The sequence below is a fragment of the Amphibalanus amphitrite genome, unplaced genomic scaffold (genome assembly GCF_019059575.1).
Source record: "Amphibalanus amphitrite isolate SeventyFive unplaced genomic scaffold, NRLGWU_Aamphi_draft 000091F_arrow, whole genome shotgun sequence".
NCBI classification, from domain to species: domain Eukaryota; kingdom Metazoa; phylum Arthropoda; class Thecostraca; order Balanomorpha; family Balanidae; genus Amphibalanus; species Amphibalanus amphitrite.
In genome coordinates this window covers 156,515-276,058 of record NW_024881587.1, presented here as the reverse complement: position 1 = coordinate 276,058, position 119,544 = coordinate 156,515, and the positions used below count along the sequence as shown (strand labels likewise).

At 48.7% G+C, this 119,544-nt stretch overlaps 3 protein-coding genes across 5 annotated transcripts; 1 reads left to right on the top strand and 2 right to left on the bottom strand.

The window, feature by feature from the left end:
* Positions 1-10,293: 10,293 nt before the first annotated feature.
* On the bottom strand, positions 10,294-13,519 carry LOC122380085 (acid-sensing ion channel 2-like). Its single transcript, XM_043362889.1, has 3 exons — positions 13,247-13,519; positions 11,770-12,587; positions 10,294-11,245 (listed from the first exon to the last, which is right to left on the bottom strand). The coding sequence occupies exons 2-3, from the start codon at positions 12,240-12,242 to the stop codon at positions 10,621-10,623; spliced, it is 1,098 nt and encodes a 365-aa protein (XP_043218824.1). The 5' UTR covers positions 12,243-12,587; positions 13,247-13,519; the 3' UTR covers positions 10,294-10,620.
* Positions 13,520-37,789: 24,270 nt separating this feature from the next.
* LOC122380081 (cAMP-specific 3',5'-cyclic phosphodiesterase 4C-like) lies at positions 37,790-103,490 on the top strand. Its single transcript, XM_043362878.1, has 13 exons — positions 37,790-38,723; positions 76,391-76,561; positions 91,570-91,671; positions 92,173-92,240; positions 93,100-93,212; positions 93,502-93,595; positions 93,894-94,096; positions 94,382-94,480; positions 94,688-94,952; positions 100,646-100,800; positions 101,082-101,204; positions 101,579-101,761; positions 101,945-103,490. The coding sequence occupies exons 1-13, from the start codon at positions 38,524-38,526 to the stop codon at positions 102,218-102,220; spliced, it is 2,052 nt and encodes a 683-aa protein (XP_043218813.1). The 5' UTR covers positions 37,790-38,523; the 3' UTR covers positions 102,221-103,490.
* A 139-nt stretch (positions 103,491-103,629) lies between these two features.
* On the bottom strand, positions 103,630-109,177 carry LOC122380083 (methyltransferase-like protein 17, mitochondrial). Of its 3 annotated transcripts, XM_043362886.1 has the most exons (4): positions 109,106-109,163; positions 106,239-106,264; positions 104,786-106,086; positions 103,630-104,362 (listed from the first exon to the last, which is right to left on the bottom strand). In XM_043362886.1, exons 3-4 carry the CDS (start codon positions 106,036-106,038, stop codon positions 104,224-104,226), a joined length of 1,392 nt encoding a protein of 463 aa, XP_043218821.1. In that variant the 5' UTR covers positions 106,039-106,086; positions 106,239-106,264; positions 109,106-109,163; the 3' UTR covers positions 103,630-104,223. The 3 variants fall into 3 exon arrangements, with proteins under 3 accessions (XP_043218821.1, XP_043218822.1, XP_043218823.1); XM_043362887.1 differs by lacking the exon at positions 106,239-106,264 and having other exon boundaries at positions 109,106-109,177; XM_043362888.1 differs by lacking the exon at positions 109,106-109,163 and having other exon boundaries at positions 106,239-106,325.
* Positions 109,178-119,544: the final 10,367 nt, after the last annotated feature.

Sequence of the window (119,544 nt, the reverse complement as noted above, 5' to 3'; positions counted from 1 at the left end):
CGCAATGAGCGAGGTGGTATACATAGAGGCATGCTGTTTAGCAGGTAAGCCGAATCGATGTCCTGTCTGTGAATATTCCGGATAAACATCAGATCGTGCTGCTGCCGCCGTGCAGCCAGAGACATCAGATGAAAATGTTTCGAAAGGTTAGCAGAGTTAAGTTCCGCATCGGCAATACGACATCGACCACAAAGCCAAATAAGAAATTTCGTCTGTACCTACACGTTCGAGGCGATTTAGATGGGTGGCCGCAGCTCCTCCCCAGATAACGCTGCCGTATTCCAAGATAGGCCTTACATTGGCACAATACGTGCGGATGATAGCTCTGTAATCACAACGATACAGCGATCTGCCATGCTTTCCTGTTTGGAAGGACCTGATTAGGAGCCCTAATGCTCTATTAGCTTGGCGAACAACACGATCGATCTCGCTGCCAAACGTCAGTTTTTCATCCAAGATAACACCCAAATCGCGCATTTCACTGACTCTTTCAAGTGCTGCGCCTCCTATGGTATATGCAAATGTTACTGGGTGACGTCGCAGAGAAAGAGTCAAGATCTTACATTTAGCAGGATTCAGTGTTAGGCCCCACTTCCGTGACCAGTAACATAGCTCATCTAACTGCCTCTGCAAGAATTCACAGTCGGTATGAGACGTAACCCTGTGATAAAGTTTTACATCATCGGCGAACATGAGGCAATTTGTGTTGACAGAATTCGGCAAATCATTGATGTAACATGAAAATAACAGCGGCGAAAGGAGGCTTCCTTCCGGGGTTCCCGACGGCACCGACATCCACGTTGAACATTTCCCATTGACAACCACTCTCTGCTCCCTATCGGTAAAGTAAGACTTAAGCCAGAGAAACGCCCGGTCTGTCACTTTGAAAGAACATCGCAGCTTGTGTAACAGTAAGCTGTGGTTCACGCTTTGGAATGCGGCGCTGTAATCGGTATATATCACGTCAGTTTGCATCCCGTCAGAAATGTTGTCCCAAGCCTCGTGGAGCATAGTTGCTAAATTTGTCATACATGAGCGCCTCGGCATGACAGACTGAGAAACTCTCTGCTTCACGAGTAATGGGAATGGTTAGGTCGGAAATGACACATGGCAAAGTGTCGGCGAGGATGAGTACAACATGACGGTCATCTAATAAAATCGGTGGCTAAAATTTTTGAAGGACAAAACCATGCGAGACTAACAGCGCTTTGAACGACCCTTGTACCGCAGCAGACCCGTGCTCCGGAAAGCAGCTGAAAATGCAGTCCAAACTATTGAAAACTGACTAGAAGCTCACAGACAGAGGTTACCCAGTTTCAAAAATTGCAGGTCATCATAAAATAAAGACAAAATATCATTTAAAATTGTTTATAATATCTATAACGCTAAATTTTGAGGGAAAATAATGCGAAAATCGTCAATGCCGAGGACAAGTGACCCTCCAAAAGTGTCAATTAATGTAAAGTTTTATCTAACGAAGTTTCAAGAGGCAGATCTGGAGCAAATAGCTTTCTTTTACACACAAAATCCGGACAAAACCGCACGATGGACAGGTTTTGGCCGTTTACAAAGCAGAACCTCTCCTGAGGAAAACACTCCGGAACCCAGCGAAGGTCTTGGCATTGGGAATGACGAGCGTTCGGGATTTGCAAATTTTGCAAAATGTGTCTAAGAAACAGATGGCCGACACATTCTGCTACGATATGCTGCGAAAAATTTGCCCCTGGCACTTCCCATTTGTTCAGGAATGGGGTTGTTTTGAAAAGGAAAATGGTGCTTGGGAGGTCGGCGCCAGTCATTCATGAAGGAGTTAGCGCCAGAGAAGACCTACAAAATACTCACGGATGGTGTCGATGCAAGCTATCGGCTTTCAGGGAGAAGCGGATGTTGCCGGGGAGCTCGTCAAACCTAAATCCGACGCAGAAACTGCGGGGGATTCCCCTACAAGAGCTAGAAAGCTGGTAACCTTTTATCAGCCTCCGGCAGCTGACGGAGTGACGAAAATCGGTATGGGCAAATATTTTTGGAGATACAGCAAAGGATTTGGTTTCCAACCTTCCGAATCAGTTGTCAAAGCATGCATATTTGTCTAGTGTGCACACGGACACCAAAACCTTAGATTTTTGGCCGGTTCTTATATGCTTTATTGACATGGGAAATAATTAAACGAACTTTTGAGACACCCTGTACATGAGGATTTATATTAATGTGCCTACATGTACTGGAATCGTCTGCGGCTTTCAGGTGATCCTGTAAATGTAATATTCCAGTCATTTATCATGCCAAGTTTTTCCAAAAGTAATTACCCGGCCGACCGTGGAGGGGTGGCAGCGTCACTGCGACAGCTGCCGGGGGTGCTGCAGGCGCGATGGTCGACATGGCGGTCACTGGAGCGAGAAAATGAGCCGTACAGCACGCAGCAAATGATAATTACTGTCGCTGGTGACGACTGCATGTCGATATCGTTAGTATCGGCCGAGTTTTGATTGGAGAATAGAGATGCTCTCCTGGCTGATGAGAGTCCCAACATACTAGTATATGAGTTGCTAACATTCCTCTTACCGTAGTGACACGTCAAAGTGGTCAAAGGTTCCTACTAAATAATTCTGAAAATCAAATCTGCATGAAGTTTCATTGACTTAATTCCATACGATAGCGCACTCGTATGCATAAACATCCGATTTCCTATTGTATCAGTGTCGTGTTTTGAGCGATCTGGCACCCCCGGACGAATAGCGCAGCCCGAGGCGCCAGCTCCTATCGGCCCCGTGGATGGGCGGACGTGCCACCAATACCGATCATCATGGAAATCAAATATGACCGCCGCCTGGCACGGCAATTCCATCACCATCCATTTGCGACCACCTGCTGCGCCCCTGCGTCTGCCTATCTGGGTGGGATTGCTTCGGCCATTCCGATTCCTCCCGCTGTCATTGGATTAATCAAAAATGGCCATTCCGTGTTTTGTGCCGTTCTTGGCACGGGCCTGTCACCGAAAATGAGCGTGTGACGCATGTCGCTTTCCCAGGAATCGTCATTTTCTATTACACTGATACGATACATCGCAGAGTCACGCTCCTGTTTTGGAAGTGAGCCTGTGCTCCCCAGGCTAGCCATCTCATCAATCAAACGCACAGCCATGAGCCAATCACGATATCTATTTGCCGCGGAATGTGGCTAATTATTGTCTGATAACGGTACATAGTTTCCCAGTCCTGTGGAGTAGTGTGCTCGACACCCACGGTCGACCGAAGTGCGCTACCGTCCGACCAGGGCAGTCCCACCACTGGAGTGATGCGCCCGCTTGGAGTTGGGCCGCGTGACCCATGGGTGTTATGGCTCCACATAATCAGCCATCGATTTCTCTCGGCTGGCGGACCAAATGAGCTGGGGGCCGCTGTGGACACGGCCGGTGTCCTGTCAGCACTCGGACCGAGCGCCGCCAGACAGCCTAGCGTTATCGCCGGCCCGCACGGTGAATTCAGCTATCCCGGGCGCTGTGAACTGGGGCCTGACCTCTGGGGCAGGGCATTATCATCCACCATTGTAGCTGCAGATGTCTGAGGGAAGTGTTTCACGATACAGTTGTTCCTGTGTCAGCAGCGGCGGCTCCACAGGAACGAACAGACAGTTTTTTCCGAAAATGCAGGGCATGTTGAAGTAAGCTAAAAGGCTCAAGTCAGCATTGGTGATTTTTTCCGTATGAAATAGAAGTCTTCTTTAGTGCTTTCTGATCAATTATCACTCTCCAAAGGCTTGGCGAATATCTCCCCTTCCCTCTGTTGGCTTCGCCGAAAGAATATCTGCTGAGAAATTCGACATGTACAAAGAGTGGCTGTAAATTTTCATCGTCGCTCACATTTACGTAACACATACTAAGCCTTAGACATAAAGCATTTTATTAGCATTGGGCACCTGAAGGCTGAATCATTAGTCTCATGTTATTAAAACCCAACTGCAATTGCGCTAACTCACGGTGTTATTAATCATTATTGATTAGAATCGAGCTTAATTGCATTTCAGAGCATTTCCGAACGCTTCCGTATTCCGCATTCCAAAAGCTTTTCATTAATTTTTAAAACAGGGCTTGGCTAGTCGCTGCAATAAACCCTGGAAGTTCGTTTCTGGACGACGACGATCACTCACTGCTATTCGCCCCAGTTGTTGGCTGGGAAACTGGCTGCATTATTGCATCGTTAGCAATTTCGTCTGACGTATCGAATACCGCCGCCGTCAGTAGGGAGACCAAACGTCAAGCTCGGATAACTTCGGGATGGATAGACCGGTACAGAAGTAAATAGAGCGATCGTCAAACGAACAAATCGGAAACGGCTGAGATGTGTGGATGGACTCAGCGCACAGATCATGGACATGTCTCAATCGTCAGTCGATTCGGTCGTGAGCGTTGCGTCTGTGGCCCGCGGCGGGCGCCCCCCGAGCGGCGGGCTGCGCTCCGCCGCCGCGTCCGACGCGTCGGCTCCGTCGCGCCGGCGGCGGCAGACGACGGGGGACGGCGGCGCGCCGCGGTCACCGCTGCCGACGGCCGCCCGAGCTGCGTGCCGCGCGGCCGGGGCCCGACCTGGGACAGTGCGGACAGACGTCCGGGAACAGTGCTGGGTGCTGAGGGACGGCCGCCGCCATCGCTCGGGCAGGCATCAGAGGAGGCCGCGCTCGGACCGCGAGTTTGCTGATATGTTAATTGGCAGTTGAAGTGCTCTCTCGGTTCGTGGATAAACAGATCGGCAGACAGCGCCCGTGGCGCTGAGTCCGCTGTTCTGCCTTTGATCAGAGGAGCGTTCGCCGAGTGTGAATTCAGACCCGGGAGATGAATCATTCCCAAGGACACCGAATCCCGGTGAGTTGTCGTCTGTGGCTCTCTGCGGCGCAGCACAGCCACCCCAGCGCGGCGCCGGCACTCAGAATGCGACTTTCCTGCTTAGGTGCTTTTGTGCCTGTCCTGGCTGATGACTCATTGTTACCTGTGTTGGGTACCTTTTTATGTCGCCGTGTCGAGGAAGCCTAAGGACGAGTTGGCGCTGTTTTCACGCGAGGCGTCTTGTAATTGATCACCCTTCACCGCGCTTAGCTGGCAGACATTTATACAGCTTCACTCTCCGACGCGCTCATTTGAGATGCATGCGTGAGTCTGAGCTGAACTCCCCGCGAAATTAGATAGGTACCCTAAAACCTGAGACGTGAGTTGGCATGCTCAGCATAAAAAACTCGAAATTAGATCCGTTATGGCTCATATTAATGCCTATCGCCATTCTAATAACGATTGCTCTAACGAAACGTATGCCATTTTCGTGTCAACGTCATAATGCTGGGAAGTCGCCAATGCCGTTGCAGGTTTGACATGTAAGTGGCACATCAATTTGGGCGTGAAAATTGATCAGAGAATATCAATACTCTTGGCGGTTAGGGCTACTTGTAGAACACTGGCAATCAGAGGGGAGTCCTTTCTTAGTCCATGGTTTCTCTCTACGCTCCGAGTTAAAGCATTTTTCTTTCTGTATTAGGCTCTTTCTGTATAACGAAATCCATTTCAGAGCCGGGAGAATGGCAGGAATTAGGGGTGACATTGGTCTGGGCGGGCACCCTGGTGACTCGTCAGTCGTCGGGGCTGAGCCCGTCACGAGGACAGGCCACCCAGCCCCCTGACAGTCGCCGCACTCGGCTACGGGCCTGCTCCCAGGTGAGGTATGTACCCGCATTGGGAAGCTGCCCGTCCAGCCTGCAGAACATCAAACATGGGACTGAGGCGTAGAAGAGAAGGGTTTGACTATCATGATGAGAACGACGGAATGGTGAGTTTTAGCACTACGCCCAAGGAGCTGCATGGATAGAAAATAACATTTAATTATTTGCCTTGTTTGCTCCATTTCGGCCCCACCTGCCTGCGCCAGTGATTTGATATTAATTATGGCATAGTAACAGTGGATGGCGGATGCTGGATTGCGCCATTGAGTGTAAGATGACGGAAGAAAACGGGAGTAAATACCTGTTATTTCTGGCTTTTAGTTTCGTGTTGCCATTTGCCAATGCTCCTCAGCAATCATTTATAGGCGACTGTGTCAGTTAATTTCACGGTACGTGCCAGTTTCCACGGGGGCTCCCGTGAAAATATTTTCGTGAACCTGAAAGCATAATGCGAATGATTCGTGAAACAAAGACACGGCCACCAGCGAATAATAAACTTGTGATATTCTTACTTACACTTAACTTACACTTAACAGCCCCGTTCATAGATGGCGCTGGCAGTCTGCGCCTGAAACTTATGCTGTACCGCATTGCTGCAACAGCTTCAAGAGCCACGTTTGCGGGGAATTATTGCCTAGAGACAGACTAGTTAGTAGAAACAAAATAAATGAAATACGAAGCACGCCTAAGTGCCCGTTCCGTTGCTTATACATAGTTGTTGAGCGGCAGAGGCCCGACGCGGTGGTGACAGCCCGATTCTGAGTCGCTCAGGTGCTCGATATTATACCTACCTACTAAAGTAAAAAATGTCGAGAATGGGCTGCGGTTGGAGGAGGCAGACACACAGCACCCAGATGAAGTCAGTGATCGGACGATGTCTAGCAGGGGCTATATGTGTATTGGACACGTTTAGCTGTAATTTAAATTAGGAATGTCCGATATCAGGACATTCCTATTCCGATATCAGTAATGCCCCGATCGGACGGCAAAAATGAAAAACTGCCTGGCGCGGGATCCGGCATCGGCAATCCGTCATTTCAAAACCTTTGCACTTCTATGCAAAACTTCTTTGCACCTTAAAAAAATATGTGAAATTGATTGATACGTTGGTACAAATAACTGATTTATTATGTTTTGTAACCTCCTCATCATACACTCGTCTAAAATATTATATTTATCTGTATATTTTTTGTGGTTTTCACACAAGTACTTGTACGCTCTACGTATGGTACGCTCTACTTGATAATAGTTACGTTTTGTATGGACGGACCGTCGGATTCACGAAACCAGCCAGAAATAAGCAGAGCCTGTTACGCAGGACAATTGACTCCACTGACCGATCAGCAGGACCATGAGAAAATGTAATAGTTTAGCTTGTTTATAAATGAATAAACATTATTATAAACAAAGTACCTAAGCTAAATTAATCGGATGATTGCCTGCCTGGTGAATATTTCTCTATTCATAAATTAGGTATTCTAACTCTAAATGTAGCTGGGCTGATGTTTTTCAACTTAAAGGTAGTGTGCCACCTTTGAAAGATTTCCCATTTTATTTTTCCTAGGATAAGAAGCTTCTGTTTTTACCTAATATCGCAAAAAAAAAATCAAAAATGGGCCTGGAATAGTGCCTTTTTCGCCTAAAAGTTTATCGGTTTTTCGATATGTATAACAACTGTAGTGGGCTGACCTGCAAACAGGCGTCGGCGGCGTCGGCAACAATCGCGAATGCGCACATGTGACAATAAGCAAAGGTCATTATAGAGTTACGACGTACGGGAATGAGATATCAGCTGTCTAATCGTAGACAACACAATGTCGAGCCTTAAACTGTAAGCCTGTATTGGTATTGTTTCTTTTATTTGGCTGTCGAACATTATTTATGGTTTGAAATATGATTTTATGTAAAATAATTGATATGAAAAAGCCGTCTCTTAAGTTATGACCCAATTTCACCACACGCAAGTGGCAGAAATGACAATGATCAGCTGACGCATTTTTCTTGGCCGAAGTCAGAGCGCGTGGCCCGACGCACCACCACCGCACCACAAAGTATGAGCAGAAGCCGCGCCCAAAGCCAGGGCCCCGGTAACGTGAGGTAGCCGAGTCGGGGCAGCGTGCGCTGACCCAAGCCGGGGCCGCAGCTTTGGGCGCGGTCTACCGCATCCCCGCGGGCAGCCCCGGGCTATCACATGACACCGGGAGGACGCGCGGCCCCGGCTTGGGTCAGCGCACGCTGCCCCGACTCGGCTACCTCACGTTACCGGGGCCCTGGCTTTGGGCGCGGTCTACCGCACCACCTAACAGGCGTGTTCGAAACCGCAGGAGATGATGATGAACGGGTTTATCGAAACTTGATTGGATGAGCATATCGGTAATAGCGATTTCAGTGTGTGCATTTATTGTTCATAGTGGTGTGAAATGTGGTTGGGGTACGACCGACAACCCGTCGGGGCGAATTTCGCACTGGGGTACTCAAAATTTGAAGAATTTAAGACGTTTCCATGAGTTTTGAAGGTATGGATAAGTTCTAAAAATCCGGTTCTTCTTATCTGAGCCATTAACTCCATACGGTCCAGGAAAGCTGGCACACTACCTTTAATACGCACTTTGACATAAAAGCATCACACAGCGAATTTAAAACTGATGAACGAAGCGAAACACTATACCTAGGTAGTTTATATCTTCATGACTTACATTAGAGTTAATGGCTATATATTGTAACAGGATATCGCTCGGTTATCGGTAAGCGGCCTCAAAAGATCTCCCATGAAAAATGACCCACTGATAGCGCCGGCACATATCGGGACGTATTATTTCTATTCACGGTCGTCCCGCTCATCGCACAGCTGTGGTAGTGGTCTCAGCCTACGACACGGTCCTTTCAATGAGCTGTGACGAGGCCTCTTATCATAAAACGATGACTTCAATGAAGTACCACGCGCTATCAAATGTCTACAACATGATCTGTTTTCTGCAATATCAACTCTATATTTTTGTTTAGTCGGCATGCGGATTGGTCTTTACGACTTTATAAACAAGTTGTCATGTTATGCTAGCTGACATGGGCTTCTCAAAAAAGTTAGACGAATTTATAACTAATATATGTACTTAAGGGTGTATCAGTGTAACATAAAAGAATTGGGCATCACCTGAAAGCCTCATCAAAGACATTTCGTTTGAGGGGATTTCGACCGTCGGCAGTCGCCTTTCTGAGCCGCGCCGAGTTCATGTTCGAGATTACTCCCTTTTCGCTCGATGCACAGTTTAGCCCGGCGCAGCGCGACCTCTGCTGCAGCACGACCCACGGAAAGCTGCAGACGGCACACCGCTGACTTCACTGCATCCTTATGATCTTCGGAACTTTTTGGGTGGTTTCTATACACCTGGGACTTGAGGTGGTCCTATAGGAGAGTGTCTGGTGGGGTTGAGTTCGGAGAATTCGCCGAGCACGGGTGTGTCTCGAACCTCGAGATCGCGCGCTGCCGGAAGCGCTCCCACAGCCCCTCCCGGTTTTCTTTAGCGGTATTGGCGTCTTAGCGGCACCGTCTTGCTGGAACCATTGGATCTAAAGCGTTTCCGGATCTCTGCTCATCCTGATACTGCAGAACCCTCCAAAACGTCGCCAGAGCCACCCGATATCGCTGACCATTGACAGTCTGAGTAGCGTACAGGGTGAGCCATAAAGATTTACCCATCGAAAATTTGACTTTGTTTCAAGGCGCGCTGACATAGCTATGTCATCTTTTACGTTCATATAACAACTTAATCTCCTAACTAATAAATGTAGTCTGTTTTCTGTATGCTCGCATTCTTCTTATGTTACGCGCCCGAGACGCGAGAGCACTATGGCACGCGGCCGCCGCACCGTCGTTTCAATTATTTTCCTCGATCACCCACGCTATAGCAATGCTGCGCCGTATGTCATTTGCGGTGTTTCAGGGACTCGGTAGAGTCGTGTTTTCAGGATATTTCAGTTTGCGAAGCCCGTGGGGCTGAATTCGGGGATAAATTGTGCCCAGCATTCTTTAGACCAACGAGTGTTCAGCAGCCAACACCCAGTGGTGATTCCTGAATTTCAGGAGCGGCGGATGTGCGTTAATACGACCTCGCATTTCAGGAGCGTAGCAGAGACAGTGGACGAGCATATACAAAATGAGCTACACTGTCAGGATTGGAGACAAATTTGCGACATCTATGCAAAAGATGGCATACCTACGCCAACCCGTTTGGAAAAAGTGAAATTTTCTATGGGTAAATCTTTATGGCTCACCCTGTATCTCTCACAGGAGTGGTGTTCGCCGTGAGCCTCTGATTATGGCGGCTACTGTGTTCCTCGAATTGCGTGAACCTTTTGTTAACATTTCCTTGGGCCAGAAACTTGCCAATAATGTGGGAAAAAATTGTTTTAAGATGGTGTTCTCTTTGCCCTAAAGTGTTGGCGGATCTTCCGTTGTGTCGAACCGACCGACTTAGTCTGCGAAAGCACAATATCACGAGTTTTGCTTTTACTTCCTAAGACCACGCCATCATGTTTTAAGCTCAACAACCATGGTATCATATAAATCAAGGCCCTAAAACATAATATAAATCTACTAAAAATTATCCGTTTTTCCACGCGCATTGATTTTGCTTAAATGTTGTTAGGGGTCCTCTATTCGCAAAAGAAATCCGTCTAACTTTTTTTAGAAGCCCGGTATGTAGCTATACATCATTATTCATTATTATTAGTTCCTCTAAAATGCCGGCTTAACAGCGTAACAAACATGTAATACACATGCTTTGATGCCTACTCTAGCATACAATACTGGATTTATAAATCACATCGATTCACTCACGCGCGCAATCAACCATCACCCCCACGATTCCTTCTCAGAACCCCGGCTCCCGACGACCTGTCCATTTCTCTGGCGTCCCGGTCTCACTGTCCCCTGCTGGCCGCGTGGCGGGCCCGGTACTTGGCGTACACCACGTCGGCTATCTCGAACACGGTGAGGATGGAGGCCGAGCACGTCCAGCCCAGCGAGCCGCCGATGTCGCAGATCATCTTCCAGGTGCTGTAGCTGAACTCCTCGGCGCGCCGCTCGAAGAACAGGTGGTTGTAGAAGACTCGGGTGCGTGCCGTCGGCCGCTCGTAGCGGATCTTGTCCACGATGTGGTCGTAGTGCACGTAGTCACAGGACGCCAGGCAGCGGCAGCGCGCCCCGCTCCAGCGGCGCAGCAGTCGCTCCCGCTCGGCCACGGCGCGCCGGTACGTCTCGGGCGTGCTGCACGGCCGGCCGGCGCTCATGAAGGGCAGCGCGCAGCCGGCGCGGCGCAGCAGCACGCGCGAGAAACAGTCGGCCTCACAGCGGCTGAGTGCGTACTGGGCGCTGCGGCGGCAGGGCCGGCGCGGCCGCGGAATGTTGCGCACCTCCTCCAGCAGCACCTCAGCGTCCGTGGCCTGGCCGGGCGTGGCCAGGAAGCCGCCCACGTGCACGGCCAGGCGCGGGTCGTCGCGCGGCTCGTGCAGCAGCAGTTGGAAGCCCGGAGTGCCAAACACCTGCCTGCGAATGACAAGTAAAATGAAGCTACAGGCATTTCGTTTAAACAAAATCATAGCACTGTCGCGAAATACCCACCAACATACCTTGTTTTAAGCGCACACATTAACAAGTGAAATCTCAAAATGTTTAAATACATGTGGAATGCAGTTACACGGTGCAATTTTGGCAAGTGAGAACTAATAGAATTGCAAACTGTATCCACTTCTTGACTCGTAATGCTGTCCTGTCCTCGCGTTTGTCTTACACAATCAACAATCATGCGCTGTTCAGTTTCGGTAGGACTGTCCCGGAATACGCAGCTGCATTGCGGCACAGCATACCATTCCAGTAGTCAGTGTCCGAGAGGATACCGCATTGCTCATAGAAGTTGATGCATGATGAACAAAGTTTCGAGCTAACATAAGGCTCGAGACCAGTGCATTGCTAAGCATGCATTGGAATTTTGCGTGGTTGTCACTCGCCAGTCTGCACTCTACACCAATAGATGATTCCGATGTAACTACTGCGGCGTGCGGCGCACTCACCGCTCCGGCGGCTCTGTGTCGATGAGCTGCATGTAGAGGTGGTTGTAGGCGCCCGTCTGTTTCATGCTGTTGTTGTTGTGGTAGGTCCAGCAGACGCCGTCCACGGTCACCACCTCCCGCCAGCGGCCCACCTCGAAGCACTGCACGCCGCGGCCGAAGAAGCACTCGGGGAGGCCGTGCGGCGACTGGTCGCGCGCCAGCAGCGGCCGCAGCCGGTGTCGCACCAGCCGCCACACGTCGGCCGCCGTCCGGTTCCGGTGGCCCACCAGCGCGGCCATCATCAGGTGGCCGTGCTCGGGTGTCGGCCGGCGCCGGCTGTACCGAGCCAGGCGGTGGTCGGCGTATGTGGCGCCCGTCTCGCGCAGCATCTGGCCAAAGTGGAGCTCCACTGCGGTCAGGTTGAAAGCGTTCCGGTTGCAGAGGGTCAGGTCAGGGAAGTAGAGGGTACGGTTGACCAGGAGTTTGACATTCATCTGGATGGGGTTGGCGAACAGGTAGCCGAGCCTCTCGTGGACCGAGTAGACGAGCGCCGCCACGGAGAGTGCCAGCAGCAGCAGCCAGACCAGCCGGCGGCCGGCGCGAGCTTGCGGGTCCAGGATGATGCCCAGCGCCGGCAGCCGCACCTCCTCCCAGCCCTCGTCGTCAGCGGACTCGGCGGCGGCGTCAGCGGCCTCCCCGTCCGGCCGTCGCGGTCGTTGCGGCCGCTCTCGGTAGTGTGACCGGCCGGCGTGCCGAACGTCGAGCGAACGCTGGGGAACCGCTCCGGCCGGCCGGCACCCTCCTCAAACTCCCGAGAGCGTATCGAGGACATGGTGCGCCTGCCAACGGAAAGGGTTGTGAAGTCGGTTACCAAAATCCATAGTTGATCTCAGTTATTTGAGTGTGGTCATTTATATTGTCACGATTATATGGAACTAATAGCACATAGCCCAAAATGGTGAACCCCGGGCTTAGCACCAACCACATATGGGTTATTGGTGAAAGGCAGAGATACTCAAACCAATAAATATTGCATTAGATTTGATGTCTGGTTATCCGATCGTTGATACCGCAGCAAGCGATTATCTTTACTGCCGTCATACCTACAATTTTTGGCAACGATAAACGTAATTTTGATCCTTAAATGTCTCGTGCGCTTGGAATCTCGCAAATTTATCGTTAAGTCCATTTTCGTTGATCTATCACAATAGTCTTTAAAAAAATGCGGGCGATTAAACACATTTTGCCGATTTTCATGCAAAAGTTAAAGTAACGATACAGTGCTGATTGCGTGCCGGTGGCAGACTGCGTCCCAATACCTTTGTTCCGGTCTATTACTAGCAGCGCCAACTCCGCCCCCAACGAGCAGCCTCTTACACAGAACACACGCGATCCCTGTGTACCTACACGTCTACGGCCAAATATAACACTCAATGAATCTTTCACTGCGTGAACAAACTTTTCACACCGCCACTGACCTTTCTGCTTCGGTACTGACCTTTCCCTGGGCGGAGGATTCCTGTAGCGCTGTCCCCTGTCCTGTCCTCCGTGGCCGTTGTGGCCTGTTGCTGCCGCCGACGAGGGCGGCTCGCGCGGCCCGGCGGACGGCAGCGGTGGCCCGGGCGGTGTTAGGGGGAGGGGTGCGGAGTGACGGTCATGCGCAGAGGGGTCGCATGGTGCGCTGTATCGATGCTCCAACTGGGCCGGGCCACGCCCACGGCGTCATCACTCCGGAGGGACGGGCCAGGGACGGGAGAAGGGGCAGGGACGGCGTCACAGGGGGGGGGGGAGGAGGGGATGGACAGAATGCTCTCTGGCTGTGCAGAAAGAAACATTCTGGGCAGAGCTGTAGAAATGACTTCGGAATGAGGAATCAAGCCAAAGGGGACCTTCTCATGGTGCCGCCGTCAAGATAAAACTTACTGGCTTTGGGCCATATTTTTGGAAAAGGGCCCAATTTAGCAAAAAGGGTGAAGCAAAATCATTTATTTTTGTTTCTTGGGTGATTGTGGCCCTGTCCTATCTTCTCAGGCTGTAGAAAGGGCCCGGGCCAAAGAGGGCCCATGCCACGTAATAGTAGGGCATAGTATTGACGATATTTCAGAAAATTGGGCCCCCATCTTGTTTGGGCCCTTTTTCTGAAAACCTGCCCCCGCAAAGCGAAATCCGTAGCGCCGTCCCTGAGAAGGGGCATGTTCAAGGTGTTGCGTTTGGTTTTGTCATTGGGGATCACTGGAAGTGAACTGAAACGCAGTATAATAAGCGTGATTAACGTTTAATAAAAATACGACGGGAGCAGGTGTGCGTCTAAATTCGCATAAGTAAACAAGTTATCCGAGCATTTATGCTCATGCCCTCGCCCCGACTGCGTCATTTTGCTTTCCCTGACGTGACGGCTGTTTGTTTCTGTCCACTCACTGTCCTGAAATTGATTTTTCGGAGGGTGTGACTAAAGCCGCGAAGACGTCACTATTTCAAAAGGATGTCGATATTGACGCCAAACCTGAGCCACTGCAAATCCCTTGAAAACAGTATGACATGAAGTATAAACCGTCTGTACAATTGAAACTCAGAGGCAGTAGCACTCGCTGATCTCTTGTCCGTTACCCTCCCATCTATAATCCATATCTTTTTTCACCACAGCGTTATCATTTTCATGGTTTCAGGGCTTCAGATATTACATTTCTTTTTGCTTATTGTTTTTGGTATTCCATATATTTGGCGATTTTCATCTGTCAGGGACGACGTTTGGCTTACCGGGACGTCAAAAAGGGAATCCATTTGGGTGTGGTTTTCCACCCAAATTCACGAAAATCAGGACACAGTCCACTTGCCCACTTATTTTTTTTTTCTGTGACACCACCTGAAGTTCTAAGCTAATAAGGCATCGTCGTAAGATTTTTAGTGGAATGTCATTGATTCATATATACTTACACATATACGTCACGCTGAAAAATGACTGACATCAGAGTTGATCGCCATTGGCGTTATGTATAGTTAGGTAGGGTAACTGCGGGCTTATGTACCTCGGTACATACAGCCTATCTTATATACGGGCTAGAACTCGGCGGTACAGCCTATCTTACGGCGCTAGTGGTGCACGGCGGTGCAGTCTACCTTACGGCGCTGGTAAGCAAAAAAAAAAAAAAACAACAACAACAACAAACAATAAGTGCCGGTACAGCCTACCTTACGTTGCTCATGTACTGCAGCACAGCCTACATTACGCCGCTAGTGCATGGCGGTACAGCCTTGGTACAGCCTACCTTACGGCGCTAACGCACGGCATGCAGCAGTCTACCTTGCGTCGCTGATGAATATGCATGGCGGTACAGCCTACCTTACCGCGGTGATGTACTGCGGTACAGCCTGCCTTACGGCGGTAGTGTACTGCGGTACAGTGTACCTTACGACGCTGATGGACGTGCGCGGCGGTGCAGTCTACCTTACGGCGCTGGTGTTTTGCGGTACAGCCTACTTTACGGCGCTGGTGTGCGGCGGTGCAGCCTAACTTGCAGCGCTGATGGATGTATGCACACTTATGTACCACGACACAAAACATGTCTGTTGCTAACAGTAGCCGGTATGCCATAAGTATTTTGCCATTTTGTTTGACGGTGATTTGCTGTAGTTTTCGATGTTTAATTTCGTTTATTGACGGCACGCTGTGGCACACCGACCACCGTTAGCAGTATTAGTCGCCATGACGTCAGCTGAGATCAGCTCGCCAGGGGGTCATATTTCGATCATGTCGGGGTGTACGCCTGTTGTCGATCCATTAGCAGCCGACGGTTGCTAGCTGTGTCGTATGATTTATCTCGTTCTACTGCGCCGAGAGGAAGTCATTTCATATACAGAATTGATAATTCTGATAAGAGTGCTGGAGGCCGATGCTTCCCTAAACCTTCATGTATTGGAACAGCTATCGGTGAATGGTTTTTCTGCTGTTTTATTATAGTCACGGTACGTTGCCAATGCTGGGTTACGGGATAACTACATATACAGGTATGGTAAGTTTCTAGCTTGGTTTATAGCGGCATACTTTTAATACTATGTACATAATACGGCATATTGGTCGAGTTACGGCAGCGTTTTTAACAGTTGTAGTGACGTCCGATATCACCTACGATTACCTACTAGTTACTACTAGGTACTAGGCGTTCCAAGACGATGTCCGTGGTTAGTGGTTATATGCTGTGCGCAGCTGTGTCCCCGCGCCGGTCGGTTGGCTCGTCCGGTGCAGGGCCAAACCGACACACGGCACATAGTTAGTTATGCTCCTCTATCGTGGTCAGCATAAGCGAGGCGTATTATGGATAGTGGATAGCTTTATGTGTAGGTGTACAAGTAGCTGTATAGATCATTGCGTCGTCATTCCGGGTTTGTCGGGTCTGAATGACATTGGATACGTTCAATCATCGTATTTTGACAACTGACCATGTTGCTAAGTTACGCTTCTACTGATGCTCATCGATATTTGGCTCTGCAATGATGTATGTAAAGAGCGGCTGTGTTTAAAGCTGAAAGGTTTTTGTGTTTCATAGAGACACACATTGGTAACACCACGGATCAGTCTGTGAGCCGTCCAGTGTGTATCGACCGTTCAGTACGGTAACAGATCGGTCAGGTGACGCGCCGTATGTTGGCGGCTCGGTGTGCTGACTGACGTATGTGTCCTCTCCCGCTGTCCCCCAGCTGCGGATCGCGCGCGCCGCCTCCGTGGAGCAGCCGTCCGGCGGCGCCGGCACCGCGTACAGATGGAGGAGGTCGCGCCCGCCGACCGGCGCGCTGCGACCCACCACGCCGGGCTGGTGCCGCCGCTCCTGGCCCACCGTGCCGCACGAGGCCAACAGGTCAGTCCATGGTCACACAGCCAACAGGCTAACAGGTCAGTCCACGGCCTCACAGCCAGCAGGTCAGTCCACGGCCTCACAGCCAAAAGGTCAGTCCACGGCCTCACAGTCCACAGCCCAACAAGTCAGTCCATGGCCTCACAGCCCACAGTTCAACAGGTCATTCCACGGCCCCACAGCCCACAGGCCAAAAGGTCAGTCCGCCGTCCGACCGCCAACAGGTCAGCCCGTCATTCCACGGCCTCACATGCCACAGTCCAACAGGTCAGGCCAAGGCCCTACAGCCAACAGGTCAGCCCGTTGCCCGCCGACCAGCAGGTCAGCGTAACAGGTTGTTCCAACAGACTTCTAGACTGGCCCATTATAATGGGTCAGTCCAACAGCTCAGTCGGCTGCTCCGCCGACTCCAGTTCAGTCCACTGTTGGACTGACCTCAATTGGACTGAAATCGAGCTGCTGTTAGAGTGTGTTTCGTATCCCTTTTAACACGTTACGACCTGACCCCTGACCTGTATACCATGCGAAAATACCAGCTTTGGGCTCCGGACGGGCTAGTAAACAATATGTTCCGAGCTCTTAATTAGGTCGAACTTTTCTGACCATAAGAGCCCTCAGTCCTTAGAAGGGACAAAGCAATCAACAGGGCTAAACCATGCCATACATTGCGCTACTTGGAGATGTTGCAGAGCTTGCAGAACTAGAGTTTCCGGGTTTCGGCAGATTGCAGACGGTGGGACAGAGAGCGCTGGTGTCGCGTGCTCGGCTCGGTCAGGTGGCGCTTCCGTCGGGCTCGGGCCTTCCGTCCACCAGCCGAGGAGGGAGGGCTCGTCATAGGCGCTCCAGGGACGGGCGGGGCGCGGTGATAATCCCAATAGGTCGATGCTTGTTTCGTTGTGCAGGTCATTATGGCCCGTCAATTAACTCGTGCGCTGCCTGGCCCCAACATTGAACCGATCCATTGGGCTATTGATCCTCCGTGGAATTCACCTATCACTGCGGTAGCACCCTTGCTCAGAGGAATGATATCCTGAATCCCACAGGGTTAGTAACAGTAGCCTTTTATCGCTCTGTGACCGTGACATTGGTGTTTAAGCAGTGTGGGGCGTCGCCCGAACGCCGATTCATGCTTATGATCGATTTGACTTCGTTTACCAGCCTGTCTCATTCTGTGCGATGATCCATGTGAACCAAGTCCGAGTGTTCAGATTATGACTCATCCCTATTTTAATTCAAACTTAACGTTAATTTTGCTCTTTTGTTATACTTTTTGTTGGAGAAATATTAAATTGAATTCAATGATTGGCTAGCTACTCGGTCAATTTTTGTCGCTCTACACAAAAATGAAGTGATTATGTCCCCTTATACAATGACCTATTGTTTTCCATAGACAGCTCATTGTAAAACCTATTGAAAGGCTTTCCTTGAGGTTCGCCCTCACCAATGTGATCAGAGGGCACTTCACGCAGTTGCAGCCCGTTTGTATAGAGTCTCACTGAGCCTGCTAGTCTCGTCTAAAACCATCTCATTGAGCCCGCTATAAGCTTCGTCTAAAATCGTCTCATGGGCATGGGCCCGATCGTCTCGTCTCGTCTTTTTACTGTTACAGGCAAAACTGTGAGCTGGGAAGGCTGAGTTTGCAATGCGTTTTGCGTCTTTTACAGACACAGCAACAAATATTTCTTTTCATTGAAAAATTATTTCGTAATGGATGAACGTGCTTGTGGCGCTCTACATGCACAAATGTATAGCGTTTTGTAGGCACGACGTTCTAGCGTCATTCTGGTCTTCAGTCTCAATCCGTCTGCATTATTGTCATTGGTTTTGCCTCGAGCGTCACTTCTTGTCTCTGTCTGTTTCCTCAGGCCACAGAGCCGTCGCTCCGCCGCTCCTGTGCCAGTAATTGTTGTTTGCACTCTACGTCATGCGACATTCGCATGCCGCCGCGGAGGTAGATTTTCCCTCACAGTCACATTGAGGGCGTATGGTTATTGGTCGCTGACGTGGCGTCCACATTTCCCTTTCCTCTGGTCTGTACAGGCGCAGGTCGTAGGCTGCAGTTGCAGGTTCGATCTCGTTGGACATCGGTCACCGAGCGCAACCTTATCGTGTATTTCATCTACATATACAGGTACCCAAGTCAGCCCGCTGCTCCCTGTGGCTGTGTGGTCCGGCTCGGTCTCTGTATGGGGGTGAGCCCGTTACACGGGGCTCGGCGGCCGTGGTGCACAACTGCACAATCCGTCACAGCTCTGTCATACAGTAATTCCGCCGCGTATCGTATGCATATGGTGATGAGCCCATGTCCGATTGTGGTGCCCAAGATGGTACCCAAATCTGCTCGCTCCGTGGTCGAGCGGCCTTCTACGGCAGACCGTGCTGCGGCGTGCCCTCTCGGCTCGGCCGCGCCTCTGTGCGTATCAGCTGCTATCAGGATGTCCACATCCGCCAGACGAAAGCAAAGCGTATTTGTGAGTATAATCCGACTCTGGCCGCCGGCTTGTGACGTCAGCAGATCTCGATACTAACGCCGTCTGACCGGCCGCTTCAGTCGCGCGGCTGTTGGCGGCGCCACGGACCCTAATGCACTCGGGTTGTCTACGTGACGGGTCAGGGGTTGGCAACTGCACAACTACTTGCAAGGAATACAAATTAGGAAGAGCTTTTCCTTGAAGTATACCTGCTTTCGCTTATTTTAATACATAAATGATAATTTTGCAGTCGAGAAGTAGAAGAAACCGTCTGCCGCTCCGGCTCCCATTTTGAAACGTTCATAACGTGCCAGTAGTTCCTGAAATTTAACTTATTATTGCAAGATATGCCAGATTTGATTGACATCTTTGTGTCAGATTTGTCAAAGCGTCCTATTTTATGCCTGTGGTTGTTCTCAATGGAACAAAAGCAAATTCCTGCTTAACATATAATGACCGTAAATGTGCTATGTCTAAAAGTTCAAATGGGCACGGATATCAGAGATTTGCACCGGTCAAATCCTCGACAGCGCGATAGTGCGTCACCTCAAACACATCACTAATCTCCAAGGTTAACATAAGTATACCTTGTCGCAACAAGCGAACTGTCTGTTACTTACAGCACTTTGATTCCAGCGCTCCCAGACAGGGTTCAAGGATATATCTTTTTTAATATATCACATTTAGGTCACTGCAATATAATCTTTATAACGCAGTTTGTACTTTGTTCAAAGCCTGCTTAATTTGATCGTTACACATGGTACAACTATATCGTACATTCCATCGTCAAGCGTAACAACATGCCAGCGTGGTGACGTGACGCAGCGTGTGTACGACTTGCAATTGTTATCGTGTCTACATACATTATCATCAGAGATGTAGTGGAACTTATTCAGAGCTGCAATACTGCGACTTTTGCCCGTGCGAACACTGCGTTACTTTTTCCAGACTTCAATAAGTCTGGAAAAAGTAAATGTTTCACGATCACGATAAATGTTTGTATGTTGTATTCATGTGCTTTTTTAGTACTTACAGCACTTTGATTCCAGCGCTCCCAGAACTAGTCAGTGTTCGATAGCTGTGTAAGGCGATTCACAAAGACCAATGAAAGTACACCACGGACCGGTCAGTGCAGTGACCACACGATGTTGACACGTGTGTAGTGAGAAACGAGCGGACTGAGCACGCGATTACCGCGACCAGCCGCCACAGCTCAGTGGCGAGCCGATCCCCCTACTAGCCGCCCGTCGCCTAGCAACTGACCACAGCACAGGTCACGACTTGGACTGGGGGACGCAATAAATACCTACAGCAGCTTAAATACCTACCTTCAGCTTTAAATATTCAATGGACATGTGCAATTGCAGCCATTCTCAGTCAACTTCACACGTACGGTATATATTATGAAACGGGCAATACAGCACATCAGGGTGGACACGTTTCGTCACTTGACTTTTTCGGGCACCATTTCAGAAATCCAGGTATTTCCTTGGCCGCTTGCATGAGGGTCTTTTGTTTCGTATGATGCTAACTGCTAAGTGCATAAATGCAATAATCACATGCCTAAACATATCGTGATTTCTATCGATTTTTTTTTACCGCTATAAGCCTGTATCATTGGTCAATAGGTACAGGGTGTTTCAAAAAGTGTCACGGTTTTGAACATTCCTCGTATCGTAACCATAAGGCGTACATCATTCAATTTGTCCACATTAAGTGGCAATATTTTGAGACTTTATGTTGTAGAATTGCAGGTTTTTAGGCAGAATGGTTTTTACACCAGGACAGATAATCAAGAAAGCTCAGTTTTGGTACTGTATCTCTGTATGACATGGAACGTCTCAGTCTGCCTCCGACTCAGCAAGGGTCTGAATCCCTTTCGCGAGATGAATCCAGAAACAAGCTCATCAATACATTTTTGGAACACTTTTTGGACAAGAACACCGTGACAACTGCCATCTGGAGCACAGCAATAAGCTGAAACAGCCACAAACACGATGGCATCGATCAACAGTGAATGATTCTCAGACGACGCGAGTTTCCATGCCTCTTTGATAGCAAAATCCTCCAGGGAAGGATTAGGTGATTTGGCCGGCGCTCTAAAGTGACTGCCCCCACCTGTACGATATCTGACAAAAGTGAATGAAATAATTTTGGTCTCCATTTATGCGTCTTTGGTAGAAGTAACCCGTGGGAAAGTGTCAAACTCCCCCACCCTCGTAATTTTATTCAAAATAAAAAAGTGAATTTCATTAGACAATGGTAACTTTCACGTCCGTTTTAAAAATTGTATACTTATAGCATGTAGTATTCGGGCTGTAAACGAATTCCGATATGGTGGCACCATTCTTGGGGGTCATCGGCGGCTTCTTTAGCAATTTCCTCCATCTCTGTATACCCTTGACGACTTATAGACAACATTTTTCAGAATGGCAAGGCGTGGTAATTTGGCCGGGGCTGGCGGGGCATCTCGACCGGTGTGCTCGAATGGCTTTGTTTGCAGACATGGGAAGCCCACGAGATGTAAGGGTTTGGGACAGAGTTGAGTTTTTGCATTTATCGCAAAAAAAAATATTAGTCGACTATTCCTTGACCTGAATCATAGACCTCTGTATACAGAAGTTTTTCCTAGCAATGCCCCTTCATTAGTTAAAGGTTTTATTGCAAAATATTTTAAGGACAAATTAATGCGAATCCATGATTGAGCAGTGTGTGCCAATAAATTACAATCTGAATTTCTCACGAGAGTGTTGAAATCACTGACAAGACCTGATTCAAATCATCGTTCGAATACAAGTCAGACACCGAGTCAACATCCAAAATGCGTATAGGACACACGTCATTGCTGACGCTGAAGGGGACTCGCCTGTAACATAAAATCCCGACCTCAAACTATATAACACCGGCCAAATTGTTCCACCCATCCACCCAAAAAACCCGTTAGCGGGGTAATTTGGCCGCTTTGCAGACCTTCATGAAACGTCAAAATTTAAACATAAGTAGTTACTCTAGTTATCATTTTCAGTTACTGTACAGGAGAGAAAAATGAATGCGATACCTGCCAGCGTTGAGAGAGTGCAGAAATGCATCGCCAGTTTTAACCCTAGAACGCCTAGGGGGGGGGGGGTTGTATCAACCCCCCCCCCCCCTGAGGTTTTTTCGAAGTGCACGCTAAACGGCTTGTCGTAGCGGGCTGAAATTTTCAATACCCTCTGGGGCAACCTTTGCGCATCTTTTGCCGAAAAAAATTGATCGGGTCATGTCAGGTCACGGAGTTATGACGTCATAAGAGGTACAGCCTCCGGCCGGATTTTCACAAACTGAGTGCCAACGCCCGAGGTTTCCTGCCGGTGGTACGGACATCGGTTGATGGATCGTGATGAAACTTCCCATGCATGTTGGGGCAAGTATTGGCTATCATATGGTATAAGAAATTTGACCGGGTCAGGTCAGGTCACGGAGCTATGACGTCACAAGAGGAACAGCGTCCGGTACTATTTTTGAAAAGCGCCCGAACCACTATTTTGCTAATTCTTGTCACCTCAATGGGAATATGCAGCAATATTAGCTTCTATAGGGAGCAAATGGACCTCCCAAATCCAAAAATACAATCAGATTTCAAAAATTTAAATTTTGATTTTTTCGAATTTCTGCCGCCGACTGTGACCTTGCCGACTTCCGGCGCTCCCAACGCGCCATTTTTAGAGCTAGGGAAACGAAATACATACCAAACGATAGAAAATTGATCAAGGAACACGATAGTGAAGGTTTCAAGTCGATATCTCCCACCGTTTTGCCGCAATCGCCGCCGAAAGTTGAAAAAAGTCTATTTTTCCGAAAATTTGACCTTTGACCGGTCAAAAGTAGGTCAAATGTTGACCTAGGACCAAAAAATATACCACCAATCGCGAGATCTCGTTGAGAGCAATCCGTTGGTTTTTTCCGCTAAGCTCTACGACCTTCCGTTTCGAAACGCCAGGGGGGGTCGTAACAACCCCCCCCCCCTGGTCGTTCGTGTTATGAGAAATGGCCTGGTCGTGCGAGGGTTAAGATACATCGTTTTCTAAAAAAGCGCCAAATCACCCCCATCCTCCCCTATTCGTTTTTGTTCTGAAACACATGAAGAGACGAAAGGATAACTGATGGACAGTTCTGAAGCCCCTGTACTCAAACGTGCACAGATTCTGGATGTGCGCAATGTGGGAGCCTGTATCATTAACCCTATGCACGGTGTCGGCGACTGCATCTTTTGGTGGAAGAATCAGGCATGGCAACGGCGCTGTCCTCAGACTAATGGGTGATTACCATCCCATTGTCTGTTTTGCATGGTGTTTTTGGTCTCTGATAGTTGCAGAAAACTATTGACAAGCACATTGCTGGGTGCAACAAGCAAAAGCTGAAATCTTACGGAAATCATCGGCAGACTGTGACGTAGTCGTATACCATCACCATCTCCTACAGCCCCAAAATTGAAAAGTTTCGATTTTTCGTTCTGGTGCAAAAATCGTTCTGCTTAGGAACTTGTAATTCTGCCACATAAAGTGTCATAATATTGGCACTAAATCTGAAAAAATTTGAATGATGTGGGTCATGTAGTTAGGGGAAATGGGAGATGTTCAAAACCGTGACACTTTTTTTAAAACACCCTGTATGTACGTTCGCTTTTTTCCTATTCACGTAATAGTTGGAGTTAATGTAGGCACTAAGCGTCAGTAGTAATGAGTTCACTGATGGAACCGAAAACGTATCGAATAGAGTAGGTACCTAGTCCTATCGATTCAAGAACCGATCGAACGGAATAGACCTATATGTCCCTCCTGTCCGCCCGACCGCGAAATGTCATTCATCGGCAGCCAGGTCACGTGGAGGCTCTTCTGGAAAACCACAGACGCCACGCCAAAGCCAAAATGTCAACAAACGACCGATGCAGGTATGCATGGCTGTAATATACCATGTAGCTGCATTTATGTATCTTTGCAGTATAGGGCCTTGAACCTTCCCGTGCTGTGTCACATGTCACAACCGCTGTCCGCTGGAACAGACCGGCTTATTTACAGAGGCTCCTCCTCTTCCAACGAGTAATCAATGCATCATGCGCCTTTTATTCAGGATTTGCTCGTAGATCGGAAATCACTAATGCACGTCCCCGCATATCCATTATCATATCATTCACTCAGCATGCGCTGCCACTTCTGGGAACCAGAAATATCTCTAATTGTCTCGCTAAACGAAGTCATGCGCGACATTTACTCGCGGCCGATTAGGGCGGCCGCTGCCGTGGAAACTGGCGGACGCTGTCAGATGTTCCGATTGATCGGCGCAAAGTCCTGATCGGCCGGGCCCTCGGCACCGACTCTCGGCAATCGGTGACTGGTGGTGCCGCGAGGGAGACCCCCGGGCAGCGGACACCTGAGGCGGTGCGGCGCGCCGCGGACGGACGGCAGCCGCGTGACACCCAGAATGGTGCGGCGTGGCGAGTGCTGTGGGACGGCAGGCGATAAACTGATAACATAGAGCTGCCAATCAGGACCTGTCGAACTGAAACTGCAGGTATGCAAAGCACACACAGTTCATGAGATGTGAGTGGTTTTTGGCTCATCTCAAATGCTAGAAGGGAACTGCAAGGAACTGTGCCGTTTGTGGTGGAAGTAGGAATTCTGCGTTTGGCAGCTACGTCGTTGCGTGTCCTGAGCAATCCTGGATCATCCACCTGTGTGAAAATGTCGGACCATCCTCTGCCTCCGGTGCCTCACCCCATACAAGAAGATGTCAAAACCGCTCCATCCTCCGGAGAAGCACCAGCGACTGATTCTCGCGAGCCCAAGATCACCAGTGCCAAACCCAACAGCTCAGACGGCGGTCCCCCTCCTCCGACCACCACCCGAGTCGCCCTGCCCAGGCAGCGCAGCTTCGAGCTCAGCCAGCAGCTGTCGACGATGGAGCTGCCGCTGCGCTCCCGGCGACCGTGGAAGACGGAACGTCTGCGGCGCGCCGTGCGTCTCCGCTCGCCGCACTCGCCGCAGGGCAGGGACGCCGGTGACGGGCCGCCGCGCGCCCGCAGTCTCCGCCTGCGCCACGGCGGCCAGCTCAACGCCTGGCCGCTCAACTGGTCACCCGCGTGAGTGGCGACGGTCCCGTCGGACCGCATCCCCTCTCATTGATCTGATCAGGCAGAGATGTTCCTGAGCTTCGTCTCTATCATCACCTTGAGCGAGATGATAATTGTGCGACGTGTGTATGCATTTCTTATCAAAATTAACCATTTGATTTTATTAGTGCCTTATATCAACCAATCAAATCTGCCCCGCTTCCACAGCTCAAGTTGGATGCGACGTCTGCTTTTTGTTGTTGATTGTGAAGAAGCGGAAGTATAGCGTGGTTTGCACTTTAAAACCTCCTATCCTTCATTCCTTATCATAGGTAAAGGGGAAAGTCTGCTGTCGCCTGTCCTCTACTCCGCAGACATATACCAATTAATTACTACCGCAAACAACGGAGTGGTAGGCTGAGGTATTGCACCGCCCACCTCTGGAAAAATCGATTTCAATATTCAAAGATTAGATTTGTCTTTTGATGCTGTTGCATTACAATAACATTCAATATTGACCGGAGTGTTCTTATTTCCTGCATACGTGCTTATTTGCAAAAAGATCACACGTCTACTTAACGTAAGTTATGTCAGACATGCGTTACTTACCTAGTACCTGCCTGAGTAATCTTTACAGAAGGGCTCAGCGTTAGTTTTTCTTTTCGCACGAGCATTATAACAAAAATGGTAGGTATGTCTTCCTCAGGCATCAGATGGTTCTTATGCACTGCTGTTGTGCTCCATCACACCATCAGTAGCACTGCGCTGTTCTGCCGGTAACACCGCCCTGTTGTGTTATTAACACTGCGTTGTGTTGTCAGAACACCGCGCTGTTGTGTCAGTCAGGGCTGTGGAGTCGGAGTCGGAGTCGGAGTCGGATTCGCAGTCGGTCGGAGTTGACGGTTCTGCGGTAGTCGGAGTCGGAGTTGGAGACGCCAAAAGGTTACCGACTCCGACCGGAGTCGGAGTTGGAACACTGCGCGTGGCTCAAAGTCATGTCCTACGCGTGTTTGCTTGAAATAAGATTTTGTCGACGCTAAGGCCATACCCCTGTTTTGGACGAGCGTTTCTATCGTAAAAAATGCGGAAGACGGCGTCTGCGCAGAACCTGCTCTTGGTTGTGCATATTATTTGAAAGGTATAATTGCGATGCAAGGCCTTGGAACGCGTAAAGAGTCATTTCAGGCCAGATAGAAAGGTCTCCGGACTCCGGCATGTCTTTACTTTCATTATATGGACTTATAGAGCAATGTCCGGAATCGGAGCTGGAGTTGGAGTCGGAGTCGATTTTGAAGTCGGAGTCTGAGTCAGAGTCACCAAAAATGAATCGACTCCACAACCAGTAACACCGAGCTGTTCTGTCGGTAACACCGCACTGTTTTGCCCTGGTTGTATACCTATCTTTTTCACATGACTGTTATCCCTTACCGCTGCTGCTTACCCTATCAGTGCAGGCGATGCTGTTGGGTCGCGCGCCGCTGCCCATTAGGTCCTCTCCCGTAGCATGCCATCCGAGGGTGCAGGGGTCGCATCAGGGGAGGAAGCGCCGGCCCGGTGCCCGCCCGGCCGGCGGATCGATGCTCGTCAGACGGGCTCTGATCACGCCGCCCACCTCACCGGCTCCAATGGCCCGTCAATACGACACAAATCAGACGGTCAATGAGAGCCGGGCGGCGCATTTCGGGATCAATTAACCTGGCCTCTGTGCGAGCCGGGAGCGCGGCGTGCCAGCTTACTGAGCGGCGAGCGCGCAGCGTGGGGTAATTGAATGTGGCACTGCGGACTTCCAGTCAACAGAGCTGGAGTGGCTTCCAGTCAACAGAGCTGGTTGGAGCCGCGCCCCATTCAATCCTCAGTCATTGATAGCAGGGCTGCGGTCGGTGATACACACCATTCTTTTTTCTTTGATCGAGATGTGTAAAATAGAGTGAGATTTTGTTTTGTTTCAGTTTTAAGGACGGTGCGTTTTTACATCAATGCCAAATCAAAATGTGATGCTTCTTTATTTAGGGGAAGACGGGGGAACACCGACCCCCTTCACCTTTTAGGGTCTAGTCAAGTAGTTTTTGGTCAAATGATTAATCTCTCAGTTTCAGTGGATTGTCGCATCAATTTTATACACATATCAATCAACCAATTGTTTTCTTGTAGTGTCGTTCATCATTGCATTATTCCACATTTAGTAATTGTCTACATTTTTCGGGGTAACACCGACCGTTGGGTAACACCGCCCGAGCTCAGCAGGCAACGAAATTTGCAGACTGTTGGACTATTAAGTTCTGTATTCTGTATTCTGTATTCTGTATTTGCATTAACCGACTACAGGCCTTGCAGCCCATTTACAGTGGCAGTCAATTTAAACTAGGTAACACAACACAACACATGCACACAACGATGACAACACATTACATGTACGTTCCCTGAGAACGAGCAAACTCACGGATGTCCGATAAAACGGAGCCCGATGATGCCAACATGTCAGCGGTGGGTGTATGTTGCAAGAAGCGGTTACATAGCACAGGGATACGGACAGTGAACCCTGACTTCACAGTGTCCACGCGACCGAACGGTACGTGGAACAGCCCTGTCTGTCGAGAGCGTCTGTTGGGGACTGCTAGTCCGAAGATTGCCATCAGGTAAGGGCAGTCAATCCTATTGCGATACACATTGACTAGAAATGAAAGATCGGTCTGTACAAAGCGTGACTTAATCGAGCACAAACCAAAGCGGTTCAGGAGACACACGTAATCAAGACTGGAGCCGTCTCCGTCGGAGTTTGATGCCAGCCACATCAAAAAACGATGCTGCATTCGCTCGAGCCGCACAAGATGGGTCTTTGCTGCACCGCTCCAGACGGACGTGAGCTTTGTAGGCGGCAAGCAGCGCAGTTCGATTGAATTTGACCCGCCGGGGACATCGAGGCAACTGTACACTGCGCATTATTAGGCCTAACATCTTGTTACATTTCCGTATGGTGGCATCAACATGCTGCGAAAACGTAAGCCTAGCGTCCAAAAGGATGCCTAAATCGCGCACCTCCTGACAACGATTAAGCACATGACCATTAACTCTGTATGTCGACCTAATGGGAGTTGTCCTAAGGGTGAAAGTGATCGTTTGACATTTAACCGGATTGAGTTTTAGTTTCCATGTTTTACACCAGTCGTGAAGCTTGTCTAAGTCCGCCTGAAGTAAAGCAACATCATCATCGGACCCCACTCGGTGAAACAGCTTGACATCATCTGCATATAACAGGCAGCCAGTCTCCATACACTTCGGGATGTCAGCAACAAAGCACGCGAACAACAAAGGTCCCAAAATGCTGCCTTCGGGCACGCCTGACTGCACAGCAGTCCACGCCGAATGCTTGCCGTTCAAAACAACGCGCTGCATGCGATCGCTGAGATAGGATGTAAGCCAGGAGTGAGCAGTGCCAGTTGCTATTTTTATCGTAAATTTCGAGGCGTTTTAGCATATTTATGTATAAAATACAGTGGAATTGATTTTATTGTATTCCTGGTACAATGTAGTACTCATTTATATTCCTAGACGATTTAAAATCCCAAAATTTCATTTTCTCGAAATTTTTCATTATATTCTAAAAAAAACATAGCAACAACGGTCTTTCTTTATTTGAAATGCGCCACTCCTGGGCTACGTGTCACAATGTGCTAATAAATACCAAGTTTCCCAAGTGGGCGGGGTTACCCAAGTATCTGCATTTCTCTTTTAAAAAAAACTTCAATATGGCAGCACGACAAAATTTTGCTCGAGCAGGAGCACGTAATGCTTGGATGAGTCCTAATTATGGCAAAAATTACTACTTCAGGACTAATGTCTGTCAAATAAGATAAGTTTTCTTCTGCTTATTATGCTAGAAAAAGTATAACACGTATTCACGAAACGTAAAATTAGGAATTTCTCGCAAATTACCTAAACCAATGCGGTGCACTGCCCATGCCTGCACTTCTGTTGTCGTCGCGCTGCCAAAAGACAGTCAGCTGCCACCCTAGACCTTTTTATATTTCTGATATCGGGGTGGGCGGTGTTCCCCAAAGGGTGGTGTTCCCCCATCTTCCCCTATTCCAGATCAGTTTTACCAGGTGTTAGGGTGAAATGGCAAAAACTCAGTCATGAATCAATAATTCAGATGACACGTTAATTACTACGAGTATGCGGAATATCCCTTATTTACTTATATTGTAGCCGTCAAGTAACACGATATGCAAAGAAGGCATTAATGAGTAACCTTATGGCATTATTAATGATAAGGATGGCAGCAGGGCATATTTTAACATACTGACTGCGTCCCATTTTGGGACGCAGCCCCCTGCCTTTGGGACGTAGCCCTCGCGAAATTTGGACCACTGCGTCCCACACTGAAATGCCACGGTTTCAGCCGAAAAGTGCGAGCAAAAATAAGTAACATGCCTCGGTCTTTTACTGTGTAAAAGATGTTGGCTTTCCGATTGCTTTGTGCCCTGATTTACTATGTACCTAAGCACATACATGCCCTCTCCAGTCCTTGTGCCCTGCCCTACCCTTGGTCATACACCTTATTATGTTCTTCCCTACTATACCCCTAGGATATGTGCCCTGCCCAGTGCCCTGTCCATAGGTCTTGTACCTTGCCCTGCCCTTTCTTCAGGCCCTGTGCCCTGCTCTGCATTCAGGCCCTGTGCCCCGCTCTGCCCTGCCCTCAAACACGATACTTTATATATTCTGCCTGGAAATTTGATGCGCTGCCTTCCAGTCTTTTGGCCCCGTGCCCTGCCCTACCCTAGTTTAGGGCCCCTGCCCTTCTCTGCCCTCAAGCCGTGTACACTTGTCCTGCCATCAGACCCCGTGCCGCTGCCTTGTCTTCAGGTACTGTGCCCTGCCCTGCCATCAGGCCTTGTGCCTTCCCATGTCCTCATGCCCCGGCCCCGCGCCCATCCTCGAGCCTAATGCCTTGCCCTGCCTCAGGCCCTGTCCTGTCATGTTCTGCTTCCAGGCCTCATGTGCATTGCCCTGCCCTTAGACCCTGTGCCCTATTCTGCCATTAAGCCTTATGCGTTGTATCGCCCTCAGGCCCGTGCCCTGCCTCGCCCTAAGTTGCTGTGCTCTGCCCTGTCGTCAGGCCTTGTGCCGTCCCATGCCATCAGACCCTGTGTCCTACTCTGCCCTCAAGCCCTGTATTCTGCATTGCCCTAAGGTCTCGTGTCCCATGCCCGCTCTCAGGCGCTGTGGCCTGCCCTGTCATCAGGCCCTGTGGTGTCTCCCGCCCTCAGGTCCCGTGCCGTTTCCCGTCTTCATGGCCCGTGCCCTTACCTGTCCTCAGAACCCGTGCTTTGTTCTGCCTTCATGCCCTGAGCCTTGCCCTGCCCTCAGGCCCCATACCCTGGCCCTGTTTCACCGGTGATAGCAGCACGTTGCTATTACACGTGTCAAATTGGGTTTCCATGGAGACATCAACAGGCCCATTGCTCAAACACTACCACAAGTATGACGTCAGCTCGCGGAATTTGATAGCAGCGTCCGTGAAACACCGCCCACGTCTTGTCATACCTTCGGGGCCCGAAGGTATGACAAGACGTGGGCGGTGTTTCGGGCCTTGTGCCATACCTGTGTCTTATGTCTTGCTCTACCTTTAGGTACTATTTCTTGCCCTGCTCTAAGATCCTGCGTGTTGCCCTGCCATCAGGTGTGTTGATCATCAGGTGTTCTAAGGCCCTGTGTCTTGCACTACTCTGCGGCCTTGTGTAATGATAGCCTCAGACCCGCGCCTTGCCTTGCCCTCGGACCCTGCATCCTACCCAGCCCTCAAGTATCCGTCTTATCTTAGCTTCATGGCCTGTGCCTGCCCTGTCCTTAGGGCTCAGACTCTGTGTCCTGCCCTTCCCTAAAGTCCTGTTTAGTGATGTCAAGTTGGAGCCCGCAGGCCCGGAGCCTGGCCCAAAATCCGGCCCTACAGGGCTTTTGCATGCACAGTGGATTGGATTGTATCATTGTTTTGAGGTACATACCTCATCGAAACGCATCGACTGATATACGACATGATCTATCTTGGTCACGAAATGACCTTAATGTGAGGTCAAGTTCTGACCTTGACATTTCGAGGTAAAAATGAGAGAAGAACGATCGTGCAAACGAAAATTCTCTATCTTTTTTAGTTCAAAAGCTTTTCATGAAACCTATATTGACAAAAATTGTAATTTTACCCGTTTTTGGCTATGGAGCCTTAACCGTTGATCTGAACTCAATTCTGACGAAATATTGACGAAAGAGCTGTTCAAGATATATCGATTGCTTTTCTCCTATCGATTGCGCCCTCCTAGCTATCATAGTTTTTGAGATACCGGCACGTTTTCCGAAAAAAATATCGTATCATTGCGAAGTTTGACATTTGTTGGCATACGGTCAGATCAGGGCCGTCATGGCCGTCTGGCCATAGACGGCCATAGGAGGATATAGAGGGGCCACGGGCCACGGGACCATGCTCCCCCCCCCCCAAAGCGCCCGGAAATGGCACAAAATCGACACATTTCTGGGCATAATAATTAAACAAAGGAACTTCCATTGGGAAAAGTTTGGGTTATGATATCATGATAGTTGGGTTATTGGATCATGATAGGCAGTAAGGAAGCGAAATCCGAAGCATCCAAAGCATCCGTTCATCCAAAGCATTAATCTATGATGGATTTTCTTATGTAGCTTTAAAATCCGATGATTTCTTGTCACAACTTAGGTGGGTACTGTTTAACCTTACGTCATCTAATTATTTCAAACACATAGTATCTTCAATGCAAATTGGCAATGTTTCACACGTCAACCTCTATTTTGAATCGATTGATAAGGGTGAAAAACGCACGAAGAGACGTATGTATCACATTTTAATCATGTGCATATTCATTTTTATTCTCTATAAGCTTAGGTACAATTTGGTGCGTCAAGGGAGGTCAAACACGCCCAACCCCGTTCAGGAAAACGAGTGACTAACAAGTAACAACAATGTAAATGTCATTAAATCGCCGGTCCGCCCTTTGAATGCGGATAAAGAACGCACTACGACTGGGCGGATTTCGAGACTGGCCAAAAGCAATCACAGCCCGCTCCCAATATCCCGCTTGCAGTGCCCCTCCACCAGCACAGTACACAATGTATCTGTACATTATCTCACTTGCATTATATACTATTTCGCTTGCAATGTGCCCTTTCCGACCAAAGCGTGTGCCCTATGCCACCTTTGGGACGCAGTGAAAAATCCTTAAAATATGCCCTGGATGGCAGAGAAACCGGACGACAGACAATTACGCGGAGAGCCCGTGGGCGCCTCTTGATAAGATATGAGCACGAGCTGAATGTGCTGCTACCTGTTAAAGTGCCGGCGCTCAGAGCTAATGATCCTCGAAGCAAAGCGCGTAAATCTGAGTAAAGTGCCACAGGCAGCTGGCGCAGATCTGTAATGTTTCAGATGTTTTCTCATATTCCTGCAAGAGATAAGCCACTGGCTCGTAATATCATGTTTATTTTATTCGGCCTCTTTGAGCTAAACCCAGTATTATCTAAAGTAAGTATACATAAATAAAACATTGACTTCAGATGCAGGAGCTGGCTTGATTTTACCCGAAAGGATCATGTTGCAAATCAGTTGCTTTTCTCCAGGAAACAAGGAGGACGGGGTATCACGTACGGCTAATAATATCGTCTGAGTTCAGCCCGCTCAGTTCAGGCCATACCATTCTTCTGTCTTCGCCGGCAAGTGGGCTTCCGAGACGAGACGAGCTCTCTCGCGGCTGCTCTTGAGCGGTGCCGTCTCCTGAGGGCGTTTATTTGCCGAGGACCGAGTGATAAGCGTTGGCACCGGGTATGTGTTAGAGCCATGATAAACACTTTATGTCCGAGCTGGCGCGGCTTGTCTCTGGCAAAGGTCCGGGCGCTGAGGTACGAGCTCACCGCCGATGTTTGACACTCGGCGCGGCACTGTTGACCGTGCAGTCAGTGGTGACAAAAATATACACAGCTTCTGCTTCAGTGGAAATCAGATGGCCGCGTTAAATCAGTGCTTAAAAACAAATCGGTGTCACAATTCTTTTGCTAAATGATTGTTATCGCATTACAGTTATCACATTACGGGTCAGCTGAAGTCGGTAAACGGAGAAGCCGTGTCCACTGCCTGGCTAAGTAAACATTAGGTATGTTGACTGTTCTGATTTCTGCCATGATCTCAATCCCATTTGTCCCAGTCTTGAAGTGCCATGACCAAACAGTGAAGACTGAGGACAGTCGTGAAAAGCTTCGCTTGGTGTTCGTTCTCACCCTGGAAATGCAGTGGCGGCGGAAGGTAATTTTGGATGGGGTTGCAAAGTTTTCTCAAGGGGCCCCTCTGGAAGTTTTGGGCCCCCTTCATTTTTTTGAGTGATCATTATTAATTTATGAAAAACGAAGATGTTGGAAAACTGTCCCCATACACACAAGCTCTGCAAAAGGTTTGAAATTGCAGTGTACATACCTATCTCAAATAATGAAAGCATAAAGAAGCAAATGCAGCTAGTTTTTTATCGGCTAATGTTTTAGTCTAGCCACCACCCGCAGCGTCTCAAACCACTTTTCTGGATCCGCAGTGGACCATTGAGGGCCCTACAAGACCGTTCCAAGTTGACCGTGTTTAGAAGCCCCTTGGAAACCGACCACATATAGAGACTCCTCCAGAGACCTACATGACTCCCCAGACTGAATGAGCCCTCCGATCAGGGTCGGTCCCTACTCCCTTGAAAGTTGCTGAAAGGTTTCAGAAGGCAGTATAGGCTCGAAAGTCTTTTGAGGGCTCTCAGAAACCGGCATCGGACCCCAAAAAAGCCTATATGGAGGCCCTCCAAAGCCGGGATGGAGGCCACACGAGCCGATGTTTAGCCTTAAGAGCCGGTATGGAGGACTGAATAGAGGAAAGGGGTCTCAGTGGGGCCTTCGGGGGCAAGCGTTTGAGCCCCAAAAGTATGTGTGGGATCTTAGAGGCAGGTAGACCCCTGGGATATGCACGGGGTCCCAGGAGCTCGCGTGTGAGCCCAAATATTCGGCTGGTGGCTACTAGAACCAGCATGGGGATTCTTAGGACTTAGAAGCCGCTTAGTCCCACATTTCATGGGTCACGAGTCCCAAGAGTCGATGTAGGCGCCATAAAAGCCGGTGTAGGGCCCATGGCCCCTACACCGGGGGCCATTGGCCGACATTGAGACTCTCAGAGGCCAGCGACGGGGCACCAAGAGCAGATAAAGTGCCGCAACAAGCCGACATGGGGCCTGAGAATCAGTGTGGAATTCCAAGAGCCTGCGTGAGCTCTCGGAGACCTTCGTATTTCGTAAGGTCCACAAAGGTCGTTGGGTCCTCTGAATCTGAACTCTGCGGGGCCCTCAGAGGCCAGCATGTCTCCTGGCACCTGCCTGCGTTGAGGTGAGACCCTCCGAGGCCGTCGTAGGGTTCTTCAGAGGCCAGCGTTGGCCCTTGAAGCCTTCGTTAGGCCCTAGAAGCCGTCAAGAGGGCCCTCAGAGGTCAGCATGGCCCCTGGAGCCCCTGGAGCCCCCAGACGCCAGCGTGGGCCTTTGGAGCTTGCGTTGGGTCTTAGAGACCATTGTGAGGGCCCAGAGAGGTCGTCGTCAGGACCCTCAGCCCCTCAGGGACCATCTTTGGGTCCTCAGAAGTTGTTGTGATGGCCCTTAGAAGCCTTCGAGAGGATCATCAGAGATCGTCATGAGGGTCCTTGGCCAAAGTGAGGGTCTTTATGGGCCCCCAGATACCTTTGCAGGGCTCTCAGAGGCCTTGGTAAGACCGCTAGAGGCCATCGTTAGGGCCCTCAATAGACCGTTGCAGGGCCCTCAGATGCCAGCATAGCCCCTGCAGCCTGGTTATGTTGGGGCCCTCAGAGGCCGTCAGTGGGCCGTCTGAAGCCAAACGGGCCCTCAGACTTGAGTTGGGTCTAGGGCCGTCACGAGGGCCCTCAGAGGCCAGCGGGGCCCCTGGAGTCCTGTGGGACCCTCAGCGGTCGTCATGAGGGCCCTTAGTGGTCGTTATAGGGCCCCAGGGGACAGAGGTCGTCGTGAGAGCCCTCAGAGATCGTAAGGGCCCTCAGATGCCGTCATAGGGCCCTCAGAGGCCGTCATAGGGCCCTCAGAGGCCAGCGTGGCCTCTGTAGTCTCCTTGGGGCCCTAGAGTCTCTGTGGGACCCTCAGCGGTCGTCATGAGGGCCCTTAGTGGCCGTTGTAGGACCCCAGGGGACAGAGGTCGTCGTGGGACTTGGGAGCCCTCAGAGATCGTCATAAGAGGGCCCTCTGAGGCCGTCGTGGGGGCCCTCAGATGCCGCATGGAGCACCAAACGCGGCTCGGAACACTTTTAGTCGGTGTGGGGGCCCCAAAGACTAGCATTGACTAGCAAAGACTAGCTCCTGACCATAATTGGACATCCCGGATGATTCCACATCAGTGTTCGTTTCTCGATCACTGGTTTTCAGGAGAAAATGTATTGGATGGTGCGACGGGCCCCTTGTACGGATTTTGGGTGTGCAAAAAGATATGTTTGCACCCCCATGTTTTTCGATGGGGGTGCAGCTGCACCCCCTGCACCCCCTATTCCGCCGCCACTGTGGAAATGTACCCTTTCAGGATGATCGGACTTCGTCTTTGTGTTTCAATTTCATTCTACCAGTAGTTATCGAAAACTTTCCATTTTCTATTTGGGATTATTTTCCACCGGAGACCTTCGCGGGCTGCCGGTCGGCTGAGAGGTCACTGCTAATTTGAAATCGCTGACTTTCCGATATCCGCCGACGTCTGTTCCACATATCACTTCATTTTTTATTCATTGGATCTGATGCTAATTTTAAATTGAGCCTGTGGATGACTTTTTTTTTAGTACTATGTGAAAAATTGAGTTGCGCTTGATGGTGGATGAGATACCTTATTTTATATGCCTTTTATTTAATTTTCATGTTTTTTATAACTATGTTGTAGGCTATTGTTCCTTGCAACATGCGTGGCTACTGTATACGCATAGGCTCATGGTGCGAGCTATAGAGATATCGTGGTTTAACTTGGATTGCACTCGGTGCCGGACTCCCGCTGTCGGACTCCCGGCGTAGCTGGACTCCCGCTGTCGGACTCCCGCGGCGTGGCCGGACTCAGGCACAGTCGCGACCGATGAGGTGCGTCCATCACACCGAGAGCCGAGTGACGTCACCGCAGCCGGCGAGCCGCTCGATGTCGCGAGGACAGCCAGTTGGGAACGTCGACACCTGGATACATGGGTAGACAGTCTCAACTTCTAATTACCACCTGTCCGAGTCGTGCGAGTAATCGGAACTCGGCATGTGTGTCTTCCGTGTTTCAGGCATTGCATACAGGGTTTGGAATTCAATAAAATTGCTTCGAACAGCTGGGGCGTATGATCAGATTCGGCTCGGCGCCAACTGAACCGAATACGATCATCGTCAGTCACAACTGACGGACTCGAGGCGGTATTCCTTGCCTTTCCATATGTTGCGGTCACATGAGGTGGAGTAATTGTTTCGGATATATGCAGGGAGCTATAACAGGGGAACCATGGTGATCATACTCGTGAGTGCTACCTCATCTAATGAAGCTTTCAGGCCCACGGTCGCCGGCGGCTCATATTTAAGGCCAGCTGCGATATCTAGACCAGGCGTATGTGCGCTCATATAGGTTGTCTTGGCGAATGGCTTCTGGCTCTTGCCGATCTCTGCTATGTTCTTGCCTCATGCTGATGGGAGTTTTTTATTGAATTATCCACCCGATCCAAATAATTTTCCTTCGTCCCTCGTCAGCGCGCACCAAAGCGATGAACATCGTAATAAAATAAAATAAAAGTTGCGAAGGTTTGCGGTTTATTGAGGAGGGAGGGAATACCAATAAATGCAATAAATATGCGTGCGTGCCTTGTGCTGATCAGCAATGTTTGTGCGCAAACATTGTGCACAAAACATTTTCACATTTGAATGGCTCATGCTTCGCGCCGCTCATGCTCTTCGGTCACGCCATGGCATTGAAACAGGTTCGTAACGATTTGTGCATTGTAGCTCATTTGTTGCGCTATGCGGGCTATAAAAACTATGTGTGGCCTGAAGGACAGTGCCGGCCACATAACATGATGTCTGTGTCATATGTGCCGGCGGGCTGACGAACGGCCGCACCCCATGCCATGTGGCGTGCCTCGGCCGCTGTCCAGCCCGGCTGCAGGACGCCAAGCCGGCGGCCGGAATTTCTGGCCACAGGCCCATAGCCGTATCATCCTCCACGATCCGCGACCGGACCGAGCCGACCTGCCTCCAGACGGCAGCCGAGCAGGGCGGCCTCTGTACGGCCGCATTACGGCGGGGAATTATGGCCGGATCAGAGGACGGCGGGCGGCGGACCAGGCCGCACGGCAGCGGGCCGGCCGGCCACGCGGCAGATCAGAGGAGCAGCAGGGGCAGAGCCGCCGGCCGGCTGCTGCGGCCGCGAGGGACAGGGGGCGGCGGCCCGCGGCCACTCGTTAGGTCGACGGTCGGCCCGATGCCGTCGCTGGCGCGGCGGCCGTCTGTTGACGCCGGTGACGCCAGCGGCGGGTGCACGGCGCGGGCCCGGCGCCAGCTCACCGGCTCTGTTTGGAGGACTGTCTCGGCCAGCGGCCGGCTGCGGCCGACGCGATCGAAAGCGGCGGCGGCCGGCGGCGGTGGCCAGTCGGGACCGAGTGGCCGCGCGGCCGGTCGGTTCACCTGAGCGCCCCGCCAAAGGGGTCGGGCCGGCGCGGGTCCGGCTGGGTGCTATGTGCCGAGAGGTGCGGCGGCGGCCCACAGAGGCGCCCGGTGCTCGCGGAGGGACTGCGGTGAATTGGGAGCAGAACGGTGCTCTACCGTGGTGAGTTGGGGAGCAGAACGGTGCGGTCCGCGGAAGGTGACACAATTCAAAGGTCAAAGACAGCTAGTGTGAAAAAGCGAAACGTGCGCTGACTGGAAGGTGCGACTGGTGCGAGGGCGTAGCTCTTCACTTCACAGAGGTGAACAGTGCTGCCGCACGCTACTGAAATCCAGAACAGTACACCGTGAACTACAAAGGCAGCTCTGAGTGAGTTAACAAGTTTCAGTCGAACTCCCGTCAGAAAGTTCTAAATACTTCTTCAGTTCGAGGAAGTTTCCACTGACCTCACTTACTGTGACAACTTGGCACACTGTATATTGAATGATTTCAAGTTTGAGATGGCGGTAGATTCATTGTGTTTCCCCGGAAGTGGTGTGCTGACGATTGGTGCACATGGGGTGATGGTTCCCTGTGCTATGAGCCGTTGCGGAGACCGGTGCCGGTGATCTGGTGATCCGGTGGTAGCAGAGCGGCCGAGGACATGCATCAGATTGACGAGCAGGAGGAGCGCTCGGCTGAGAGGGACACGGCCTCGTCCGGTGACGAGGATTCGGACGGCGGCTCGCCGGGAGCGCAGGTGCCGCTGCCGCTGCCGCCCCCCGTCAGCTACGCTCTCCAGCGGCTCAGTGAGAAGCGGAAATGTCACAAGACGCTCAGCCTTCCGCCCATCAGCAGCAGACGGTTAGCGCGAGGGGCAGCGGTGGGGGGGGGGGGAAGGGAGAGGCAGCGTAATGCTGACGGGTGCGGTAAGCGTATTGGGCACGCTAATGCTGTTCAGACTCTAACGTTTGATCAATCGAATACAATTGGTAAAAATTCAGCTTGGTGTTGCTGCTATGAAAACTCACCTATTATCCACCTATATGAGAGCTGTAATCGAATTTATGGTTAAAATTTGTTTTTGGTACCTTTGATATCTTGAACTAGGTACTTGTTCCATTGTTTTTAGGTTAGGTAGTTATCACTTCTTGCAAAGGGATAAAACCAGTTCTGGTCGGCTTTGGATTTTGGTCGGCACAGTTCTGACTTTGGATCCAGCTGAATAAGGAGCATGCATACACGTTACTAACAAACCATGTTCCTGATTACTGCAATCAGCAGAACCTCGAACCCTTGCTGGCGTTCATTTGTGACCGGAATCGTGCGCAAACGGGCAAGTGAACCCGGCCAAATAACTGGAATTAGACGTCTAACGATTGCGTTTTGCGCTGTGATCTGGCAACTAATAATTTTGCCGCGATGTCCTATAACAGTTGAGGATTTAAACAAAAAATAACGTGATTTACCAGCCTGGATCACCAGTAGGGAGTAAGCTGATCCATTGCCCCTGTTTTTGTAAAACTGAAGTCGAGGAGACTGGAGTTAGGGTTAACCCTCGCCCGCACATGGGGGGGGTGGTTGCCACCCCCCCCAGGCAGTCTTTCTGCTCTGCACTCAACATTTTTAGAGCTAGAAGGCTGATTTTTCGTATAGCTGCTCGTCTATCCTTTCTTGATGTCCACTGAAAATTTCAAGTTTCTGTGATTTTTGGTTTCGGAGATATGACCTTGTTTTTCAGGTCATGTCATGACCCAAATGGCCAATTCTCAACAGCTTGCGTTTGCCATGGGCCTTGTGAGCTTTTGACACCCTGATTTCGGCCTTTTTTGCCAGTCCTACCTCCCACCTATCATGGAACATGTTGTTCGACGATGTACAGGAGTCAAGGTCAGGGTCAAGGTCAACCTAGGTCATCTAAGATAATTGCGTTTTAGGCAAGCTGAATTTACTTTTTGTGAAGTTTTTTGACTGCATTTTTGGTAAAAGCTTCTCAGATCATGATTTCATGTGATATGGACCCAAAAACAATCGGTGCACACATCAGTATACACACAGACACACACAGACATACAAACACATATAATTGACCTTGACCTAACTTGACCTGAAATGACCTCAGCAGCAAAATTCTGGTCGGATAGTGTGAAAAAGAGGTTCTAGCTGGCTTGGCACCAGAAAACAGCATCGTCATCGGTATTTGATAAGCAGCGCACTTGATATCCAACGGTGACCCAAAACAGCAACATTTTTTAGTTTGACCTGACCTGGAAGGTCAATAACTGACCTGAGAAGGTAAAACTGGGTATCATTGGATTCGTCTCTTCCCAAAGAATCTTTTTGGTCTTTACTGCTAAGCTCTATCTCCAACAGGAACGAAATGGCGCGGGGGGGGGTGGCAACCACCCCCCCCATGTGCGTTCTAGGATGGGAAAATGGCATGTGCGGGCGAGGGTTAAGTTGGCTGTTAGGGGTGGGAATAATGTTGACGCAGCAGCTGTTTAGATCGCGTGACATAGCAGGCAGAAAAAGGTTTCACAAAATGAACGCAATAGTATTGGATAGTCGATAATGAGCATCAACAAACCTGTCAATAGTTAACCTGTCAATTATCTCGCTGGTCTGCGTTTGTTGATTGCATTTGAAAGTTGCAGCGATTGGCTGCTGACATTTAGGTAGGTATTTGCAGCAGACATGTGCATGGATCCGAGTGATGGATCTATGATCTCAGTGGATCTGGAAGCAAAGTACAGGTTGGGATCTATGATCCCACCGGATCCGGCGTGAAAAATACATCTTGGATCTATGATCTCATATGATCTGACGATAAATCAAGAATATGGATCTATGATCTGAGTGGATCCCGCCATGCACCATATTTGAAACCATGTTTTAAAGGGTTTCTATGCCAATAAGTGACACAAAACTATGGATTATGACGTGCTATCACATAAAATCACTAAAACAGAACGTTTGTGAGTTGAAACAAGTGCTTTTTTGGGATATATGTGTTGACAAAAAATAAGTGAGGATCTATGATCTCAATGGATCTCAAGCAAAAAATGAGATTCGGATCTGTGATCCCTACGGATCTCTCGATAAAATACAGAGCTGAATCTATGATCCCGTCGGATCCGGGATCAGGATCCGTGGGATCAGATCCCAGATCCATTTTCTCGGATCCATGCACATGTCTAATTTGCAGAATGGTTCTGTCCTGCAGCACTGGGTATTGGCTCTTCCTTGCTCATGCTGTTTGTTTTCACTATTGTTACTGTATATTGACGCCTAGATTTAGAAGCACCCATCTCTGCCTGATAAGATGTAGGCATGTGACAACTGACAAGACAAAGCACGGGTGTGGCGATGTGTGCCTGTCGTAAATTCCTGCTATCTCTGCTAGCAGGTCCCTGCGGTCCAAAGTTTCGAGTTAGCCTTCACTCCTGTAGAAGTTTGGCTGAACAATTAGCGCCCTGCTTGCTGTAGAGGCGAAAATCAATTGCACTAAATGCATACCTACGTTAGTTTCCATTATTAGTTGGTAATATTAGCAATGAGGCTCCACTATAGCATCATGGGGTGGCGCAGAATAGGTAGGTATGCCATTTTTACGCCGATCCCAATTGTATTACAATGACAATTAATCCCAATTAATAAGCTTAAAAGCAAAAAAAAAAAAAAAACTGGAAACCGTCTGATATCCCTCACTACATTGCCTGAAGAGGGTACGCTCAAATTTGATATGAGCTCAAATCACATAATACGGCGTAGACCCTTGGTTGTGATTGTGTTGTGGCGGCTAGTGTGGCCGGGGTGTTCACTGTCGGCCCCTGATCGTTCCCGGGACGTGACCAGTTCAGTGACTGTCCAAGGCCACCGACTGAGCTCCACGGCAGCCCTGTCCTGTCGCCTGGTGACAGTCCAAACTGTCCTGTCAGCTGCTGAGGCAGTCCCTCCTGCCCGCTGGTGGTGGTTTGCTATCCTGCCCTCTGATAGTTGTTCTGTGTCCGCTGACGGCGGCCCTCATTTCTGCTGGTCGCTTTGCTATCCTGCCTTCAGGTAGCTGTTCGGTGTCCGCTCGCGTCTGGCGGCCCTGTCCACTGACGGCGCGGTCCGTCCTGCCGGCTGGTGGTGCCCATCCGCCCGTGGCTGACCGGCCCGTCTGGTGGCGCCCTAACCGCCCTTGGCTTGTCGTCCTGTCGGCTGTTGGTGCCCTATCCGCCCCTATCCGCCTGTGGCTTGCCGTCCTGCCCACTGACGGTGGACCGTCCTGCCCACTGACGGTGGTCCGCCCTGTCGGTTAGTAGCGCTCTATTCGCCCGTGGCGGACCACCCTGTCGGCTGGTGGTTTGCTTTCCTGCCTCTGGTAGCTCATAGCTGTTCCGTGCTCGCGTCTGGCCGCCCTGTCCACTGACGGCTCGGTCCGTCCTGCCGGCTGGTGGTGCCCTATTCCGCCCGCGGCTGGCCGCCCTGTCCACTGACGGCTCGGTCCGTCCTGCCGGCTGGTGGTGCCCTATTCCGCCCGCGGCTGGCCGCCCTGTCCACTGACGGCTCGGTCCGTCCTGCCGGCTGGTGGTGCCCTATTCCGCCCGCGGCTGGCCGCCCTGTCCACTGACGGCTCGGTCCGTCCTGCCGGCTGGTGGTGCCCTATTCCGCCCGCGGCTGGCCGCCCTGTCCACTGACGGCTCGGTCCGCCCTGCCGGCTGGTGGTGCCCTATTCCGCCCGCGGCTGGCCGCCCTGTCCACTGACGGCTAGGTCCGTCCTGCCGGCTGGTGGTGCCCTATTCCGCCCGCGGCTGGCCGCCCTGTCCACTGACGGCTAGGTCCGTCCTGCCGGCTGGTGGTGCCCATCCGCCCGTGGCTGACCGCCCTGTCCAATGACGGCGGTCCGCCCTGTCCACTGACGGCTCGGTCCACCCTGTCCACTGACGGCTCGGTCCGCCCTGCCGGCTGGTAGCTGACTGATGGACCACACAACGGGCGGAAACGTGACCGAGCGGCCGGCGACTGTCGACAAAGCCCAATATCGATGGTGTGGTGCCTGAAGCACCAGCTGTGGGCTGGACGACGCCAGCCGGACAAGGGAGACAGCATTAGCGGGCTCTACAGTGGTTCACCTGTTGATGGTGCCTAGCTAATGCTTCTTTTATTATATTAATTAAATATCCAGGAACTGATTTGTTGTCTTCAGGGACACTTGCTGCACCTTGCAATAGCTCTGTTTAACCCGCGCCCGGCTGGGGGTCCTGGATTTCCACGCCCTGCTGGGGGGGGGGGGGGTGTTTGAACACCCCCCTTCTAACTCGGCTCCTGGACCACGTAGCGATACGCAGAAGGCGGCGTTCGAAAGAGCGTCAAAAATAATGACGAAATCACTTCGGTCACTTTTTTGGTCAGGTCAAAGGTCAGGTCACCAGAAGTCATTGAAGGCAAAATTTCGCCGATTTTCAGGTCGAATGTCGACAATTTCCAGGAAGCCAACGCATAACTCGGGAACCAATAAAGCTACAGCGCCGCGGAAAAGCGCATTCGATAGCCCTATTAACGCCCATTCTGAGTAATTCTCTCAGATTTGACCTAACGTCAACGGCTTTGCCTGCAGGTGGCAAAAACTGCAAAAATAGCCGATTTTTTTCGGAAACAGTTTTTCTGCAATAACTTTTGACCCAAGCCTTGTACGAGCTTACTTTTACCGGCATCGTGTTCCTCTCGTCAAGACGCATGGAATGAACTATAACTTGACCTTGAAAGGTCAACTTGAAAATTTGACCTCAGGTCAAGGTCATGACCTGACCGGAAGGGGTCATGTTGCACATCAGTCGATCCGTATCGTCGAGCTGAGCACATCTAAGGCGTTTTCACCGCTCTAGCATGCTTCTATCAAAAGTTATTTGCGAAAAACTGTTAGACACCATTCGTGACCTGAGATGACGTCAGGGGCATAAATAGGGGTCACGGACACCATTTTCATATTCAGTGTGTCTAAACCACTTGTAATTCAGTGTTTGGGAGTGTTTATAATGTATTTCGTCCAAAAGAGGCGCATTTCAATTTTCTCCCATTGACAATTTCCCATTGGGTCCCATCCCATTGACCAATGGAGAGGTCGCAAAATTGACCTGACCTTAGGTCACCGATATCGAAATTCCGAGACATACATTTTATAGATACTGTTACCCTTATCAATCGCTGAAAGTTTCAAAGCGATCGGTCACTCGGTGTAGCTATGGCAGACATTGAAACTTTTTATGAGGTGAGGTCACTTCAAGTGACCTGGTGACCTGACCTTGAATGACCTTGGTCTGAAATTTTCACAACATGTGTAGAATCAACGTATGATAAGGTGTACCAAAAACGGTGGCGCTCTGCGCCGCCGTTTTTGAGATATTCGCGAAAAACCACAAAGGGGGGGTGTTCAAACACCCCCCCCAGCAGGGCGCGGGTTAAGCGATTGTGATCACATGTCGCAATGCGCAGTTTTGTGACACTTTTTGAGCATACGTGTTACACAGCACAAAATGTATAAATGTTACAATTGACCAAGTCTCGCGTAAAATCAGCTCTAAACAGGGACATCTTATAAAAGTGCAAGCATACATATAAGTCAGCACTGACTCAATATCCGGACCGGTAAACCAGAAGTCAGAACAATATAGGATTGTTTACTGGTCGGAAACCACTCATGTGCCTCACCTCTTCTCTCTCTCTCTCTCTCTCTCTCTCTCTCTCTCTCTCTCTCTCTCTCTCTCTCTCTCTCTCTCTCTCTCTCTCTCTCTCTCTCTCTCTCCCTCTCTCTCCCTCTCTCTCTCTCTCTCTCTCTCTCTCTCTGTCTCTCTCTGTCTCTTTCTGTCTCTGTCTCTTACTCTGTCTCTGTCTCTGTCTGTCTCTCTCTCTGTCTCTGTCTCTCTCTCTCTCTCTGTCTCTCTCTCTCTCTCTCTCTCTCTCTCTCTCTCTCTCTCTCTCTCTCTCTCTCTCTCTCTCTCTCTCTCTCTCTCTCTCTCTCTCTGTCATCATCTGCCACTCATTCAAATGTTTTCTTTTTCTGTTTCTGTTTCGTATTTTATGCGATACAATGATGTTCCTCTAGTATATGGCTTCGCTCTGGCTTGTTAATCATGCAACCTGCTGAGCGAATTGTGGCGCATTTTTTCAGGCCGCTCAGGCTAAACCATTGCACGCAAGCCGCAACAACCCTAAGACTCTTAGACGGGCGTTGCGATACTGCGTGAGTTGGGCTGAAGATTAGAGGAGCTCTCCATGGGAAAGGTGCGTTTACTGATACCCTTGTAGATATTTCACTATTCCAGATAGGTACCTACCTGTGGATAACATTGGTACGTGTCAGAGACTGCGGGGGCTTAAGACTAAGCTACAAGCTGTGACAACTACACGTAGTTTTAATTGTCGATAAAAATTAGATGACGTCAAACTTCAGACATGTCGTGGCTGGATTGTCCCAGAAACAATGTAGTATTTTGGGCGTTTTTTATTTAATTTAACCCGGCTGGCGCAGCCCTTCACGGCCTCCCGCCTGGCCCTGGAAGTGGACAATAAACAAGGGCCGCTCCCCTGCTCTTCTAGGTAATATCACGGAACGACACACCAACAATCGTCAATTGAGCGCCTGACGTTATTAGTGACTAATTATATGTAGCACTAGTAATCTGCGGGACCAGTGGTGCTTCCCTTTGTAAGCTCAAGAGTCAAGATATAATGATCGTAGATTTCCGTGCGATGTTTGATTCGATGACGTTTCAGAAGACGTTAAGATCTACGCTTGAATATAGAATAGGTAGGTACTAGCTTCAAAGCAATGTCAATGTCACTGGCCGCATATGGTCGGTAAACTACACGTAGTGCTGTCGTGCTTTCGTGTTTGTTACGCAATGAACACACGGTTTCAGGTGTTGCGTTCGTACATCCACAGCCCGATTTTCAACAGCTCTCATTCCTCACTTTCAGTGTTAGATTCCCAGCATCATATTCTCCCTTTGTCCTGGGCCGGCGCCATTGATTTGCCATGGAGCACGGACTCCCTGTATGTTCTTATTGGCCTCTGAGTTGGACTGGTTCCATCCATTTCAATCTGGGTGATGTAGTGAGGCGCCGGTAGCGCCACTCTCGACAGAGCGCTGTTCCAGCCCGGCGGAACCAGAGAAATGCGGCCGATATTCAGTGAGTCACGGGGAAGGTCACTGCCGACTCCCGAGCCGTTCTTAGTCATTTTATCAATATGTTAGAGCTCTGATGCTGCACTGGCTCAGGGTAGGGTGTTGATGACCGAGTGACAACCATATTCATGTATGTATGATTTTACATGGCTGTCAAGTTCACGAACATTGACCGGTGAAGTAAGCCTCGTTCGGAAAGTCACATGTGACACCTAGTGGTGAGTACATACAGTCTGCGGGGGCTGTGTAAGAAAGCCTCACTGGACCTGACCTCTGCGGTTGCCTCCAGACCGAGTATTCCACACTATGGGTCAGTAGTCCACGACTTGTATAGGTAAGAGGACCATATCCGCTTATGTCCCCGGCTGCTAATACGGTTTTAGTGTGCAGACATTGGGCAAGGAGAGAGAAGGAGCAGGCCCTGACACTGGGAGATCAGTGCATGTTTGTATACATAAATCAATTCCCCATTCGTTCCGAACGAAATCGCATATTCCAGTGTTCCACCTAGCGCATTCAAGTTGATCATTAGTTAATTTTACTTCAAATGAAGGAGCGCATCATTACACCCATCAAAGGAATGCAAGTGCCCATAATCCACTGTTGGGTACTGCATGTGATTGTTTTTAGGCTTAACATGTAGCGTACACCTATATGTAAGTAACTATACGTATACGGTGAGTTATGTTCACCTGTCACGGGCAATGAGTCACCATTGTTTATTGTGACATTTCAGCCATTTTGTCCGAAGTGATCTGAACGTACTGGAAGTTTTTCATTGTTGTTGTTTTTTGCGAGAAAATGGGAGATACCTAAAAATTTCACTGACCACCACAATGGGTTCATTACAAATGAGTGGCGTACAAAACGTCACGTTTATTGATAAACGTCTACTTTTATTGATTTCTCCAGTATGCATTTATCGTCTGTTTGCAGTACCTATGGTCTTTCATCTAAGTAATTAGCAAACGGATTATCCTAGCCTGAAGTGTACCTACACGACCGTGGCTGGCACTGTAAAGTGTGACCTGCACCCTGACTTTGTGGTCTCAGCTTTAGCTCGTTCCATTTGCTGTCTCTTCTGCTGTCTTAGGAACCCAGGAAGTGGGAATATTTCACGCCGTCTACAGCTAGACGTTTTTAGAGGTACCCAGCGGAGAAAAGGGTTGGATGGTTTTAGGCATGTAGAATCGGAGATGCTCTGCTTACTGCTATGATGTATTCCAATGCCACTACGACGCACAGTGGTCCGCATTTGCATTGTGCAGGACATTAATGAGGAAGCAGGCCGGGCAAATCAGCATAGCATCGTGTGCAGCATATCATCAAGCTGAAGCATGCGATCCTGATATGATGTGATGTTTGCATACATGCTGATCCACGATAAAATGCGCGATGCAGCCCCGTTGTCCCCCCCACACACACACACACGCATACAAGTCACGTGCCTCCAGCCTGTGTTGCTCCGGTCGCGAACAAAACTCTGTTGCGACACTAGGGACATCTATAGACGTGTGATCGTGCTGTTTTGCGATTCACTGATATAGATGTCGCCAGCACCGATAGAGGCGCTGATCGTCCAGCCTACTGATACGATCAACACCGGGGAGTGCCGACCCATGTCCATACTGCGGTGCCGCCAGCTCGTCTCGCCAGCTAGTCTCGGAAGAGTAACTGCAGTTGAGGCATACTCGGAGACAGCCATCTTTCCCTTCCTCGGGATTAAGCCATTCACATTTCACAGCCTTGCTTACCTAGTACCTACCGTGTCCGGACTGACGGTCGTCCCCCGTCCCCTCCAGACAAACGGTGGCGAGGGCAACCTCCAACTCGCAGTAAACGCTCTCCGGGGTGACCGTTTGAGTGTCTAGGGTGGGTGCCCCATGGCGACACCCCCATCACTCTCAAACAATCTCTATTACTGGCACACACCAGTCGGTTGTCCGCCAAGTTCATTGCCTCTAGCCAATTCTATATCCAATCCCAGCTCTGCAATGGTAGGGGAGAGTGGGGTAAGATGCCCAGGGTGGGAAAGACGCCCCACCCCCTCTAGCGGGGAAACAAAGAATCGAACCTGGAAATTAATGTTCTTAGCGTAAAGCGGAAGTCTGCCTTGTTAACTGCACAAAAATTTGCGAAGCTCAGTTGGGCAACGGCTGTTTGGTGATTGCATGTTTTTTATTTGCTGCTTTCAAAAAACATTTTGGCGTCAAAACATTGTAAATATCAAAGAAGGTAGATAATTTTTGCGTCCCTTGCTATAGTCGTGATACATTTACATGCGTGTACTGTGTCCCAAAGAGTTTGTTTCAGGGTGTAGTTTTATGGCTAACAAATTGTGCTGATTTAATGTTACTTCGGTACCTTGGGGTAAGATGCCCCCTGTCCTGATGGGGAAAGACGCCCCCCTAAATCCGTAGGCTGTCCTTCGAGCAGCTCGTCAAATCATTTATTACATACTTGTGATGAGAGACAAAAGCCGATCTGGGACAATTGAGAGTCCGGTACGGTCGGGTGCTCCCCATGCCGGTCTCTTGGCCCACACAGCGACTTTTTGGGCGGCATCTGACTCTGAGAGCCCTCACGACGGCCTCTGTGGGCCCCATTATTGGCTCCAGGGCCCCTCACGACATCCTTTGAGGGCTCCCACGTTGGCTCCGCGGGCCGCGCTGGCATCTGAGGTCCCCACGATGGGCTCGAGGGCCCTCAAGCATCATGAAGACCTATAAGGGCCCCACAGTGGTCTCCGAACGCCACCACGGAGGCTTGTTTGGCCACGCTGGACTATGATGGCCCTAACGATGACCTCTGAAGCCCCTTACGACTACTTTTGAGGGCCCTTACGATGACGTATGGTGTCTACTGCAGGCTCGAAGGGACTACTGATTAGCTCAGGCGATTCACGTGCCTATTTATGTCACTTATAGTGCAGGGGGCATCTTACCCAACGCCAGGGGGCGTCTTTTCCACCCTGTGGGGTAAGATGCCCCCTTTCACTTCTTCAGGAAAATGCTTAATAGCAAAAAAGTTATAATATTTCAGGCACGAAAGTGTGATATTTTTGGAGAAAAATGATGTCGGCTTCCGTTGAAACTTCAAGTTTTGGCTTTCCGATCGTCATTTTCGAATAATATATGACATAGTCAAACCCTGGGCATCTTTCCCCACTCTCCCCTACCTATTGTCATAGCAAAAGAGCTACCTCCCAAATGTATTCGAAGACAGTTTGCACTTTGCAGGGTTACCCACTCATTATTATGGAGCGAGCGAAGCGAGCGTAGTCTTTCCTTAGATTAACGGAAATTTCTGAGTATGAGCGGCCGGCCGGCCGGCCGTGCGGACGCTTTTGCGAGGCTTATATCTCAGCAACCACTTGACCGATTTACATGCGGTAATTTTTGTAGGGTAGCTTCATTCCTTCGTTTTGCCAAGTATTGGACTATTCCCGATGCATGTGGGTGACCCCTTATGCACGTGCCACGTGCAAAACGAAGAGGTGTCAGTTTTGTAATTGTTGCAATATCTCGGTAACTTGGCCGATTGCGCTGAAAGTTGGCATGTAGGTAGGCACCCACTAGGCACTGCATATCCATGTGCCAGAGTTGGGGTGCTGCTGCACGTGCGCACGTGCAGGGGTCGTTTCCAGATCTCGAGAACGGCTGGACCGATGGCGCTCAAATTTGGTACACGGTTAGGGACCAGCTAGTAGGGTGCCGTGCACAAGCCAGTTGGGTCCCATTTTGCACGTGCGCACGTGCAGGGTGCCGCTTCCAGATCTCGAGAACGGCTGGGCCGATTGTGCTCAAATTTGGCACATCGCTAGAGACCGGTTAGTAAAGTGCCGTGCACAAGTCAGTTGGACGTACCCCCTCGAAATTTCGCACGTGCAAGGCCCACCCTCTCGCTCGCTCCGTTAGTCGCCCCAAAAGGCGTTATACTGGTATCTATTAGGAAACTGCTAAATTGCATGTTTTGTACTCTCAGCAAAACAAAGAAATAAGCAAACCAGGCACATCCAGAGGCCGAAGTTCTCAAGCCGAATTTATCACCTATGTAGGGGAGAGTGGGGCAAAACGGCCACCCTAACGCTTCTCACGATGCCAACGCTTGATTTTTAAACTTGGAAAGATTCTTTCTATACGAATATGATCCCTATTATGTTGTCTTTTATTTCAACTACGTTTTATTTCCAAAGGCGTTCACATATGGAAGATATTAACCTTTAAATCTATGCATATTGACCACTTTGCCCCATACCCTGGGGTAAAGCGTCCACCGGCGTCTTCTCAAGTCCCGATATGAGAAACAGAATAGTTGCCTCATGTACGACTAGGGTACTTGATGGTGACAAGGTTTAACCTGCGCCCCGCTGGGGGGGGGGGCTCCCGTTTTTCGCCGATAACTTCTAAACACGTTACGCCAGTGACGTCAAAGTTTCAGTACCGTATCATACATCAATTTGACACATTCTCTGAAAATTTAATCGAAATCCGTCGGAAATTTTTGGAGAAAATGACGTTTTAGTGACGTCATGTTCGCCTTTTTCGCCTCAAAAACGGCAAAATTTCAAACGCCGCTAACATCTTTATTTTTAAAGGAATCAAGACGTAACAAAAATGTTGTACGTGATTTTACTTTGTCTATCAAATGGCTATCTCGTTTTTTGAAATTTTGGATTTTGGCCCAATTAAAAAAAAATGACTTTTTTGGGAAAATAATTATAAAATCCCAAATTTTGAATGTATCGAAAAACCCGGAATAAATGTCAGAGAAGTGGTCTATGTGCACCTCCATACCAATCTTTAGAAGAATTGGTTAAAAAATGTGGGAGTTATTCAAAATGTTATGACGTCACGTCACACAAAGTTTTTGAAAAATGATTTTTTTTGGAAGTTCTAGACCTCGAACGGAAACAAAAATAAATAGCACCATTCGATTTGCCGTGAAAAACTGCATCAGATAGGCACCTTTTTAGGCCTTAACAACCAACTTCAAAATTTGACCTCACTTGACCTGACCTTGACCTGACCTCGACCTGAAATTCATCCAGATGTGGTCCATATCACTTATTGAGTGTGCCTTTTGAATTCTATGAATAAAATGACCCATGAAACATGTGTCGCACATGCCCTTTTCTATATTTCGTTTTTGGTGACCTGACCTGACCTGACCTGACCTGACCTTGACCTTGACCTTTGAATGATATTGTATGCAACGAATATTGTCTTGGTAGCCTAAGAACACGTTTTGGGCAATCAGTCTCAGTCCATTCTTCGGCAACTACGGTGCAAGGCCGATACTGTAGAAACTCTCATTTTGTACCCTTGACCCTACTTTGACCTGACCTCTGACCTATTTAAGCAAAAAAATTTGGGCTCTTAAAATCCGCCTTGTTGAGAGCTTTCGATTGCCGTTTTCCCCGTCTTTCTACGACCATCGGTTCGGAAGTTAGACAAGGGGGGAGGGGGGCAGAATCTGCCTGTATGGCTGAATAGGTCAGCGGGGCGCGGGTTAAAGTGACCCTCCCACTTTAACATTAGATTTGAGTTGAGATAGCCAAAATGGGGTCCCTGGCTCACAATTACCGGTTTCGGCACTCACAACATCGAGAAATGCCTTAAATCGGAAATATTTAATTTCAAAATTGCAGCATTTTGATTCAGAGGGGCTAATGCATAGGAATACCCCTCTGAATGTGTGACGTCAGCGCAGATATCTAACGATTTTTAAATGTTTGACTAAAACGTTTTGTAGCACGCGGTGGTATATGCTGCTTTGCGCGCAACAAGTGCCGCACTTTCAGCTGCCAAACTATTGCTTCCAAATAAAGTCGCTAGGAACAGCGGAGATCCCAAAAAGTAAACAAAAGTAAAAGTCTAATATCTTGAAAACCGGTGAATATTTTTCGGTGAAATTTGGTAGATATTCGTTTTCGCTCTTTCTGAACCGAGCGACATCACTTTCATGCCAATTCATAAACTCTTTTGAAGGTGGGAGGGTCCCTTTAAACGTTTGGTAGCACGCAATGGTATATGCTGCTTTGCGCGCAACAAATGCCGCACTTTCAGCTGCCTCCAAAAAAGTCGCTATAGGAACAGCGGTGATCCCAAAAAGTAAGCAAAAGTAAAAAGTCTAATGTCTTGAAAACCGGTGAATATTTTTCGGAGAAATTTGGTAGATATTCGTTTTCGCTCTTTCTGAACCGAGAGACATTACTTTCATGCCTATTCATTAACTTTTTCAAAGGTGGGAGGGTCCCTTTAAGAAAGAGCAAAAATGATAATACATCAAATTTCACCGAAAAATATTCACCTATGTTTACTTTTTGGAGCCTACGCTGTTCCTATACGACGTCATTTGGAAGCAATAATTTTGTATCTTCAAAGTGCGGCAGATGTTGCGCGCAAAGTAGCATATATCACCGTCACTGAACTCTATAATGCCTCCGTCCACCACAGCGTTATACAGGTTTTAGTATAAGATTTTAAAATCACTAGATCTGCGCTGACGTCACAAATTCAGAGGGGGCGTTCAAATGCATTAGCCCCTCTGAATCCAAGTCTGTCTTGAGTTGAGATAGCCAAGTTAAGGTGGGATGGTTAGCACCTAGCAGCATGACAGCCCCATATATCGCCGTAGACATAGATATAGGCATAGACATATATTTTGACATTCCGAACAAAACAGACAAGAACAAATATATTTATTAGATGTTTGTGCATCTTTTCCGCACATGTTGTGAAAATTTTAGACCCAGGTCGCCTTAGGTCAGGTCACCAGGTCACGCCAAGTGACCTCACCTCAGAAAAATAAGAATGCTCGTCATAGCTACACCGACAGAACGATTGCCTTGAAATTTTCAGCGATTGATAAGAGCGACATTATCTATAAAATGTATCTCTCGGAATTTTGATATCGGTGACCTAAGGTCAGGTCAATTTTGCGGCCACTCCATTAATTATAAGTCAATCGGGGAAAATTGAAACGCGTCTGTTTTGCACGAACGCTATTCTAGACACTCTCAAACATCGAGATGTAGGTACAATTGACACACTGAACCGGAAAATGGCAACTTGGACCCCTCGTTATTTCCTGAGGTCATCTCAGGTCACGAACAGATTCTAACAGTTTTTCGCTAATAACTTCTGATAGAAGCGTGCTAGAGCGCTGAAAACGCCCTAGATGTGTTTGGCTCGACGTTGCGGATCGACTGATATGCAACATGACCTTTTCCGGTCAGGTCATGACCTTGACCTGAGGTCAAATTTTCAAGTTGACCTTTCAAGTTCAAATTATTGTTCATTCGACGCGTCTCGACGAGAGGAACACGATGCTGGCCAAAGTAATGTCATGGCTCTTTTGAGTCAAAAGTTATTGCTGGAAAAGGCTTTTCGTAAAAACGGCTATTTTTGGCGTTTTTGCTCTCTGGAGGCTAAACCGTTGACCTGAGGTCAAATCTTAGAACAATAGTCAGAAAGGTCTGTAAAAGGGCTATCAAATGCGCTTTTTCGCGGCGCTGTAGCTCTATCGGTTCCCGAGATAGCCGTTGGCAGTTTCCAAAATGTTGAAATAGTCAACCTTTTACCTTTGGTGACCTCTGGTGACCTGACCTTTGACCTGACCCAAAAAATGACCAAGTGTTTTCGTCCTTATTTTGGACGTTCTTTTGATTGCCGCTTACTGCGTGTCACTACGTGGCCCAGGAGCCGAGTTAGAAGGGGGTGTTCAGACACCTCCCCCCCCGGGCCCGGCGCGGAATCTCGTAGCACAGGCCCGGCGCGGGTTAAATTAAAGAACTCTGAGAAACTCTGAGATTTTCTCTCTGAGAAACTGTTACGTAACGTGAACAATGAAAAACAGAACGAACAAAAACATTGAAAGCAATCAAACGACCGCCGTGTCGCACCACACCCGCCACCCGGCAGTTACGCTGACTGCCCCCAGTCGGCAAACCACGAACCACGCAACCCGCCCTCCGCCGCTGAAAATGCTCGTGTTAGTAGAATCTGCTGGTTTTGATAAGAAAATTTTGGAATAATTAGCCTACTTTAATACCCTCGTTTGTGTTTAGTCCATCACCATAGTGAAGTATGCTGAGCTTACTGGCGTTGCTAATACGGCTAAGTTTTTTCGTTATTCGAGTGACTTGATTAATTAAAGAGTTCCGAGCGTAGCACGTCAAATAAGGGACAATATAGAACGAAATGTGCTACAGTCTCTCTTGGGCTTCCACACTCGCAGCTGGGAGATGATACTTTTTGAATTTTGAAAAGATTAGCTCTCAGTGTTGTATTCAGTCTTAATCGGGTATGTAAGCTATTGCCAGTCTTATATCCGACGCCGTTAAATAGTGGGGTGACCTCTGCACCGAATCGAGAAGCTATATGACCCTCCGAAAGGACGTGAAGGAAGTATTGGTTCTTATGGGTTCAGGTAGCCGTCGATGAGTGAGTTGGTTACGAGCGAGCGAGCGCAGCAAGCGAAGCGAAGTCTTTTCAATATAACGGAAAAATCTCAGTATGAGCGGCCCGGCCCGGCCCGGCCTGTAACGCTTTTGAGAGGCTTATATCTCAGCAACCGCTGGACCGAATGGCCTGCGGTCTTTTTTGCTGGGTAGCCCCATCCCTTCTACCCCGTAATTGACTACTTTTGATACATCTCAGTGACCGCCGTGGCACGTGCCACGTGAAAAGTCAAGGGTGTTCAAGCAGTTTTGCAAAAGTAATGATTTTGAGAGGCCCATATCTCAGCAGCGGCTTGAGCGATTGTCTTGCGGTCATTTTTATAGGGTAGCTGCATCCCTTCTACCAAAGGTCGGATACTCTTCATCTATGTGAGTGACCCCCACTGCACGTGCAAAATACAACAATAAGAGGTGCCAAATTGGTTCCCATTTCAGTAACTCGGTAATTACTGTGGCGATTTCGCTGAAACTTGGCATACAGGTAGGCACCCACCAGGCAATGCATTCCCATGTGTTGCGGTTAGGGTGCTACTGCACGTGCGCACGTGCAGGGGGCGTTTCCAGATCTCGAGAACGGCTGGGCCGATTGCGCTCAAATTTGGTACACGGTTGGGGACCGGTTAGTAGGGTGCCGTGCAAAAGTCATTTTGGACCCCGTTTGCACGTGCGCACGTGCAGAATGGCGCTTCCAGATCTCAGGAACGGCTGGGCCGATTGTGCTCAAATTTGGCACATCGCTAGAGACCGGTTAGTAAAGTGCCGTGCACAAGTCAGTTGGACGTACCCCCTCGAAATTTCGCACGTGCAAGGCCCACCCTCTCGCTCGCTCCGTTAGTCGCCCCAAAAGGCGTTATACTGGTATCTATTAGGAAACTGCTAAATTGCATGTTTTGTACTCTCAGCAAAACAAAGAAATAAGCAAACCAGGCACATCCAGAGGCCGAAGTTCTCAAGCCGAATTTATCACCTATGTAGGGGAGAGTGGGGCAAAACGGCCACCCTAACGCTTCTCACGATGCCAACGCTTGATTTTTAAACTTGGAAAGATTTTTTCTATACGAATATGATCCCTATTATGTTGTCTTTTATTTCAACTACGTTTTATTTCCAAAGGCGTTCACATATGGAAGATATTAACCTTTAAATCTATGCATATTGACCACTTTGCCCCATACCCTGGGGTAAAGCGTCCACCGGCGTCTTCTCAAGTCCCGATATGAGAAACAGAATAGTTGCCTCATGTACGACTAGGGTACTTGATGGTGACAAGGTTTAACCTGCGCCCCGCTGGGGGGGGGGGGGGGGGGGGGGGGGGCTCCCGTTTTTCGCCGATAACTTCTAAACACGTTACGCCAGTGACGTCAAAGTTTCAGTACCGTATCATACATCAATTTGACACATTCTCTGAAAATTTAATCGAAATCCGTCGGAAATTTTTGGAGAAAATGACGTTTTAGTGACGTCATGTTCGCCTTTTTCGCCTCAAAAACGGCAAAATTTCAAACGCCGCTAACATCTTTATTTTTAAAGGAATCAAGACGTAACAAAAATGTTGTACGTGATTTTACTTTGTCTATCAAATGGCTATCTCGTTTTTTGAAATTTTGGATTTTGACCTAATTAAAAAAAAATGACTTTTTTGGGAAAATAATTATAAAATCCCAAATTTTGAATGTATCGAAAAACCCGGAATAAATGTCAGAGAAGTGGTCTATGTGCACCTCCATACCAATCTTTAGAAGAATTGGTTAAAAAATGTGGGAGTTATTCAAAATGTTATGACGTCACGTCACACAAAGTTTTTGAAAAATGATTTTTTTTGGAAGTTCTAGACCTCGAACGGAAACAAAAATAAATAGCACCATTCGATTTGCCGTGAAAAACTGCATCAGATAGGCACCTTTTTAGGCCTTAACAACCAACTTCAAAATTTGACCTCACTTGACCTGACCTTGACCTGACCTCGACCTGAAATTCATCCAGATGTGGTCCATATCACTTATTGAGTGTGCCTTTTGAATTCTATGAATAAAATGACCCATGAAACATGTGTCGCACATGCCCTTTTCTATATTTCGTTTTTGGTGACCTGACCTGACCTGACCTGACCTGACCTTGACCTTGACCTTTGAATGATATTGTATGCAACGAATATTGTCTTGGTAGCCTAAGAACACGTTTTGGGCAATCAGTCTCAGTCCATTCTTCGGCAACTACGGTGCAAGGCCGATACTGTAGAAACTCTCATTTTGTACCCTTGACCCTACTTTGACCTGACCTCTGACCTATTTAAGCAAAAAAATTTGGGCTCTTAAAATCCGCCTTGTTGAGAGCTTTCGATTGCCGTTTTCCCCGTCTTTCTACGACCATCGGTTCGGAAGTTAGACAAGGGGGGAGGGGGGCAGAATCTGCCTGTATGGCTGAATAGGTCAGCGGGGCGCGGGTTAAAGTGACCCTCCCACTTTAACATTAGATTTGAGTTGAGATAGCCAAAATGGGGTCCCTGGCTCACAATTACCGGTTTCGGCACTCACAACATCGAGAAATGCCTTAAATCGGAAATATTTAATTTCAAAATTGCAGCATTTTGATTCAGAGGGGCTAATGCATAGGAATACCCCTCTGAATGTGTGACGTCAGCGCAGATATCTAACGATTTTTAAATGTTTGACTAAAACGTTTTGTAGCACGCGGTGGTATATGCTGCTTTGCGCGCAACAAGTGCCGCACTTTCAGCTGCCAAACTATTGCTTCCAAATAAAGTCGCTAGGAACAGCGGAGATCCCAAAAAGTAAACAAAAGTAAAAGTCTAATATCTTGAAAACCGGTGAATATTTTTCGGTGAAATTTGGTAGATATTCGTTTTCGCTCTTTCTGAACCGAGCGACATCACTTTCATGCCAATTCATAAACTCTTTTGAAGGTGGGAGGGTCCCTTTAAACGTTTGGTAGCACGCAATGGTATATGCTGCTTTGCGCGCAACAAATGCCGCACTTTCAGCTGCCTCCAAAAAAGTCGCTATAGGAACAGCGGTGATCCCAAAAAGTAAGCAAAAGTAAAAAGTCTAATGTCTTGAAAACCGGTGAATATTTTTCGGAGAAATTTGGTAGATATTCGTTTTCGCTCTTTCTGAACCGAGAGACATTACTTTCATGCCTATTCATTAACTTTTTCAAAGGTGGGAGGGTCCCTTTAAGAAAGAGCAAAAATGATAATACATCAAATTTCACCGAAAAATATTCACCTATGTTTACTTTTTGGAGCCTACGCTGTTCCTATACGACGTCATTTGGAAGCAATAATTTTGTATCTTCAAAGTGCGGCAGATGTTGCGCGCAAAGTAGCATATATCACCGTCACTGAACTCTATAATGCCTCCGTCCACCACAGCGTTATACAGGTTTTAGTATAAGATTTTAAAATCACTAGATCTGCGCTGACGTCACAAATTCAGAGGGGGCGTTCAAATGCATTAGCCCCTCTGAATCCAAGTCTGTCTTGAGTTGAGATAGCCAAGTTAAGGTGGGATGGTTAGCACCTAGCAGCATGACAGCCCCATATATCGCCGTAGACATAGATATAGGCATAGACATATATTTTGACATTCCGAACAAAACAGACAAGAACAAATATATTTATTAGATGTTTGTGCATCTTTTCCGCACATGTTGTGAAAATTTTAGAACCAGGTCGCCTTAGGTCAGGTCACCAGGTCACGCCAAGTGACCTCACCTCAGAAAAATAAGAATGCTCGTCATAGCTACACCGACAGAACGATTGCCTTGAAATTTTCAGCGATTGATAAGAGCGACATTATCTATAAAATGTATCTCTCGGAATTTTGATATCGGTGACCTAAGGTCAGGTCAATTTTGCGGCCACTCCATTAATTATAAGTCAATCGGGGAAAATTGAAACGCGTCTGTTTTGCACGAACGCTATTCTAGACACTCTCAAACATCGAGATGTAGGTACAATTGACACACTGAACCGGAAAATGGCAACTTGGACCCCTCGTTATTTCCTGAGGTCATCTCAGGTCACGAACAGATTCTAACAGTTTTTCGCTAATAACTTCTGATAGAAGCGTGCTAGAGCGCTGAAAACGCCCTAGATGTGTTCGGCTCGACGTTGCGGATCGACTGATATGCAACATGACCTTTTCCGGTCAGGTCATGACCTTGACCTGAGGTCAAATTTTCAAGTTGACCTTTCAAGTTCAAATTATTGTTCATTCGACGCGTCTCGACGAGAGGAACACGATGCTGGCCAAAGTAATGTCATGGCTCTTTTGAGTCAAAAGTTATTGCTGGAAAAGGCTTTTCGTAAAAACGGCTATTTTTGGCGTTTTTGCTCTCTGGAGGCTAAACCGTTGACCTGAGGTCAAATCTTAGAACAATAGTCAGAAAGGTCTGTAAAAGGGCTATCAAATGCGCTTTTTCGCGGCGCTGTAGCTCTATCGGTTCCCGAGATAGCCGTTGGCAGTTTCCAAAATGTTGAAATAGTCAACCTTTTACCTTTGGTGACCTCTGGTGACCTGACCTTTGACCTGACCCAAAAAATGACCAAGTGTTTTCGTCCTTATTTTGGACGTTCTTTTGATTGCCGCTTACTGCGTGTCACTACGTGGCCCAGGAGCCGAGTTAGAAGGGGGTGTTCAGACACCTCCCCCCCCGGGCCCGGCGCGGAATCTCGTAGCACAGGCCCGGCGCGGGTTAAATTAAAGAACTCTGAGAAACTCTGAGATTTTCTCTCTGAGAAACTGTTACGTAACGTGAACAATGAAAAACAGAACGAACAAAAACATTGAAAGCAATCAAACGACCGCCGTGTCGCACCACACCCGCCACCCGGCAGTTACGCTGACTGCCCCCAGTCGGCAAACCACGAACCACGCAACCCGCCCTCCGCCGCTGAAAATGCTCGTGTTAGTAGAATCTGCTGGTTTTGATAAGAAAATTTTGGAATAATTAGCCTACTTTAATACCCTCGTTTGTGTTTAGTCCATCACCATAGTGAAGTATGCTGAGCTTACTGGCGTTGCTAATACGGCTAAGTTTTTTCGTTATTCGAGTGACTTGATTAATTAAAGAGTTCCGAGCGTAGCACGTCAAATAAGGGACAATATAGAACGAAATGTGCTACAGTCTCTCTTGGGCTTCCACACTCGCAGCTGGGAGATGATACTTTTTGAATTTTGAAAAGATTAGCTCTCAGTGTTGTATTCAGTCTTAATCGGGTATGTAAGCTATTGCCAGTCTTATATCCGACGCCGTTAAATAGTGGGGTGACCTCTGCACCGAATCGAGAAGCTATATGACCCTCCGAAAGGACGTGAAGGAAGTATTGGTTCTTATGGGTTCAGGTAGCCGTCGATGAGTGAGTTGGTTACGAGCGAGCGAGCGCAGCAAGCGAAGCGAAGTCTTTTCAATATAACGGAAAAATCTCAGTATGAGCGGCCCGGCCCGGCCCGGCCTGTAACGCTTTTGAGAGGCTTATATCTCAGCAACCGCTGGACCGAATGGCCTGCGGTCTTTTTTGCTGGGTAGCCCCATCCCTTCTACCCCGTAATTGACTACTTTTGATACATCTCAGTGACCGCCGTGGCACGTGCCACGTGAAAAGTCAAGGGTGTTCAAGCAGTTTTGCAAAGGTAATGATTTTGAGAGGCCCATATCTCAGCAGCGGCTTGAGCGATTGTCTTGCGGTCATTTTTATAGGGTAGCTGCATCCCTTCTACCAAAGGTCGGATACTCTTCATCTATGTGAGTGACCCCCACTGCACGTGCAAAATACAACAATAAGAGGTACCAAATTGGTTCCCATTTCAGTAACTCGGTAATTACTGGGGCGATTTCGCTGAAACTTGGCATACAGGTAGGCACCCACCAGGCAATGCATTCCCATGTGTTGCGGTTAGGGTGCTACTGCACGTGCGCACGTGCAGGGGGCGTTTCCAGATCTCGAGAACGGCTGGGCCGATTGCGCTCAAATTTGGTACACGGTTGGGGACCGGTTAGTAGGGTGCCGTGCAAAAGTCATTTTGGACCCCGTTTGCACGTGCGCACGTGCAGAATGGCGCTTCCAGATCTCAGGAACGGCTGGGCCGATTGCGTTCAAATTTGGCACACCGCTAGCGACCGGTTAGAAGGGTGCTTTAAGCCCGTTGGAAGTACCCTATCGCCCTTCCGCACGTGCAGGGCTCACTATCTCGCTCGCTCGTTCTTCGCCCAAAAGGCGTTTTACTGGTAATACCACAATGGCCTGAACTGAATCCAATGCGCGTGAGTGTTTGATGTAACATATCTCCATTCCGCTTCCATGACGCCGCCGTTGTTTGACTGAAAGTCGGGAGCGGTTTCTGTGTCTCGCCTATCCGACACGGCGAGATGGTGATGCCACTGGCTCCCTCCGCGAGGCCGCGCAACCTGGCACAGTCGAAACGAGAAACTGAAAGGTCTGTCTGATAGGCAGCTTTTGAGAGACGCCGAGGGAGAGTGAAATACGGATGGAAAAGAGATGAGGCGAATATAAAATACGAATCCTGACTGCATCGTGTATGTGGATGAGTTGTTGAAAATGTCTTTATGGTCGATAGGTATTACTGTTCATTGCTCTGATGTAGAATAATAAAAAGACGTATATTGAGGCACAGAGCAGCATATTTTAACAAATCAGAATCCATCCAAATCTAAACCCAAATTCCAAAATCCGAAATATATTCAAATATGCTGCTCTGTGCCTCAATATACGTCTTTTTGTCTTTATGGTCCTTTACACCTTTACCTGAGTAAAGGACTTAGATATTGCTTCGCTGTTGGGACCACCCGCATACCGTTGAATAATGCATTAGATGGTAGGGATATGATATTCGTGTTTTCGTCTTTGGTACCGGTTGGTCCAGTCCATTACCTTTATCGTGCCCGAGGGAGTTCCAAATTACCCGCCTCGGCGGTCTGAGCGAGGGTGCAGGGTGGAGTGCCCCGACATTATGTCTATTGTCTATTAGGAGAGGGCTAAATTGTATGTTTTTCACCGGCACATTAACTCGAACAAAACCACTTCATTGCCTAATATAATACACCGGCGCATCGCCTCGTTACCCGGCAGACATGTGACAACTAGGACAGACACTCTGAAGCCGTTCCTGAGTCTTTTGTCGCTCCAACCGCCAATCGTTCCTGTGTCTTCTGTCGCCCCCGCTGCCAGTCGTTTCTGTGTCTTCTGTCGCTCCATGCTGCCAGTTGGTCTTGTGTCAGTTGACGCTCGACAAGTCGCGTCTGGTCTGTGTCAGTTGGCACTCGACGAGTCGATCCCGTGTCAATTGATGCCCCTGCTGCTGTCGTGTTGACCTTTGACATGTGTGCGACAATACAAAGTAATAACGTCGGACATTCACATCTGTTCTGGGAAAACTGAAGCTCTAGTGCTGTCCATTTCACGTGAGTTTTGGGAAAGACAATGGCGACGCGCGTCCTCCAACGCGACAAAGTTTGTCCGGCGGATATGCCGATGCAGTTCCAGAAAAAGTCTGCAGTTCGATGAGGATTGTGACGCGGATGGCGCCGTAGCGTGTTCCGTTTATGAACGGCTTCTCGGAAGTTTTCTGAGTTCGGGGTGGAGTTCTGGTAACCAACGGTTCCGTTGTTGAAGCGTTATTTGTTTAGCTTAAATATAGCCTTAGCCAATTGTTTTTGTGATGCTGCTCATCAACTTAATCCATATTTTTAAGTTATTTATTAAACGACCCCCAAAACAGTTATCGACAAATGGTATGTTAAACTATACCTAAATACAAATCCATGAATAGTTAGTAGTTACACTGGAGTACAGTCTTATGATTCGGTGGCCGGTGGAATATATACCCACCATCGAGGTCTAATAGTATCGCTGTCTGGGCACGTCTGAGCAGCTAAGAGCCCATTTGCACCGTGGCCGCGACCTTAGACCGCCCTAGGGGAGACGAACGTCCCACCGGGGACAACAAGACGTGCAGCCGACAAATGAAAATCTATCGCTCTCTGTATGGGCAGGTGGCTCCGTCGCAATATATTTTCACGGAACTCCGAAATGGGTGCTTCTTGAAGCTCGCTACGACCAGAGCTGGCACGCACGGATATTGAATATGTGTCATATTCATGCCATAATTATTCTATAACATTCATACTATTCATACTTTACCTAATAGGTACTTCTATTATAATGTGTGATCAAGTGCATTCTTTCGTTATCTTATTAGCTTATCCTGAAGGCTCCGTCAACGAGCTCGAAGCATTCTCTCGTGATTTATTTGCAAACTCATCGAACAAGGAGCATTTTATCATGCTTCAAAAAATGAAGCTAAGCGGTTTGATTGAGAACTCTGGTATACCACGCGGTTTTTAGAAGGATCACCATGTAAAGGTAATGTCATCCAGCTCGTTCGCACCTGCCCGTGAAATTTTCCCGCTCTGCCATTCTGAAAAGCTGCTCGTCCCATAGTTGCCTCCAGCGTGAGCTGAGGGCTCGTGGAGATCGGACTCCAACTTGGAGAGTCCGTCTTGTCAGCGCCTGTCATCTGAAGTACGGCTTCGCAGCGCCGTGGGGTGTGAGCGATGGGCGTGCCGTAGCATTATGGAACGGAGCGAGGGACCGTGCAGCAGCCAGAAACTGCACGAACAGATAAAATGGCGCTGGGCTTGCAAAGTTGCATCTTGAACAAAAGATAATTGCCATGAATCATTAAGACGGGTCGATGGTTTCTGGTTGTGGTTTAACCCGCGCTCCGCTGGGGGGGGGGGCAGAATCTGCCCCCCCTCCCGTTTTTCGCAAATAACTTCTAAACGCGTTACGCCAGCGACGTCAAACTTTCAGTACCTTATCATTCATCAATTTGACACGTTCCCTGAAAATTTGAGCGAAATCCGTCGGAAAATTTTTGAGAAAATGACGTTTTAGTGACGTCATGTTCGCCATTTTCGCCTAAAAAATGGCAAAATTTCAAACGCCGCTAACATCTTCATTTTTAAAGGAATCAAGACGTAACAAAAAGGTTATACGTGATTCTACTTTGTCTATCAAATGGCTATCTCGGTTTTTTGAAAATTTTGGATTTTGGCCCAAATTTTTTCAAAAAACTGACTTTTTTGAGAAAATATTTATAAAATCCAAAATTTTGAGTGTATCGAAAAAACCGGAATATATGTCAAAGAAGTGGTCTATGTGCACCTACATACCAATTTTCAGAAGAATGGGTTCAAAAATGTGGAAGTTATTCAAAATTTTATGACGTCACGACACACAAAAATTTTGAAAAATGATTTTTTTGGAAGTTCTAGACCTCGTACGGAAACAAAAATAGCACCATTCGATTCGCCGTGAAAAACTGCATCAGATAGACACCTTTTTAGGCCTTAACAACCAACTTTAAAATTTGACCTCACTTGACCTGACCTTGACCTGACCTCGACCTGAAATTCATCCAGAGGTGGTCCATATCACTTATTGAGTGTGCCTATTGAATTCTATGAGTAAAATGACCCATAAAACATGTGTTGCACATGCCCTTTTCTATATTTTGTTTTTGGTGACCTGACATGACCTGACCTGACCTTGACCTTGACCTTTGAATGACATTGTATGCAACGAATATTGTCTTGGTAGTCTAAGAACACGTTTTGGGCAATCAGTCTCAGTCCATTCTTCGGCAACTACGGTGCAAGGCCGATACTGTAGAAACTTGCATCTTGTACCCTTGACCTGACCTTGACCTGACCTCTGACCTACTTAAGCAAAAAAATTTGGGCTCTTAAGATCCGCCTTGTTGAGAGCTTTCGATTGCCGTTTTCCCCGTCTTTCTACGACCATCGGTTCGGAAGTTAGACAGGGGGGGCAGAATCTGCCCCCCCCCCCCCAGCAGGGCGCGTATGGCTGAATAGCCCAGCGGGGCGCGGGTTAAAAGTGTTGTTTCTCGTGCCAAACTGGCACTGTCTCTCTACACTGTATCATCCTGGTAGCCCGCTGAAGCCTTTGTGGGCCTTGTAATATGACCGGCACAGATACGTCACGAGATGTGGAACGGTGTGATGATAGGTTGCAGTCGCAATAAGCAGCAGTTATAAAAATGCCGATGTATATGTGTTTTTCGTTTTTGTTTTAAAAGTGAAACCAAACTAAATTCCCCACTGAAATTCACTCGTCGCTGAGCTTGTTGGCAGCGAGGAATCTACGTGAGGTCTCAGACCCCGCTGGACTCGGGGTCGGTCGTGTAGGTATAGCCCGGGCTGCTCCGGCCTAATCACATTCTCGGCCTCTATCTGAAGACCCCGGGCCGCCTCACGACATGGTGGCTTTCAATCGCGGCAACGCTAATGAAATGGCCCGATGTCGATCTGCCGAGAGTCGGAGACAGCGCCGCTCCCCATATTTAGCCGGCTTGTAACTGGGTCGGTTCTTTATTAATGCCATCGACCGGAGTGGCGTACCGGGCGGTCTTCCACGGGGGCTGGGCGGGCGCGCGCCCGGCGCCGGCTCTGTTCAGTTCACTGACGGAGACGGCGGCGGCAGCGCGCGGCCGACCGGACGTCGGTACCGACGTGGCGCGCAGATCGGCGACGTATCGCGACGGCGACAGTTCAGTTCGCGCTCGCCGAGCGCGCCGGCAGAGCTGTGGTCCGCTGTGACTCTCGTCTGAGGAGGGGATCAGTGGTGGTGTGGTTCGCGCTCGAGGCCGGACGTTCAGAAGTTTGTGGTCTATTACTTCATCTTTGGTTTAGTCGACGCTCGCGTCGCGTAGTCCTGTCGAGGGCCGCGGTGGCACTGTGGTCCTGCCGAGGACCGCGGCGGTGACGTTTGGTCCTCCCGGAGCGGTGTCGCGTGCTCCTTGTCCTGCCCGAGGTTGCGGCGCGCGGCGGTACGCTGGCGGCGGCCGCCGTGATGCGGCCGCAGGGCTCGGCGGCCCGACGCGAGCGGTGTCGGCCCGGCCCGCCGGCCCACAGCCTGCGCCGCTACAACACGTTCGTCTGGTACCGGGAGACGGCCGCCGCGCACAACGTCAAGCGCGTGCACAGCCTCACCCAGTTGTGAGTAGTCGGCGCCGCTGCAGCGCATAATGCTCTGCTCTCATCTGCTTTGATGAGCAGCGAAAATCCCTTTGAAGTCAACAAGTGTAGTGCTCTGACAATGTATCTTCGTTAGGAGAGCTTGATGATAAAATCCTTGCGAATCTCTCATATTTCTAGGGTGACGTTCTGTAGAAAATCTCAATCCAAAGCAAATATTCGTTACAAGGAAGACCGATCCTTAAATGAGTCCAATCTATTCAATTATTTGTAGTTTTCTGCCAGAAGAGATTGGATCTCCAAATGCAGCTAAGAATTGACCAGAGGTGTGGGAAGACAACACACAAATGAAACGCCGGAAATGGTTCAAAGTGAAATATTAAAAGGCAAAATTACTAGATTGTATATACATAGAAACAAACAAAAAAGGGCATGCAATCACAAGCTGTTTTCCCGAAACATTCTCGGACATCATAAATATCATGCCTAGATTTTATGGAACACGTATCCAGTCCTAGTCCTCAGTCCCTAGTCCTCAGTCCCTAGTCCTCAGTCCCTAGTCCTCAGTCCCTAGTCGTACCTAGTCCTCAGGACAACAAGTCAAAACAATAAAAAAATTGTCGTTTACGCTCAGCTATAGTTTCAGTGCATTGAACCGTGCCAAGAGAGACCTCAACGATACTTGATCTGTAGTCGTAGGCCTGGCAAATATGAAATAACAGACTGCCTTTCAATGCTATTGGCTCCCCTTATTTGGATTTCGCTATGCCTGGTAACCGAGTCAACAGCACAGGCTACAACATTTTATTGCAAACTGCAAAGAAAACACGGTCGATTCGCCGAGTGTTTGGGTTGCAGAAATGAAAGCACACTGCAACCAGCGGATTCCTTGAGCTGCGCTTTGAAGAACAAGCGCCGAGCATGCTGCATATCATATAAGCCAATGTTTTATGTTCAGGTTGTCGGTCAGCCAGTAATATAATGGTTCAGGCTGCCGTCTAAACTGAAAGAAACCAATTTTGATTAACACATTTACTCATTTTTCATGTAGAATAGATCCGCAGTTTCGCCAACGAAACTCCATGAAAACGGTTTATTTATACTTAAAGAAGCGACAAACTGTAATATAAGCCCACTTTGAGTTCCGTAGTGGCGGACCTGTCGCTTTGTGTGATTTTCAATTTCTCATTTCGTTTCATCGGAAAAACTGCGCCTGAAATGCTTGCATCTACTGACATGTTTGAAGAATGTAATGACAAGCTATAACCCTACTTGCTCCTATAACGATACTGAAGGTTAACGACAACCTAACATTAGCATTTCATTTGCGAGGCTACAGGGAACACCCAACATCGGGCGCTTTAGCAGGCGATTCCACGAGAGTCACCAATCGCCAATCTCACTCACCCTCTCTCTCTCTCTCTCTCTCTCTCTCTCTCTCTCTCTCTCTCTCTCTCTCTCTCTCTCTCTCTCTCTCTCTCTCTCTCTCTCTCTCTCTCTCTCTCTCTCTCTCTCTCTCTCTCTCTCTCTCTCTCTCTCTCTCTCTCTGTCTCTGTCTCTGTCTCTCTTTCTTTATTTCCCTCTCTATAATCCTCTGCTTTCCCACTAATCGAGTTTCAGTAGATGGATAAGAATGGTTCAGAGTCGTCCGTTTATGCCATAGGACAAACGAATAAGGACACAACTGAAATAAAATGTTAGCGGTCCCCACGGGGTAATGATTAAACGAGCACATGCGCGCGTGGCTTTGCTTTTTCTTTGCTTTTTCAATTTCTGGTTCTACTTCTTATAATTTGTCTATCCTTTTTCATATTCATTTTTCAATCCCCCAAATAAACAAGCCACTAAGCTACGCTGATAACTTGGAGATGTAACACGAAGCGATACAGCTCTATGGCACGTAACGAAGTGAAATGTTAGAGCACAGAACGAGTCAACGGCTGTGCTAAAGAGTGAGTGAACTTAGGGTTCCAGCACTCAGATCGGCGCCAGTGATCGGGCCATTTTGCACTGTGGCACGCCTATGGGAGAAATAGAAGTCTCAATGAACGACATTCGTTCGGGGACCCAACGTTTTGCAGCGGAGCAGACCGGTCGAGCTGAGGGCGGTGTTGGCCAGAATGGCGGCAGGGGTACGGTAGGTGTTCTTTGGATAGAGCGGTGACTCGAGGGTCGATCATTGAAAGGGAGCTTCTGCGTGCCGGTGGCTGGGCGGTCGGCGCCTGCAGGTAGGGGGCCGCTGTGTGTCGGTGGCTGGGCGGTCGGCGCCTGGTAGGGGGCCGCTGTGTGCCGGTGGCTGGGCGGTCGGCGCCTGGTAGGGGGCCGCTGTGTGTCGGTGGCTGTGGGGGTCGGCGGGTCTGTGGTTGTAAAGGGCCGCCTCTGATGACGGTGGTTGTAAAGGCCGTTTTTGAGGGTGGTTATTGTAAATGGCCGCCTCTGATGCCGGTAATTGTAAATGGCCTCCTCTGAGGGTGGTGGTTGTAGAGGACCGTCTCTGAGGGCGGTGGTTGTAGAGGGCCGTCTCTGAGGGCGGTGGTTGTAGAGGGCCACCTCTGAGGGCGGTGGTTGTAGAGGGCCACCTCTGAGGGCGGTGGTTGTAGAGGACCGTCTCTGAGGGCGGTGGTTGTAGAGGGCCGTCTCTGAGGGCGGTGGTTGTAGAGGGCCGTCTCTGAGGGCGGTGGTTGTAGAGGACCGTCTCTGAGAGCGGTGGTTGTAGAGGACCGTCTCTGAGGGCGGTGGTTGTAGAGGACCGTCTCTGAGGGCGGTGGTTGTAGAGGGCCGTCTCTGAGGGCGGTGGTTGTAGAGGGCCACCTCTGCGTGTCTGTGGTTGTAAAAGGCCGCTTTTGCGGGTCTTTGGTTGTTAAAGGCCGCCTCTGCAGGCCTGTGGTTGTAAAAGGCCGCGTCTGCCGGTCTGTGGCTGTTAAAGGCCGCCTCTGCGGATCTGTGGTTGTAAAATGCCGTTTTGGGGGGGTCTATGGTTGTAAAAGGCCGCCTCTGCAGGCCTGTGGTTGTAAAAGGCCGCCTGCGCGGATCTGTGGTTGTAGAATGTAGACTGTAGAGGCTGCCCCTGAGTGTCAGTGGGCAAGGGGCCGGGCGCCGACCCACTCGCTGCCCTCGGCCTGGCCCCGTCCAGGTCAGCCGCTCGATGTCGGCCGACCGGCTCGTGCTCCGTCATCGTCCCGAGTCCTGACGGAGACACTCCAACATGTGCTGACCTGTCCGCTGACCGCTGCAGCTTCTGATTACAATACGGGTGGTTACTAGGAAATAAAAATTAGAATATGGTATTTATGTATTATGGTATTGGTCAGCCGGTGTCTGTCAGTTTCCATGAAAGCCGGCCGACTTCTGGGACCGCCGGTGACCGGCACGTGCATTGATCTGAGCTGCTCGTGTCCGAGTGGCCTGCAACGGGCGCTGGGCGGTGGCACGTCCGGCCGCGGGCCACTCGGCCTCACCGCGGGCCACTCCAGCCGGCCCGCCGCGGCCGCCTCTTTTGACGCTCTCTGATTAGTGGACCGAATGGAAGCCGGCTCCGAACCGCGGCATTGCATGTGCAGTCGGTCTGTTTCGCCAACGGAAATTTCATACGGAGGTCGGACACATAAATTGGATCTGAATATTGGATTACGGAAATGGGACTTTGTTTACCACTCCGTTGAAGGGACCGCATGAAAATCATATGAGAGAATTTGTAGGACCATTGAAATTCTGTCTAGCTGACTCGGGCTAACCGGGCTGGAAACAATACTAAGAGGAAATCGCTGTTGCTTGGTTGTTGGTTATTCGATGGACCGATATCGGCCCGTGATGAATCGGTGATGAATCGGTCCGTACTGACGCGCTGGCCTGGGTTGACCATTCGAGCTCACGGCGGTGGAAGGCTTGTACTCACCGATGCGAGCTGGAGCTGAGGGAGCGGAGCAGGTTCATTTACACAGATTTAACTTGAATTGAACATCTGAATTAGGTGTTTATGACTGTGCTATGCGTTTACTTAGTTCGTTATGCCATGTTCTCGAAGCACTTTATAATAGCTTTTTCGTTATTTTGTTGAAATCAGTAAAACAAAACATAAACTAATATAATAATAATAATAAGTGGGACGTAGGTATACATAATGTGTGTTCGTAAATGCATAGACATGAGCCAATGTGGTAAATGTGGAATTAAACACAAGTTTGAAATGGTGATAAAAACGAGAGGATAGTTATTTATATTTAGCTACAGATTAATGAAGTATCTGCTCAGTAAGTATTTTACATTAGAGATCGCCGCAGTAGTTAGCGGGATGTAATTACGTTCTAGCACTGTATTTGTTCTCATTGCTGAGATTGGCTCTCCCTGTCCTTGGTAATTGGATCTAGCTGGTACATAATCGGGTTCGAGCGAAGCCGCATATAACACTGAACGATTTATCGCGGTAATCTCGCGATGGGCTAAATCTAGACGCGCAAATCGCCTCGAATGTCGTGAACATTCTAGTGCGAGGATAACGATGGTCCAACGAGTAATTCGGGAGTTGTGAGGACGGTACGCTAAAAGCCCGCTTATTTTCCATGATTATCTTCAGTTCAGTGCCGCTAACTATGATCATCTCATTTAGTGAACTCTCTTAAAGCGGTCATCAGTCGCTATATCTGACGACTCACTGCAGCCGGCGTTTACTCGTACGTCGGGCCGCGGTTTGATCGTGTGTCATTTCTCGCCTGTGTCGCCTTTTGACACCAGCCAGGCCGGTACAAAAGGCTATCGGACCGCCGCTCGGCCGCTCCCATTAGCGGCTGTACCGGCCTGGCAGCCAACCGCTCACCAGCGCGGCTGCCCGATCAGCATCCGCGCCGCGTGTCCAAATCCTGCCGCCGCGCCCGGCCCGACCCGCCGTCCGCCGCCGCGATCGCGCTCAATCGATGGTCAAGGGGTCGCTGGCTCGATCAGCCCTGCATGGAAAGCACCGAGAACGGGCCGCCTAACCCGATATCGCCCATGATGTCCGTACCGGTGGGACTGCACCGGTGACAATCCGTGGCCTCCAGTGATCTTCAGAGGCAACAGTGTCATGGTCACTGGAGACATAGTCCATATATATATATATATATATATATATATATATATATATATATATATATATATATATATATATACATCTATATAAAATCAAACATGGTTACATATCTCATATTGGCTTGAATATTAGAATGGCCTGCCTAAATCAATCACAATATTGGGTCTCTTCAGAACCGGCGCTTCGTTTCAGTTTGTTTCGGTCAAACATGAAAAATAGCAATGCGTTATTGCTGCAATCGTGCTTGCAAAAACGTTCAAAAACTGTTTTCTTCTGGTTTGCCTTTTATTTTGTACATATATTCTTCTTGAAAAAGAGTATGCATTGTCGATATAAATGTGTGTCTGATACCTCTGGGCTCTGATACAATATAACAATTTGATGTTCATCTATTTTGTAGCTGCAAAGACATTTTTAGATGCAGATAGATCGTCTTTCCTAAAGATGAGCGAGGTTTACTGCATCAGCCCTCCCGAGTTTTATGGAGCCTTTTCCCGCTTCAGGAGCTTTTGTCTGAGCTGTTTGTGTCTCAGCTCCCAGCGTCTTTGATGTTCGTTCGGACACGGCGGAAACGGGCAGGTGTTTTCTCCCGGCCGGTATTGACAGGTGGCCTGTCCGAGCCGTCATCGGCTGGCATCAGCGGCGGCGAAAAACACCACCCGCCTCGGCCGACGTCCGCGGCGGATTTCTCCACAGCCATCCAGCAGTGAATCAATGATGAACCCAACCGGATGAACCGGGACAGAAATCAGCTCCACGCTGCAGGAATGATGAGGCGGACAGAGGCACATTTTGATGGAGATGGCTTTCTGTGGATAGGCTCTACAAGTGCGATTGAACATAAATAAATCAAAAGTTGTAAAGAAGTGGGCCGTGCACATTGCACATATCTCGATTATGTGCCTTTGATTAACATTTTAAGCACTTGTCTTTTGATGATTTTTATGCGAAATCACGTCTGAGTTTTTATTTGGCAGGATAAGCTGGAAACGTGACTTGGACTTGATAAAGTCACTCCGTGTGGCTCTGAACCAGTAATGACGTCATTAAGAGAGGCCGGTTGGCACTCGGCCCTTGCGTCTTCTTTTAAAAAGCAATCTGCCACACCATCTGCAGCATGTCCCAGCGCTGATGGCCGGGAACGTCTCAGGTGATCCCTATAATTCACCTCGCTATGTATTGGCAGGGCCCGTATTCACGTCGGAATTTTTCGTAAGATTTATCTTACGATCGCTCTTTGTCGTACGATAATTTGGTATTCACGTTGGCATCGCAAACAGTTAAGATTTATCTTACGATCAAAATTTTGGTCGTAGACATTTGTCGTACGATCGATCGTAAGTGCGATTCACGTCGGGACATCTTAAGTCGAATCTTAAGATGATCGTAAGACCTTAATGATGAAGGTATTGGGAAGATACGACTACTCACTGAGCTGTCGTAAGACGTCACCTATGCTTATGAATTGTATATTTAGGTATTAAAATTGTTGTTTATGATTTTTTTTTTCTTGCGAGCGAGCGCGAAAAAGAGTTTTCAATGTAACGGGAAAATATCAGTATGAGTGGTACAGCTCGGACCGGCCTGCCCTACAACGCTTTTGAGAAGCTTTCATCTCGGCCACCGCTGGGCCGATTGAACCGCGGTCTTTTTTGTTTGGTAGCCCCATCCCTCCTACCTCGTAATTGACTACTCTTGATGCACCTGGGTGATCGCCGTGTCATGTGGCTCTTGCGAAGCCAAGGATGTCAACTCAGAAACCAAAGTCGTTCTGCTGAATTTACGTTTTTGAGAGGATTATGTCTGAGTAAGCACAGGATCGATTTACCAGGAAATATGTTTGTAGGGTATATTCATCCATTCTGCCGAGGACACGACTTTTCTCGATGCAAGTGGGTGACCATGGCACGTGCATAATAAAGAGATGTCATGTTTGTAGCAATTACAATAACTATGTAATTATCGTGCCCATTGCGCTGAAACTTGGCATGTGGGTAGGCACTCATCAGGCAATGCATTTCCATGTGTCACGTTAGGGATACTTCTGCACGTGCGCACGTGCGGTGGTCGCGCCTAGATCTCGGGAACGGCTGGACCAATTGCGCTCAAAATTGGCACACCGGTAGGGACCGCTTAGTAGCGTGCCGGTCAAAAGTCGTTTGGGACCCCGTTCGCACGTGCGCACGTGCAGGAGGCCGCTTCCATATATAGAGAACGGCGAGGCCGATTGCGCCCAAATTTGGTACACCTTTAGGAACCGCTTAAGAGGGTGCCGAGCAATGTCATTTGTGACTCCGGTTGCACGTGCGCGCGCGCAGCAGGCCGCTTCCGGATCTCGAGGACGGCTAGGCCAATTGCGCTTAAATTTGGTACGCCTTTAGGAATCGCTCAGGAGGTTGTCGAGCAAAAGTCAATTGTGACCCTGTTCGCACTTCGCACGTGCGCACGCGCAAGAAGCCGCTTCCGGATCTCGAGAACGGCTGGGCCGATTGCGCTTAAATTTGGTACACCTTTAGGCTTTAGGAACCGCTTAGGAGGGTGCCGAGCAAAAGTCAATTGTGACGCAATTGGCACGTGCGCACGCGCAAAATTGTACACGCGCTCAAATTTGGTGCACCGTTGGGGACCGACTAGTAGGGTGGTTCGTGCTTAAAAGGACCTTCCCACCTTCAAAAAAGTTAATGAATTGGCATAGAAGTAGTGTTGCATGGTACCTAGAGGGTGAGCAAAAATGAATATCTACCAAATTCCATTGAACAAATTCTAAGGAAATAGTTCACTTTTAACATGGGGTTTTGAACTGGACTAGCAGTTTCGTAGCTTGAGCTGAGACTAGCACAAATCAGGAGCTTTTACGGCTCAACGATCACCCTAGACGAAGATATTCCATTTCTCGTTCCGAAAAGAGTGCCTTGCAGAGGAATGCGTGCCTTGCACAGGATTGCAGCCACGTCATCGTCAGCCAATCAGCATGCTGCTTACAGCCAATGCATACAGCCAATGTCGGGTCAAGGTTAGGTCAAACACCTGAAATCGGGCTTTCAGTAGCATGAACTTCAGGACTTCGCAATGGGCGCCTCTCGTCATAAACTCTGTCAAAACGGTACACAATCCTTCATATAAGGCTGGAGGATATAAGGATGAGTGTCAGATCCATGTAGGGGTCATTCAAGCATAGGTCAGGGTCAAGGTCAGGTCAACCGGGTAGGCACATATCCCTGAAAATCAAAACTGATATTCGCAGCCTGTGACACATGTTTAATGGGTAATTTTGGGCGTATAACACTATGGTGAGATTCATTTTACCATATGTGTACGTGTTTGGTTAAAAAAAAAAATCAATTTAAGAAATGCATTTATCATGGTCGTGAAGAAGTCACGACTCACGAGAAATTGCCAAGATTCAGTTCAAGATTTTGGACAATTCAGAACGATAATCAAAAATCGAAGATGGCCATTTGATTGCTCATGGCATTGGCAGTCTAATGGCGTTTACGGCATGTCTGTATGTCTATTCTGTGATTTTATACGATTTTTTGAAAATATGCTGTTTTTGGTCGAAAAATGAGAAATTATGACGTCACTAAAACCTCGATATCTCAAAAAATTTTCCGACCGATATTTTTAAACTTTGTCACAATATACTTCAATCATTTCCCTAAGGTAGCTAAATTTTTGACGATCGGCCCAGTAGTTTTGGAGTTAGGAGGGGGGCTATGAATAGCCCCCCCCCCCAGTAGGGCGTGTTATAGGCAAACCCCAGTGGGGCGCGGGTTAACATGCATGTTTTATCGATTTATTCTTCATATGATCATTTGTATTATATTATAATACCTAATGGTAAAATAATTTTCATAATAACTTTGAAGCATACCAAATCTGTGGTACTTTTATAATGTTAAGAATAGCTCACTAATAACTGTTTGAATATATTTCGTTTGCTGTATCATTTGACGGAGGATCCATTTTCTATGTCGTCCCGGAATATGCTGCTAAAAATAAAATCTTCGGAACTGCTACGACATCTTAAGTTGGGTCGTAGGATAAATCCTAGGACTTTTGACATGAATACCAAATTATCTTAAGATTGTCAACGTGAATTAGAAGTATCCTAAATATCCAGACTGATCGTACGATAAAAAGTTAAGATGGTCAACATGAATACCAAATCGATCGTACGATGAAAACTGATCGTAAGATGTCGACGTGAATACAGGCCCAGGATCGGACAATAGCCTCGTGGTCGATATTCGTGCCAGCCTCCTGCAGGAAATACCCGGTGCCGTGAGCGGGCGAGATACGTATTTATAGGATGATCGATCTGCTGTTGGCTGATTACCCATTGGAATGAATAGTCAGCATGAAGGCTTTGGTCAATATGGCCATGAAGCCCGTGAGAATATTTTCTCATGTGTTTACAATTTCTTGGTAGCAAGCCTGCGTACACTTAATATTAGCTACATTTAGTCAAATTACATATATATTGAATGTCTAAAACCATCAACATAACCAAATTACTGCCAAATTATTTGCCAAATTGCAAGCTATTTGCCAAATTACTGATGAAAATGTTTCACGGATCTAAGTACGCCTCCAGTTACGTCATGTGACTTATAGTATTGGTAGACGGCCGGGCATGCCGCTCCGTTCGTTCTAGCTCGTCACACATCAATACTGAGTAGTGCGGTGGCGCCGTAACCCGGCTATTTCATGACAGCAGTAGCCGCGCGATCCGTGACAGGTCAGCATGAGGCTCCTAGTCTGCACGGCCCGGGCCACGGAATGCCGGCTCCGCCGTATCCCGACCATCTGGAAAATGAAGGCTTTGTTGGAATCCACTCCTTTTAGGGGATGCTTTATTTTTTTGTAGGGTTGAGCTTAGCCTCTTGCGTGGAAAATGTAAGGCTTCCAGGAGTGAGCTAGGTATTGGCTTGATAAGTAGGTGCTTACAGCTCAGCTTGGCCCAGCCCAGCCCAGCCCAGAGATCAGCACCTTTGATCCTGGCCAGACACTCCTTAGCACGGACTTGTTCTAAAATTATAATGTTAGCTCCGTGTGTTCTAAATGAAGAGATTTCTGAGATTATCCAGCCCTAAGGAGAGATGTTTCCATTGTCCCATCTGTACTCTATTTTTCAGATTATATAACCCTGCCTCTTATACTGGCATTGTTCAAAATGAATATTAGGGGTATGTATTAATATTCGTGCCGTCAACGTTCATCGGCTATCGACTATCGCACCGGCGGCTCGCTGACGTCATCACTATATCTATCCTATGGGTCACATAAGACTGCTGCCACCAACCGCAAACCGTCTCTGTCGCCAACTACTAACGAGCAAACTTGGTGACGAGAAACGCAGACCAACATTTCACGAGTAGGTATATGAGAGTCGAGCGCGTTCTTCGCTTTTCTCACTTCGCTTCAGCGGCCCTATATGATCCTGTAGGACTGTAGGGGCGTTAGTTTGTGAAACTCCATTCTGTACAGCTGTGTGGCCGGACTCAGCTCATTTAGAGGCAGACCAATTAAAATTGACTTAATCTCTTAATTTTAAAATTAACGTAGAAAGATCGGCGGATGGAAATTCGGGTAGCGGAAATGGAGAGACGCTTTATGAGTAGAAGTGATTTGTGCGCCGGTAGATTGGAAGAATTTTGCGATGTCAGAGTAGGGAGAGCCAGAAATGCACTTATGTAAGTGCTCATCAAAATATGTTGCTTCTAGATTAGGTCCTCAGTCAGTATTGACCGTCTAACTAGTCTCACACTGTGTCCTGGTTTCGTTGCAGTTTTGACCTGGAGAATGGAGGCGGAGCCGCCGGCCGCGGTGGAGACGGCGGGACCCCGTCTGGGCTCGTGCTACAAAGCATGCCGCAGCGGCGAGAGTCCTTCATCTACAAATCTGAGGACTTCCAGATGTCCCCAAAGGTCTCCCGGCACTCGAGCATCGCCAGCGAGTGGTGAGTTCTGCGGCTCGGCGCCAGCGCCCCATGATGTGCAATGTGCATGCAGATTGTCAGTCTGATACGGACGGTGATCTGGGACTTGATTCTCCGCAGTTCAATAATACCCTAGATTTAGCTATCGTGGTCCTTTTAAGATCATCATTGACTTCTTAAATTAACTTTGCAATGATATGCGATAGAAAAGTTGCCTGTTCCTAATTATCTAAGTCGTCAGCCTCTCGTACCACGCACTATCGATCGAGATCGCCACAATGAAATAAGCGACATACAGAAAATATCCAGACAGGTGTATCATGTATGTGCCAGACCGAGTGAGACCAGTCCATTAGCTTACCGTTCTACTCACCCCAAACCGCATCACCACACAGCGCAGAGTCAATAGGATGTGAATATTTTCTTAATTATAGGACGCCGAAATTAAATTTATGAAAATGGACACAACACAACCGCATTCTTTTGACGTGGTAGCGTTTTTTTTTTTTTTAGCATGGAATGCCGAAAAAACTTAGGTCAAGACATTAGCATAATATGTGATACTCAGTTATGTTAGGGCTGTGAAAGGCACGACGAACAGCGACCGTTCGCCCTTTGAAGTTATTCTCGAAAAAGATCCAGATGTTCAGACAGAATGTGTCCAATTTAATGTGCAGGACAAAAACTGATTCATGTTATCTATGTATTGTTTTATTTCCAGCTAGCTCCCGCGGCCGTAAATCTTTTCATCCAAACGTACAAAAAGACAGGCAAGAGTGCTGTTTTACGCTAATAATCATGACAATCATCGAAGCTGGATGCGATAAGACGCTCAAACGGTTTCCCTGGAGGGGTGCTCTTCTTTTACAAAGATGATTTCCACTTTGTGTCTGAAGTTGTAACCATCAACGCGAAACAGGGAAGTGTGATCCAGGGTGGGGCTGGGTTCGTCGGGAGGATGTTGCACAGCCCCTGAGGCCCCCGCAGTGCCACCTCCAGCCCCAGAAGCACCATCCCAGGCCCCAGAGGCAACACCTCAGGTGCCAATGGCGCCTGAGGCTTCAGCGGCGCCCTCCCAGATTTCACTCCCAGTCCCCACTAGCGCCTACAGTGGCGCTGCACCTCTCCACGACAGCGGCGCCATCTCAGGTCCCAGTGGCGCCCTCCCGGACTCTAGTGGCGTCATCACATGCCTCCTAGCGCCACCTCTACCCATAGTGGCGCCCTCCTAGACCCCAGCGCCGCCTCAGATTTCAGTAGCGCCCTCCCAGACTTAACTAGCCACACCCCTGACCACAGTGGCGCCACCCCAGGTCCCAGCGACGCCCTCTCCGACTACCCTCACCTCTGCCTGCAGTGTCGTCACCCCAGGTCCCACTGGCGCCCTCCCAGGCCCCAGTGGCGCCCGTACAGACCTCAGTAACCCCGACCCACCCCGGGCCGCAATGACGCCTGAGGCCCGGTGTCGCCACTCCAGGTACCAGTCACGCCTACTTAGACTCTGGTGACGCTGTCCGCCGAGGCCCACTAGTACCATGACTGACCACAGTGACTCCAGCTCCAATCGGCAATGCTGTTAGGCATCGTTTGCAGTAGGAGCCCCGAAAACAGTTTTTTCATCAACAGGAGGTGCACTGGGCACTGCAATGCTTGCATTTTCCGATGTATTGTTTAAGATATGAATAAAGACATGCCTTACAATTGGTTCACTGATGAAAGCAGAAAGCTTTTGATCAATATAATTGCAAAATGTCAATTTACTTCACTTTGGGAATAGTGATTTTGAGAAGGAATTATTTCGCCTTCATACTGAACAAATGGTTCAATAAAAACAACACCTCTAGCGAGACGCCTGTGGAAATTAAGGGGAATACAGCGGTTGGGGAGCTGCGGCGGCGGTTGCGTTTCGTCCAGCGCCCCCTCAGTGCCGAGCTGCCGTCTGCGGTGCGCTGTGCGCGGAGCGGTATCGGTGCGCGCTGCGCCCAGCCGTCGCTGCCCGCCGTGTCAGTGCACGGCCGGCGATGGCTCTGCGCGGACGGAAGGGTGCGGTGCCGCGCGGCGCCGGCCGGCCCGGCCCGTGGCTGTCGCCGACCACGGGCGCCCAGCTGCGACTCAAGAGGCGCAGTCCGCTCTGGCAGCGGGTCTGGTCTAGGCTGGGCGCCGGCGCCGCCAGACCCGTCGGCCGGACACAGTAAGTAGAGACAGGCACTGCTGCACCGGTGAACGCCTGAGTCACCAATCAGCATCATGCTCCAAAAACTAAAACAGGCATCCGTAACAGGAGATCCCTTGCACCTTAATTGCGAGGTCAAAATTTGACCCGAAAAGCCTGCGCTACATTGATTGTGGACAAATTGGCACACTGTTCGGTGCCCATGAACTAATCGAACTGAAAAGTCTCAGAGAGACATTCGATAGGTTTCTTACTTCTTCATTAATTCTTTTGATGAGACCTCAGATTTGCCCTTCCATTTGTATGGCGTCCATAGGGCATTACTGTCAAAATTAGTGTTATAAAAGCTGCATGTAGTAACTTTTGGCACAAAGCTTTAACGATCATCATGTTTCTCTCATTGAGACGTGTCGAATGAACTGTAATTTGACCTTTAGAAATGTCAACAACTTGAAATTTGACCTAGGGTCGAGGTCATGGCCTGACCAGAAAGTGATATTGCGCATCAGTTGAGTTGTGATGCTGTCCATGGATGTTGAGCTGAACACATCAGTGGTGTTCTCAAAGTTCTAGACCTCTACCAAAAGCTATTGTCAGAACTATGCTGGTGACCTTTCGTATTCTAAGATGACCTCAGTGGTAAATGATGCAACTTTCCAATTCAGTACTCGACAATCGACATTATTAGATAATTGATGCTCCAGAGGTTTATTATTTTCATCTAAACCAAATATGATTCATCATCTTCCCTTGACTGGCAAATATGCCAAAATTGACTTGAGTTGACTTATGTCAGCGATATAGCAGCTCGTACGGATGTGTTTCATGTATTCTGTCAAGCTGATTAATTGCTGTAAGTGAGCTTCAAAACTACCAGTAAATTAGTGCAACTGTATTTTTAACGAAAATTTCATTTTTTAGGCAAGGTCACTTGACATGAATCTTAACTGACAGTCTGGGTCTGGAATGTTTTGAACATGCGCGTAAAAGATTCATCATAGCATGCTAAGAGTTGCGGAGGTACGCGCGGCAATATCCAGATAGGTGCAGCAACAACAACAGCAACAAAAAAAAAACTTTTTGAGGGCGGAACAATGTCCCCGCCAAATGCCTATCGGTTTAAGCTCTACGGATGGAGTCTCTTGCTTCTTTCGCTACGCTACCATAGGCTTATAGGTCGGATGTCGTGGCCTCCAATCCGATAGCCTGCCTGCGGTCGCTGTCGTTTATATTACTATCAAAATTTGGTCGGTAGAGAACATTTACCGCACCTTTTAGAAACCCATACTCGCTAAAAGGTCGGTATAGACCTCTTGTTAGCTATGTGTGAGCCGAGGTTACCCCCCCCCCCCTCCACTCTCCAGCAACTTTGAAATAGTTCCTGCGTCCTTATCAAATATTACATTTGCTGTGAAGGAGCGGCAAGTAGCGCCAGCGCTTCATTTCCAGGAAGTGCATTTCTTGAAAAGATGACCTCCAAGAAGAGCCTGTGATATAAAACATCTACACAGCCCGCAGCGATGGTGCAGGTAAAGATGTTAATATAGCCGCGCTGACTCGGCCGCCGCAAAACACCGGCCGCCGGTCTCCGAGGCCAGGTCTCCTCGTTATGGCCAGACGCGCCCAAGGGCAGGCTTCATTAGTGCTGTGACGGGCAGGCGGCGACATACGACCCCCGCCGACCGGCCGCCGCACGCAAATGATACCAACTGGGCTCTGGGAACCGGCGCTGTGTCCTCAGCTCCCCTACCCGAGCGCACTGTCTTTACCAAGACTGAAACAATGCGATCGGGTAGGCCAATAGATGATCACATGATAGTTCGTTACGGGATTGCCGCTGACCTGCTAACAAGAACTAACTAGTAGCTTTGTGAGTCCCGACCTGCATATAGGTGCGTGTATCGGAAATGTGCATTATCAATAGTACAGGGTACAGACTGTATAATAAGTTCAAAAGCATTGTCAATGCTTTTGAAATTACATGTAGCGATATTAAAATTGCTTTCACCATCTATCTACGTTTCACTGAAGATCTTTCTTCTCTACAAACCCGTGCACCGCGCTACACCCTGTCCCGCACAGCGCCGGTGTATTGCGGTATGTAGCACGCTACATCTTGACCATCTAACGTAATATCTTTTCGGCACGGTCGGCCCGGTGACGCGCAGCTGAGCAGAGCGCTGCCGCACGCTTCCCTCCCTTGTCATTATTCCCTTCCTCCTCCCACCCGTCCCCAGGTCCACCCTCCCCAATCATTTCTCACTGTCCGCACAGAATGGGCCGCCATTAAACTCCAATTAAGACAAGCACCTCTGAAGACAGTCACATCAGGATGAGTCATTGGTAGTCATTACAAAGCAGCTGAAGCTACAAGCAAACGTCGGCACACTGTGAGACCACGCGCAGGCTTAAGGCACGTAGCACATTGGGTCTCACGTAGCCATGGTAGCACAACAGTGCGTCTCACTGCAACGGAATCTGCTAAGCTTAGCAAACAGTTGTCCGGAACAAACGTAGTTCAGGACGTCTCCACTGCGGACAGAAAGCGCTGTTGTCCGAAACAAACGTAGTTCAGGACGTCCCCACCGCGGACAGAAGGCGCTGTTCTACAGACCCTCCAAACCAAGATGACGTCAGTGGGCGGAGCAAGAGTGACGTCACAAGGGGCGTTGCCGGCAGACGAAACGGAAGGAAACAAAAGTTTGAATAAAATGAAATTGAAGAATCAAAATTAAAACTCGAAAATCACCAACCTTTCGGGGATTGGTTTATGCCAGCGACTACTAAGATGATAAAGCACTCAACACGAAGACGATTCGACGGCCAAAAATTGCAGACGCAGAGGAGCAAGGTGACTAGACAGGACAGAGGGCGCCATCTTACGGGCCCACCCACAAGAGGAAGGCAGAGGAAGATGACGGCGCAAGGGCGTGGCAGTCACCCCCCCCCCCCCCCCCCCAACTATAAAAGGGTGCGCTACCCAACCAGAGGAGGAGTTGCACAGTCGAGCAGCCGAGAGTCACAGTCGAGCAGCCGAGAGTCGCAGTCTGCAGCCGGAGCCGGAGACGCCATCTGGGAGCCGCCGTCAGTCCGGGACTCCGGGGTCACCCGCGAGAAGTCTCATCAGTTCGAGCGCAGAGGAACTCCAGAATGTGAGTGCTGCTGAAAAGTCTGCTCAATCCCTGATCCTTGCCCCCCCCCTCTGCCCAGCTTGCCGTGCCGTGACGACTGCCAAACATTTTCGGCTGCCATAAAATGCACTCTCAATTGGAATTGGAAAACTTAAATTACTTTGAACTTATTGGTCCAGACACCCTAGTAGCACATTAGGATCTGAATTTCGAAATCATGTCAGAGCCGCCAGTAAATACGTTATTGTCAGTTGGAGTTCACGATTAGGTCGAGAACGGGATGCAAAAATTTGAATAAGCAGCTCAGAGTCACTGACGCTGAGATTGATGACATGATGCGTGTCAGCATTGAATATGTCTTTGTCTTTGGTCAAACTGGTTCGCTCGATTTATCATTGGCGGCTGTCAGGTGCGATTTGAGGCTGGAACGTTTGTGAAATTAAGGGTGTAGATTCAGGCTGTACTCACTAAAGGTTGCATTGCGAAATCATTGGTAATATTGCTGTAGGAGTTAATTGCGAAGTCGAAATCAATTCTTGAACAGGTAAATACGGTTGAAAGGAATGTAATGGTTTAAGGTGGCGACTGATGATTCATGCGATCGATCTATGAATATGGCTATGAGTTATGACTTTCGACAGATACGAATGCTTGAGCTTACGGCGGAATTTCTTCTGTTACTTAGGTGCAGAGTTGTGAGCAGTGGTTTGAGGTTGACGGTCTGACACTTTGCGACTTGAGATGGTCCTTGTACTTTGCGTCAGTGAAATTGCGAAATGTCGAGTAATAGGTAGATGTAGAATTGTTTGTGGTTAGAACTAATATGCGACTAATATAGGTACCGATCGTTGTGCTTTTGTAGAATAAATACTAGAAAGGACCACCTTTGTTGGGGAACGATTAAATGGGACAGGAATTTAATTTTAAAAAAAAAACTTACGTTGAATGGAGCTGATGAGATGTCGAACAGGGAGATATTGCAGCGATATTTTACCAGATTCACACTCACTGACACATCCGGTGAATCCACCCGGCCAGAAGAGACAACACGCACGAGCACTGCACTGCGAGTGATGACGCGCCCATCGCGGCGTGGCTTTGACTGACTGTCGACGCGACGCCAGCCGGCGGCCAGTATCGTCGTCCCCGACGCGGGCGTTGAGCCGCCAGAGGGCGTAAAAAGCGGCCACAACAGGGCAGTGGGTTAGCCGTAATTTGGGCGCGGGCGGTAGGTGAAGGTCACGTATAGGAGCCTGGTTAGTTGTGGAAAGTTGCAACGGGATAAGAACGTAGACAGTTAAATATGACATGCTATATGATATCTAGGACTGCACTTCGTTTGATGCGCATTGTTTACTGCTAATAGGATGATTTAAATTAGATTCCCTATGAAAGGCTAGGGACCCTATGACAATATTCTGGCACTCTATATAGATAATTTGTTTAGGTAACTAGTAGCCCATCAGAAGCTATCGAACGAGTTTCAAGGAGGCATTTCCGTTTGAGCATTCAGTAATTCACTATGATACGGTGGATCACAACCAGACGGCAGATCGATGCGTGTTAATTGGTTCTAGATCATATGTCTGATTAAATCAAGAGCGGTTCAAGGTCTGCTAGGATTGTATACGAGAACTGATGATAAGGTTCACGCGTGCAGCAGCAATTAGGACTTGAGATTACGATTAGGTTCGGATAAATTATGCGTTTCTGTTATTCGCGTTCTTGCGAGTTAGCGCCAATAATTACTCCAACAATATTGGCACAGGGCATTTTGAGGCACAGACGGCTTGTTTGCCCGCCTCCTATGGCGTAACGTTTACCAGCATGACTGTATGAGACACAGATGCACTTCTCTAAACCCACGTCCAGACCGGAATAATAAGAGGGACACACCGTCACGTACGCAGGGCATATGCACGTTTTCCGCCAGTGGTACCGGCTACTGTTAGATTTCCCGCTTAGGTAATACTGGGTAACGAGGCAGTGAGAGGTTTCTACGGCAGGGGGAAGGGGAAGATTGGCACAGTGCAGTGGAGAGTAAGTTATGCCAAAGGCAAGAAGCCGAGGGTCAGGGGTGAGTCACCCAAAGGGCGGATAAGGCAAGCCGTAGTGTCCCGAATAAGTCCTCATACTTATTTTGTAAAGGTACCTTAATCGGTACTGGACAGCCTCAGGGGAGGTAACGATGTACTCCAGGACACGTAAGGCCTTGAAAGTAAATCCCAGGGTTTAAGGAGAGTTCCTGAGGAGAGTTCCAGGATATGAACGGTGGTCCCTGGGTCGTGAACGGAGGTGTTACACGCGGACCGGAAGAGGGCATAGGTAATCTCTCCCGGATAGAGAGATAAGTCGGATGTAAATCGCGTATATGTGTACCATAAGTCTATCGGACGTGTAGTGAATCCCATATTTAGTAGGGTGGATATTTGTGCAATTATTCTGGACGGCCCTGCGATAAGTATCTTTGTCGCCGGTTAGCGGAGCATGCAAATGGATTTCGGAAAGAGACATTTATCTCGCCGGGGAGACCATGGTTTGTAAGACGCCTAACACTATCGGAGGGAATTTCGGGGGCTACCAATTAAATTTGGGTGAATACATGAAATGCGAACGTAATGCGAGAAAGGGTGTGAGAATGATGACGCATGAATCTTAGAGTAAGGCCGATAGGAATTTGGTAGAATTCGGTTACGGCAGTCGAACAAATGATTCTCGAGGGCAACTGAAAACTAGCAACGCTAATACGAATTAAGTGGGCAATTTTCTTAATGGGGAGGCCAGCGATATAGGAATGGGTGACTGGACGAATGATCACATTCAATTTATCAATATAATTACCACCCATATGTTTGGCAGTGGTCATCGGGACTTCGAATGCCCTGTCCTTCACCTACCCAACTGTGCCGCAAACCCAGCTGATCGGACCCCTTTATCCCTAATCCGAGCAGTGAAGAAGCATCTCGTGCATCATGGTCTATACAATGAACAGAATCATCAAGCCTCTAAATTAAAAAGCATCTTCCATCAGATGTATTTGTATGCAAGGTGGATCTATACCTACATCTATCTCAGGATCTCATCACTATCTGGATCTCTCTCTAGATCTATCTCGGGATCTCTTCAACGACTCTCAGGTTCCCCTGTATCACCAGCTCTACTACCGACAGCATTACAGCAGCGAATTATTCTCTCTGCTACAACAGCCGAACAACAGTGGACCGCAGTATTTGATGAACCGCAAGATGAAGTTTTTTTTTCTTTCTTTCCTAAATCCCCTCGCTGCAAATGGCGCCCAAAACGTGGGGATTTGATAATTCTCAAATTGTGAAGCTGGTAGACTGGCACAAGCCGCCGAACCCGAAGTTGATGAATTGAAAGTCAACCGTATGGAGAAGAGGAAGAAGTTGAAGAATAGAGCAGGTGTTCGAAAATACTGGCAGCAGTGGAAATGAGCGTGCTGCAGGGGTCGACGTGAAGAAAGAGGATGAGCTAAAGAAAGCTGTGTGAAGATGATGAAGCTTATGATGATGGCTGATGACAGGGAAATTGAAGAATTGAGCAGGTGTTCGAAATACTGACAGTAGTGGAAATGAACGTGCTGCAGGGGTCGACGTGAAGGAAGAGGATGAGCTAAAGAAAGCTGTGTGAAGATGATGAAGCTTATGATGGTGGCTGATGAGAGGAAGCGGTCTTACGAATACTGAAAAGGACATAGAAGAAGTTGTTGAAGATAAGATAAGGAAATGAAGCTGTCTCATGAAACAAAGGATCAGACCAATACAGAAGTCAGACCGAAAATGAAACTTGACAATTGTTTGCAGCAGCATATCAATTCTTCTACGTTCTGCTGTACAACAAGTACAAGTCAAGGTCAGCTGATGTATTGCAAATGGAGCTCGAACTTTCTAGAGTATTGATGATAAGAGGACAGCAATATCAAAAGCAGCAGAGGAAGAAGAACAGGCGGAATGCTCGTGTTGTACTGAATCAAAATCAAGCACGGCCGTCTTCACAACACAGCCAAAGCGATGATCAAGTTGGTGAACGAGGAGAGGGTGCCAGGATGCTGCAAGACCAACTGCCAAACGATCCATTGAGATGGGCTGCTGCAGAGATCACCCACCTGAGCTGCCACGAAGGTCATCTACTCGGGTGCTGCCTCGGAGGTCACCCACCTGAGCTGCCGCAGAAGTTGCCTACCTGAGCTACCACGGAGGCTGTCACGGGTCTGCCACGGAGGTCACCCAACCGGGCTGCCACGGGGGATGCATTGCTCTCGCGTGCTGCCTCGGGGACCACTCACCTGAGCCGCCGCGGAAGTCACCTACATGAGCTGCCACGGAAGATGCATTGCCATCGCGTGCTGCCTCGGGGGTCACTCACCTGAGCTGCCGCGGAAGTCGCCAACCTGAGCTACCACGGAGAATGTCACCGGGTCTGCCACGAGGGTCACCTACCTGGGCTGCCATGGAGGTCGCCCACCTGAGCTGCCACAGAGCCTGCCACCCGGGCGGCCACGGAGGTCGCGGCAGGGCCGGCCATGGAGGTCACCTACCCGGACTACCACGGAGGTCATCCACCTGGGCTGCCACGTAGGCTGCCCACACGGGCCGCCGTGCGAGCTGCCCACCCGGGCTGCCAGGGAGCCCGCCACCCGGGCTGCTGTGGAAGCTCCCCACCCTGGCTGCTGTGGAGGCCGCCCCACCTGGGCTGCCATGGCAGGCTGCCACCCGGGCTGCCGTGAAGGCTGCCCACCCGGGCTGCCATGGAGGCTGCCACCCGAACTGCTGTGGAAGCTCCCCACCCTGGCTGCCGGGGAGGCCGCCCCACCCAGGCTGCCATGGCAGGCTGCCAACCAGGCTGCCGTGAAGGCTGCCCACCCGGGGCTGCCATGGAGGCTGCCACCCGAACTGCTGTGGAGGCCGCCCACCTGGGCTGCTATAGAGGTCTTCGGTCTCCTGAGAAGCCGCTTACCGGACGGCGACCGACGACATCGGGCTAACCAAAGTGGTTGGTGCCCGTGACCTGGATCTGGTGAACGACAAACTAAGGTGGGGACGAGGAACAACAGGTGCGTGTGTGTACTGTACTAGGTATACGATGTCATGTTGTAGGCGTTGCTGAAGATCAGATGATTGTGTAGATTTAGATGAGCAAGGGATGTGACTTTTTTGTAGGAGTTGCGAGGACGCAACTAGGGTTGTTTGGACTGAAGATGTAGCACGCTACATCTTGACCATCTAACGTAATATCTTTTCGGCACGGTCGGCCCGGTGACGCGCAGCTGAGCAGAGCGCTGCCGCACGCTTCCCTCCCTTGTCATTATTCCCTTCCTCCTCCCACCCGTCCCCAGGTCCACCCTCCCCAATCATTTCTCACTGTCCGCACAGAATGGGCCGCCATTAAACTCCAATTAAGACAAGCACCTCTGAAGACAGTCACATCAGGATGAGTCATTGGTAGTCATTACAAAGCAGCTGAAGCTACAAGCAAACGTCGGCACACTGTGAGACCACGCGCAGGCTTAAGGCACGTAGCACATTGGGTCTCACGTAGCCATGGTAGCACAACAGTGCGTCTCACTGCAACGGAATCTGCTAAGCTTAGCAAACAGTTGTCCGGAACAAACGTAGTTCAGGACGTCTCCACTGCGGACAGAAAGCGCTGTTGTCCGAAACAAACGTAGTTCAGGACGTCCCCACCGCGGACAGAAGGCGCTGTTCTACAGACCCTCCAAACCAAGATGACGTCAGTGGGCGGAGCAAGAGTGACGTCACAAGGGGCGTTGCCGGCAGACGAAACGGAAGGAAACAAAAGTTTGAATAAAATGAAATTGAAGAATCAAAATTAAAACTCGAAAATCACCAACCTTTCGGGGATTGGTTTATGCCAGCGACTACTAAGATGATAAAGCACTCAACACGAAGACGATTCGACGGCCAAAAATTGCAGACGCAGAGGAGCAAGGTGACTAGACAGGACAGAGGGCGCCATCTTACGGGCCCACCCACAAGAGGAAGGCAGAGGAAGATGACGGCGCAAGGGCGTGGCAGTCACCCCCCCCCCCCCCAACTATAAAAGGGTGCGCTACCCAACCAGAGGAGGAGTTGCACAGTCGAGCAGCCGAGAGTCACAGTCGAGCAGCCGAGAGTCGCAGTCTGCAGCCGGAGCCGGAGACGCCATCTGGGAGCCGCCGTCAGTCCGGGACTCCGGGGTCACCCGCGAGAAGTCTCATCAGTTCGAGCGCAGAGGAACTCCAGAATGTGAGTGCTGCTGAAAAGTCTGCTCAATCCCTGATCCTTGCCCCCCCCCCTCTGCCCAGCTTGCCGTGCCGTGACGACTGCCAAACATTTTCGGCTGCCATAAAATGCACTCTCAATTGGAATTGGAAAACTTAAATTACTTTGAACTTATTGGTCCAGACACCCTAGTAGCACATTAGGATCTGAATTTCGAAATCATGTCAGAGCCGCCAGTAAATACGTTATTGTCAGTTGGAGTTCACGATTAGGTCGAGAACGGGATGCAAAAATTTGAATAAGCAGCTCAGAGTCACTGACGCTGAGATTGATGACATGATGCGTGTCAGCATTGAATATGTCTTTGTCTTTGGTCAAACTGGTTCGCTCGATTTATCATTGGCGGCTGTCAGGTGCGATTTGAGGCTGGAACGTTTGTGAAATTAAGGGTGTAGATTCAGGCTGTACTCACTAAAGGTTGCATTGCGAAATCATTGGTAATATTGCTGTAGGAGTTAATTGCGAAGTCGAAATCAATTCTTGAACAGGTAAATACGGTTGAAAGGAATGTAATGGTTTAAGGTGGCGACTGATTCATGCGATCGATCTATGAATATGGCTATGAGTTATGACTTTCGACAGATACGAATGCTTGAGCTTACGGCGGAATTTCTTCTGTTACTTAGGTGCAGAGTTGTGAGCAGTGGTTTGAGGTTGACGGTCTGACACTTTGCGACTTGAGATGGTCCTTGTACTTTGCGTCAGTGAAATTGCGAAATGTCGAGTAATAGGTAGATGTAGAATTGTTTGTGGTTAGAACTAATATGCGACTAATATAGGTACCGATCGTTGTGCTTTTGTAGAATAAATACTAGAAAGGACCACCTTTGTTGGGGAACGATTAAATGGGACAGGAATTTAATTTAAAAAAAAAACTTACGTTGAATGGAGCTGATGAGATGTCGAACAGGGAGATATTGCAGCGATATTTTACCAGATTCACACTCACTGACACATCCGGTGAATCCACCCGGCCAGAAGAGACAACACGCACGAGCACTGCACTGCGAGTGATGACGCGCCCATCGCGGCGTGGCTTTGACTGACTGTCGACGCGACGCCAGCCGGCGGCCAGTATCGTCGTCCCCGACGCGGGCGTTGAGCCGCCAGAGGGCGTAAAAAGCGGCCACAACAGGGCAGTGGGTTAGCCGTAATTTGGGCGCGGGCGGTAGGTGAAGGTCACGTATAGGAGCCTGGTTAGTTGTGGAAAGTTGCAACGGGATAAGAACGTAGACAGTTAAATATGACATGCTATATGATATCTAGGACTGCACTTCGTTTGATGCGCATTGTTTACTGCTAATAGGATGATTTAAATTAGATTCCCTATGAAAGGCTAGGGACCCTATGACAATATTCTGGCACTCTATATAGATAATTTGTTTAGGTAACTAGTAGCCCATCAGAAGCTATCGAACGAGTTTCAAGGAGGCATTTCCGTTTGAGCATTCAGTAATTCACTATGATACGGTGGATCACAACCAGACGGCAGATCGATGCGTGTTAATTGGTTCTAGATCATATGTCTGATTAAATCAAGAGCGGTTCAAGGTCTGCTAGGATTGTATACGAGAACTGATGATAAGGTTCACGCGTGCAGCAGCAATTAGGACTTGAGATTACGATTAGGTTCGGATAAATTATGCGTTTCTGTTATTCGCGTTCTTGCGAGTTAGCGCCAATAATTACTCCAACAATATTGGCACAGGGCATTTTGAGGCACAGACGGCTTGTTTGCCCGCCTCCTATGGCGTAACGTTTACCAGCATGACTGTATGAGACACAGATGCACTTCTCTAAACCCACGTCCAGACCGGAATAATAAGAGGGACACACCGTCACGTACGCAGGGCATATGCACGTTTTCCGCCAGTGGTACCGGCTACTGTTAGATTTCCCGCTTAGGTAATACTGGGTAACGAGGCAGTGAGAGGTTTCTACGGCAGGGGGAAGGGGAAGATTGGCACAGTGCAGTGGAGAGTAAGTTATGCCAAAGGCAAGAAGCCGAGGGTCAGGGGTGAGTCACCCAAAGGGCGGATAAGGCAAGCCGTAGTGTCCCGAATAAGTCCTCATACTTATTTTGTAAAGGTACCTTAATCGGTACTGGACAGCCTCAGGGGAGGTAACGATGTACTCCAGGACACGTAAGGCCTTGAAAGTAAATCCCAGGGTTTAAGGAGAGTTCCTGAGGAGAGTTCCAGGATATGAACGGTGGTCCCTGGGTCGTGAACGGAGGTGTTACACGCGGACCGGAAGAGGGCATAGGTAATCTCTCCCGGATAGAGAGATAAGTCGGATGTAAATCGCGTATATGTGTACCATAAGTCTATCGGACGTGTAGTGAATCCCATATTTAGTAGGGTGGATATTTGTGCAATTATTCTGGACGGCCCTGCGATAAGTATCTTTGTCGCCGGTTAGCGGAGCATGCAAATGGATTTCGGAAAGAGACATTTATCTCGCCGGGGAGACCATGGTTTGTAAGACGCCTAACACTATCGGAGGGAATTTCGGGGGCTACCAATTAAATTTGGGTGAATACATGAAATGCGAACGTAATGCGAGAAAGGGTGTGAGAATGATGACGCATGAATCTTAGAGTAAGGCCGATAGGAATTTGGTAGAATTCGGTTACGGCAGTCGAACAAATGATTCTCGAGGGCAACTGAAAACTAGCAACGCTAATACGAATTAAGTGGGCAATTTTCTTAATGGGGAGGCCAGCGATATAGGAATGGGTGACTGGACGAATGATCACATTCAATTTATCAATATAATTACCACCCATATGTTTGGCAGTGGTCATCGGGACTTCGAATGCCCTGTCCTTCACCTACCCAACTGTGCCGCAAACCCAGCTGATCGGACCCCTTTATCCCTAATCCGAGCAGTGAAGAAGCATCTCGTGCATCATGGTCTATACAATGAACAGAATCATCAAGCCTCTAAATTAAAAAGCATCTTCCATCAGATGTATTTGTATGCAAGGTGGATCTATACCTACATCTATCTCAGGATCTCATCACTATCTGGATCTCTCTCTAGATCTATCTCGGGATCTCTTCAACGACTCTCAGGTTCCCCTGTATCACCAGCTCTACTACCGACAGCATTACAGCAGCGAATTATTCTCTCTGCTACAACAGCCGAACAACAGTGGACCGCAGTATTTGATGAACCGCAAGATGAAGTTTTTTTTTCTTTCTTTCCTAAATCCCCTCGCTGCAGGTACAGCCTATACCGCGTAGAACCCAACCCATAGGCACAGACGAACTCTTGGCGGCTAAACTGGATAAGTAATGAGTATCTCCAGACTCGTGCATTCCTCAAATCGCCATGCACATTCCACTGGAAATCAAATCACTATCCCTTCAAACAGAAAGAGACCATTTAGATGAAACGCTTTTTATCTTTGTGTTTCAGCCATGGAGAAGACTTGATCGTCACCCCCTTCGCACAAATTTTGGCAAGTCTACGAAGCGTGAGGAGCAACTACATTTCACTGACAAATGTTCCCACAAACAGGTTAGTCTGAATGATTAGCTCGGTCATAGGCGGCGGAACGTGGGGGGGGGGGGCACCGGGGCACCGTGCCCCCTTGATTTTGCCATTTTAACATTAGCCCTACGGGCGTTGCATGGAAAGAATGGAACCAAAAGTCGGCAGTGCCCCCCCCCCCCTCAATTGAAGGTGTTCCGCCGCTGCTGGGTTCGGTGTATTTCGCAGGAGGAAAGAAGGCAATAAAATCATGTTTGTCTGTATCAACATGTATAAATAAATCATTTAAGTTGTCTTCCTGCTGGTGATTAAGATTGAATTGAAATCCTCATAAACGAGTGGCTGTCTTTCGGTCCTGTGCATATTGTGGCTCCCATTACTAATAACAATACATAACAATCCAGCTTTTACCTTGGTAGGTATTTCACCTATTTCAATAACGGTAACGTCAATTTACCTATTCGACGCGACGACGTTGGCCTTGATATCGATAGGTGCATTCGTTGAAGATGCCTCTGTTACCAACAGATCCAAGAGGTCCAGTAACGCATCTCCCGGTCAGCCGTCGCCCCAGCCGCGGCCCATGCAACCGAAAGGTGAGCCAGCTCAGCAGAAGTTGCAATTGCATACATGGAGGTTACATCGGTGTATTGTACTCCTGATATGCGTAGTATGTGTATGATGTGATGTATGTAGTATGATGCGTGAAAAATCACTGATAATTATTCAAAGGTGTCTGTATTTTCCAATCATCGACTGTGCTTCTACTGGACGAATGGGTGCTTGTATCCAGACACGATATGGGTGCCAAAAAAAAACGAAAATGATGTGACAATTATTTTTAATTAACATTAGCAATTAAGTAACCGGGCTTGATCGCCATTAAACGCGTTTCATCTGTCGGCCATTCAGCTCGATTACACACAACTTCGGACGATAGTGAACAAAATATCATCTGTGACATTCGAGAAGTGCCAAGCAACGTGCTCTTGTAATGGGTTATCTGTTTTTACTGCGATTCAGCGTGCTTCAATGTAATTACATAGCTTCATGCTTGCCTAATAAACATTTTACAAACTATTATACAGATACTAATAACATGGATCTAATAAGTAGCAGTTTGAGGTTAATTACTACCCGGCCCGGCATTGTATCGTTCATATTCTTCCCAAACCTATTCAATTCCATCAGACCTGGGTGGTACTATAACTGAGTTTGTACATAGATGTGCAAGGGGACTTAGAGGACAGGCAGGACTGGGGGAAAAGACATTGCCGACCCTGGTCTGTTTTATCCTAAAATGGCCCGACCATGTAGGGTGGCTTATCTACAATTCTATAACATCTTATCCATGTAACTGGCCGTGTTTAACATTATCATAAACTGTCATGTCAATTACCATAAGTGAATGAAAAATAGCATCTAAATCTGCCGCCCGCCGGCGCGTCCCCGCAGACGAGGGGTTCGTCCGCCTGTCGACGGAGACGCTGGAGGAGCTGGACTGGTGTCTGGACCAGCTGGAGACGGTGCAGACGCACCGATCCGTCTCCGACATGGCCACCAGCAAGGTATGTAATGTAGGCGTAACTCTGTCTGTCTGTCTGACCGTCTGTCTGACTGTCAGTCAGACAGACAGACTCTGTCTGTCTGTCTGACTGTCTGTCGGTCTGTTTATCTGTCCGTCTCGGTGTTTGCTTGTCTGACTGACTGACTGTACCTATGTGTTTGGTATGCCGACACTAGCTGTACAGCGTGAAGACCTCATAATTTTGGCACGTAACTATAAGAAAACGCAACTAGACAAACAAGTGTTTTGACGAGTATATTGTGAATTAATATACTATCTGTGTATTCCAGTTCAAACGGATGCTGAACAAGGAGCTGAGTCAGTTTTCCGAGTCGAGCAGAAGTGGCAACCAGATCTCCGAGTACATCTGCTCCACATTCTTGGGTAAGAAGTCTCACATGCGCTACCAATGTCATTCAGCCGGCTGACTTCTGGCATGGTCTCCTAACGAAATGTGTGAAATGTCCAGAGCTTTATTTTTGCATGGTTAATATTTGTAGTAAAATTGACGTAGATTTCCGCGTATCGCGCCTAGCAACTATGAATTACACAATACACAGCTTTTGTCAGCTAACTCTGTAGCGTATTGATGACCAAACCGTCAAAAGTTAGCCACACTCCGCCATGTCAGCCATGCCTGGGAGGGTACCGCTGACGTCTGGCCGCTGGCGGGCCGCCGCAGACCCGCGCCAGGAGATGGACATGAACCAGTCAGTGGAGGCGCCGGACGGGCCGGGCCGGGCGGCGCAGCGCTCCGCCGCCGCCCTGCCCTCCAGCGGTGACACGATGAACTGCATCCCGGGCCTACAGCGGCCCGTGGGCCGCGCCACCGACACCGTGCCCAGACTGGGCGTGCACACGGAACACGAGGAGGAACTCGAACAGGTGGGTCGGCGCGCGCCAACGGGGATGAGCGGAGGATTGGTGGGTGGAACGTTAGTAGCAAACTAAATGTAAGAAAGAACGTTTTTTAGACGCCGTTTTTTTAGGTGGACATTCGAATGACATTCGTATGAGAGTAGTGAATTAGTAGTTCACGATAAATATGTAGCACTTGATCCTCTGCTCTTTCCACTAAAAGAGCTATCGACATAATTGTTCTGACCGCGGTATCCCAGCTTTCTGAGAACATTGACCGCTTACCGTGGTGTGGTGTTTTTTCTTTTCTAGGCGTTGGAGGATCTCGACAAGTGGAATGTGGATATATTCCGGATCGCCGAGCTATCCAACAACCAGCCACTCACTTGCGTCATGTACAACATCTTCATGGTGAGTGTGCGAACAAGTGGCAAAAATCAGATCCTCGTGTCTCGCTTATCACGTGCATTATGGATGCAACTAAGAAATTAACATGTCACTTATGGATGTAATATAGCTGACGAGATCTCTAACTACTTACGACTATACCTATGTATTTATCAGTATCACTTACTTCCATCCTTCCTAATCCTGTACAAATTCTGACGTATCCCGCAGGACCGCGACCTGCTGGTCACCTTCAAGATACCGTCGAGCACGTTCGTCACGTTCATGCTGACGCTGGAAAGCCACTACCTGCGCGAGGTATCCTACCACAACCGGACGCACGCGGCCGACGTGGTGCAGTCGACCAGCGTGCTGCTCCGCTCGCCGGCGCTGGAGACCGTGTTCACGGCGCTCGAGGAGCTGGCCGCTCTGTTCGCGTCGGCCATCCACGACGTGGATCACCCGGGCCTCACCAACCAGTACCTGGTCAACACCAGTGAGTTCGGCTGCTCTCCGTCCGTGGCCGGTGTGAAGGGGGTGCGTCCGTCTCCGTGGGCTGATGTGGCACCTATCGTGTCATGCGGCACAGCATGCGTCAGGCGCCAGACGCCAGAGACATCTGTGGGCCGTATTGACAACTATCGTGTCATGCGGCACAGCATGCGTCAGGCGCCAGACGCCAGGGACATCTGTGGGCTGTTGTGTTAACTATCGTGTCATGCGGCACAGCATGCATAAGGCGCTAGACGCCAGAGACATCCGTGGGCTATATAACCAACTACCAGGTGGTGCGGCGCAACATGTATCAGGCGCTAGACGCCAGGGACATCTGTGGGCTATATAACCAACTACCAAGTGGTGCGTCACAGCATGTGTCAGGCGGGGCATTCCACGATAGATCGACCAAAATTTTATCAGATTTACACCCGACCATTTTTGATTTTGATGAAATTTTGTCTACAGGGTTCTCTTATGCCCTGAAGTCAATGGTGACAACGCCAGACCCCTACGGTCAGCGGTTTAGGAGATATAGCCCCGGGCATTTTGACGAGGTCACTCTGCAGAGTGATTTTTGAAGTGCTATATCTCCTAAAGGAATGAAGGAAATGCATTAAACCTTTGCATCGTTGTGATCGTGGTGAAATGGGCAATTAATTGGCCATCTCGGATTTTCAAAAAAATGATTTTGATTTTTTAGCTGTGACGTCATCAATTTTTAAACTTTCTGGCTACCCCCCTAGTACATTAAAATTTGCCATTATTTTTGCTCAGAAATAAAGTTCCGTCAATTTCCTTTCGACTGGGAAAAAACAAAAATGGTAATCTTTCTACAAATATTTTATTTTATTTTTTGAAAATCGCACTACAAACTCTGATTTACAGAATCGGGTTATTAAGCAATATAAGACACATCTGCGAGGACCAGTTACTTCCAAAAAGAGGTTATCTGGGTTTCGGCATATAATATTCTTCTCTTTAACCCGCGCCCGGCTGGGGGTCCTGGATTTCCACGCCCTGCTGGGGGGGGGGGGTGTTTGAACACCCCCCCTTCTAACTCGGCTCCTGGGCCACGTAGCGATACGCGGAAGGCGGCGTTCGAAAGAGCGTCAAAAATAATGAGGAAATCACTTCGGTCAATTTTTTGGTCAGGTCAAAGGTCAGGTCACCAGAGGTCATTGAAGGCAAAATTTCGCCGATTTCCAGGTCGAATGTCGACAATTTCCAAGAAGCCAACGCATAACTCGGGAACCAATAGAGCTACAGCGCCGCGGAAAAGCGCATTCGATAGCCCTATTAACGCCCTTTCTGAGTAATTTTCTCAGATTTGACCTAACGTCAACGGTTTTGCCTCCAGGGGGCAAAAACTGCAAAAATAACCGATTTTTTCGGAAACAGTTTTTTCTGCAATAACTTTTGACCCAAGCCTTGTACGAGCTTACTTTTACCGGCATCTTGTTCCTCTCGTCAAGACGCATCGAATGAACTATAACTTGACCTTGAAAGGTCAACTTGAAAATTTGACCTCAGGTCAAGGTCATGACCTGACCGGAAAGGGTCATGTTGCATATCAGTCGACCCGTATCGTCGAGCTGAACACATCTAAGGCGTTTTCATCGCTCTAGCATGCCTCTATCAAAAGTTATTTGCGAAAAACTGTTAGATACCATTCGTGACCTAAGATGACCTCAGGGCATAAACAGGGGTCACGGACACCATTTTCATGTTCAGTGTGTCTAAACCACTTGTAATTCAGTATTTGGGAGTGTTTATAATGTCTTTCGTCCAAAAGAGGCGCATTTCAGTTTTCTCCCATTGACTTATAATGGGGAGGTCGCAAAATTGACCTGACCTTAGGTCATCGATATCAAAATTCTGAGATATACATTTTGTACATGCTATTGCTCTTAGCAATCGCTGAAAGTTTCAAAGCAATCGGTCACTCGGTGTAGCTATGACAGACATCGAAACTTTTTATGAGGTGAGGTCACTTCAAGTGACCTGGTGACCTGACCTTGAATGACCTTGGTCTGAAATTTTTACAACATGTGTAGAATTGATGTATGATAAGGTGTACCACCGTTTTTGAGATATTCGCGAAAAACCACAAGGGGGGTGTTCAAACACCCCCCCCCCCCCCCAGCAGGGCGCGGGTTAACTTCACTTTTGATAACAAAAAAAAGAACTTTAATATTACTTGCACAGGAGTCAATATAATGGCAAAATTATACATACTTTTGAGCTGCCACAGCTGCCTTGTTTATCAACGTAGCTCAAATGACCAACCGACAGTCGATTTGCAAAGCATATTTACGAACCGACTAATTATAAACGAACAAAATAATTGGTAGTTTCAGGAAGGCAAAAGGTGGTGTAATGTGACTAGGTATTTCATCAGCGAATCATCATTTTCAACGCTGGATGCAATGAAAGCCATAAACAACGGAGTGCATTTCTATTGCAGTTGCAATAACAGACGGCAAAGCACCAAGACAGGAACGAGATCACGGCCACACAAACACACTTTTTACTTGGAACGTTTCGTCCGAGCATGCATGCTCACGACACGACCCTCATCCGTTGAGAGTTCGTGAACTCTAAGAGATGATACAGTCACAGGTGTGCAAGTAATATTTATAACCCTTAAAGTTCTTTTTTTTGTTATCAAAAGTGAAGTTAAAGAGAAGAATATTATATGCCGAAACCCAGATAACCTCTTTTTGGAAGTAACTGGTCCTCGCAGATGTGTCTTATATTGCTTAATAACCCGATTCTGTAAATCAGAGTTTGTAGTGCGATTTTCAAAAAATAAAATAAAATATTTGTAGAAAGATTACCATTTTTGTTTTTTCCCAGTCGAAAGGAAATTGACGGAACTTTATTTCTGAGCAAAAATAATGGCAAATTTTAATGTACTAGGGGGGTAGCCAGAAAGTTTAAAAATTGATGACGTCACAGCTAAAAATCAAAATCATTTTTTTTGAAAATCCGAGATGGCCAATTAATTGCCCATTTCACCGCCATCGCAACGATGTACAGGTTTAATGCATTTCCTTCATTACTTTAGGAGATATAGCACCTCAAAAATCACTCTGCAGAGTGACCTCGTCAAAATGCCCGGGGCTATATCTCCTAAACCGCTGACCGTAGGGGCCTGGCGTTGTCACCATTGACTTCAGGGCATAAGAGAACCCTATAGACAAGATTTCATCAAAATCAAAAATGGTCGGGTGTTAGCCGTTAGGCCTTGGTCGATCTATCGTGGAATGCCCCAGGCGCTAGACGCCAGAGACATCTGTGGGCTGATGTGGCACCTATCGTGTCATGCGGCACAGCATGCGTCAGGTAACCGGACAAAAGATCGTAAAGCAGAAGATTGTATGGCAGAAGATCGTAGGCAGTTGATCGTATGCAAAATATCGTAATGGATAAAGATCGTACGACATAATGCTCGTATGGACAAAAGATCGTATTCGCTAAAGATCGTCAAGGAAAATGCTCGTATGCCAAAAAGTCGTAATGGATAAAGATCGTACGACATAATGATCGTATGGACAAAAGATCGTATTCGCTAAAGATCGTCAAGCAAAATGATCGTATGCCAAAAAGTCGTAATGGATAAAGATCGTGCGACATAATGATCGTATGGACAAAAGATCGTATTCGCTAAAGATCGTCAAGGAAAATGATCGTACGCCAAATGATCGTATGAGATAAAGATCGTACAGTCAAAATATGGTATTCACATGGTGCAGCCCAACTCCAGCGCATACAAAGCTTATCAATTTCTGTGTTCGCGTAGTAAGTGGCCGTCGTAAGCTCGACCATACATTGATGTTATTTCAGAGCTTAGATGGCTCAATGACACCTAAAAGCAACGCGTTGTATATGTGCCGAATAAATGAATGTATGTGCTGCCGTTTTCATGTACCTATTTGAAGTGAATACAACTAAACCCATGTTCCCCCCCCCCAGCCCCCCCCCCCACCCCCCACCGCCTGGAAGGTTAAAATGTTGCTTAAGCGGCTGAAGTAAACGGCGTTAAAATACTTTTTCCTTCGCACTGTTACATTTTCACATTGAATCGTCATCGCTTTACGAGTCATCAACAGATGTTTATCGCGTTATCACTATCGAAGTCGCAATTCTCCTAGTTATAGGATCCTAGTTTCAATCCAATCCTAGTTATAGGAGTCATTGTTATCGAAGGCCGGTTAAAGATGTCAATTGTCCATCATTGGTTCGAAATCGCCCCAGTAATTACTGAGTTACTGAAATGGGAACAAATTTGGCACCTCTTCTTTTTGTATTTTGCACGTGCATTGGGGGTCACTCACATAGATCAAGGGTATCCGACCTTTGGTAGAAGGGATGCAGCTACCCTATAAAAATTACCGCAAGACAATCGCTCAAGCCGCTGCTGAGATATGGGCCTCTCAAAATCATTACTTTTGCAAAACTGCTTGAACACCCTTGACTTCTCACGTGGCACGTGCCACGACGGCCACTGAGATGTATCAAAAGTAGTCAATTACGGGGAAGAAGGGATGGGGCTACCCAGCAAAAAAGACCGCAGGCCAATCGGTTCAGCGGTTGCTGAGATATAAGCCTCTCAAAAGCGTTACAGGCCGGGCCGGGCCGGGCCGCTCATACTGAGATTTTCCCGTGATATTCAAAAGACTTCGCTTCGCTCGCTGCGCTCGCTCGCTCGTAACAACACTATTCTATACGATTATTTACTTTACGAACGTAACGTTACGATCTTTTGTCGAACGATCTTTTACAACATACGATCTTTATCTTACGATTATTTTCCTACGATCTTTTTTGTACGATCCATTGCTTTACGATCTTTTGCTTACGATCCTTGGTCGTACGATCTTTTGCGACATACGATATTTATCTTACGATCATTTTCCTACGATCTTTTTCATACGATCAATTGCTTTACGATCTTTTGCTTACGATCTTTTTGTCGTACGATCTTTTACAACATACGATCTTTATCTTACGATCGTTTTCGTACGATCTTTTGCATACGATCAATTGCTTTACGATCTTTTGCTTACGATCTTTTTACCGTACGATCTTTTACAACATACGATCTTTATCTTACGATCATTTTCGTACGATCTTTTTCCATACGATCTTTTGTCTTACGATCTTTTGTCACGTAATCCGTGCGTCAGGCGCTAGACGCCAGAGACATCTGTGGGCTGTTGTGGCAACTATCGTGTCATGCGGCACAGCATGCATAAGGCGCTAGACGCCAGAGACATCTGTGGGCTATATAACCAACTGCCAAGTGGTGCGGCACAGCATGTATCAGGCGCTAGACGCCAGGGACATATGTGGGCTGTTGTAACTATTGTGTCATGCGGCACAGCATGCATAAGGCGCTGAGCGCCAGACATCCGTGGGTCAATAGCCTTGTGTGGACTAGCGTCTTCGAAGCTGATGGCTGATGCGGTGGTTTCTCGCACATGTTTGACGTCAGGGCAGATAACGATAGACGCTCTATGTCAGACTGAGCGATAAAGATAGACAAGGAAAAATTGAAAGTAGAAAGGTGAGTGGTGACGGTGGTCAGTTGACCCATGCTTTTTGTTCGATGCAGATTAAGTGCAAGACCGGTATGTAAAGTTAACATCATTAAACTGACATTTCTGCCGGGTGCGTTTGTGTGTGCAGGCTCTGAGCTGGCGCTGATGTATAACGACGAGTCGGTGCTGGAGAACCACCACCTGGCCGTGGCCTTCAAACTGCTGCAGAACGACAACTGCGACATCTTCGCCAGCCTCTCCCGGAAACAGCGGCTGTCGCTCCGCAAAATGGTCATCGACATGGTCAGTTCACAATTAGCAGACGCACTGAGTGAGGCTTTGAAGGGGTTTTAACGTCATATGCTGCTACCAACGCGGTAAGCCCACGAAAACGCATCAGGCACATATCATTGGCATAAACATTTCATGTGCCACAAAGTAGGTATCTCCAAATTACCTATATGTCGATCGCACTTATTCATTTGTACAGCTAAGACCTTCTCGGCTGTAAACCAGCCATAATTCCGTTCTCCAGACCGTCGCAACCACCAGGGTGGGCAATTGACCTTCCATCGGCTGTCCAGGTTCTGGCGACGGACATGTCCAAGCACATGAGCCTACTGGCCGACCTGAAGACGATGGTGGAAACCCAGAAGGTGGCCGGGTCGGGACTGCTGCTGCTCGACAACTACAACGACCGCATTCAGGTACCGCTACAGCCGAGAGTAGGGCAGTCTTTCCGTCCTGCTAGTGCAACTGGTACCGCGATAAATATTTGTAACGACCTCTTCATACTGATATGAGCAATAAATATGCCAATTTTAAGTCCAGTTAGCGATGGGCTATAATTGTGCAGCACTAGTTATAGCCTAGTCTGATCTCATAGCTCTTCAATAAACTCAGGTAACCTTCCTACCTTTGTGGTGCCTGTAACCTCCATTGGCCTCGCTGTGACCCTTGCTCTGTGATCCTTGCTCTGACATACGTCCACCCTTTCTGCGAAACTCGCTGTGATCCCTGCTCTACCTCGTTGTAACCTCTGTTGACCCCAGTGACCCCACTATGACCTCCGCGTCCCCAGGTGCTGCAGAGCATGGTGCACTGCTCGGACCTGAGCGGGCCCACCCGGCCGCTGGAGACCTACCGGCGCTGGGTGGCCCTCGTCATGGAGGAGTTCTTCCACCAGGGAGACCGCGAGCGAGAGAACGGCCTCGACATATCACCCATGTGCGACAGATACAACGCAACCGTCGAAAAGTCCCAGGTGAGAGTGAGACGTCGACTTCGTAATACTGGCTCCGTAATCGGTTAACTCATGAACTGACACAGAGCTGAACTGAACATGACAGGATGCAATATTAATATGAAAGCGCACCAAAGTTTCAATGCTACTCCACATGCTGACATTGCTGACTTCACCTCCTCTTCACCGTCCCTCCGCCTTCAGGTGGGTTTTATTGACTACATCGTGCACCCTCTGTGGGAGACGTGGGCCGACCTGGTGTACCCGGACGCGCAGCACATCCTGGACACGCTGGAGGACAACCGCGACTGGTACCAGTCCATGATGCCGCCCAGTCCGGGCCCCGGCGGCGCCGAGCAGCGGCTCCTCGAACAGGAGGAGCAGGAGGAGAGCGGCGACGGAGAGGCAGAGCAGGACGAGGTCAGGGTGCGCGTGACGCTCAACGACGGCCGGGCAGTGAGGCGAGCGCGCCCCTCGTGAGAGGCAGAGGCAGAGATGGGAAGAGGGATGTGAGAAAGGGATGAAGAGAAGGGGGATAAGAAAGAGTCAGAGGGTGAGTGGGCGAACATATATGTAGAATGAGTACTCCTTTCTTCCCTTGACAATTGGTGGCTGGTGGTGATATAAAGACGAAACTCTCGGGAACGGAAAAAAGCATATATGATGTTTTGATTGGAAGATTGAGAGATAGCCACGAGTGTCTGCACGCACACTGTGCGAGATGTACCAGGTCGGTCCCCAAACTGACCGAAGCACCGCTGTCCTGTCCCTTGTGAATGACCGAAACCGGCGAGACGTAGCGCGTTGAAGCGGGCTAAGGTGCAGTGATGGTGCAGACTGCAGAGATTCTATGGTTAAAGCGTGTCTAGTCATCTGCCTGCACCTTTCACAAAGTGTTCGAGGTCACAGCACAGTGGCTGCCGGCGGTTCGTCTGTAGTGTACCGCGTCCCCGACCTCTCGCCGCTGCGTCACCGCCCAGAAAGCCGCCGGTCGCCAGCACGGCTAACCCCCTGTCACGTGCGTGTGGAGTAGTCGTGTAGCGCCGCTCGTTACCGACATTATGTGGTCGTCAGCTGCACGAGTCGACCGGAATATATCAAAATGTAGACTGTGTACCGATGTTCGAAATAAGCCTAGCTTTTATTTCTTGCTGTGTCGAATGAGCTATTTTTCGGCGTACGTTGGTGGTTCAGCCACTATGTAACGGAATGTTTGTATGCGCGTTGATGTAGCACGCCCAAATGAGCTGCCGGCTTGGGTTGCGGTTCGCCCCAGGCAGGGCCGTCGTCAGGCATTAGGCACTCTCTGACATGCATGGCGCACAATGCACAATATCAAAGGAAGTCACCCGTTTGTGGCTCATTCTCAACTTTTATCCTAGTCGATAATTGATTATTTTAAACCGTCATCGGACAAACAATGAACACAGCCCGTGGACTAAGCATTGTAACAAGTCACAAAATCTGACGAATGCTTTATATTATCACACTGGCGCCGCACAATACAAATTTGTATGTATAGCTAGCTAACTGAGGCAATTCACACGAATCCTGCTAGTTCAGGACGCCTGAAATGATATCGCGCGTATTTTTCATTTGTTATAGATCGCGACTGTTACGCCTGTTGCTGATGACATTGGCCAGCGCTCTGTGCGGATTGTCTGAGCGTGACACGTACCGTTATGACGTACGAACCGGACATCATTGGCCGTACCTGTGCTGAAAGTAATAAATGAATGTACTTATGAGACTATGGATGAGCCTCGGATTTATTACTAATCGCCTTCCTCGTCGTTTGTGTTACCTTGTAAACGCAACGACGCCATTCGCGTGAGTTCACTGGATATGCAGCTTAGAGATAAAGTTACCAGTCAGGATTAAGAAAAAAGAGTAAAATACGTGTCATGAATGGTTGTATATGACCGAAGAGATAAAGTTAAGAGGGTTTTAGCAATCAATACGGTACATTGGGATACCGAATACTGAATAGCGAAAGTAATTTTCTAATAACTAGTGTCGGCCTAAGTCTATACGAAAGGTCTAAACGAAGTCATTCTACAATTACCTCTCCAAAACGAGCATAGCTACCTTTCTTCAATTATATTAATGGCAAAAATAGGCTATTGCAATCCTTGCTAAAAATGGCGAGGCGACATAATAACGATGATCGTAGATCATTGATCAATGATGATGACGTGTGACTCACTAGTCACTCTTCCATGACCTTTCCTTCACAAGTACACGAACACGCACGCAAAAGTACACAAATAACAGTGCATCAAGTACCGGTACGACTAAGGAAGCATTCTTGTATACCACAGCACACGGGCGACGATGAACGGATCACCATCACACCAAACTCGGAAACAGCGCAAGAGATAGCAGGCTCACGTTTCCGCTCCCATAGGGACCAGCGGCGCCCGTCCCTGCTGTCCGTCTCCAGCCGCCCCCTTCCCCAGCTGGCTCCCTAACCCGGCCGACCTTCAGCGGTCCCCGGCCCTGTCCGGCGGGCTGTCCCGCAGCTCCACCGGCATGGTGTCGCCCCAGCTGACCTTTTTGGCGCACTGGTAGAGCTCCGGGCCGTGCCGCCGTCGGGTGACCACCACCTCCTCCAGCGCACCCCTGCCGGCGGAGAGGAGGTCAGCACACTCCGGGCGCAGCGCCGAGAGTCCACACTGTGTAAGGGGTGCTAGGAGACCCGACTTGAATACCGTCTGCCGTAGGTACCGTTTTAAAAATTCAGTTACTTAAGTAATGAAAAGCATGATGAACCTCCACTGGAACATAATAAACCACACTCAATTTCCGAATCACTTGACATTTTACAACCCACAAATAGGTAACAACTTGGTGCACATTATTTAAGTGATGGCATAAAATTCTTGGTACACGCCATTGCACAAAAAACATCTGACCCGAATTTTTAACCTTAACCTTCGACTTCATCTGTAATTGGGCCTCCTATGCCCGTTGATGATGCTCTCAATAAACTAAACTAAACTAAACAGAATGCCGATCTCCCCTGTACCCTATTGCTGGACTCACCGCGCCGTGCAGAGCCGGCAGATGACGTGCTTGTGTCGGCAGAGCACCGGCTGCACCACGCGCGGCCACTGACGGTCGCCGGCCGGCCGCGCGCCCTTCCGCAGCACCACGTACGAGAGCGGCGCGTGGCGCACCTCGGCCGGCGCCGCGCCGCCCAGCGCCAGCGGCCAGTACGGCACGCGGAAATGGCACGGCGTCAGGCTGCGGCTGAAGCGCGGACACTCGCCGTCGTGCGGACAGGGCGCCTCCACGTGCACTGGCGCGCCGTCGCGCTGCGCGGCCAGTCGCAGCACCAGGTCCCGGGCCTCCAGCACCAGCAGGAAGCCGGCGTTAGTGCCCGTCTCGAGCAGCATGAGCCGGCCGCCGGGCGCCGTCCGGTCCCACAGCGAGCACACCAGCTCGAGCCGCTCGCTCTGCGACGGCTGCTCCATGAGCGCGTGCGCCGCCACCACCAGCGGGTACCGGAGCCGGCTGGAGGAGGGCAGCAGCGGCCGCAGGAAGACGGACGGGTCGGGCGGCGCGTCGGCGCGGCCGCCGTGCGCCAGCAGCGCGCACAGCTCGGACAGGTAGCGCCGCCGCTCGATGCCCACAAACTCTGCCACCTTGTCGGGCCACAGGTGGCGGGCCGCCCACAGTGCCGCGCCCACCGCGCTGCCGTAACTCAGCACCGCCTGCGGCCCGAACGCCGGGTCACGCGCCGCCACCTGGCGGAAACAGTAGAGCAGCGAGGCGAACTCGGGCGCCAGCCGCGCCACCGCGTACACGGCCGCCTCGTAGGCCGAGGCCATCTCCAGCGGCTGCCAGTGGTACACCTGCTGCCGCAGCTGCTGGATGACAAACTGTTTCAGCTTCTGTTCGTTGACCTGCTCACGCTGGCTGATGTACTGCTGCTCGAGAGCCTGCGCGCGCGCCTGCATCTCGGCGTCCTCGGTGGGCGGGCGCCGCGCCGCCAGCCGGTAGCTGAGTGCCGCGGCGTCCCGCCGCAGGTCGGCCACCGAGAATTCATCGACGGACCGGCGGAGGGCGTCGACCAGCGGCTGCGGCAGCGCCTGCGCCCGGCTCCGCATCCGCTTCAGGTGCGCGGCGAACGCCTTCCGCCGCGACGGCGACTCGATGTCGTCCGTCGGCAGAGAGGGGTCCAGCGAGGGCGTCGGCCGCGAGCTGGCCAAACGCAGACAGAGAGGCCAGCACTGAGTCTGCAGCAGGCCGCTCAATGTGCGGCCTGCAGAGGCGGCCACAGGTATCCACCCCATGGCAGAGTTCAGGAAATGTCACTGCCTGGAGTGAACTGTCAGCAGAGTCTGAGGAATGTTGAAAAGGGCATTAGTGATATCAGGGTATTATGGTACCAGCCAAATTTCCTGAGCATTGACAAACCAAATAATATAGCTCAAACCAAGACAATTCTACACCACTGGCAAGTGGTTAAAAAAAATCACTTTGTTTTGCTTACCTGGTCAGGCCAAAAAAGTCCTGAATCTGATGACATAAGCCAAAGTCAGTACTAAGTGAGCAGTCTGCAATGGTTCAACATATTAGGTACCTACCTACACCCTACCTAGCACCGGTATTTATTTACTTTAGGACCGGCAGCCTTTACTTTCGTCGCGAACCCCAAGTGATAGTAAGAAGCATATCACATGACATAATTTGACCTTTTGATTTCATAGCTGATAGTCATTCATGGCACAAACAAGTTTAAATGCGCCAATACAATATTTACCGTCACCGCCGTAGATCGGACGACGGTGGAAACAGGGCGCCTGGGGCGATTTGATCAAGGTTCGTGAAATTTACACGTGATGTTTTACATCTAGAAGGCCCGTGAAGGGGGAGAACTTCCAAATGTCACGTGACTAATATGCCCTCCGGCGCCCTGTTTTCACCGGCGTCCCGTAGATCCCCACCGACCGCGCGTACTCCACCCAGTACTCCACCGGCCACGCACTGCGCTCCAAGGTTTAGTGAATACATACTAACGATGATATTCAACTGTGAGGAAAGTGACGTCATGAAATTTCTCGTCGCGAAGCAGCGGCAGTGCCGAAGGCAATGCCTTAGGAGAGATTACAGGCAATGGTAGGTCAAATATTTTTAGGTTAAAGGTAGTGTGCCAGCTTTCTTGGACCATATGGAGTTAATGACCCGGATAAGGAGAACCGGATTTTTAGAACTTATCCATACCTTCAAAACTTATGGAAACGTCTTAAATTCTTCAAATTTTGAGTACCCCAGTGCGAAATTCGCCCCGACGGGTTGTCGGTCGTACCCCAACCACATTTCACACCACTATGAACAATAAATGCACACACTAAAATCGCTATTACCGATAGGCTCATCCAATCAAGCTTCGATAAACCCGTTCATCATCATCTCCTGCGGTTTCGAACACGCCTGTTAGGTGGCTTCTGATGCTCGTCGAGGTCGGAATTTCCAAATACGCGTGGTGCGTCGGGCCGCGCGCTCTGACTTCGGCCAAGAAAAATGCGTCAGCTGATCATTGTCATTTCTGCCACTTGCGTGTGGTGTAATGGGGTCATAACTTAAGAGACGGCTGTTTCATATCAATTATTTTACATAAAATCATATTTCAAACCACAAATTAATGTTCGACAGCCAAATTTAAGAAACAATACCAATACAGGCTTACAGTTTAAGGCTCGACATTGTGTTGTCTACGATTAGACAGCTGATAACTCATTCCCGTACGTCGTATGGTCGTAACACTATAATGACCTTTGCTTATTGTCACAAGTGCGCCGCATTCGCGATTGTTGCCCGACGCCTGTTTGCAGGTGAGCCCACTACAGTTGTTATACATATCTAAAAACCGATAAACTTTTAGGCGAAAAAGGCACTATTCCAGGCCCATTTTTTTTTTTTTTTTTGCGATATTAGGTAAAAACAGAAGCTTCTTATCCTAGGAAAAATAAAACGGGAAATCTTTCAAAGGTGGCACACTACCTTTAAGTGGTTGTGTATTTGGCTTCAGGCCGAAGGCCTGAAGCCTAATGCACAATCACTTAACCTAAAAATATTTGGGTATATGTCAAGTTTAGGTCCTAACTACAATTGTGACGCTGTTGATACGAATATGAAACAGCAAAAATTTTAGGTTTTAGGTTAGGTTAGGTTGTAGGTTTGTAGGTTTTAGGTTGTAGGTAGGTAGGTTTGTAGGTTAGGTTAGGTTAGGGTAGGTTTGTAGGTTGTAGGTTGGTAGGTTATAGGTAAGTAGGTAAGGTTAGGTCAGGTTTGATTATGTTTTTTTCTTTTATTTGCGAGACAAATGAGTATCATTTTTGGATTCAGGATGTCAAATAATGTAAGAATATGAAAAATTTCTCAATGAAATCTGCTTAGGACTTAAACTTGACATTTACCAATATTTGACCTACCATTGCTTGCAATCTATTCATGCGAGCAACTTTTTCCTTATCCCCGGGTAGGCAAATATCAGTAGGTCAGGTTAGGTAAGGTTAGGTTATGTTCTGAAAATTTTTTTCCGTGTTTAATTTGCTATCCTACCCCATTTGCTCCCCCACCCAAAAACCCCGGTTCCCAACATTTCCCCTATTTTGTTTGGTATTATGACGTCATTTTCATTGAATTAAACATGCACACATTTTTCCTTTTCGCAAATGCAACGACGCAAACACGTTGTTTATATCCTAATCGCCGCATTCGTATAATTTCGTCGGTGTACGTTACGTGACGCGGGGTGATATGGCTGGATTTTATCAAGTTTTTGTGTGACTTTTTGCAGTTTTGGTGACATGTAAGTATCATTTCTTGATCAAGGATGTCAAATAATGGAAGATTGTCGAAAATTTCCCTTTGAAAAAGTGTGCCGGTCCTAAAGTAAATATTTACCCCTAGCACCTACCTCTCGGATCTCTGCCAGATACTCATAACTACTGCTAGAGTCAGCACCACTCCATGCTTAATTCACACACCACAATAATCATAAATCAAAATAAGATATACCTATGCTGTGCCTCCCCCTCGGCCTTTATCAAAAGGATCTCATCTGCAGCCTCTGTCAATCTTTTGTAGCCTAGCAATTTATGGAATTAAAATTTATCATTTTGAATTTAACTAGTATTACATATAGATTGATTTGATTGATTGATTGATTTATATTTATTGATATAACCTGATGGCTGATATTACATAAAATACGGTAACTTAAGGCCCTTTCAAAAACGTTAGGTTATCATTTCAAGTACCACCTTGGCACCTACATATGTTGCTTAGCTTTATGATCAACTTATCACAGTTTCAGTTTTGACTTTTCAATCATGATAATGAGCAATTAATTACCTTTCCATAACCACCGTAATTACATTGGTATATCAATATATAAAAACACTATAGTCACTTGATAGTCCCGTCGTCCCGTCACGCTTGACAAGGAACCAAACGAGAAACAGCATAAAACTGTTCTTTAAACGCGATCGGACCAATTGTGCGCACGCTGAAACCTTCTGCTTAAAGCTGATTGGCTACTGCTGCAACTTATCTTCAAATCAAGACACTTTGATTGTCTAGTTTTAGAACATCTTCTGGCTGCCAATCTTCGTCATTTGTTCGTTAAATTTGTCGTGGTGCCATATTTCGCACATGCATCATCACATGCATCGTTACTTCGGCCTTGGTTACTTCAACTTCAGTGCTTGCTTCAGTGTGCTGAAGTTTCTTATAGGTATCTTGGTGTGCTTTGCTTCACGTTGACCAAGACGTTGACTTCACGGCTTCATTTCACAGTCACCGTGCATTTCACAACTTCATATTTGTCCCTTGTCACATTTTGTCACTGGCCACGGCACAGGATTCACGCACGCAGTTTTGGAGCTGGGACTTGGGAGTAATTTTTGCAATATTTCGATGTATTGATATTGCACTGTGCACCCTGATTGAGACAACCAAGGCTAGCTCCGAGATAACAGTTTGATGACGTTGAGTAAGATTTATTTTAGATATTTGTATGACTATGTATTAATCAGGGGGTTACGGTTCTATGCTGCCACATAGGGAGGGCTCAGGAGACAGATGACGTCACAGGGTGTCAAGGTTTTGTTGATTTTTATGACTTTGCTGTGCAGTAAATTATCTTTTTTAGGCTCTAAGGGAGCCTAAAGGTTAATACCAAACTGCCTTAGAGTTTAAAATCCTCGGAAGATTCATATTGGCGAAGATTGGTAGACACCCGCTGACGTCATCTGTCAAGGTCACCAATGTAAACAAACGGCTAACCATTGTACGGTTCTCCAGGGTATTAGTCGTTGGTCGCTCGGCGAGCGGGAGGGCAACCAGTTCCGCCCCTGTATCGCGTGACCCCTTGCTCCGCCCAGTTACGCACGAGCGTACTCCACGCCGCGTAGTAGCGTGGGGAGGGGAGGGTTAGAATGGTGGCATGTGTAGAGGCTAGAACCGGTTTCCACCGCCATGCCACCGCCCAGCGACATGGAGCGGGGTCAGTGACCAGGGCGCAGGGAAAGGTCAGAGGTCAGCTATAACGTAGAGCTTTGTGTCTCCCTCCCCTCCGCGTGTAACGACCGCACGACAGCAGCCGACCGCCAATCAGGCTTGACATGTCAAGGTCATCCGCAGTCAACGGGCTCAGAGGGCTGGTCGAGTGCGGGTCCGTGGCTGACGACAGTCTCGACCATGTGCTATGGTGCCGATAGACTAGCGTGGGTAATAAGTTTTTGTTCAGTGCATATGGCTGCTGGGGTGTGTCATCTTGATATGATGCTTTGTAACGCGTATGATACGCTTAAAACCTCGCTGGCAGTGGCCGAGAGGAGAGGTGGGGGGGGGGGGGGGCGCCTCCACATGTTTCTCCGAAGGTTGGGACTTTTCAATTAGAAAATCACTATTCTTTAGAATTGTGATCTTCTATTGAAAATCCCAACCTGAGCTACCTCTCTAGGGGGGTGTTTAGCGTTTCTGCCGCGATTTGGGTCATCTTGATACCCTCGAAAACGGCTCGTTAGATTTTCTTGCCATTTTCACCGTTTGGTCCCGTTTGTGGTATTTTTGTTGATAGCTGCGAGAGCTGAAATTTGGCAAGCCTGACGTTTGATTCAAGCTGAATTTTTATGACAGCAGCTGTATTTTCATCCTCGCCCATATTGGTGTTTTGCCAGCGTCTATCGTAAAGGGGGGGGGGGGTGGAGGAGGGTCCGTTGGAACCCTTTGCCGTTCAGTCCCTGATCGAGCTAGAGCTTCGCGGAAAAAGAGCGTGTTGCCCGTGACGAGCGGAGGTCGATGATACCCAATTTTAAGGTCCTAGGTCATTGGTTGACAGGACAATATAAGGGTACCCGTCAAAATTCGTGGAGATTCGGGTCGATATTTGTCCCACAACTGATTTCCTAGAAATCATTACCTTTTCATAAACCATGCACCCTAGGCTGTTCACAGTTGAAATTATTCAAAAATGCCATTGCGCATGCGCGTAAAATGGTCCGTGACCCAGAAAAAAACTGTGACCCAGAGGAGTTTTTACCGTGACCCAGAAAAATGTTCGTGACCCAGGAGAAATCGTCGCTTTGAATGTGCTTCATTTAACTTGATAAATATTATGTTCTCAGTAAAACAATAATCCATCGAATCTAAACAGCATTTCGCCTTGCACAAGCGGCAAATCATGTATCTAATTAGACACGCAAAACTGTTTCTGAAACGATGTATTTGCAAACTCCACAGTCCACAGTGCAGCAAACATTAAAACTGGTGAAAATGCAACTCTGAGCTCTTGTCATGAAACACGAGCCCACATCTGGACTTCTCCGTCTACATCTACATCTCCTTCACTGTTCACAGCTTCGATTACACACCGGTGAACTTAAGACCTACACGTCTACTACTTCTCCTTCACAGCCTCGATCACACACCGGGGAACTTTAGACCTCCACGTCTACATCTACATCTCCTTCACAGCCTCCATGGCACCGGGGAACTTGTAGAGTCCACGAGACGTCAGGTCTGGGACTGGAAGCTCGCAGAGAATCTCACTCCTGTCGACCTTGAACCGGTCATGCCGCTTAAGACGGAAGATATCTTTCTCTCGGGTCGTAGCCCGGAGTCCCGTTGTCCAGTACGCTCCGTCTTCATCCTGGCACTCCACAATGCAGGCGTAACGGAACTCTGTCTTTTTACGACCGCCTCCAAGAACTCTTACGAGAACGAAAGAACCATTCTTGATGGGAGAGGTGGACGATGGTTCGATCATCTCGACACCTTCTTCCACAGAGGTCTCGGCGTCGTCATCGCTGCTCTGAGTGGTGGGACAGAGTTCCTTCAGCGTGTCGTCGTCAGAAGACAGGTCCGCCACCTCTGGTTGGGGGAACTCCACTGCAACCGCCTGAGAACTGACGCAGTCACAGAATGGGCAGTCGTCTCTGTCTCCGAAGCACGACCTCTGTCGAAAGCCAATGGCTTCCGGGTCGATGATGACCAGCTGAAACTGCTTCATGGTGGCCTTGACTTTTTGCCGGAGACGAGGCGGGTCTGGGATCTCGCTGATGTCGTCCGCCGTCACCTCCCACATCCGAACCTTGGAGCCGGAGTTGACCCGAATGAAGTCCGTGGCTGACAAAACGCTCTTACCTCGGGCGACAGCGTCGTCTGCGTTGCGTTTGATCGCGCCTCCGATCCCGTCAGCGGCCCCTTTCCCATGACCAGGCGCCAGAAAGTTCCATGTCACACTGCAGCCGTGCTCCTTCGCCATGGCCGCCGCGTAACCAAAGTTCTTGGCGTTACGATACTGGGCTGTGGGACCGTCTGACCAGAAGTGCAGTTCCTTCGGATTTTTGGCCTTCAGGACTCCCTTCAGATGAGCGGAGATTGCCCGAGGTCCGTGCTCCAGAGAGTCCGACACAGAAGCAAAAGACTCTGTTCCCTTGGCAGAGTAGATCACGCCAGTGTGGAGCGTAATCTGGTTGCGTCCGGCCCCAAAGTGCACTGACTGGATCTCCTCGTCGTACTTCGAGCTGTAGTTCTCCGAGAAGTCGATGTGCACATGCAGGACGCCTTCCTGTGTGAGCGCCCGCTCTCGGCAGGCGCGGTACGCCTCGAACTGGGTCGAGATCTTCTCGCGGTGTTCGGAGTAGCTGTCCATCTTGCTGCGGATCGCGCTGGAAAGCGCCTCTTTGGTGCCGGAAACCTCCACGAGCCGGGGAATCCGGACCACCTTCTTCTCACCTTTGATCTGACGCTCCTCCTTCACCACTTCCCACTGCTGCCATGAGACGCTGTCACCGGGGGGAAAGTCTTTGAACGCCACCTGACTATCAGAGCAGATTTCAACCATCTTGTGATCTTTTGCCTTCTTGATCATGAGGTTGAAGTTAGCGCAGGGCTTGCAGGCGGTTGTCAGGCGGCTGGAGACGCGGGGATGGACGCAGAAGAACGGTCGGTGACGGCGAAACAAGGTTTCGCTTGCGACTCCTCCCTCTGACTTGTACTTCTGATGGAGCACCTTGATGCTGTGGAGAAGGTAGCGCTTCTGTTCCTTTTTGCCCTTCGTCGATACCACCTCTTTCTTGCCAGCACTAGCCCGAGAGTTGTCGTCGCGGATGAAGAACTCCGTCACCTGTTCATGTCGCGATTGGCGCTTCAACTTCTTGTGGATATCCTCTCCGGGACCGCTCCGTAAACTGTGACGTCCATCTCGGCCGAGGTACTGCGACATCGCACATTTCCACCCGTCCTTGCGAGCCAGTGCGTATTTCCTCAGAGCCGGCAGTACCATCTTGTGGGGAGACTTTCGAACAGCGTCTGCGACGACGGCCTGTCCGAATAGTGTGCGTCGGACCTCCTTTATTTTGGGTGACCTGCCGTACTCACGTCGCAGAACGCTCCGCACTTCGGAGCGCGGAGTCATCAAGACCTCGTCCTGGTCCTCAGTACTCTTCGGCCTAGAACGCTGAAGCCTCTTCCTGTACATCGCACAGCGCTTCTTGTAGTGCCAAACCTGACGTTTGAGCGACATAATTATCTCGCTGCGGCGCTTCTTTCCGGTCACAGCCGGGGAAGTATTTGGCGTTTCTTTTGAAGAAGCTGCCTGCTCTGAATCAATCAAGGCTTCCGGTGCCGTCAGAGGCGTGCTCTCCGGTGCGCTCTTGACCATCGCTGCCTTGGCCTTCTTGGCCTGGTATTTGGCCCGCCACATCTTGCGCTGTATCCTTTGTTCACGCTCAGGGCGATCCTTAATCTTTACGTACGCCTCCTTGGCCTTCTGCCGCTTCTTTCCAAGGTAGGCCTCTCGAAGTACAGGGTTGGACTTTAGGCGCTCACGACGCCTGCGGGTCCTTTCGGCGTCTGACATAGGCTTCTTCTTCTTCTTAGCCATGGCCTGAAAAAGTAAATGTCATTGCAGTTACCTCACGTTCATTAGAAATGAGAGCAGTCAACGCGCATTTCACACTTGCATGGAAGGACACAATATGTCCATGAATGAATGAATGAAAGGATCGGCACTCGGAAATCGGAACAGATTTTTCTGCTCGTTTATCCGCCTGTTTCATGCTTGGCCTCGAAACCCGCCAACCCCAAAATTGTGTTTCTCCTCGGTTGGCGCCTGGCGGCCACTTCATTTTTTAAACACACTGACTGCTTTTTTATTTTGTTTGCTTTTTTAGAAAAGAGAAGCAAAAAAACGTGCAATTTCTATGGGAGTCCGACCCCCCGTGTGATAAAAAGCGCGGGGTCGCGGCCCCCGAACCTCCGTCGGTGACGTCCCTGCGTGGGACGCATCCTCCATCACAAAAGTTTGTAGCGGGCGTCCCTCCAGAAACACTAACTTGTTTTTTCCAAAAACAATTCAATTTTCCTTCGTGTGGCATATTTTCAAAATCAGGTGCCGGTGACCAAATTCCGAGAAGCTTGGTATGTACCTAGCTTCCAGAACCAAGTCTGCGTCCCCCCCCCCCCCCCCACGCACACACACACACAAACGTTGGTGGCGTCCCCAAAGATACAGGCCGGCGGCCCGGGTGCAAATTTATCTCCAAAGTGTACCAGTACACTTCTTTCCAACGAAAAAAATCACAACAGAAGGCAAATGTATGAGAGACACGCAAAACGTTCCTTTACTCGCGAGCAACCAACGCCGATACGGGAAAAACGATTCAATATAAACAATGCCACAGGTGTGCCAGGTTCGGCTCTTGTTTGAGACGCAACGCGTCGTCATGGTTACGCGCAATCCGACCGCTTTCGCTGCCCGCCGGTGGTGGCAGGTTTCCACGGTAAAGAGACGACACCAGTGGAATGTCTGGACCGGCTGGTCAGTAATGACGTAGGTACGTGATGTGCGGTGATGAGCCAGGCTCACAGATTGCTCAATGCTGATGTGTTGAAGGCTATAGCCCCTGGATCATGCGAATTTCTCTTCTGGGTCACGATTTTTTTCCTGGGTCACGCTAAAATTCGTGACCCAGAAGAAAAAAATGCGTGACCCAGGGGAATGGTTTTTACAGTTTTCCGAATATGGCAAGTTTGTTATCGAATGCTAATCTCCAAGTACATCTTATCTGGAGTACCTGAGCACGCAGCAACACGACACTGTGATTCTTTTCGACACTTACCAGCCACAAGCCACAAGGGCGTGTGACCCAGAATAAAGAAATGTTATGGCACGCAGGAGATGATTTCCCCTGGGTTCGCCCAGCCCAACTGACAGTTTTCAGTTTCCGCCCCCGCTCTCTGCGCCTTCGCGGGATAGGACCATATGCAAGTCTGCAGACCCTGCTTACCCGGTCCGTAATGCTTTGAATGAGGAGCTAAGTACCGTGACCCAGAAAAAACGTGACCCAGAAAAAAGTTTGCCAAAAACCGTGGGACAGACTTTTTTGCGTTGTGCAGTTTTGCTAAATTGTATAACCAAAAAATAAGAATCATGAAGAGAAATTTCAATGTTTTTGCTATTCACAACGCTCCCTCGCGCTCAATTATCTCTAAAAATAACTACACAGCAGCTCTGTAGATTTTTTTCGCAGGTTGTGGGACAAGCTAAAATACATAGGCACACAAAAGCACGGTTCTGGAAAGATGTCCAAATTTTTTTTTGCCACTTTGCTGTTGCCTTTTCAATGAATTTTTTCTTCAATCAAATGTCCAAATCTCGCGTACGGACCCTTGTTACGCTGAAATAAGCTCATTTATTTACGTGAGGCATTATTGAAATCGTGGGACAGCATATCTCCACGAATTTTGACGGACACCCATAACTCAAAAGTCGGGGAATCGGGACCTGTTAGAGCTTCGTAAAGTAAAGCTGTTATAAGGTTTTGCGGGGTGCTGATCACGAATTTCAAGTCAGTTTTGATCACAGATTATGTTTTCGTGCATTTGGGCCAGGTCGGGTCAGGTCAGGTCAGGTCACATGTTACGAGGGAACCAAAACTACTTCTTAAATGTTCAAACGGTTTCTAAATGCGAAATCAACTCCAAAATCTACCCTAGAAGCATGTAGAACTCGAAAGAGTGAACAAAGGTCATCAAAGGTCAGTGACCTGACTGACCTTCACGTGACCTTGATACCCACTACAATCCATGGGATCAACATCCTTTCACATGTTTGATCGCTTAAAGCCACAAAAAGACAATAAAACGCGCTCTTCTCGAAATACGCCAAAACGCGATTCCGGCCAAACATGGTCTCGGAAAACAGGTCACAAGTCAAAGGTCTTTTGAGTCAGGGTCATACAAATTATAGGGTAGGCGTAATATTGATTAACTTGAGGGTACTGGAAGTTTCGTCGCAATCAGTCGCTTTTTGCGCGAGTTATTTGCGAAAAACTGAGGGTAGGAGGTCTGTTCGACACCCTCCTAAAAGTGCGAAGGTTAAGGTCAGGCCGTTGACCAATGACGTCAAAAGTGAACCTCTGTAAGGTCCCAAAATGTCGCGACGTCGCAGCACCCTTCGTGCCAGGGGACTTTTCAACGGGGAATGAAGCTTATATGATCTTATATGATCTGGAACAATATGATTGTGCTCTAGCTTTTGAAAATCAAAAACATGTTAATTTATTCAAACTTGATGATGGCGTAATGCCGAAAGCTTGTTTTACTGTTTTAGATATTTATTTTGCCTAAAATAAAAACACTTTGACATGCGTGAGATCATTTCAAGCCTCGTTATATTATATGATCTAGTACTATCTCCCATAGGCCTCACAACTTGTATGTAGTTATCTCGTATTTCTCTCAAGAGTCACCTGAAGTCAGGTCGGTCACGCAACCTCACGATTATTAATCAATTGGGAAATATGAAAGCTGTTATTTTGGCGCCGGGAGCCATCTAAAGCTGTCTCAAGCGCATTAATTCGCAATTTTATACAATCTTTGCAAGCCCCAGCGGCCAGCATTCACTTTTCCATTCTTAAAAATAGGCGACTTCATTTATGACGTCACTAAGGTCACAGGAGTTTTCACCAAAAAGTCCCGATCAAATTGAGCTAGCGAGTCGGGAAGCCACCAGTGAACTTGTGAGGACCTACCGAATCTAAGAAGCGATATGACCTCCTTGGGCCAGCTTCGTGGCCTGAGTGGCTCTGCCCTGACCATGACCTGATATGAACACCTTAAATTGACCTCAACAAAAACAAAGCGTATACTATTCGACGCGCTTGAGCATGCAAAACTCGATGGTGCCATTATCTTGGCTCTGTAACCACTTATGGTTGTTGTTTACCAAAAACCGATCCCGCGATTTGGAGCACTTATAAGTTGATCTCAGAGTTTATCGGTTGACCTGAGACATTCAACTCGGGTACCAGTTGCTGCATCTCATACGACTCACGCGCTCAGTTTTATCCGCAAGGCGCTCGCTCAATTAGGGGCAAAAAGACGGAGAGGGGTCGTAATCGCCCCCCCCCCCCTCGGCCGGGGTATATGCAGAAAACCCAAAATTCCATTGAGGGCTAAGCACTGAAGTGATATATTATGATGCAAGAAGGTATAGGTCAAAACGAGTATGCACACGAGCGGGTGTGAATAAAACTGTGTTTGAGGTATGCCTTTTTTACTATACATTCGATTTGCTTTAGTTATTGATAAGAACAGATACAACCAAGAAGAGCGCCCCTGAAGAAAAGGTGGCGCACCGGACGGGTGCGGTTTTAAGGTCTAAGGTCAGTCGGGGACCTCTAAGTTCGGATCAAGTGCTGCATATTAGGGGTAAAAAAATGGGGACAAAAAAGCATCCCGATTTTGGCAGCATCGTCATGCTTTGTCACGGCACTCATCCACTCCCTCGGCCGAAATATTATTTCCTTTTTGTATGAGTTCTGGCATAATCCCGCCCATTATGCTGCATGTTGTTTGCCATGAAAAAAACAATGCATGTTCAGCTACGTTCTACGCAGTACGCACTAACCTAACCACCATCCCATCATCCACTAATAGCCACCATCCCGTTCTGTGCTCCCTTCCACCCCACACGAATCAGCCGAGATACTAGTCAGTCGGGCTAGCGCTATCCTATCCTCCCTTCCTGACTGCACAGCGCTAAAATCCAGAGCCGAGACTTCCCGAGCGCGACTTCTGACCCCACGCGGTCCGAAGGGTCGGCCGATGCCTAAGGGCGCGCCGCGCGCCGGCCACCCGGATAGCCTCTGCCGAGTCTCCCTTTCATACACCGTTTACTACGCGCTCGATTCATTCATGATTCTATGTTTCCGCGTTCCTGTCGTTAGATGGCTCTACTGATGTCATAGGCGATCCCAGGAAGACTGCGGCCAGAATACCCCAAACGGCAGAAAATGAGGTTTTTGGTGAATATCTCGGAAAGTATTTGGCATACAACGATGCAATTTCACAGTCTCGTGGTAAATGTGCATACACATAATTCGGGTTGAGACTTATGCATTTGAACATCATATAGGACCAGATATGTCCGAAAAAGCAAAACCAACAAGACTTTTACTGGAGAACCGTACCTCCTATATACAGCCTTGGTATTAATTGTAAAAATTGTTTAAAATGCTACACTGTATTACCGTAAAATGGGGTGTTAAGGGACAGTTTTGAGGTGTTTTGTTATATAACTTAAGAAGGGTTGGAGATAGAAGCATCAAGTTGTCAGCATTTTATGTGGAATTTGGTGCTTTACATGCCTGCCACATCAAAGTTTTTAAAATATATACCTACATGCTATTATTTTTATTATTTTTCATCACTGTCCCTTAGCACCCCAATGGGGGGTGTTTAGGGACACCTATATTATTCCAAGAAATGGTCATCAAAACCCCACAATTGGGGTGTGAAAGGGCACAGAATTTATTTACTGAAATGTTTTGCATACTCTGTCACAAAACAAGTCCGGTTCATTCACCACTAATGGCCTTTTTAGCCAATTACATGTAATGCAGTTTACACTTCTGGAAAATGTGCTAATTATAAGGTAAACAGAACCAAAAAGTACCCTACTGTCATTAACAAAAACCCATTTTTAAGCTAGTCACTTGTAATTATGTTGCCCTCTTTGTTTTGGCCTTTTTATGATGACATCACATATACCTACATCAGTCTTCATTGACCCATCATTGTAAAAGAGAGTGTTAAGGTAGTTTTGAGGTGTTTTGTTATACTTAAGATGTGTTATAGATAAAAGCATGAACTTGCCAGCATTTTATGTGGAATTTGGTGTTTCCATAATCCATGCCCACTGAAAAAAAAACTATGAAATTATATTTAGATATTATTTTTATTTTTTCTTCCCTTTCTCTTAGCACCCCACATGCATCTCA

Excerpts from the sequence above, each read along its gene's own strand:
- LOC122380085 (XM_043362889.1), bottom strand. The coding sequence starts at position 12,242 with ATGAATGTCAAACTCCTGGTCAACCGTACCCTCTACTTCCCTGACCTG. Across the intron at positions 11,246-11,769 it reads GACACAGAGCCGCCGGAGCG|GCAGGTGTTTGGCACTCCGG; the intron begins GTGAGTGCGCCG and ends TGTCATTCGCAG.
- LOC122380081 (XM_043362878.1), top strand. The coding sequence starts at position 38,524 with ATGCATCAGATTGACGAGCAGGAGGAGCGCTCGGCTGAGAGGGACACG. Across the intron at positions 38,724-76,390 it reads CCGCCCATCAGCAGCAGACG|TTTTGACCTGGAGAATGGAG; the intron begins GTTAGCGCGAGG and ends GTTTCGTTGCAG. Across the intron at positions 76,562-91,569 it reads TCGAGCATCGCCAGCGAGTG|CCATGGAGAAGACTTGATCG; the intron begins GTGAGTTCTGCG and ends TTTGTGTTTCAG.
- LOC122380083 (XM_043362887.1), bottom strand. The coding sequence starts at position 106,038 with ATGGGGTGGATACCTGTGGCCGCCTCTGCAGGCCGCACATTGAGCGGC. Across the intron at positions 104,363-104,785 it reads TGCCGGCTCTGCACGGCGCG|GGGTGCGCTGGAGGAGGTGG; the intron begins GTGAGTCCAGCA and ends CTCCGCCGGCAG.